This window comes from Triturus cristatus, chromosome 5_1 (assembly GCF_964204655.1).
Source record: "Triturus cristatus chromosome 5_1, aTriCri1.1, whole genome shotgun sequence".
NCBI classification, from domain to species: Eukaryota; Metazoa; Chordata; class Amphibia; order Caudata; family Salamandridae; genus Triturus; species Triturus cristatus.
Window position 1 is genome coordinate 300,181,015 of NC_140587.1, and position 144,179 is coordinate 300,325,193.

The 144,179-nt window shown below is 45.4% G+C and overlaps 1 protein-coding gene and 1 long non-coding RNA gene across 4 annotated transcripts; one reads left to right on the forward strand and one right to left on the reverse strand.

The window, feature by feature from the left end:
* Positions 1 to 10,434: 10,434 nt before the first annotated feature.
* Positions 10,435 to 45,836, reverse strand: LOC146830822 (uncharacterized). Of its 2 annotated transcripts, none has more exons than XR_014961485.1 (3): positions 45,779 to 45,836; positions 18,751 to 19,130; positions 10,435 to 13,075 (listed from the first exon to the last, which is right to left on the reverse strand). It is a non-coding gene; the product is annotated as an uncharacterized LOC146830822 (long non-coding RNA). The 2 variants fall into 2 exon arrangements; XR_014961486.1 differs by lacking the exon at positions 45,779 to 45,836 and adding an exon at positions 21,261 to 21,334.
* Positions 21,430 to 97,023, forward strand: KLHL38 (kelch like family member 38). 2 transcript variants are annotated; one of them, XM_085604992.1, is made up of 4 exons: positions 21,430 to 21,738; positions 25,285 to 26,851; positions 59,186 to 59,291; positions 93,936 to 97,023. In XM_085604992.1, the coding sequence occupies exons 2-4, from the start codon at positions 25,502 to 25,504 to the stop codon at positions 94,223 to 94,225; spliced, it is 1,746 nt and encodes a 581-aa protein (XP_085461118.1). In that variant the 5' UTR covers positions 21,430 to 21,738; positions 25,285 to 25,501; the 3' UTR covers positions 94,226 to 97,023. The 2 variants fall into 2 exon arrangements, with proteins under 2 accessions (XP_085461118.1, XP_085461119.1); XM_085604993.1 differs by lacking the exons at positions 59,186 to 59,291; positions 93,936 to 97,023 and adding an exon at positions 49,743 to 50,015 and having other exon boundaries at positions 21,460 to 21,738.
* Positions 97,024 to 144,179: the final 47,156 nt, after the last annotated feature.

Genomic DNA, 144,179 nt, shown 5'->3' on the forward strand with positions numbered 1-144,179 from the left:
CAATTGTATATTTTTGAAGCGGTAGTTGCGGGATACCTGCTTGGTATATTCAAGTGCCCTGGTCCATTCTCTATCATGCAGTGGCCTGCGAAAGTCGGTTTCCCATTTTTCCCTGAGGGGTGCAAGAGTGGGCTGTTTAAGGGTCCGTATGGCTCTGTATATCCAGGTGACTAGGTGTCGCCCTGGGCCCATCTGTAGGATCGCGTGGATTACCGGGTGTGTGGGGGCTTCTGTATCAATTGTGTGCCACTATTTGCGGCAGTCTTCAAGGAGTTGCCTGTGCAACAGGAACTGTCCCCTGGGGAGGTCGAAGTCATTCATGAGTGTCTCAAATGTCTGCAGTTGTTCATTAAGATATAGTGCCCCTGTGTTCATCAAGACGTGTTCGGTCCATATGTGTAACATTCTCTTCGTGTAGTGTGTGCGGCCTTTGGGGAGTCCTACCAGCGGCAGAAGAGGGGAGTATGGAGGTGTCGCAAGGTGCATTCTGTGGATGCGTGTTAGACAGGCGCGCACTGTCATCATTTGGAGCGACTTGGTCTGAGGTGGCGCAGCCCCTGGCAGCAGCATTCGGTGGATGGTGGGGGCTTGAAGTTGCCCGGCCGTTGTGATCAGTTCCCTTTGCGCCCGGCCTGCTGTCCAATGGGACACCCATTGTAACTGGGCAACCAGGAAGTAAGCCTCGAAGGATGGGGCAGCTACTCCTCCTTCGTCGAGGGGCAGCTGCAATTTTGCAAGGGCAATACACCTGCGGCCGGAGCCCCAGATGAGAGTCCCCAGCAGGGTGTAGAGTTCGCTGAAAAATGAGAGCGGAGGAACCACTGGGAGGTTGGAAAAGAAGTATAGTAGTCGTGGGACGAGGATCATTTTTGCGACCGCTATCTTCCCCGTGACTGCCAGTGAGAGATCTTTCCAAAAGTGTATGGAGGATCTAATGCCAGCCATCAGTTTGCGGTAGTTGCCCTCGTATACGTCCTGCGGTGTATGATATAGTCGAACTCCTAGGTATGGTACCGCCTGGGGGCTCCATGAGATGTCAACGTTGCCCAGTCTCAGACGGCACTGGGGCATGGCCTGTATCAAGGGATATATGGTGGATTTGGACCAATTGACTCTGAGTCCCACCCCTTCTTCAAAATATTGTAGAATGTGTAGTATAGGGGAGAGGTCTGCTGCAATCTCTCAGACATAAATGAGTACGTCATCGGCGTACAGTGACACAGCATGGGTGGAGCTGGCGATAGGGATTCCCCACTCCTCGCCCGCGGCACGGAGGTGGATTGCCAGAGGCTCCATTGCCATGGCGAAAAGTGGGGGGGAGAGTGGGCAGCCCTGCCGGGTGCTCCGGCAGACCAGAAAAGGGGCGGAGATGAGGGGGCCTAGTCAAACTCTGGAGGTGGGCGTGGAGTAGATGAGCTTAGTGTGAGCTCGGAGGCGGGGTCCTATTCCCATGTGTCGCGGGACCTGAAATAAGTATGCCCATGAGAGGGTATCGAAGGCTTTTTCTAGGTCCAAGACCAGACATGCTGCTCGGGGGAAGTGGTCTCGTATCTGGTCCTGTACGTGGAACAGCCGCCGGATGTTGTAAGAGGTATTTCTACCTTGCACAAATCCATTTTGATCCGGGTGGATCAGTTGTGGAAGGACAGTGGCGTATCTATCCGCTAGGATTTTTCCGTAGATTTTATAGTCCGTAGGTAGTGGGGCTATGGGCTGATAAGAGCCCAGTTGGTGGGGATCCCTATCCGGTTTGAGAAGGGACACTATAACTGATTCGCACATAGATTGGGGTAAGGCGCCCTCATCAAGGGCCGCTTGGAATTGAATCTCCAGTTGGCGGACCAATTGGGATGCGAATGTGTGGTATAATTCTAGTGGAAGGCCGTCCAAACCGAGGGCCTTGCGGGTAGCTAACGCCTTCATTGCTTGTCTGATTTCCGTCGCACTGATGGGTTCGTCGAGGTCTTTGCGGGTGTCGCGGTCTATCTGGGGTAGTTGGTGTCTATCCAGGAAATGGCAAAGGGTTTCCACAGGTATCTGGGTGGGGCTAGCATATAGTAATGTGTAGTGTTCTTGAAAGGCCTTCAGGCTTGAGTCATGTGAGTATAAGAGTCTTGATCACTGCAGATGGCCGTGATTGGCGGGAGGGTCGAATCTTGTTTGACGAGCCACGCCAATAGCGTGCCCGCCCTGTCACCTTCTTTGTAAGCAAGAATTACTATCTTGAGCTGTCTGTTTTTAGGGGTTCGAAACAATCATTGTTATTTTTTTGTTTAAAAAAAATAGAGAAAATACAAAAGGGAAAATTGTATCTGTTATTGTAGAAAAATAAGGTATTATTTTTGCAGGCTTTGGTTTGAACAGCTTGGGTCCTTAACGGACACTTTAAAGCTCTCTTCCACTGGAGGATAGTTGTTACTTACCATGAAACACAAAAAACATTCCTCCAAGGGACATAATTGACCTGACGATGAAGATGATGACAGAAAAAGGCACAGTGAGGAAACTGCTGCTCATTCAGCTGCTTATGAGTTATCTGGGGAACAGTTACAATTTTTGTTATCTGCTTCACAAGACTCTCTTAAGCAATCTGGGGATACTGCAAGCAGTCCCTTTCTATGCAAAGTCCTCTGGGACTTCCATGGATATTGCATTTCCATCATGTGGTCATCCTGGCCCTCACCCCAGATTCCTGAATCCACTCCAAGATTCTTGCAAAACTCAGAGCTTTCTTTCGTTTTTAGGGTTTGGTGGGAAATTTGCAGTTGCCAATGAAGGATGAATGTCTGAATACTACTAGGGGAATATTTCACCTATTGCAGCTTTATCCCCCTCCTTGTCTTTCAATGAATAAATTAATGTTTCACATGGAATGGAAGAACCCAGAAAAGGCTCATCTTCCTAGGTTCTTATGCCATTTATATCCACTGCGTAAAAGTGACTTGGAATTACCATCAGCAGTCAAGACTGATCTTATGTTAGCTAATTTGGCTGGGTGCTCTGTGGTTATTCCGGAAGATGCATATGTGGCAGATTTAGTGGACTGTAAGGCGGAGTCCTCGCTAAAAAAAGGGGGTCTGCAGGATTCAATCTTACTTTGAGGGCTGCCATTTATGTGGTGTATGCATTGCAGTCACTTATGAAAAGTTTCAGACCAGTACAGCAGCCATTCAGAAAGGTGTGGACCCCTCAATTGTTTTTTGCTTTTCAGTTATGGAGATGCAGGCAAGATGACTCTCAGATATAACCTGTGACATTTTGAAAGCCTCAGCCATTTCCACAGTTTTCAAAATTGTGGCTTGACATCAAATTTACCTCACAGCTTGGAAGCCGGAGGGATCTCAGAAGTCAGAACTACTCTATATGCCTTTTGCTGGGGGTAGATTATTTAGAAAATACATTAAATAGTTATTTTGCAGAACTTTTAAAAATCAGAAGTATGCTCAATTATTCGAATCGCAAACTAAAACAGACTCTCTGCACATGGCTTCTAAGAAGAAGCGTCAAAGAGAGTTTCGCTCTCAAATGGGAAGAAGCGAGTTCAATCAATCCTTTAGGCTCCAAGGTCAAGATTCCAGATCCCTTCCTCACCATCAAAGTAAAAAAAAGTGGTCTGGACTGTGCCAGAAATTCGGTAAGGGGTTGTCTTTCACATTTCCTTCAGGCATGGAAAGAAAATGTATCAGATGCCTGGGTCCTACCGATCATAGATCTGTAGGAGGCTACTCCTTGGAATTCAAAGACACTCCTCTGAATTCGGTCCAGACCACCTGGCTCACACACAACATTTGGCAAAACCTTTCACCTTAGCTCAACAGATTTTAGAACCTTCGACAAAAAATGTGATTTGTCCTGTTGCAAAACTAAAAGCTGGGCAGAGGTTTTATGCCCTTGTATTCCTAGTACTAAAATCGTCAGGGTGTTTCAGGCTGATAATCAGGTAATTTCAAGATAGCAGTCAATTTATTCAAGTAGCTAAACAGATAATCGCAGGGAAACAACTAGATCATTCAGTTAAATGAAGCAGTGCATTTCAGGGCAACAATGAATTCATTCAGTTAAATGAAGCAGTGCATTTCAGGGCAACAATTAATTCATTCACATCAATGGGTCAGCGAATCTCCAAATGGCAGGTAATTAATTTCTACGCAAAACAGTCGTAACCTCCTCTCTAAAACTTCAGGCCCCTAACAACAAGGCTCTCGGTAACTAGGGCATCCTAGGCACAACATTTCAATGTTCACAGTAATCAGGGTAGCACTGGGTTGGTAGGGATATCCCAGGCAACACTTCCTGTTTAGGAGCACTCTGCAAAGGATATAGGACAAGGGCTAATCCCGGTGATCAGTCAGCTACCTTTGGCTCAGTCTCAGGCACGGCCCAACCGCTCCACTAGGAAGACCCAAACAGGCCTACAGGGCCCAGTTGCAGCTCCCTGAGGTGAGGGGCGGTCACGGGGCTGCCCCGCTGATCGCGCGATGCTCCTCGGCAGCCCCGCCGTCCCCTCTGATTTCGGCCCTCCACTGGGGGGTTACCTGTGGGTCCGGGCCTCCAATAAGACGACGCGGCTCTGTCCCGGCCTGGGGGCAGGTCGGGGGCTCCCGCTGTCCTTGGAGCCTCCGCGTCGATGTTCTTGGTGGGCTTCGGGCCTTCCCTCGACCCGGGAGCCAATGAGGTTGCCTGGTTCTGGGGGCAGGGCGTGGAACCCAATGAGCGGGCAGCTTCCGGAGGGGTCGCGGCCGTAGGAACCAATGGAGGGCCACGCCCACTACCAAACGCGGCTGGTGACGTGAGTCGCTGAGGAATGCCCCGGGGCCTAGCGCGGCCTCCCTCACTGCCGTGGTGGCCCTCCCAGGCTTCGGGGGCCGCATCGGCGAACTTGGATGACAGAGGGGCCTCAGAGTAGCAGGCGCCGGGCCGCGGCGGTGACACTCCAGCCGTGACGGCGCTTCCGGGCACAGCGCTAGTTGGGTGGAACCGGGCTACGGCGATGACTGGCTTGCGGCGCTTGAAGGGCACAGCGCTGGAGTGTCGTAACAGGTAGGGGGCATCACAGCAGTTCAGCTACGGCCTGGGCTGAGGCGGTGATGGGCTGGCAGCGCTTTGAAGTCTCAGCGCCTGAGAGTCGGAACATGTAGGGGGCACAGCTGTTCCAGCCAGATGGTGCTAGGGGGCACAGTTCTGGCGGTTAGCGCTAGGCGGGCACAATGCTTACTGGCAGTTCCTGGTCAGCAGCGCCCCCAGTAGGCAGTCCCCCTCTTCTTCACAGTGCCTGGGTGGCCCAGCGCTTGTCTCGGGGGGTGGGGGGGGAGGTTCACAGCAGGTCTCAGTGCAGGTTCTTGGTGGGAAGAGTAGGGGATTAGTTGGCAGGCTTTGGAGGCAGGGTGGGTCCCTGCGGCACACTGGGGGTGGTCCCCTGGGTTTCCCCCTCACTGGGCAATATCAGGAGGCAGGCAGAGTCCCTCATCTAACTTGGGTACAGCAGGGCCTAGGCTCAGTCAGTCCCAGTAGTGTAGGTTCCTCCCCTAGGCCCAACCGCCTACGCTCCGTCAGAGGTTCCCCCAGGTCCAGTGGTGCCCCAACTGACTAGTTCAGTTGCCCTCCTTTCCTCTTATACCCCTAGGTCAGGTGACCCTCCTGTAAAGGCGGCAAACCATAACCCCTCCCAGGGCTGGAAGGTTCCAGGAGCTTCCACATAACTGTCTATGGGACAAAAAAGCGGGATGGTAAAGATACTGTATCAAGATGTCCCAGCATGCTCCTAACCACTAGTGTGTGTATGCAATGGCCACTCCGCAGTAGCAGGGGCCTGTGGCAGCCATGTTATTAGGAGAGAGCACCTGCACCTCAGCACTGTTTGGCAGTAGTAAGGCGCCCAGAGACCTAGGGCCAACAAAAAGATGGCAGCAAAAATGAGGCGACAAGGGCAAAAAAAAAAACGGGGTAAGACCACCCTAGGGCTGACAGGTCTAACACAGCTTAAGAAAATTGAACAAATTATTGAAACAAAGTCACTTCAACATGGAGACGCTACATTAGATACTTCCGCTTGTAACACTGGAAGAGTGGATGACAGCATTGCACCTCAAGGATGTCAGCCTTCATGTTCACATCACATCAGAAATTCCTTAGGTTCTGTTTGGCGGGTCACTATTGACAGTTTTGAGTACTTCCTTTTGAGCTGACGTTCTATCCAAGGGTGATCACAACATTTTTGGCACTGATTGTGGCTCTTCTGCACAACAGAGGATTTATGGTTCATCCATATGACTTTTGATCAATCACACAAAATGCCATCTTGTCCTGACCAAACTTGGTGACTCTTGTGATTTTGAGAGTTACCACGCTTCAAGATCTTCTGTACAACTTGGGGAAACAGAAGGAGGCCTCTGCAAGAGAAGGGCTCCATATTTAAGTCCACATGGTAAGTTATGTGTAAGAGGGGTTTTGGAGTTCAGAAGTATTTTTTTCTGAAATTCTATGGAATCCTTGTGCTTTTTGTTCTTTCCTTAATAGGCAACCTGTGTTTTTGTGGTACCTTGGGCTAGGCTCTGTCTTGGGCCAGTAGTACGTCATCTCTTGAGTCAAAGGGATCTGGTTTTACAAGAGCTGTAGGATCTGGTACTAGTAACAAACAGGATATGAGGATAATTAAAGATGTGGATGTCCTTCACAAACTTAAGCAAAGGGATTACCTTAATCATGCCCCCTCTGATGATTCTGACCATGGATGCAGCAAGATTGGGTGAGGTGCCACTCTGGGTCAATGGACAGTAAAGAGCGAATGGATTCAGGAGGAGAGAACCCACTCATTTAATTGGAGGGAAATGAAAGCAGTATTCTATGCTCTTCTCCACTTTTTCCATCTTCTTCAGAAACAGGGAGTGGTGGTGAGAACATACAACACAAAGTCACAAAGCTGTCAGGAAAAGATTTCCAGTTCCTAGCAATTCTAGTCTAGCAGATAATCAGCTGGGCAGAGACTCGCCTAATCTCTATTTCAGCAACTCATGTGTGATGCAAGGGCAGTGTCTTAGCAGATAGGATAATCATGTGAAAGGAAGATCCAACTCTGGATAGGCAGGTAAAATCGTAGATTATTCAGCAGTCTTCTACACATTTACGATCATCAGTACATCACGCTAGCTGCCCTTCCTCGACTCCCCACTGCCAACATTCCCCTTAAACATTCTCTGTTCCAGCTCCTTCACTGTTCCATGTCCCAGCACATGCTAGAATCCCAATAGCATGGTGTTTCCTCCTTCCCGTGATTATTGTCCAGCTCCTCAAATTCAAAGCTATATGCCAAAGGTTTGTAATCCCACAACTGGACCTTTTCACCAGTGCAGACAATGCTGCTACCCTATTTTCTTTCCTGGTTTCAAGAGAAGGGATGCTGGTGACAGATGCGTTAACATGTCTGTGGCCGCCTCTTCTTCTATACTTCTTCCCTGTTGATTGCCAGACTGGTAGCTCGCCTTTGGCGGTAGGAATAAGATCAGATATTAGTAATTTAATTTGGGTCAATAGACTACTGAAGAGCTTCATATCATTGAGACCCCTCATAAGACCAGCTACTCCTTCGTGTGATCCACTCTCGGACCTCAAAGCATTATAATCTGTTTGGACCACTGGCTGATGTGGATCTGAAGCATTTGTTCCAAAAAGTCTTCTTTATAGTAGCTATAATGTCAGCCTGGATATTGGGTGAACTGGGTTCATTATTTATTAAGGCCCTCGATTTGTGAATTTTTTTCAGAAAGGTTGGTTCAGAAGTTAGGTCCTGAGTATTGTTCTTAGGTGATGTGATCCTTCCCTTTATTTACCCAGTACCTTTTACACCTTAAGAAGAAACATAACATATGTTGGATGGTTTGAGGGCAGTGAGAATATACCTGACAATGACTCAAGATTATAGACAGCGTGATAATCTGTTTGATAATGTTGCAATTTTACGATTTGATCAATCAGCTTCTTTTCTACACTGGGTAGATAGATTAAAACTTTGATTTCTATAGCTTATTGTTAAGGCAATGCAGTCTTGCAAGTTGCAATATAAGATAGCTCAAAACATGGCCCACCTGCACCTTGAGCAGAAGCTTGTGGAACTTTAGTGGTGGATATTTGTAAGGCAGTCACATGGGCTACTTCCTCGACTTCTGTATCACAATACAGCTTGAATGTGGGTAATGAATGTTACTTACTTCTAATCTATATCACTGCAAATGCCCTTTTCTCATACCAATACATACAACCTACCCTCCCTATCCCATGCAAAACCTAGATTGCTTTTTAAGTGTCGGGATAACAGGAATTGTAGTGGGTCCCTTCCATAATTATTGCCCGAGTAAGTGAAGGGCCCCTAAGGAGGATGGAGGGTAGATTTCAAATTTTAATTGGTAAAGCTGTGTCAGCTGGTGCCGGTATGGTAGGTGGGATACTTCAAATAAGAAGTATAGGTTTAAGAAAAGCGTGTTCACAGCAATGAGAATAATCATTAAGTAAATGATTAATTACATCAACCTTACATGGATAAAAGTTTTGTGTTAGTCTGGCAAAGATTCACCCTCATAAATCTAATGATACTCACAGAGCTCTTTTTATCAGGATGGGGACATGTAACCTGCATGCTACAAGTGGCTCTCTAAAACCCATCCACAATCCCACTGAGTTAACTTACTGGTATATGAACCTGTGGCCTGTAAGTGTATTGCTGTACAGCAAGCACATTAACCCTCCGAGTAGTTTAATGAATCATTAAACTTCCCCAGCACATTATCGACAAATCTCTGCACCAAAAGCACTAACTTTCTGAGAAATTTTATCAGCTGTATGAGCTGGTGCTTGCTGGTCGTACACAGGTTTTGCTGCTGGTATCATAAACCCCTTCACTGTTGTAACAGTGAATACACTTTGGCAGCAGATGTAACTGGTAAAAAGCCTACGTTTTAATGGCCTCGCTGTCAGGTTGCCACCTTTCCCACAGAAAATCACTAGCCATCTGTTCATGTTTTAAGATTCTGAAAAGGACGAGACATGATACCTAAATAGTACTTTATATAAAATTTCCTGAATTCGTGTTTAATGTGGCCTTTCTGTCTTTATTTACTTTCTGTCAGGGATCCTTAATGCAGACTAGAACACAACATGCTTTCTTCTTGTATTACTATTTGAAGTTGAAGAAGTGCAATCTTGATCCCATCTGAGATAATGTAGGAGTGCATCATATTCAAGCACAGCCAGCACTCAAATAGATTCTGTTGTAATTAATGTACTAAAAGAAGTGGAGTAATGCATACTGAAAGTACCTCATTCGCAACATATATGTTTAGAATGTGATTAATAAAGTTATGTGACAATTTACATATGAACGTGACAGGAGAATTTAATATGAAATGTCTTACTGTGAGATGTTTAACTAAGGTGTATGCAACTAGTAATAAACAGGTTCATACGTATAACCCGAATTAATCATGTTAAGGTATAATTATATTGACATTTTCATAGTTATTGCATTATATTCATTGTTATGAGAGGCTGCATATGTTTCGTGGGCACATATTTGTAACTTCGCGCAATAGATGAAGTTGACAGTTAAAGTGCAGCCTAATGTGTATGTCAGCTTAACTTTATGTGTTATTTTATCTTACCCTAACGGTCTCTGTTTCAGTGTAAGCTCACGTTGTAATCTCATGTTTCGTCTATGTTCAGCCTTTGCTGTGAAATTTTTTTTCTCATTTTGTTTCCACTGCAGGTGTTGAGAATCCTCATTAGTTAGAATAAAGGAGTTTTGTTTTAGTAGACAGTAAAGCATGGAAAGGAGGAGTCAGCCAAGAAAATCGTGGTAATGAGCGAGGAGTGGAATTCTCATTGGAGAGGAATGACCAAGGGCTAGAAGAGATTTTGTGCAAAATTATAAGATTTTGGTGGAGTGGTGGTGGTGCGGCGCAAACCGCCGCCCCACCGCTTTGCCAAAGCTTGCGCTGCCCGCCCACCAGATTACGACTTATGCGTAGTCTGATGTGCGGGTGGCATGGCGGTTCCCTCCACGTTGCCCTTTAAAAGGCAGCGGTGCCTTTTAAAAAGTCACCGCAAAGGGAACGCCTTTACAAGGGTCCTACACAGTATGGACTCGTAAGTCCATGTTGTGCAGGAACTTATGTGCATGAACACATTGGGGCACATGTTATGCCCCCCTTTGTGCATCTGTGAAAGGCAGCGAGTCTTCTAAAACCCTCAATGCTGCCTGGTGCAGGGTTCCACCTCTAATTCACTTTGGGTTCGCTATCAAAATAATGGGGCAAGCGCTGGAAACTGGAAGACAAGAAAAAGGTTTATTTCTCATGAGGAGATCACGTCAACTGCAGACACCGGGATGTCTGAGGGAGGTGTTCTGCAATAACTCCTTTGGTTCTTCCTTTTATACAGGTTTGACACAATGCATTTGTTTCATCAACATGGTTACACCAGCTTGGAGTCCCCGCCCCGGGCAGGTTGTCACACAAGCCCAACAGTAATTCTCTTCCCACCCAGGTAAAACAGACAATCTTATCTTGCAGCTGGACCTTGCTTCAGGGTCTAAAACATGTGAGACTAGTCAGATCTAAGAGTCCGTTCTGTTGATAAAAACAGGGCCCATTGTTGGTAAAAACAAGTCTTGCTGTTTGCAGTGCAATAAATCATGTTGCAAGAGTCCTTTTGGTGTTTGGAACCGGTTTGTGTAACTGGGTGCAGTGAGGGGTAGAGCGTCCAAAGGTTTGCCTGTAAACGGAGATGAGAGGAAAAACAAGTTTGCGGCAGCAAGTCGCGCTGAGGTTTGTTGTGGCAATAGAGTTTATAGCCCCCAGCACACATACCAGGTCGGTCAGAGGGTCAGAGGGATGCTAGTAAGGGCAGGGTGAAACAAAGGTGGCCAACAGAGTACAAAATGGCTGTGATAGATTAAAATCACTGTAGCTTATGTGCACATAGAAATTTCCACCAGACAAGATGACGCAGGCAATGTTCACGATTGTCGTTTTGCTTTTAACAGTGGCCCCTTTGAACATAACTAGCCAGCTTGTCAGTGTATTTCGATCTCCATAATGTCCTGTATCTCTTGATCATACATTACTCTCATTTTTGTTAGCTGAGTGTCCATAGTCTTAGGGTGCAAGGTAGTTATACAAAGAGAACACAAAGGTGGTATACAGTGTATACCCAAACAACAACCACATATTGTCAATACTGGGACCAAGAGAATCATTGGTATTTTCCAACCCCACTCCTTCAAGATGCCCCAAAGCCAACTTCCAGTTGTCCAGGTTTCTGATCCCTGATGAATTTCTGAAGACAGGCTATGGAGATGTTCGATTGCTTCATAGACAGAAGGTTAATTATCAGGAATGTATATACAGCAGCTGGCACCGATGATGCAGCATGCTCCTCCACGGTCCGCTTGTACCACGTCCAGGACCATGCGATTTTGCAGGGTAACCAGACGGACCGCTTGGAGCTCAGCAGTGTTGTTGGTGAGGGTGCCAGCAGTGACGTTCAGGGCGGTCTCTACCAGTTGGGATAGATGTCTGATGGCTCGGCTGTTTGCCATCGGACCACATAGCGGGATGAGCCCTTTTGCTGCATCGAGGAACTGTGATGAGGCAGTGTCTGCTTGATCAGTGTCTTTAGATTGTTTTTCTCGATGATGCTCTGCATGGGCTGTGTAGGTTGGTGGCAAAACAAAGGCGATGTAGCACGTGCCCCTCCAGTTTCTTGGGAGCCAGGTGTAGGGTTGGTTCCACAAACAAAGAACATATTGAGTGATGCGACAAGCGCAGGAGGGTTGGTAGTGTTCAAAGCCCTTAAAATGCTACAGGTGCTGTGACCCACATTCTTAGTCCCATGGCCTTCAATGCATACAAGGCCAGAGACGTTCACCACAGATAGGGCCACAGTCAGTGTTGCAGCAGTTCTTTTGTTCAGGTAGGTAAATGTGGCTCGGTTAGGATTATTGAACACTTGCATTTCCACTCGTTCTTTGGAGGGGACATTCATTGGGAATGTCGCATTGAAGGTGTGAGGGCAGAAGGGGGCGGCTGGTCTTCCTGTTTTGTTTCGCCAGAACTCGTTGTAGAACTGGGCGATTGTTCCGTCGGAAGTGGCATTGTCTTTGTAACTTTCTTGTAGGAGTATCATCCAGGCAAGGCAAGATCCGTGAATAGAAAAGGGCGAAGGGATGAAAGGGATAGAATGTTCAGTGGCATGTGGTAACAGCCCACATACCCAACAGTTGGTAGTATTGGTGGCAAGATTGTGCTGGTGCAACATCTGCACGAAAGAATTATTCCAGAATTATTTGCGTCGTTCTCGGAGATGTGGCGGTAGTGATATCCGGTAGTGTTCTTTCTTGGTGATTGGTTACATGGTGGGTGACAATATTCTGTATGCAGGTGCATTCTCTTCTATGATCCAGAGTGCGACCGTTAGCCGGAGACAGGTGAGAAATGCGGCTGCAAGAGCAATTGTCTTTGTGCTGTGCAGGTTAGTAGTCTTGGTGTCTTTGCAGTCGCTTTGCAGGTGTTCAGTTTCTTCCATCATCTTCGTTGAGCTCAACAACTGGTAGCATCACAGACTTTTGTCTGGCGCTTTCTTGGTAGCGTTGTTTGACTATGCTACCGATCTGAGACCTTGACTTAGTTAATGGCCTGGTCGTTGGAGCTCCCTCCTTTTCGTCGATCTTAGGTTGTACCCTTTCTTGGATGGCACCGTGGGGTCGGGAAATTCTGATAGTTCGAGGGTATCTTCTTGTGGGTAGCAACTCAGAGCTGGTCGGTTCTTCGCGAGTACTTCCTCTTGCACCTCCACCCCTTCACAGGTTGCCAGGGTTGGAGGGACTCGCTTGCAATGATGAGCGTGTAGCCAGTTTCATTTTCCTTCCACTCGGAGGGCAGTTCGGGTGGTGATCAGGACTTGCCAGGGGCCCGTCCACCTAGCCTCCAGATTCTTCGTTTCTTTGGAAGTTGCGAATCAATACCTGGTCGCCTGGCATTATTTCATGTCCCGGGCTCCTGGATACGTCAGGCAAGGCTTGCTGCACCTGTTGGTGGATAATTGTAAGCTCGTTTGCCAATTTATGCAAATAATTAGACATCAATATGTTCGGGACATCGTTAATGGAGGTGGGTCGTGGTGCTGCCCAAATGTTCATAGGCCTGCCGAAGACCACCTCATACGGGGTCAGTCTGTGTTTGGTTGGGGTGGCGCGCATTGATAGCAATGCCAATGGAAGGGCGTCGGGCCATTTCAACCTGGTCGTGGCAACTATTTTGGCTAGTTTTAGTTTCAATGTTGCATTGTGACTCTCTACCAGGCCCGCTGATTGGGGGTGGAAGATGGCATGGAACTTTTGTTTTACCCCCAACCCCCTCAGTATGTTCTGTATCACCTCGGCTACGAAGTGGGGGCCGTTGTCGCTCCATAAAATTCTGCAAATGCCGTATCGGGGGAAGAATTCTTTCAGCAATATTTTTGCAGTGGCTAAGGCGGTATTGTCGCGGGTGGGATATGCCTCCACCCACTTGCTAAAAGCGCACACAACCACCAGGACATATTTTAGATCATGGCTTCTCTCTAGTTGAATGTAATCCATTTGAAGGATTTCAAAGGGGTGGTCAGGGACTCCAAACCCTCCCCGTGTTACTACTGTCCCCTTCCCTGGGTTGTGCTGTAGGCAGACTATACATTGTTGTACTAGGCGTTTTGCAGATTCTGCTATCTTGACATTATGCTATACTCTGGTGATTAGTTCAATCATGGGGTTGGAGCCTATGTGTGCTGGTAAATGTGCCATGGTCAATATGGGGATGAGGTAGGCATTTGGTAACAGCCATTTATTTCCGTCTTTAGTTCTCCAGCAATCTTCCTCGTCTTTTAGTCCCACCCTTTCCCATTCGGTCAATTCGTCTTGTGTGCCTGTAGTCTGTATGTCCCTTACAGTGGTCCTAGCGTCAGTCCATTGTTCAGCTTGTGACCTGGTCACATACATTCGTGTCATAGTTCTGTCTCCTGCCGTGGCTCGGGCAGTAACGTCTGCTAGTGCATTTCCCTGTCCAATGAGATCAGTCACTTTCCTATGTGCTCGGCATTTTATCACTGCTAACTTCTTGGGGAGGAGGACTGCTTGCGTCAAGGCGGAGACTAAATTTCCATGCAGGATGGGTGTACCGTGTAAAGTCAGGAACCCTCTTTCTTTCCATAAGATCCCAAAGTTGTGAACCACCCCGAAGGCATATTGGCTGTCGGTGTATTCTGTCGTGTCAGTCGCTAGGATACATGCTCGTGTGAGGGCAATGAGTTCTGCAGCCTGGGCTGATCGTTGGGGAATACGGGCGGTTTCCAGAATGGTTCGGTATATGGTGACAGCGTATGCAGCTGAGGTGGTGCCGTCGGAGAGTTTGATGCATGAACCATCCACCCATAGTTCTCCCTCTGGTTCTAGAAAGGCGGTGTCCCTGAGATCTATTCTACTCTTTGTTTGTTCATCGGTTAGTGTCACACAGACGTGTAGTGGAGTCACGCTAGGATCATTTTCGGGTAGGGGTAACAGTGTGGCTGGATTGAGGGTGGTGCATCGCTTTAGAGTAATGTGCTGTGCTAGCAGGGTCAACTCATATCCTGTTAGTCGGGCACTAGTCAAGTGTTGGGTTTTGGTCTGGTTTAGTAGTGTGTCGACTGCATGTGGTACTAAAACAGTGACTAGATTGGAGAGCACTATCCCTTCGCTCTGGCGTATTGATACTGCTGCAGCTGCCAAAGCGCGCAGGCACGCTGGCAGCGCTCTGGCTACTGGATCGAGGGTGGCAGAGAAATATGCACAAGGGCGTTGTTTGCGACCAATTGATTGTGTTAGGACAGACAATGCACATCCCTCCCTCTCATGCGTGTAGAAGAAGAATGGTTTGGAGTAATCTGGAGTTCCTAGGACAGGCGCTGAACAAAGGGCATTGCGTAGTTCTTTAAAGGCTGACTGGCATTCAGGGGTCTAGGGGTCTAGGGGAGAGGGGAGGGGATGTCTTTAGCTAGGAGGGAGAGAAGGGGTTTGACAATGAGGCTAAAGTTCGGTAACCACTGTCGGCAAAATGAGGTGAGACCTATCAAAGAGCGGACTTGCTTCTGATCTTTAGGGACAAGGGTGTCTAGAATTGTCTGGAACCTGTCAGGCGTGAGTTTCCTCCCTTCTTTTGATAAAAGGTGACCCAAATAGGTCACTTGCGATTTACAGAACTGCAATTCCTTTCGGGAGACCTTGTGACCATTCTCAGCAAGAAAATGGAGTAGTTTGATGGTGACTGTGATGGCTATTGGTATGGTGACTGCTGCTAGAAGGATGTTGTCTACATATTGTATTAGTGCCACTCCATCTGGCAATTGTATGGCGTCCAACTGTCTTTTAAGCGCCTGGCTATAGATGCTTGGGCTCTCAGTGTACCCCTGAGGTGCTCTGCAAAATCTGTACGAACGGGAGTTTAGAGTGAATCCAAATAGATAGCGGCTGTCCTCGTGTATAGGTATGGAAAAGAATGCGTTTTTTAGGTCAATTACAGTGAAGGTGGTGGCAGCGGAGGGGATTAAAGTCAAAATTGTCGTGATGTCGGAAACTACTAGGTATTGTGACACTACGATTTTGTTTATCTCCCGCAGGTCAATGATAAAGCGGTAGGCTTTTCTGTCTCCCTCTCCCTGTCTCTTTACAATCGGTAGTATGGGACTGTTACAAACGTTGCTCACTACTTCCTCTACCACCACTGCCTCTACCAAAGAGTGTACGATCTCTATCAGTGCCTTCTCACCCTCTGGCGATATTTTGTACTGCGGTGCCTTCGGTAGGGTTGCGTCCTGTCGTATCGTTACGTGTACTGGGTCAATCATCATTCGTCCTACGTCTGAATCAGCCCTATCCCATAAATGTGATGGCAAAGTGTCCAGTAGGGATGCGTCAGTCTCGGAGATGGGAAACATGTGCTGAGAAGGGTTCTCTATGGCGCTGGGGGTTGTCATACAGGATGACATGCACTACGTCTGGTGAGCATCTGATAGTCGCATGGAAGTGTTTCAAAAGGTCGAGACCCATAATGGAGTCTGGGGTGTTAGAAGAGAGGAGGAATGTCGTTTCGACGCTATTGTTGTCAAGGTTAAAAGGGATCGGTCGGGACAAAGGATTGGTGGAGGGCGTACCATCAAATCCTATTGAGGTCACATGTGAGCCTGACAAGGGTGCCCTTGGAATCAGTCGTTTGGATAGTGCACTACGTGTTGCTCCCGTGTATACCAAAAATGGCGATTTTGTGCCTAGGACCTTAGCGGTAAGATAAGGGCCTTGCTGGTCAACATGGAGCTCGACTGAATCCCTCCCTTGCCCCTGGCTGTCCTATGCAAAATCATACGTATTGTCATAATCTGTCTGTTGGTACTGATTCTGTTTGGGATGGTCAAATGCGTTCACTCTTCCTGTCCTTTCTTCGTTTGCTTCACTCGCGTACCCTCTCCCACGTCCTCTTCCTCTCTGTCCACTTGCTATTTCCCTCGCCCCCTTGCCCCTACCAGCTCCTAACAAAGCTGGGCATTGGGTTTTCCAGTGTCCATATTCTTTGCAAAATGCACAGTGATCCTGGCCTAGGTCTTGGCGTCCTACATATGAAGTCAATGAATTGTTTCGAGGTGGCTGTACTCTACGGGTATTCTGCTGGTATCCTCCCCTATATTGCTCCCTTCCTGTATTCGCCCCCTGGAGTTGTGCTATCATCACCCTTTCTTTTTCCTTTCTGTAGCCCTGTCATTTTCGTTTCTCTGATGCTCATAGTACTGGGCCATTTGGAGAATGGCCGCCGGCTTAGATGCTGCCCAACTGCTTTCGCTGGCTTGTAATTTCTGGGATACATCTGGCAGTAATCCTTTAACGTAGTTCTGCACAAATAAGTGGTGTCCAGTTGCGGTGGACATGTCTTGTCCACTGTAATCGGAGAACACCGTTTCAAATCTTGAGAAATACTCTGAGACATCCTCTTGCGGTGTCTGGCGGCACGCGGTTACTATGGACCAGTCTATCTTTTTCTCTGTTTTTGACCAGGGTTCCACTGTTTATCTTGTCTGTTGAGTTGTTCCCAGGTATGACCAAGCAGTTCGGTATGATCTATTTTCCTAATCTGTTTCCACACATCTGCTGGCAAACATAACCCGAAGAACAAGTCTATCTCGGCAAGTGTCATTATTGTTGATCCCAGAGCGGTACCTAGCTCGGTGTAAAAGGCGTTTTTTTTTTCCGTAAATCCGTAAAGATTTACGGAACGTCAAAATGTCCTGTCTGTCCCATGACTGATACACCCAATTGTAGACCACCCTTCCTCTAGCGTCTTGATGGTTTATATCGTCATGAGTCCCTTGTACTCTAGGAGGTACCCAATAAGGGGCAGCTTCTTTTATCGGCATTGTGCTATCTGGTTTTTCCACCGGGGGTCCTGCTATCTTAGATGCCCTGTCCTTATCTATCCGTCCTTGTTCCACAAGGTAACGGAATACTTCCAGTGTGGATGAAAAGAGTTCTGTAACATCGTTGTCGCCTTCATCTCCGGTGGCTACTAGTCGCTCAGGCCCTACATCTTGGTATTTCTCTTCATATGCAGTAAGAGTGTGGTAACAGAGACGTACAATAAAGTATTGTTTGTGATTTTGAACATAGGAGTTGCATATGCTAGTTACATACTCTTCTGTCTCCTTCCTATCCATGAGGGATTTAACTATTTTATCAATGCCTGCTCGCTCATTTGTACTTAATCGTGGGACCCTGGGCGCTTCTTTTACTTTTGATCCTACCTCTACTACTGTATCCTTTGATGAGGCATTTGGTGTGGGTGACTCGGTGGGAGCAGAGGCGGTGGAGACTGAGGCGATCGTGCCACCTCCGGCTATACTTTGGGGGTCCTGGCGTTGTACTACGTGATGAGTAGGGGCATAAGGGGGTGGCATGTATATGATTGGGTGACCTAACAATAAATCATCATCTACACTTTGTTTTGCCGATAACTCGGGGTAAAGAGTCGAGGGCGTTCTAACAGGGCATTGACCTGATATTTTAGATTCCTGTTCCTTTTTATCGATTTCTTTTTCTTTTAGTTTTTCTTCTAACCCTTTACGGGCTTGGTAAGCTGATTTTCGCGTTTCTTTATCTTGTCAAGCTTCGTCTCTTTTCTTTCTTTGGGCTGCCTCTTTTCGCCATAAACCAAAGCTGTCAAACATGGCTGGTCTAGTTTTCTTTTTGTGGAGAGCTAATTCTAACGTTTCTATTTTAGCGGGATCGAAAGATCCCGTCAGTAGCCACTGATTTACCCGGTCCTTCCTAGTGTATTTATGCCATAGTTTGCTATAAGCTACGGTGGCTAATCCATACTTTACGTACATGTCCTTGTTAGGGGTGCCTTCCGGCGCCGTCGGCTGACTGACCTCTAACAAACGGTCCGGTCCAAAACAATTACAATCAAACAATCTAGAGAAAACAGGAATGACGTATTTATCGGTCAAAATGAATAGCTCAATTAATTTAGACAAAAAGTCTGCACTACCTGTCCTTCGCTTTCTGCAAAGAGAGAGAATATTCCTATTCTTCGTTGTTTGCAAGCAGGGAATGTCTCAAATAACTCAATATCAAAAAGGAATACTAGTATTTCAATCAAACTATTCAATCAATCATCAATTTAAGTCATTTTTACACGACCTTACCCGGACCGTATGGACAGTTCTTCGTCTTCCCCTTCCAGTGCCTGGTTGTCTTCTCACTCCAACAATCAATGCAGCGTTCCTCTAAGGTCCCAGTCAAGATCGCAGGTCACTCGAGAGAGGTCCGTTCGGAACCGGTGACGTTCAGTCGATCGGCAGCCAGACGAGGGTCTTCTCAGGCAGGTATACCCCAATCGTTTAGTCGTTCACTCCATCGTTAGGACCTCTCTACCGGACCCACGCGTCGCTGATGGGCCCTCACGTTGGGTGCCAATTTGTGAAAAGCAGTGAGTCTTCTAAGACCCTCAATGATGCCTGGTGCAGGGTTCCACCTCTAATTCACTTTGGGTTTGCTATCAAAATAATGAGGCAAGCGCTGGAAACTGGAAGACAAGAAAAAGGTTTATTTCTCATGAGGAGATCACGTCAACTGCAGACACCGGGATGTCTGAGGGAGGTGTTGTGCAATAACTCATTTGGTTCTTCCTTTTATACAGGTTTGACACAATGCATTGGTTTCATCAACATGGTTACACAAGCTTGGAGTCCCCACCCCGGTAATTCTCTTCCCACCCAGGTAAAACAGACAATCTTATCTTGCAGCTGGACCTTGCTTCAGGGTCTAAAAGATGTGAGACTGGTCAGATCTAAGAGTCCGTTCTGTTGATAAATACAGGTCCCATTGTTGGTAAAAACAAGTCTTGCTGTTTGCAGTGCAATAAATCATGTTGCAAGAGTCTTTTTGGTGTTTGGAACCTGTTTGTGTAACTAGGTGCAGTGAGGGGAAGAGCGTGCAAAGGTTTGCCTGTAAACAGAGATGAGAGGAAAAACGAGTTTGTGGCAGCAAGTGGCGCTGAGGTTTGTTGTGGCAATAGAGTTTATAGCCCCCAGCACACATACCAGGTCGGTTAGAGGGTCAGAGGGATGCTAGTAAGGGCAGGGTGAAACAAAGGTGGCCAACAGTGTACAAAATGGCTGTGATAGATTAAAATGACTGTAGTTTATGTGCACATAGAAATTTCCTCCAGACAAGATGGCGCAGGCAATGTTCACAATTGTCGTTTTGCTTTTGCTTTTAACACATCCACATATGTCTGAGGCACAGGGGGGTGCTGTAGGGCCCCCTTTGTTTCCTCTCCGCCAGGCTTTTCATGTTGGTTGAACTGCCATGAAAAGCCTGGCAGAGAGGAAACTCGTAATATGCTTGGCAGGACTGTGGCGGTCCGGCCAAGCATATTGCGGCCTCTGACCAACGCTCATACGCCAGAGAACAGCGGTTCCCTGGCAGAGCCGGTGGTTCTAGTGCGGTCCGACTGCCCGAGTCATAATCGGTTGGTCGGACCGCGGATGAGTCAGTGGCTGGATCCGCCACAGCCGCGCCACCACGAGTCTGGCGGTGCTAAGACCCCCAGACTCGTAATCTGTCCCTAAGTGTTAAGTGTGGGAAAGGTGCTGAAAGTATCCCGTTGTGCCAGAGCTATGGAAATTTCCTAAGAAGAAATCACATGGGAGTGTTAATTCAACTGCAGTTGATATTATGTGCTATGTTTAGTGAGGGAGAGAGTTCATCTTAGGTTTCCTTGGAGAGCAGACGTATATTTCTGCTTGAGTGGCTTCACGCTACTTGACCCATTTGTCAGTGTTTTCTACTGAAGACTCTGATGGCTGACACCTTTCATTCCCTTTCTTCCTAAATATATCTTGACCCAAATGATTTAGTTAGGTTTCTTTTTTAAAGGTAGTGTAGGGAAAATTAGTTAGCTCATTCTCGTTAAAGAGAATCATCAATAATTTAACCTTCATTTCTTTTTCCTGATTGTTTGTGTCATCATCTTAGAGTAAGTAATTTGTTTGTACTATATAGGGTACATCTTTTAAGGAGACTTGGATTTATTCTGATCTTTTTGTACTTTTATACGATTATGCAAAGATTGATCTATATCGATTTGTTTTTAAATTTGTAATTAAAATCTACTAAACTCAGATCAAGAGTCGAGTGGATTCATGTGTAGCCCCATTGGTTACACTGCATTGGGGTGATAACCAGTGATTTTTCCTTTCACCCCTCACTCTACTAGAAAGAACTGTCCCCGGCAGAATAATGGTGTGAATGGGCATAGACTTTAAAAAAGTATGTACTGATGAGGGGAACTTGTGTACCGCCCGGAACACTAAAATACTGGTCAAACGATCACGTGGCAAATATTTCAGCATGATCATCAAAAGGTCATAAATTGAATCCTGTTTTTGCAGTCAGCATTTTATCGCGACTCGATTAAATGAGTACCACTGAGTCAATAATACTCTCTGTCTTAGTGACCCAGATGCTGCCGCTCCCTGCCTTTATTGTGCTCCTCGAAAAAGCAGGTATTTGAGTGTGACCTTCATCAGCAAACTTCCTAGAAATACACGACTCTCCATCCTTGTTCCACGAGGTCTGTGCTCCGAAAGTTCCCTCATGCACTGGATACATCTTCTTCCCAGGAATACGTGTTCCTTTCTAAATTACTTACCACTCTTTGTCCGGCTCGCAGTAAAATGAAAATCGAAACTCTTCACGGGTAAATGGGATTATGACAGTCTGTCTTTAGCTATTTTCCAAATGAGCAGCCAGGAGCTCCAGGCTTCTATTTCTAAAATGTAAACAGTTCTCGCGCGTGCGCAGAAAGTGCCGGCTGCATTGCTTAGGCCAAGTCACATGCAACCGCGGAGCCAAGTACATCTGCCGCTATTATTAGGCCCGGAATTCAGTTTGCTGTATGTACCTCGCTGCCCCATCGTTGTTTTTACAGAGCCTCAAAAAGCAGGAGAAGTGTCTTTAGAATTGAACAAAAGCAGACGCCTGTGTGGACGAATTAATCTGCCGCCGTAAGAAACACTGGGTCTTGTCTGTCGGCAGGCGCGGGTTACTTTAGGGGCTTCTCGCGAGGCCGGCAAAATACAGTAAGGTGGGCAGCTGTGACGTCCCAGGTCGAAAGTGAAAGTTCTCGGGTAAGTCTGTTTTGTGTGCTGTGTAATTGTATTGTTCAAATTATATGGATATTTATCCTTATTATGCCCAGGCTTTAGTCGACCTCATGCAACTAGCTAAAACTAATACTGAATTTTGATTGTTTTCCCCCCAACACACCGCACTGTCTTTTTAAATAAAAGCTGTCTGTGGTTAAGCTTTAAAAATTTGAAAATGTGCAATTTGAAAAACAGTTTGCATTCCATGTTCAAATTGGTCAACTATTTTGTGTCCTTAAGGGTAGAATTATTGTTTTGTAACTGTATTGAGACCCCATGTTTTCTTTACCATCTGTAGCTAAATCCTGATTTTTGAGGTAAACAACGCTCTCTGGGACGTTTTGTTTTGAATTCCTTCTTATGAGTGTGGGCCAGCATGCAAAGTGGGAATGAGTCACACCTGGCATGGGACCACCTGGAAGCTTTATAGGTCTGGCATTAGCCAAGACCTTTTGATTTTACTAAAATATGTATTATATATTTACATAGAGGTCCTTTCAACCACAGTTCTTCATCCATTGGCCTGCTCTTGTGTCATTCATATTTTACTCCTGCCCACTACAGCATACTGCATGGGGCAGTGGGACACCCTACCTAAGGCAATGGTTAAGTTCACTTTCAGTGACTACATTTTGCTCTTTCACAAGGAGCACATACACACACAAGTTAGTTCCCTTCAGTGCCAGGGTTTTTGTTTGTACTTTACAAATACTTTAAAGTGGTAATTGTGTTTAGAGCCTGATGTGATAGCAGGAAGCTTCTGATGCACATTCCATCTTAATCAGATCCCATCTCCTGCCAATGCTGATGTAAATTACTTCTGGAGTGTTTTGCTTTTCTGGCTGCTGCAATTTCAAAGCATACCAGATCAGATAGTGTCCATTTGCAACTGTTATGTATTAGGTGATCCTCTTTCTACTTTTCTTTCTTTCTTTCCTTCTTCCTTTCTTTCTTCTTTCTTTCTTTCGTTCTTTTCATTCTTTTCTTTCTTTCTCTCTTTCCTTCTCTTTCTTTCTTTTACTTTTATTTCTTTGTTCTATTCTTTAATTCTTGCCTTTGATGTGTTTTCTTTTTTATTTCCTGCTTTCTATTTTCTTTCCCCTTTTCCTTCTCTTGTTCTTTCTTTCCCTTTCATTATTTATTTCTCTTACCTTCATTCATTCCTTCTATTTTCTTTCTTTCTACCCTTTTTCCTTCTCTTGTTCTTTCATTCTCTTTCCATCACTTTCTTGCCTTCCTTTTCTCTTTCCTTCTCCCGTCCCCCTCTGTCTTTCTTTTTCTCCTTTCCGTCTCTCTTTTCTTCTGTCTTTCTTTCCTTCTTTCTTTCTCAAAGGCAAGAGGCTTGCAGCCATTGCCAGACTGATTGACTTTTTTAGGTCTGTGTTAGCCAAAACCTTTTGAACTGACTAAAATTAAGTCTGTATCATAGTTATTTATAGGGGTTTCAGCCAGACTTCATTCATTACTCTGTGGTTGGTTTCATTCACATTTTCCTTCCACACACATCAACATGCAATAATGGAGAAATGTTTCAGTCCACTGCAGCCATTGGCTCACTTCACTATAAGTTACGGCATGCCGCCCTTTCACAAGGAGCACATCCACCTACAAAGTAGTTACCTTAAGTGCCAGGGAGTGCTATGGTAAGGCAGAACTGGACGGATCAGGGATAAAATTGCAAGACATCTGCACTCCAAAAGGAGCAAAGTCCTCATAAAAGTTTGCAGATTAACAAAGCTCCCTGGGCCAGATGCAAAAAAAGAACAATTTGCTCCTTGATCGCCTGTCTGACCAGGATGTATTCTGCAATAAGCTTTTGTGTCATAAACTAGAATAGTCCCAAAAAGTGAAAACATATGGGTTAAACTGATTTGTAACAAACTAATATGGCACTTACTCTGCCTCTGCATCCTGGTAGATGACAGAAGATGGTACACAGATTGTTATGAAATGGTCGGTTATGAGATTTTCTGACCAGCACGTTTTGCCTTAGGGTGCATTCCATCACAGGAATTGTTGGCCAGCAAAGTATCAGCGACTCCAGGACATCGGCATCGGGGGTGCAGTCCTTGCCTGGTTGAAGTCATTCCTCAACAATCGCACACAGAAGGTTGCTCTGAACCCAAACATTTATGGTGTGGCGTACGTCAGGAGTCGGTGCTGAGTCCGTATCTTTTTAATATATATCTGGCTCCGCTGTTCTCACTTATAGCCAACTGGGGCGTGAAGGCGATATCATATGCCGAAGATACACAGTTGGTGTTCTCCTTTAAAGTTAATTTGGTGGACTCCTTCAAGAGTTTTGAGGGTTGTCTGAAAGCTTTGAATGAATAACAACAAACTCAAACTCAATGCTGAGAAAACAGAAGTGTTATTCTTCGGCAAGAACCTGCCACTAGCATCAGATCTGGGGTGGCCGGTGGAAATGGGTTCACCGCCCGTGCCAGCAGGCACAGCAAAAAACCTGGGAGTGAAGTGTGAGGCAGATCTTTCTTTCTCTGCCCAAATTCAGCAAGTGACAGCCTCCTGTTTCAGCAAATTGCGGACATTTTTACATCTACTGCTGGAGGAATGCCACAGAGTCATAGTCCATGCCACTGTGACATCTAGGCTGGACTATGCTAACGGCCTTTACCTGGGCCTGTCAGTGTGCCTAGTCAAAAGACTGCAGATGGTACAGAATGCGGCTGCAAGACTGATTAGACGTGTACCATTTTGTTATCATATCTCTCCGCCTATCAAAGAGCTCCACTGGCTGCCGGTGGCAAGAAGAATTGAATTTAAGGCCTTGACTTTGGCCTTTCGGTCAATCCATAGCAATTGCCCTAGCTACCTGAAACAATGGTTATGTAAGCCAAATCGCTCATTAAGGTCCAACTATCATAAACTGCTTTGTACTCCACGAGTTAGGAAAGCCCGGCTAGGCGGCAGATCTTTCACGGTCGGGGTGACTAAGTTATGGAACTCTCTGCCGAACGACATTTGCCATATTGAATCAGAGTCACTATTTAGGGCAGCTGTGAAAACGTGGCTCTTCAGCCTAGGCTAATATTCTCAGGTTTTTTTTGCTGTTGTTTGTCATTCTGCATGCTGCCTATTGCTATAGCACCGGTACACCTCTGTTTAAGGTAGGTGTTCACGCTTTAAAAATGTCAGTATTATTATTATTAATGCTGCAGAACAATCCTGGGATGCTGTGTAGGTTTAAGATGGCGTAGTAATCTTCTGAGGGCATCTGGAACATCTCAGATGTTAATAAATTAGTTGTAAACATCATGATCCTTGAAGAAAATGTTTTCTTGAGCAATAATATCAAAGTTATTTGACCCATCCTGATTGACATTGTCTGATATTTCATTGTATGTGATTCATGCTTGTGCTAGTATTGTGATTCATTGTATGCACACTTTAGTTTTGTTAACAAAGTAAACTTGCTTGATCTAATCAACAGTATGCTTGAAAAACTCAAGCTTTAACTGAAAGGGTTCAGTAAACAGCACTCTTTACAACTTTTCTGCTTTCTGTTAGGATTACAGAAGAAGTGATTCCAATTCCTCTTGCGTGGCAAAAACATATGGAAAAGTCATTCATTGAGCTCACTAGCAGTAAGCCTTGTTTCCAGCTTTCCATAAAGAATTTCATTCGAGCTCAGCTTTTCAGTGTTGCAAAAACAGAGATGGCAGATATGATACAAGTTCTGTAAGGTGTGCCGTAACAATTACAGGATTCTCCCACCTAGTCCGTAATGGAAGAGCAATCACTAGAGGGGTTCTTTTTCCAAGATCAAAACTTTGCCTCGGAACTGTTAAGGCAATTTAACATTTTCAGACAGAACAAGATATTGACTGATGTTCGTATCTGCGTTGGTGGCTGTGAATTTGCCTGCCACAGAAATGTGCTTGCCTCCAGCAGCCCTTACTTCAAGGCTATGTTCTGCAACAACTTTAAGGAAAGTCATCAAGAAAAAGTGGAAATCCAGTGTATTGACCAGGAGACCCTGTCTCAAATCATCCTATATGTTTACACTGGAGAAATTCTCATCACAGGGGAGAATGTGTTGTTGCTTATAGAGGCGGCATCAATGTTCCAGTATCCAAAGCTATTTGAGGCCTGTTCCAAGTACCTCCAGAACCAGCTGACACCAAAGAACTGTTTGAGCATTAAAAGGTTGTCAGAAATTTTATGCTGTGAGAATCTCAAGAGTAAAGCGCTGGATATGGCCTTGAAATGTTTTCCTGAAGTAGCGAACTCTGAAGACCTAAAAGAGCTCTGTGCTTGGGAACTGATGAATTATCTTGGAGATGATGATCTATGCGGAGAAGAAGAGCAGGTGTTTGAGACAATAATGGTCTGGATACAACACGACCCACAGGCAAGGAAAAGCTACATGCAGGATTTGTTTGAGAAGGTCAGGATACAGTACGTCCACCCAACATTCCTCTTCCAGTTTATTGCCAATGATCCACTTATTCAGTCCTCCCAGGTTTGCAAAAGCTACTTGGAGACGGCCCGCAAGCTAATGTTTTGTCTTTACAGCACAAATGCTCCAGATATCAAACCAATGTGGCATGCTCCACGGAGGTACTCTCAGCAAGAGTTCATGATCAATGTGGGAGGCAGAAAGAACAGCCAGCAGACAACCAGAGACGTTCTGTTGTATGATGAAAAGACTCACCAATGGATAAGTCTTGCCAAGCTACCACTGCGACTTTACAAGGCCACTGCAGTAGGTTTGCACAGTAACATCTATGTTTTAGGAGGGATGCCTGTCAGTAATGAGAAGCGCCAAGTTAGTTGTAATGTGTACATTCTGTCTCTTAAATTGAACCAGTGGAGGATGGGGGAACCCATGCTTGTCCCCCGCTATTCCCACAGGAGTCTCACTTACAAGAACTACATCTTCTCAATTGGAGGTATTGGCAACAACCACGGGATCTTGAGTTCTGTAGAGAGATATGACACTATTTACAATACCTGGGAGGCTATGTCAAATATGCCACTTGCTGTCCTTCATCCTGCTGTTGCTGCAAAAGACCAAAGAATCTATCTTTTCGGAGGCGAAGATTGCATGCAAAATCCTGTCCGGCTAATACAGGTAAAGTAATTGTCAACCTTCCATATGTTTTAATAGTTATATTAATTGCACCAAGCAATGATATTTCCAATTGGAGCTAATGAAAAATGATTTGCTACTGTACTTGCCATTAAATGAGTACACGTGTTTTTTTACATTAGGGAAAAATTGTATGTTGCTAAATCTTTGCATCAGTAGCTCAGATGATCCAAACCACTTGTTGACCTATGCAGATGTTGGTTATATGCTTAAGCCAAAATATATATTCAGTTGACACTAATCAAGCAGGCTGAAAAACACAGCAATGGAGAAGGGAAAGGGTTTAACATTTTTAAAAATCCATCTTAAAATATAGAATTTAATAAGGAGCATGGTATAGGGTTTAATTTGCTTTATCTGAACCGTGTCAGACTGGAGCAGAATTTCAAAGCTCAGAAAAAACATGACAGAACCAGACAGACCGAAGGGAGCAGGTTGAACATAAGAACAATCCATACAAGACAGTAGATAGCCCCATGACAGGATAAGGCACATAACCACAAGCCCTGTAATACACCATCCACAGCCGGTAGTGTTATCTGGCAAAGGTCTGACTCTAGAAAAGCTGTAGAGGAAATTACAACTAGAAAAAATTGAGTGTAGCATTTGAAGAGTAATGTCGGACTAACCTCTGTGCTCATTGATACCTAGAGTGCCAAAGCTGGATAGGTAAGATAGACTGGCCTTGCATTGAGGAGCCTGTTTCACAGTGAATGAATGAATGAATACACATTTATATAGTGCATGGCTACCAAAGGCATCCCAGCGCTTACTCGTGGCACCTCATTCATCAGACACAACTCATCGGAAAAGGAAGGTCTTCAGCTGTTTCCAAAAACTAAAGTAATTGGAATCCGAGCGAATATGCTCAGGCAGGCGATTCCATGGCATAGCAACATTGTACGAGAATAGACGACCTCCGGAGCGAGCTCGCTTGATCATAGTTACTCTGAGCAAACATTTATGCTTAGATCGCAACATCCTATTGGGAACATAGAGTTGAACCAGCGACTGAATCATAGATGATCCCTTCCCGACGATGGCCTTGTGGGCAATGCAAAGGGCCTTAAAGCCTATCCTGGCCTGAACAGGGAGCCAGTGCAGGAAAGCCAATGCTGGTTTAGCTGAACTATATTTAGGAATGTTCATAAGTAAGCGGGCTGCACAGTTCTGAACAATTTGTAACCTGTTAAAAGTGCCCAAAGGGGCACCAAGATACACTGCATTTGCATAGTCCAGTCGCGAAAGTATAAGCGCCTGAACTAACGCCCGTCTAGCATCAAAAGGAAGAAGAGGAATAATCTTCCTTATCATCCTGATCTGTCCATAGCAGCTAGCTGCCACCTTACATGCCTGTTCTTTTAAATCAAGCTTGCAGTCCAGCCAAACTCCTAAGCTCTTAATCTTAGTCTTTGGTACAGGTGGCATACCTAGACAGCTAGGCCAAGAAGCTTCAATGCTAGTGGGAACATTATGCCCAAGCAGCATAAGTTCCGTTTTTGCACCATTAAGTTTCAAGAAAGACTTATCCATCCAGTCCGAAATCTTTCCCAGACAAGATACCAGACCTGATTCTCGTTTTCCTTTCTGGCTTAGAGACACCACAAGCTGTGTGTCATCTGCATAGATGACAATTTGGATGCCCCAAGGATACACCAATTCAGCTAAGGAACTCATTTAGATATTGAACATGGTAGGGCTAAGAGATGATCCCTGGGGGACTCCACACTGCAAAGGAATGTACTCTGATGCAGCTTCACCCTCAAAGACACAGAAAGAGTAACTCTCCATAAAGGACTGAAGCCAGCGAAGCGCCACTCCCTCTACGCCCATCTCCTTGAGTCTCTGAATCATAAGTTGATGATTGACGGTGTCGAAGGCTGCGCTAAGATCCAACAATATTAGAGCTGCGCAGCCTCCGACATCCAGGATCTTCCTAGTCTCCTCAATCACAACAAGGAGTGTGGTCTCAGTACCCTGATGGCATCTAAAACCTGTCTGGTAGGGATGCAGGCACTTATTGTTTTCAAGAAATGAGTACAGGGCAGAGTTGACATGTTTTTCAGCCAATTTGCTAATACCTGGCAACAAGGAAATAGGCCGATAGTTCGCCCAGTCCTCTGGGTCAAGATTAGTCTTTTTTAGTAATACAGTGACCCTGGCCTGTTTCTAGAGAGGAGGCACCACTCCACTACCCAGGGAGGAATTTATCACATCCCGTATGACTGGAGAGACAAAGGGGCATATTATCAAGGGCCATTTCGCCGCTTTTTTGGCTTTAAAAGCCAAAAAAGCGGCGAAAATTACATTGCCTTATTTACTAGGCGGCGCTAACATGCATTAGAGCATGTTAGCAGCCGGATTCCTAACGCCTCGCCTCGCATCTCCAATGAGATGCAAAGTAGGCGTTCTCAGAGGCAAAGTAGGCGTTTCCATGCAAATACAACATGGAAGAGGGGCCACCACAAAAGCGCCGTATTTACAAGGCGCCCCTGGACTTGAGGAGCGATATAAAAACTCCCGCTAACCGCGGATATCGCCGATAATGTACGTCTAAAAAATTCCCGACTTAGCCATGTGCATAAAGGGAGGTGGATTATAAGGTTGCATCCACTTCTCCCTATTTACAACATTCCCTTCAGCGCAGGTCTCACATCGCTGGTTTTCATGCGATATTAATGGAAATTGCTGTAAATCGCCGGATTTCACATCGCCTGTTGGCAAATCGTTGCAAATACGCTGCTAACATGGCGATGTGATCCGGCGATATACGGCGATAATGAGAAACGTGCTAAACGCGTTGAGTGATATTTATCGCTCGTTGTTGATAATATGCCCCTATGTCAGGTATTAGATTCAGAATAGACGGAGGGGCCGGATCAGAAGGGGAGCCTGATTTCAACTGTTTGAGAAGTTCCTACGTGGAGGATAAGGAGTGAAGAGGAAACTCTTTCAGCAGAGTTTGCTTATCCACAATAACACTGTCCCCCAAAAAACTAACATTTGAGAATGTGTTATAAATCCTTTGGACTTTAGAGGAAAAGTATTCTGCAATATCGTCACACCTCTGCTGGGCATTATCAGGAGCCGGGAGAGGACTGGGGGGAGTGAGAAGGGGCTTTGTAATTTTAAAAATTTCACGAGGAGAATTAGCAGCCAAGATGATCTTGTCACAATAAAAGCTCGATTGAGCTTCCTTTATTTCATTTTCATACAATTTAATTGCTTCTCTGTATTTAACTTTTTTACTCACAGAGTAATCTCTTCTCCAAATTCTTTCCAATTTTTTACATGATTGTTTCAGTTGCCTCAAAGTCTGGGAATACCAGGGCTTTTTGTTGATTCCCATACGATGATAGAATACTTTCCTAGGAAGCACTGAATCAAGGGTAGATTCAATCCAGCTATTATAAGCAATAATAGCAATGGCCTGAGGTAGGGGGACTGCTTTATTTAGCTTAGTGATGAACTTTCCTAAGGGTAGTTGAGACCAAACGCGACTACATTTCTTAATATTTATACGTGCCAACAGTCTGTTGTTTTCTCTGATAAAATGTGTAATGATCCCAATTGAAAATTGAATTCTAAATATTCATAGATTAGGTGAATATTTCAGGAACACCATTAATTAAATAATGAGTAAGGGAGGCATTACAAGACGTAAGAAAAGACTCAGATTACAAACAAGGTCATTGATATTCTTTAATTGAAATATCACAATAAAGGCAGTGTGAACCAGGTCAAAGGGTGTAAGGATGTAAATGGATTAAGGAATTTCTAGTAAGAGTTTAACCTTGAGCTCCTCTTGGCGTATGTTGAGAAAATGTCCCATGCAGAAAGAATCAAGGGTCTCCAGTTGGTCTTACATGCACAGCTCAGCAGCTTTCCATCACCATAGATGACAGTGGCAGGGATTCAGGTTGAGTGCCTGGGTGCTATCTCCCAGACTCCAGCTTGGAAGAGGTATGTTATATCTAACCCTGAGAAATGGAATATCTAGTCCACAGAAAAACCAAGTTGCCCATTGCTACTGAATAGGAACCTGAACATTAGCATGAGGCTCTTGCTTACCTTGAAAGATCTTTCGACTGTGTCTGAGGTGCATTCTGCGTGGTCTTCACCCAGGCTAACATCTGTAAGGCTAAAGCAAATTATGTAAACTTTGAATGCTTTTATTGGGGAAGGGTGTGGTCCTTGGCTATTTAAACTATACTGTAAGAATGGTTGTCTGTAGGAGCATGCAGCCAAGTGATACCTCAGTGGTACGAGAAGATCTTCTTGGATTTATCCCTGATATACCTGTACCATTATACAGTCACACAGCCCATGACAAGCTGGGCAGCTACGATTATTGTTTTTAATAGGTATTAAGATAAAGAAAGTCATTATCGTGCCTGACTTCTTATTCTAGCGTGGAGTCTTGGTAGTCACTACAGCTTGCATGATACTACTGCTGGTTAAAGAGAGGTGATGGGAATTGGAAATGTTTTGTAATCTCGACCCGAGGGGTTTATTTTAGCCTTGTTAACAAACCACAGTGTAGTCCCATGGGAGGGGAGTGGGGGGGTCGACTACTGGTTGGCGTGACAGTATCAGATCACTTGTAGGCCTTAGTCGTGAGGAAATTCTGCATCCTGTACAAAACTTGGCGATTGCATAGTAATCACTGTGAATAACAAACTTAACAATAACAAAAAGTAGTGTCTGAAAAAATTGCTATATATTTATATAACGCTTGCAACCACTTTTTGTGCCACTTTATAGTGCTGCTTTTGACAGGTATAATATATGTACATATTAGAAATAGCTGTGTGCATGTGTGTGCCCTGTTTGCTTAATTATATTCATTCATCACACGGCTACCATTGTTTGGATGGGGGCCAGTGCGATTTGTATTCCAGGCTAGTAGCTCACATTGTGACATTTTTCATCCTGACATAATTACAATTCTAATGACCCTGAACTCTCCTGAACGCCCTCTATTTAGTTATGATATACCTAACTAAATTATGCCTTTATGGAAAAGAAGGCCCCCATTTATCTTTCCTTTCTCAAGCCGCAGATGCTTTTTAGGTGAGTGAGTGATTTACAGCTTGTAAATTGAATAATCTATTGGTACCTTTTTATTCTGAGAACAGATATCCAGGGCTGCATTAACCATTAAGCAAAATAAGCATGATCTTAGGGCATCAAGGGAAGGGGGCATCATAGAAATTTCCCATGGCCGGATTTACCATGGACTATATGATGCAAAACTGCAAATGTTGCAATTAGAAAAATTAGGAGAAAACTTTTCAAATATGAATAAAGTGGAAGTACAACAAAACTAAACATTATTTTCCATTGTACTGTAAGTTTTGTTTAATTTTGAAAAATAAAATGTTATTTTACGGTTTATTATTGTTTACATTTTGAATTAGATATAAATGGGGGCACCAATATCTTTTAAGTGCTGAGGGCCTCTAAAGATCTTAATACCGCCCTGCAGATGTCTATTGTGACTGTCCAGTGACATCTGTTTTTGGCTTCTTAATAGCTTCCTATGGATGCTAGTTAGTGTAATTCAGGGTTGGGAATAGATGGAAGAGCATTCAACAGTCACAGGCCCTTCACCATGAAGAGTTAGCATGCTTAAGTGGTTAATTACATTGTAGCTTATTGGTAAGGCTTCACAGAAACTCAAATCAGGATACCAATCCACCTGTGTCCAATAAATACAATTAGGATGTGGGCCTTCTATTGCGACCCATGAGCAAAATTGTTAATCACTCCTAATGGTTAGGCCATGGACAAAATGCATTCAAAGAGGCGGAATTAATTGCCCTGTTAAAACTAGTAATCTTGAGTTTCCAGTTCCTGCCCATTGATGCACATTTTTACCACTCCCACACGTTGCTAATATCTAGCAAAGTCACATTGTGGACCAGTGATGTGAACCACATCGTGGGATAGTCTTATTACTGGTTGGATGATGCACAAAATATATTTTGCCCCAATAAGATCTTGGAGTTGGTGCTTTGTTAAGGATATGAGCAGATTGCAACTGTGTTGTTGCCTTGATGCTTTTAGATCTATTGGATGTCTTTACATCATCAACCAATGAGATCTTGTTAGTTTCAGGAAAACCGCATCAGATGAGTATTGGGGTGTGGCCTTCCACTGATTTCACCCCTTCCTCACTGAAATACGTTGGAGAGAGCCCCAGCATTCACCTTTTTGATTTATACAGTTAGGTGTTAGGTCCCCCAAGGATTAGCCGTCTCACCATATCTTTTCAATGTTACTATTGGTCCATGCTCCTGCGCTCTCATAACTTCCTCTTTTTTACGTTTGCAAATGACATCCAGATACTGCTTTGACTGGAGAGGGGTTGATTTCACATATATGGCATTTAACCAATGCTTACAGGCAGTGAGGAAATGGATGGGAGTCAAATGTTTAACATTGAACTGAGGTTATGGTTGCAGGTGACGGACTAGAACTATTGAATGAGAATTTCTGGATGGAATAATGGAGGACTAACCCTTTTCCTGTGATGCCGTTCAACAATCTTAGTATCAATTTTGATGCTGTCTTTCATCTCAGGATTCGAGGGACCACCTTTCTTTCTTATGCTTTTTCAGTTAAAATAGCTGCATAGAGTGAAGCTCACTTTACATTTGATGGTAAGAAAACTGCTGCTGTCTCTACTGATGGGGCTATTCTCTTGAAGTTTCACTGGCTTTGGGGTGTCCTTGCCTCGTCTCTTTCAAAACTATGTATAATATACATGGCGCAATATATGCAAGGTCCTTCTGAAAAAAGTCTTGTGGTCTTATAATCGATGCCTGATAAAAGCTGCTTGCTTCAAAAATAAGAACTTTGGCATGCAGACTCTTCCTGTCCTAGGCCTTGATTTCTGGAATTCACTTTTGCTTCATCTTTGTAAAAGATGAGTCTCTAAGTTGTTTTCTGAAATGCAATAAATCAGTTTATTGCAGTTCAGAAAACAATTTAGAGACTGACTGTTTGCAAACCACTCCATTTGATGTCTTGCCATCCACATCGAGTGCCAGGAAACCCATATTTGTGTTTACTTAGGAAAATATTCAAATAAATAAATATGTGTATAGCACTGGTCAGCTAAAGCTACCTCGTGGGTCTATGTCATTGTGGACACCATATTCCACATCAGCTTTTCGAGTTAGACATCATTGTAATGTTTCTTTCTAAAAAGTCAATCCAAATAGTTCAATTTAGGGGCATTCCCTCAGGATGCATCATAGTGGCAATGAATGCCCATGACTAGAACATTGTGTCCCTGATGACTTGGATTAATATGGTACCCTTACAAATAGAGTTTCAAGGAATTAAGGTATTTAACAGCATGGGCTTGGCCATAAATCTAGCATAAACCCTTAAATGTTGAAGCTATTTTTACCACAGTGTTGTGGCCTTTTTTTTGTTATTTTGTTTGGCTTCACTGGACGGGACCAAGAATATCTTCAAAATATAGCTAGAAATATAAAGTATAGCTAAATAGTGTTTCTTTAAAAAAAAAAAGGAAATGAGAAAAAAAGTGCTCTGTATTTGTTTATTTTTTCCGTAAAATCAACATTAATGAAAGGTTTGCTGTGCTAAAGTCAACATCTTCACAGATTTCAGGAAGATGGAGAGCGGAGTGCAAAAAACAATTTTTTAACTACATTTTTCAAAAAATTTGCCTATTTTTCCAATTTTTTGTGCTTTCAAACTACTTCCAATTTGTGATAGAAACCAGTGTGAAACCCTTGAGTGATCCCAAAAAGCTGTAAATACCTGAAAAGTAGACAACATACTGAACTCATCAGACATTCATTTGTGTAAATCCCTAAAGGTTTTCTACAAAAACTAAATGTTGAAATTAAAAAGTATTGAAAATGAGTAAGGAAAAACAGCCATTTGTAACAATGTTTTCATCTGTAACTTCTTGTCCCGATTGCCGACTTACAAAAGCAATATACCATTATGTCCACTAGAACTGTCTGGTTGCAGGGGTATATAGGATTGGTAGGTTGTCCAAGAACTTTATTTTTTCAGAAAGAACAACTTGACTGCCCCTTCCTATGGTTAATCATAATCATATTAACTTTATTTCGGTTCCATGAACCATAAAAGTGCACAATGCAAAGGACGTGCCACATACATAAAAGGATCATAAAAACAGATCGTATCCAGATATCAATAAGAATGTAAAAAGAGAAGAAAAAAAATCCAGTCATAAAACAAAAATTGGCACATACTGATAACTGAAATCCCCCAACAACAGAAAATTATCTGCTGCTAAAATGTGAGGTGTTAACTGTTCCATGAGCTTCGCGCTAAAATCTTTCTTTTCACCTTTTCATTTTGCTAATCAAGCTGACCCGATACCATCCGTCCCCTGGCAGACATGACATCACTGGGGCTCCACCAAATGGTATCAGGTCCTACACATCATACTTCAGACGTCAGATAAATTCTTGAATGTTTTATTGAGGCATGAGTATACCAGCTTCCTGACACTGCAAGTCTGTAAACATAACTGAACTTGTATCTCTTGAAAGACCCCATAGCTTCCATCTTAGAACACCTCCCCCGTACCATTCCTACCCTACATCATATGCATCCATATCACATCATTACACATATGTAGGTGGGCACGCTCTAGATTTAATATTCACATATGCCACAAACCTAGTAGTGGATCCACCAGTCGCACAGGTGTGGATCGACCACTTCTACTTAAAGTTCCTTCTGGATGTTCAGAAAGCCAAGGGTGCCCCCCATGATGCCAGGGAACTTTCGAGACCCTGGAGAAAGGTGGTTCCCTCCAACCTTCTCATTTATACAGACCTTAGACACCATTGCTATGCTAAAAGTATCTAAAATGAAAAGGGAAAACCCCCCTGCACCCTGGTATTCCGAATCCTTAAAAAGGGAGAAATCCGCCTGTAGGAAATTGTAACGTAAATGGAGGGAATCCAAATGAGAAGAGGGGAAACTTGCTTACAAAACAGCCCTAAGGAAATATTTAAAATACTGTAACATCGCTAGAAGGACTCACATAGCTGAGAGAATCAATTCTGCGAAAAACTCCTCCAAAGAGCTCTTTAAAATCCTTAAGGAACTTACGAACCCGAGCAGTTGTAATCCCATAATACCTACATCCCAATTGCTCTGCTCCCGTACAGACGTTGTCAACATAAAGGTAATAATTTTTGGAAAGGAGTGGTTGGACAAGCTTCCATACAATCTTTGCAGTGACTCCCAGCATTGAAGGGCAACCTACAGGATTTAGAGCAGAGTCCTTCCCTATATACAGTCTTGCCCTTTGTAAGGGATCAAGGACTCGTCAGTGGCTATTTTCTTTCCAGGAGTATAAACCTTTGGAAACCTGGCAGACAAATATGCCAAGACAGGCCGAATTTTTAACTACCTTTCATAGTCTGGATGGTCCTGGGGTAATGTAGCAGAATTATCAGAAATCGATCTCTGCTAATGACCAGTTACCCCCAATTTGAATGTGAGGCCCAGAAATTTCTACAACTCCTCAAGTGAAGTGGAAATCCACTGGTGTGCCCTTGAGTAAGACATAAGAATGCCTCCATGATCCCTCAAAAACTACTGGGCACGCAGATTTGTTTGGAGCACAGTTTCCTCAATTAGTCAACACACAAAAAGAGTTGGACTTATTTGATGGGCAAAACAATTGCTGTATCAACTTTATATCCAGCGTCTGCAGTGAACTGGGCACTGCAGAGAGGCTGCACTAAATTGGAGAGCTGCGCAGAGAGCACTCGTTCTGTGCTTGCTGCCACATGTGTCCGCTCTCTGGGCTGGTCTACCGTGCTACTCTCTCTCCGCTGCACAGATTGTGATTGTGGAGGGACATCACAACTTCCGTAACCATGTTCCTCAGCATCACTGGATGACGAGTCATTGGATGAAATTCCGCTGACTAAAAATCGCTTCCAGAGTCTGCCCCATTTTCTTCTCCAACAGTACACAAGAAGAGGTACTAGAAGCACATATAGGTCCAGGATACATGCTCCCAACAAGATGGAAGTTACAAGGAAGAAGTATGCAGTTCCTTAAGAAGAGAGTAGGTAGGGTCATTGCGGAACTGAGGAATCAGATTGGGGGATCTGATTGCTCAGGATTAAGAGCCCTCACACACCCAGGTGGGTGTCATGCTTCATCATAGTGCGTGCTCCTCGATGGGCCGGCGCTGCAATGCCCAACAGCCTCTCGAGGGGGGCTGTTTGCTGGAGATCTTTTGTTTTTTGCCATAGATGCTATAGGTGTAGAGGGGTGTAGGTATGTGTGGGTTAAAGTAGACTAAGTTGTACCCTAGCAATGTAAAAATATGGGTCCTCTTGTCTAGGTTAAAAACACAGTGGTGGCTGAAAACAGAAATAATGGTCTGTTCCAGGTCAAGAGATTGTGCATAGGTGGGTCAACATGTTTCTTGCCGTGTGAAGTCGCTGTTGATCAAAGGCAATTCTTCAGGACTGGGAGACCTAATCTGCACAGTGGTTGGGTTAGTTATCAAGTGTTGGTAAAAAAGTACCCAACCACAGCAGTATGTAAAAAACATAATCCAAAGTTTATATTATACTTTAATATAGCTATAGTAAAAGTCAACCTGAAATGATAAATAGAAAAAGTAAAACACTAGGTATAAGTCATACCTGTATACATTTTACCCAATCAGTGACGCACATAAATAATCAATGCATGCAACGGTGGATCAGCCCTTAAGTGATTAAGGTTCATAAATCGCAAGGCATATGGAAAACATATCAAAACAAATAGGTGACACATTCATGGACACTCCACATCAGATCAGAGACACTGCATGTCCAGTTCAACTCACCCAATTCGGATTGGTAGTATGGCCCCCTCAGGTGAAAGCAAAGGACGTGCTAATTTAGTGGGATAAAACTAAGGAAGTAGAAACAATTCAGTGGTCAGGCATCTCTCATGGTCCTGAAAAGTACCTTTAAGAATCCAAATTGTGTACAATCAGGTCAATACTCATGGTTTAATAGTGCGCTTGGTAACCTACCCTGTCTCTGCCACCGCGGAGGCAGAGAAACCGTGAAGTAAGCGTAGTTAAATACTCGCACGTAGCTGAAAACAATCCGCCCGTCAGTGAGGTTAACAAGTAGCGTAGACTAGACTGCCCGGTGTTCTGCAGAGCGTCTCGCAGCCAGTTTCATGTTGGAATAGCTGTGTAAACCGAATGAATACATGTGCAGGGCTGTACCGTACATAACTGGAGACCACAGAGGCTCGGAGTGGTCCCCTGGTTGGCACCATATTGGAGGAGGCGTGCCGGCCCAGGTAAATGTGCTTCCATGACTACACAGCTCACCGTAGGGGAATATAAGGCCTGCGAATGAGCCGCATCCATAATGAAGTCCTATGTGCATTTTCTTCTCCCTTAGATGCTATCTTAGTATATGATCCAGCCTAAGAGGTGTCCTTCACACCTCGAGTTAGGGCATAGATAACAGTCATCCACCTAGGTGCCATCTCTGCTGACTGTCTAAAACCTTCCTTCTAAAGCACTATCGTACGTAGAAGGCTGAAAAATGACTCTAAATCAGTTGGTGTGTGTGTGCAACTGTGAGATTTGTGTGGCAAAGTGTAAAGGCACTTATTGATGGGTGGGTGTATGCGTCTGAGATGTGTGCAACAGTAGAAAAGCATGTATCGATAGCAGCTTTTCCAAAGATGCTAAAAAAAAAACTATAAAAAAAAGTATTACTTCAACTTGCTATATACCCAATACCATAGCATGCTTCAAAGTACAAGGGGTGAGACCACTCCAGCCGCTGTTCATTTATTATGGCACTGGCATGCAGCAGAAATTATTTTAGGTGGAAGTCAACAAACAAAAAAATATATGAGTCAGACAGGGCCAAAAACTAGATTTGGGCACAGCAATAAGTGCCCCCCACTAGCAAATGAGAGAGCTAAACAACCATTTGTAAAGTCAAAAGGTTGATAGTGATCACCAGACCTATTTGTCAACGCTTGTTTTGTCATCGCTTATGCAACCCTTTATTGTTGAGGGAGCTGCTTAAAAATTGATTGTATAAAACTAATTCCCTAAATGTAAAAATTTGACATTTAATCTCTAGAAGCACACATTCACATAGTAGCCCCTGCAACTTTGTGCACAGACATGCTGCTGCTTGTAAACATTTAGAGTGATATCTCTCACCGTAAAGTTAGCCAGTGGCATGAGTAGCCAGACCCATTGCCTCATGCTGCACTGGGTGGAAGAATAATGTGAATGACACAACAGACCCCCTACTAATATTTTTTTGAAATGTGTGTTCGCGCCTAGAGGCGCAGGAAAGCATTACAGGGAGCTTTACTGAAAAGGGGAGACCCCTCTTCTTTCCAACAATGCCTCCCTGAAATGTGGTGAGGCATTGGGGAAAGAAAAAACCCAATTGAAGCACATAAAAACCTCACTAACTGGTTTCCCCGCATCCGGTGGAGAATGTGACATGACCATGCCAACGTCACAGATAGGTGAGGGGGCCTGGGATTCTGCTTCAGACGCACCCATCCTTTTTATATCTTCTTTGAAAAGAGGAATCCTTCAGTGCAATGCCTTTTAATACCTCCACAGTGTCCGGCGGTGGCCGGCGGACATACAGGGGAGTTAGTGCAGACGTTGGCAACCAAATAGAGAAGGCAACTGCTTTCACCACCAAGGACAGAATGATATCACATACATCTAGGGTTTAGAAATAGAGTGATGTGAAAAATAAAGTACTCTGATTCAGTGGTTTTACATCAGGCCTTGAAAAATCATAAAAATGTTACTAGACCTACTGGTCTAGTGACTTAAGTAATCTGCTCGACCTATTTGTAAATCTCTTGACCCATAAACTGGTTTCAAATGATGTAACTGTGGCCAAATATTTGAATTCAAGGAGTCGCCATTTTCTTCATTATCACATATGAAAGCACCTCCAAATGTGCGAGTTCAGCATGTCTGCTGTACAAAAAATCTTGTTTGATTTAAAAGACTAAACTTTTTTTCCATATATAAAACAAATCTAGCCACATATAGGATACACGTGACCCCTGACTTGCCTCTTAGTTCATTAAGACTATAACTTTTAATAAATACACAACTGAAGCATGAAATGGTAGCACACTGTCATTTGCAATCAGCAGATTTTACATTGAAATGGCCACAAGCTTTCCCACAGACATGTGGCTTTACTGATAAAACTATATAGTGTACAAGCAGTAATGTTTGGAAATAGAGTTTCTGCAAATGTGTGTCATTTGCACATCACCAAGTAAAGTTTTCTGGGTTTTTTTGATCCTATTTAACCCTTTGTGTGCTAAAACCTCTTAATTACAAAATAAGTGCTTTTGTAATTCCTGAAATATTTTGAAATATTTGTAATATTACTTTACATGCTATTTATTTAAATGTTATGTGTTAGAGAAAAATATCTGCCTTCTTCTTACAGCTCCCTTGACAAAAACCTCTAACTCTAGTAAGAAAGAGAAAAACTTAATTTTCCATTGCAATTAGTTAAAAGACAAACTGGCCTTTGACCTCTTTCCCTGAACAGACAGCAAATGTGTCAAAATAAAAGCAAGATTTAATGGCATAATTATTGCTCATTCACTTTCTGAATGAAAGTAACACCTGTTCCTGTCCAGCCAAAGTTGACTCCCCATGTAGGACTAATAGGTGCTAAAAATAGCTTGTTTACTCACAATTTTGAGTAGGTGAGTAGATTTTTCGAGGCCTAAGACATACCTGGCATTCATTTAGTCCTCACAAAAGTCTAACAGTAGAATAGATAAATCTTAGTAACCTCTTGTGACAAATAACATACACCAAATTCACTTTGACATCTTTTATTAAACAAAACATTCAGTGACTTCCAGTATTGTTGTGTAAAAAAGTGCACCTGGTGATAAGTAACAAGTGGAATTCTCTTTAGTAGTGTTAATTTGAAGCAGGTGTTTTCTTTAGGTGTTCATCATTTTCTCACATCACATAGAAATAATTCTGCCCCTCCTCTCCTTACTAAACTGCTTATGCTTGGTGATGTTTGAGGGCATTTGGGTATGCAAAGCTCTCTGCCACACCATCTCAATGGGGTTGAGTTGTCCATTCAAAAATCCTGATTCTTGTATTTTTCAGCTGTTCACTTGTAAACTTACTTGTGTGTTTTAGATCGTTGTCCTATTACATAATCTAGTTTTGGCTAAGCATTAGCTGTTGGGTAGGCTGTCTCACATTTTCTTCTAGGCTTATGGAACAGATCTATAAATAATTAAATGAAATTTTCAATAAATGTATCGTGTCAGTCATTGATATGATTCAGCAAACCTACTTCAAGCAAAAGAATAAGTGCCTATGGTCATAGAGCAAACTTAAGTGTATGACATTTACTTCTTCATGACAATGCTCAGTGCTCAATTGAACATACAGTGCAGAAGAACTTGAAAAAATATGAAAGTGTGTATAAAAGAAAAAAGAGACATTTGCAGAGACGCTTCCATCATCTTCACCTGTAATCTTATTCTTGACCCAACGATGGTAAACCTCTTTTTTAATGTCATCCACTTAAGGTTGCTCTTTGGCTATAGTCATATATTCTTTTGCTTAAATTAAGGTTGTTAATTCATATTAATGATTGACCTGGTAAATCTATTGACTGTTTAATTTCTATAGATTGTTTGATCTAATTATTGTGCTTGATTGCCCCTGGTTCCAGGTTAAACGGGAAGCTCTTTTCCTTATTTACTGTTTTGCATACTTAAGCAATGCAGCAATATTCTTCTTGGAGACACAGTGTTGTCTCTCTCTAGACTTCGATGTAGGCTGTATTTGTTCACGTGCTACTAATGGTACAATCACAGACGCCTGCATATTCCTGTATGTGGCTCTGAAGTTCTTTGCAAATTCTAAGAGCATCGTATGACCTGAAATTAGGTTAATTTGCTGGGATGCCATCCCAGATAGATTGGGAACTGTGTCGAACTTTCTCTAGTTGTAAATGATCTAATTGTGGGATGATGGACTGAATGCTCCAGACTAAAACTTTGTCTCTGATTTTATATCTATGTTGTAGCACCTCCTGATAATCAAGCTATTATTTGCACTTGTTTGTCAGTGATACTGAATAGTATGGATGCACATACCTTTTCACAAAAGGCTCCTGAATTCTATGGCAGGCCCAGAGGTGAGGATTGTGCTTTAAACTCTCTTTGCTTTTTATTATAGCAGCCATTTAAAAAAACACTTTTTTAAAACTTGGAAATGCAGAAAAAAACTACCAGTCTCATGAGTCACTGGAAGTGGTATAAACCAACAACCAATCACATAACAATGGTAGTCCATGTCAACATCCAATCAGGCCCCTCCCGCGTCTGTAATAGTCCTTCCTTCCTTCCTGTTGATCCTACTCTTTCTTAACTGCTCGCAGCCACAAGCTGTCATTTTCCTCTTCTCCTGTGCATGTGTGTCAGTGAGCGTTGTTATTCCTATTCACAACGGCTGTGGGAACGCTTCACACTCTTCTGTGGCTGATAATTAGGTGTGGCTCCTCGCTGCAGTCCTCCGCCCGCTAGGTGGCATTGTAATCTGCAACCACGGTGCTCGATTCCTATTAGTTTCAACTCTGACAGGATTGAAATTGCCCGCCCTGTAGCAGCCTCATTCCTGGAGCTTTGGGGTCTGGAGGGTGACGTCCCATGAAATGGGTCTGCACTAAAAAAGTAATTACTTGCCTGACATTGCAGGGTCGGTATTGAGTGCTCATAATGCCCCTCTGGGATCTGTAATCAGTTTTGGACGCACAAGGGTCATTACGAGGGAACACGCTCATGGACCATTACCCCATCACTAAAGCACCAGGGCTGAGTGTTTCCCGGGCATAGACCCTTATTGTGCTGCTCTGCCCACACCAAATCCTTCACTGTACTCTCAGTCCTTAATTAGCAGCCCTCAGACTTCCTATATTGACTGATGAGGGCCGTGTCAAATTAGTGGCACTTGTCCAAGACATAGTTTTCCCCCAATTCAAATGGTGCAGTAACATTCCCCATGGAGGCCTCTGGGGATGTCTATGAGGATCCCTTGGCATACCTGCCTTGGAATGATGATCTTTATAATGCCGTTGAGGCCTCCATTTATCGGGCAGTGGTAGAGGCATCGGGAAGTGGACGAGGCCATGGTCCCCATGGAGGAGCGCCTTGTGCAGCTGATCGCGCTTGAATGCGCCAAAAAGCCACAAGCTGCGCTAGATGTGCCAGGACCTTCCTCTGTGCCAGAGCACCACTGGATGCAGACTCCCTGCCGGCGAAATGTCCCTGAGAGGAAGGTGTTTACCTAGGTGCCTTTGCCTGGCTAAAGCAAGATGATGAGTCACCCTCTGATAAGGAAGCAGGGGCCTCCAGACCATGGCACCCATCCCAGCGAAGCACCCTCTGCTGCGGCAGGGTCAGATATGCTGGATCCTGATCAGATCCTCCACCCACAGTCAGCCGAGTGGGTCCGCTTTGATAACGTGGTGCAGTATGTGGCCATCCGCCTCGGTAGACCACTGGAGAAGGAGGCTCATAGCTGTCTGAGAGCAGAGTGTCCACGGCCCAGTTTGGAAGGGAAGGTTGCCCTAACCCCCAACATATCCATCCATCCATCTGGTATTTGCAAAGCGGGAACTAATCACCCCTAAGGGTCTCAAGGTGATGGGGATGGCCACCTACCTAGCCAAATTCATAAAAGACCCAATGAAGGGCATGGACCGGGCCTGGAGAGCTTGCCAGGACAAGCTATTAGACACCATCGGCCCATTGTCCAAGATCCTGGACACGGCAGAGGATGCCAAGGCTTCGGGTTCCACGATCTCACAGAAGGCTCTTTCTGGATGGGGTCAGAGGGTGGTTATCTTTCTAGGTAACACCATCTGTGCACTGTCTACAGAATGCTGACATTCACTGTTGTCAAGGTGGACCTGAAACCTGTGTACCTCGCCACTTCCAAGGCAGATGTGGTGGCCCAAGGGGGACTCTTTGGCGAACCCTTTAAAAAGAAGCTGGGAGAGTTTGTGAATACATTCACTTCCTTGGACATCTATAAAGCAGGTGTTTCCATCCTGGGTTTTCCAAGGGGCCGTCTGTGGTATGGGCCACTCATCCAGCCAGATTACATTCCAAACCTCCAGATGGCAAGGCTCCAGGCGAGGCTATCACCAAGATTAATCCGGCTTGACAACCCTTTACCCCACCAGAGGCTAGCCCTTCAGAAGCAGAGGCTTCAAAGGACAACCCAACCGGAACAATTCCGGTGAGTGTTCACCTGTCTTCTATGGTAAAAGTGGGGGACAGACTAGCGTCTTTCATCCACGCCTGGGGGAGATCACGACGGATACTTGGGTCCTACAAACAGTTCAAGGGTTCCAGATAGAGTTTTATGGGAATTCCCTTTCAGGTGAATGGACCTCGTCCAATTCAATTCTCTTCATGCGAAGCCGCACTGACAGAGGCGGAGGTCCACTCTTTTCGGACCAAACGGGCGTTTCAACCAATGACCAATCAACCCCACAGCTTTGTCAGCAACCTTTTTCTGGTGGAAAAGTCCAATGGGGATCAACAGCCAGTGATAAACCTATGAGAGTTCAACAAATGGCTAGTGTACCGGCATTCCAAAATGGAGGACATCCACCTCCTGCAAGATGTTCTTCGAACCATCCGATTGGATGGCTCGTCTAGATCTCAATGACTCCTGCCTGGCAATCCCCATCTTTCCACCTCACAGGTGGTTCCTTCAGTTTATTCTTTCAAGTGGGTTATATTGAGAGAAAATGGTATGTTACCAACCCATTGCTACGGGTGGGAAGGGAGAAAGATCCTTTTCTTTATATAGCCCTCACTCACTCTAATAGTGACATGCTTAATCATCAGGCTCACCCCAACTCCTAAAGGTCGGGGTGGGCTCAACCATTTTTTAGGGAACACTCATGATAAGGTGTATCGGGCGTACCGTCAAAGATAAAATTCCTCACCCACTCCTAATGTATCCTTTATTGATGGAGTGGGAGGGATGGTTAAAACCACTATAATTGGGTAGCAGGATGTAATGGTCCTATGACCCTAGAATAGACACAAACATGTTTCAGTCCTCCTTAATGGCCTAAATAAGTCCTGGGCTTTCGTCAGGGTGGGATGTAAAGAGGTTACTTCCCCCAAAGGCGTGAGTACATCAATGTTACGCAATTTGCCTAGGGCACTTCTAGGTGAAAAATAGGAACAAGTCTAATACTTGCCGCTGGATTCAGATGAGGAATTACCTATATAAAAACCGAAACAAGAAAACATAATCCAATTTTGTCATTATGTGTAGTTAGACAGGTGCTATTGTTGCCTGTAGACCATCAGCATATAGTCCCCACAGGAGTCATTGCTGTGACGTTGTGAGGGATTGTGTTTGATTCCCCCGTAAAACCTTACAGCATGCTATGGTGGCGTAATCACTCGTGGGTCATGCTTTCCATATTCTATCACAAGCACTTCTGTGTCTTTCACAGGTGCTATGGATTGTGCAAACATGCATTACTTCTTTCACAATAACCATATGTACTGTGTTTCATTTCACCACATCATACTAATTTTCAGACATGATTTATAGAATCAATGGCACTCACCCCAAGTAATCAGGGCTTCAATTCCCCAGGGATCACAGGAGGGAGGCCTTAAAGTCACATACTATGGGTAAATAAATAGTGGCCATAGCGTATTTAGAATTAAGTAAAAAATGCTGAGAAATTCAACGAAGAATCAATGAAAGAGTGGCATGGCCTATCGCAGATCCCTCCAGTGGCGCCTTGGTTAAGTAAAACAGACATCACTTACTTTGTCAAACGTCCTGCCCTGCCGTAACCTACTAGCTGCTCTACTCCCCGGCTTGTCCTAAGACTGTGTGAAGTTGGCGCTGTTGAATACCAATGTTTACATGCTCTGCGGGGTGGTCCCGGAGAGTAGTTGGTCACGCCCTTTTGCTAAAGCTCACCCTTCGATTGGGTTGTGGCGGGTGCTCGGCTCACGTAATTGTGATTGCGAGATGACAGGTACGCTGTCAGCTGGAATGCATCTCTCTCGCTTTTTGACAGGATGTGGGTGGCTGCACGTAAGCATAATATTACGTGTGCCGCGTCAGCAGGCGGGGCATGTGTAATCTGACTTCGTTTTTTCCAGGTCTCATGCGGATCTATTTTGAACTGAATGTTGTTGTATCCATAACTAGTCCCTTTTTCATATTTCTCTTTTGAAAACACATGCTGTTGGATTTCTCTCTCATAGTATGTTTAAAGACCCGGAGGCAGATTTACAAGCTCCTTGCAACATTTTTACGACACTGTTGCGTCACTTCTGAGATGCAGCGGCATCGTAAACAATGTGCCACTATGCGACATATTTACAACGTGGCGCATCTAGGGAGATGCGTCACGTTGTAAAGCCCTGCGCTACATTATACCTGCATCAGCTATAATGTAAGCAGGGTGGGCGTTCCGTCGCAAGGAAACCTTGTAAAAGTGACGCAGTGCATTCAACAAGATTTCACTGAGCCACTTTTACAACACCACTGCGTCAAAACCTTGCATCTGCTTGAAACAGGTGTAAGGAGTGACGCAGCATGTTAGAAATAGGCATTCCTAACCATTGCTGGAGTTGCGTTGTGCTTTTGACACGACTCCAGCAATGCTCTGCCCTTACGCCGACAAGATGCGCCATGCATCTGTCTATCCTTGCGCCACGGTGCACTGCATTGTAAATGTGGCGCATCCATGGTGATGCAAGGCTATATTTCCGTCACGCAAAATAACTGGCGCATCTCTGCTACTATGCAGAGATGTGCCAGTTATTGTAAATATGCCCCCCGCTCTTCATTGATTTCAACAGATTAAAAGGGGACGTACTAAGAAAAGTCAGGCACACTCCACCCGACTGTTTTGCCTATATTGTATTGTCTACCCAGATCGTTAGTTCATATACATCACCTCAAGACTGCTTGGTGGTTATTTCTCGTAGTACTCTCATGGACCAGGTCAGTATAGACAAATATTACATTTCGACGTGCCCATAGTCCTCAAACTTGTGGTGGAATACCTTCGGACGCAGGGAATACGTCTCATTATCTATTTGGACATCATGCTCCTCATGGACCAGTGTACCCATCAGCTGCCAGTTCAGTTGCAGACCACAGTAGATTTCATGAAAAGCCTGGGATTCATGATCAATGAATCAAAGTCCCTTCTGGTTCCCTCCCATAGAGCAACTTTATTGGGATTCACAGTAGACTCCATCATCCTCTACCCTCAAAATCAGGCACAAACTGCAGTGAACCCTGGTGAAACCGCAGACCTCGTTGTGACAGATTGCCCGTCAAGTAGGGCTCCTGCCCTCTTCAATTGAGGCCATTTATCCGGGCCCTTCGCATTATCGGGCCTTTCAGCGACTCAAGGCATCACACCTTTGCAGGGGCCTTACCTACTCTCAGACAGTCTCCATTACAGAAGAAGTTCGGGAGGAAATTTCCTGGTGGCTCTCACACATGGAAACATGGAATGGCAGAGCGATCTTTGGCTCATTGCTTACCTCATCATAGAGTGAGACACCAGCAGGTCCGGATGGGGCACACGATGTGTTTAGTTCACTTCGGTGGGTTTGTGCTCCCCTCAGGAGCGGTCCTTGCACATTAACTGTTTGGAGCTCCTGATCGGCTCGTTCGCGATCCGATGTTGGACGAAAGACAGGGCCCGATCGTGCGTTCTGCTCAAGATGGACAAAGTCTCAGCCGTCAGCTACATCAACCATCTGAGGCGCACGCATTCCACAATCCTCTCGGACCTCGTGACCAGCTTTTGACAATATTGCCTGCACCATCCGGTCTCTGTGATAGCAGAGTACCTTCTGAGTCAGGCAAATACCGCGGGGTACTCGGGGGGGGGGGGGTGGGGGGGTGGGAATATCCAGCGAATCTGAGGGTATTTGTGGAGTTGTAGAACAGGTGGGGTCCATTTTAAGTGGACCAGTTCGCATCCCGGCTGGACCAGGCCAGACACATAAGCAGTGGCAATGGATGCCTTTCTACAAGAGTGGTTTGGAGAAAACAAATGCCTTGGGGAGGCCAATAGGGTCCTCGTGTAGCCTAGGCTACTCAAATTTCTTCTGAACAGTGTTAATCAAGTAGAACAAATTGTCCAGATGGGACAGGTTACGCAATGTATGCTGGGACACAAGGTGTTGTATGACATCACATTTATTTACAGCATAAATGGAGTGTCAAATTATATTTTTTAGTAAAAGTTCCGGTGCTCACTTAAAAAGTGCAAGTGCATGAAGTGAGGGTTGATCATGACATTAAAATTTACATGGCATTGACAACAACAATAAACAAAACTCCACAATAATCAATTTCACTAGAGGAGTTTTGGTTGTAAAGGTTGACGGTGTTTCGATATCATAGAAGTGAGATCATCATCAGGAAAAAACAATTGTGAGCAGATGGAATCCTGAAAGCATTGGGAGCCGGGTGGAGGGAGGAATTAATCGACAGTGGGAGTAAAATTGCCTGCCGGAAAGCAGCGAATGTTAAGTAGCGGATCAGATCCGGATTGCCCAAGTTAATGAGGAAGTAGCGGTGCAACAGGCTGAGGTACTCTATCCAAGGCGTGGGCGGATAGTTCCCTCAAGAGGTACAAGTCAGCTTGGACTCGATGGACGCATTGGTGTCTACAAAGGGGTATGGATCCCGTGGTCGCTGACATCTTTCAGGTGTTAAATTTCCTAGCGAGTCTGGCGACCGAAGGATTGGCTTACCGGTCCATTAGCACCTTCCGCTCTGCCATCTCAGCAGGTCACATTCCGGTGGAGGGCACACTGATAGGGGAGCATCCTTTTGTGTGCAGGCTCCTGAGATGAATCCAGTTATACCTTCCTCCTGCTCCGCGGTACTCAGTACCGAGGGACGTCAACCACGTGCTAAATATATATTTGTCCTGGCAACCAAACAGGTACCTGTACCATAAAGAGCTTTCCACCAAACTGGCAATGCTACTATGCCTCGTTTCCTGTAGAAGAGTTTCAGATGTTCAAGCTCTTGATATTACAGGCAGGATATTTTCCCCCCTCGGGGTATCATTCGCCATTTGCAAACGGATGAAGTCCAATATCATCCTGTACCCAGCCTTCCCAGACTCCCCAAAGTTGTGCATTGTGCAGTGCCTCTAGGTTTACGAGGAAATGTCTGAAGATTTCAGATTTCCAGGAGAGATAAAACTCCTTATTTCTCTCAAGAAACTGTATAAGTCATTGTCTTCTCCTGCCATTGCATGGTGGGTGCATTGAGTGATGCAAGAAGCAGGGATCGATATGACCGCCTTTGGGGAGCATTCTGCCAGAGGAGCCATGGCTTCCAAGGCTTTTTGGCTTGGATCGAGATTGGCGGACATTATGTAGGCGGCGGATTGGTCCTCAGACTCTACATTCAAAAGCTTTTACTTTAAGCCAGTGCTGGATATGGTTTAGTTGGTGGTGAGCAAGGCCTGCGGTCCTGACATAGAATGAAAATTGTTCCAAACGATCATCTAGGAAAGTTTCAGTTCTATTAAGGATGCAGAGGCGAAGATTATCACACCCGGCAAGACGTTTCTCTTCAGGGATCTCACCCTATGGAGTAAGTAAGCAGTATTTTAAGACAAGTATACTTTAATAATATTATGGTCATTAATTATCCCTCGTACCATTGTTCTTTCGAGAGGGTATGCACTGTGTCTTTAAGGAAAAGACCCATACTTATTCCTTTCTTTGATCATAGGATCAAATGGGAACAAACAAGACCAGTGAAGAGGTTGCTGAGGCTTGACTCGTGCGATGAAAGAGGACGCTCAACAGGAAGGAGGATTATTACGGATGCGGAGGAGCCTGATTGGATGTTAAAATGGACTACTATTGTTATGTGATTGGTTGTTGTATTATACCGCTCCCACAGACTCATGGGACTGGTAGGGTTTTTTTTGTTCTCGCTTTTCCAAGTTAAAAAAATGTGTTTAAAAAAAATGGCTGCAATAATAAAAAGCGAAGTGAGTTTAAAGCATAATCCTCGCCCTTGTGTCCTTAATACAAATGAAACTTTCCTACATGGTAGTTAGGAGCAATTTTCATTCTGGCTGATTTTTCGTTAATAAATTACGACGCAGTGAAATGTGTGTGTTGTCACATAATGTTAGATTTATTTACTTTTAGGATTTTGGTGCATTAGATAAACATAGGATACACATTAAAATGTAAAATTGTGAAATCGGAAGGAGGCATACTTTATTTTTTGCATCACTATCTAATACTGTCTTTTTATAGTACTAAAATGTTCCGTACAACATTTTATTAAGAGTATACTCTCAAACCCTGAGAATTTGCTAGGCTTCTGCAAACGGTAAAATCTGTACTTTACAGATCAGTGCACTATCAGCTATTAGCAACGTGTAACTTTCCCTGGTTGGAAATGGTGATGCTTGAACCTATTTTTTATAAGTGAAATCTAATTTTCAGCTGACACATGTCTCCCTATTGCTGACACCCACCTCCCAGTCTATCTGTGATAAAAATGAAGTACTGCTGTAAAATACTGTAAGACTCAACCTCTATAGACAAAATACAACGGCCTCTTATAATAATGACTTGGCAGAGGGATTACAAAATAATTCCTTTCTGCCTTTATGGTATTTTTCACATGTGCCTGGCCATTTCCACTTGGGTTTGGTGGTATTCCCCTTCAAGATGTGGGCTTTGGTGCCTCCTTCTTGGAGGTGGCAGAATATCCTGACATTTCTCCAACCCCTCTTCATACCAATGTGGTCATTTGAAGCCAGTGGAGGAAGAGAAAAACCCTTATTAGAATGATTCATGTTTCCATGTAAATGCCACCACAGCTGATCAACAGTGACCAGCGCAGCAGACTCATGGTTGTGGGACCTTCACATGTCAGCAGTTGCATATTTAACTGCAGGCCTTTGCTTAAGGGCACAGTAGCCCTAACCAGGCAATAGGCCTGCCTTTCAGAGAAACTATCGCCTTTCAGTAATAATTGTTTCTGTCTTTTGTAAGATCAGAATTCTGCCTTTGTTACCATTTTGTGTAAGTCTCTCAGTGAACTGTACATTTACTAACTCACATCCCTGCGTCCCTATTGTACCAAAATTCCACATAGACTCAAAGAAGTTACTCTGCTAGACACTATACAACATCCGCCACTTTTTCTGGCAACTCTTTGGTCATCACCTTCTCTATTAACTTCTGAACCCAAGCTTCTCTTATTTAACCTTCTTCTTTCTGTTCAACATTATTATAGATGGATCCCCTACCTATATTGGAAAGTCAAAATAGGTTTAGCTTTTACATGCAAGCAGAGATACACCACATCCATTCACACATTTACATGGATTATGTACATATGTAAACACACCAAAGGCAGATGTGCCCTCAAGCTTTTCTGTGGCTCTCCGTGCCCTGTGTGGAAAAGTCCATGCATACTAGCATGCACAAAAATACACACACAAACACAAATACAGACACATAAACACTCACACACTCTCCAAAATACCTACAGATACCCACAGAAGCTCACCAGCAGACCTACAGCCACAAGACATGCACTTACCAGTGCACACAGACCAGTAGTTCTACAAATACCCATTCACACAAACCTACTGTGACCTATGAAAAATATCACTGGACCTACAGATACTCCTGAATGTGGACCACCAGACATTCAGTCATCCATGCACATAGACCAACACACATACAGACATACCCACTGTCCTTCAGAAACACTTACATTCAAACAGCACAGAAAAACAAGACCTATGACCTCCTGGTCAGGGACTCTGCTCTCTGCCCCAGCAGCTCCACTGCTGTGCCGCTGCCGCTGCCCCCTACACCTCTCTGTGAAGGTAGGTGTTCGAGGCCCACCTCCACCCGCAGGCTCCTGCCTGCGCCTCATCCCTGGTAGTCCAGTGGGATAGCCTTGCTCTTCTGCTGGTCCGCTGTTGTCTGTCTCCGTGTTGGTGCCCGTTTTTCTGTCTTCCATCTGTCTTTTTTATTATCTTGTTATTGTGCCTGTGTATTTGTTGTTTCTGTCTTTCTATTGTTTTTGGCCTGTTTGTGTCCTCCATACCCGTTTCCTTCCCGCCGCTGCTGCCCCTGCGTCCACCCCCCCAACCCCCCCCGCTGGTTCCCGCTCCCGCCTCCCAGCTGCGCTTCCCTTCCCTATTTAATGGCGGCCGCTGCTCGTGCGTGAAATCAAGACCTCTGACCTCCTGGTCAGGGACTTTGCTCTCCGCCCCAGCAGCTCCGCTGTTGTGCCACTGCCGCTGCCCCCTACACCTCTTTCTGAAGGTAGGTGTTCGAGGCCCTCCTCCACCCACAGGCTCCTGCCTGCGCCTCATCCCTGGTGGTCCAGTGTTTTCCACTGTAGGCGGCTGAAATGCCAGAAACCGGTCCTAGGAAGCTTGTTTCCGGTCCAGGGAAGGCATGGCTTGGCAGTTCGGGCTGGACTGTTCCCATGAGGCACAGGGTCAGACTGATTTGCATATGGCCATGTCTGAACTGGGGTGGCAGAGTGGGCTAAAGAACGGTGATGGATTAAACCCAGATCTGTTGACTGGGTGTGAGTGTTTGATTGGTTCTGATGCTCCGTCCATCACCACCCCCTTTTGTACCGCTTTGTTCGCCATAAGTTGGCAGGGTATGCTCAGACGTGAGTCCCTTGCTCACTTTGCCACTGGATTCAAGCAAGCCTGGCTGAAGACGGCTGAAATGCCAGAAACCGGTCCTAGGAAGCTTGTTTCCGGTCCAGGGAAGGCATGGCTTGGCAGTTCGGGCTGGACTGTTCCCATGAGGCACATGGTCAGACTGATTTGCATATTGCCATGTGTGAACTGGGGTGGCAGAGTGGGCTAAAGAACGGTGATGGATTAAACCCAGATCTGTTGACTGGGTGTGAGTGTTTGATTGGTTCTGATGCTCCTTCCATCAGCACCCCCTTTTGTACCGCTTTGGTCCAGTGTTTTTTGCCTGTTTGTGTCCTCTGCTGCCCCTGCGGCCCTTCCCCCTGCCTGTTCCTGCTCCTGCCTCCCAGCTGCACTTCCCTCCCCTCTTCCCTATTTAATGGTGGCCGCTGGCGCACAGAGGGGGCGCGCCAAAGGCAAGCCCGTATGTGCCCGTCCGCGCCCCGACCGCACCCCGACCAGCGCCAGGGACCCTGGTTCTCCCACCACCCACTGCTACGACTCAGCTGCCCTCCTCGCACTCAACCCCGGAAGGAACAAACAACTGCCAACTGGCTACCCAAATCCCACCCACGGCCAGTTATCCTGCCGACAATACTTCACCATCCTCTGCACACCCACGCCGGACGCCAGCACCACCGAAGTCCTGAGGTGCATCCTCCTCAACGTGCGCCTTCTTCACGGAAACCTGGACCATCGCCTCCTCCGCCTCCGATATCGCCACCACCATTCCCTGACGGATACAATATCCAGAGGAAGGACCGCCCCAACCACCCAGGAGGAGGATTCGCCATTGCATACAAGAGCTTCCTCCGACTCTCCACCTCCAGCACGAGCGACTCCCCTTCCACCACCGAACACCTCCAAATCCAGACCAGCCCCAGAACTACGCTAAGTGGTACCCTCGCCTACAGACCCCCTGGACCTCGAACTTCGTTCACCACTACCATCACTGACCTCATTGTGCCCCAGGCCATCGCCTCCATGGACTACATACTCATCAGAGATCTGAACTTCCACCTCGACAACCTCAGTGACCCCCAAGTCCCCTGCCGTCCTAGACAACCTCGCCAACATCGGACTGAAACAGCTTGTCACCTACCCTACCCACCAGGCAGGACACACCCTCGACCCCATCTTCACAGAAGGGAACAACATCCGCTTCATCCACACCAAGAAGCCCCTCTGGACGGACCACCACTGCGTACACTTCTCTTTCAACAATGCCACCGCTCCTGACCCCACCCCACGCCCACCGCAAAGGAACTGGAGCAAGGTCACAGAGGAGCACCTCGACTTCACCCTCAACCACGATCCCCCTCCCGTCTCGACCGACTCATACTCTGCAGCCAATGAACTACACCGGTGGATCACCAACTGCACAGACAAGCTCGCCCCCCTCCGCAACCCCGACAGACAGCACATCATGACTGCCACCTGGTTCACCACCGACCTCCAAGAATCAATGGAGGAACATCAAGACCACTGAAGACAAGACCACCTACAAGAATGCCATAACAGAATACCACCAACTTATCAGATCCACCAAAAGGACCTTCATCCGGAACAAAATCCTGGCTAACTCCAACAACTCGAAGAAACTCTTCAGCATCATCCAGCAATTCACCAAACCCTCCAGCGAAGCCATGGACGTCACACCCTCCCATGACCTCTGCAACAAGCTCAGCACCTACTTCCACCTGAAACTCAAGGCCCTCTACGAGAGCCAGCCCTTCATCGCCGCCAGGACCCCGGTCAACACTGAAGATACCGCTACGACCATGAAGAGCACTCACTCAGGAGCCCCCACGGGCCTCTGCCCGCCCCACATCTTCCACAGAGCCGCTGTTGCCATAGCACCCGAGCTGCGAAGCACCATCAATGCCAGCTTAGAATCCGGCACATTCCCCGACGGCAGGAAACGTGCAGAAGTCAAGCCCCTCCTCAAGAAACCTTCTGCAGACCTGACGGTCCTGAAAAACTACGACCCATCTTTCTCCTTCCCTTCGCAGCAAAAGTCGCAGAGAAGACCGTCAACGCCCAGCTGACAAACTTCATCGAAGAGAACGGCATCCTCGACCTTTCCCAATCGCCATCCTCGACCAAGGCCACACTGAGGCCCGCATCCTACTAGACCTCTCCGCAGCCTTCAACACCGTCTCCCACCCCACTCTCCCAGCCTGACTCAACGACGCTGGCATACAGGGAACCGCCCTCGACTGGCTCCACTCCTTCCTCACCGGCAGAACTGGAAGGATCAGACTCCCGCCCTTCCTCTTCGCACCCACAGAGATCAACTGCGGAGTACCCCAAGCATCATCGCTCTGTCCCTCGCTCTTCAACATCTACATGGCCCCCTCGCCACCATAGTCAGACAGCATGTACTGAGCATAATATCTTACGCCAATGACACCCAGCTCATCCTCTCCCTCACGAAGGAACCGGAACCCACCAGACTCAGCTTCCAGGAAGGAATGAAAGATGTTGCATCCTGGATGAGTAGCAGCTGTCTGAAGCTCAACTCGGAGAATACAGAAGTACTCGTCCTCAGACCCACTCCCACTCCCTCAGCTTGGGACAGCACCTGGTGGACCACCGCCCTCGGCAACCCAGCCACCCCCAGAGACCAAGCCCCGAACCTCGGCATCATACTCGACTCCTCCTTCACTATGACCCGCCAGATCAACGCCGTCGCCTCCACCTGTTCAACACCCTCTGCATCCTTCGCGAGACCTTCAAATGGATCCCCCCCCCCCGAATCCAGAAAGACCGTCACCCACACATTCATAACAAGCAGACTGGTCTACTGAAACGCCCTCTACGCTTGAATCAACAAATCCCTGCTACGCAAACTCCAGACCACCCAGAACACCACTGCCAGACTTGTCCTTGGCATCCCTTGACATAATCACATCACCCAACACCTGCGAGACCTCCACTGGCTCCCCGTCGAGAAGAGAGTAACGTTCAAGCTGCTCACCCACGCCTACAAATCCTTCCACAACACCGGAAGCAAATACCTCAACGAAAGAGTCTCCTTCCACGTACCGAAGAGAAACCTCCGCTCCACCGACCTTGCTCTAGCAGAAACCCCGCTCATCCACAGAGCCAGAGCGGGTGGAAGACCCTTCTCCTACGTCACGGCAAAGGCCTGGAACGAGATCCCAGTCAACATCAGACGCTCCCTGCACACCTTCAGGAAGAGCCTCAATACCTGGCTATTCGGCTGACTCAGAGCTGCAACCTCCCCCTCTCCCCCAGCGCCTTGAGACCCTCACGGGTGAGTAGCGCACTTCACAATTCCCTGATTGATTGATTGATTGATTGACTGTAGCAGGCACAGAGATCGTTTGAACAAGCAGACAGATGAATGGACCGATTGATTAGTAGAATATTGGTAACTACTCTGTGTAGATTTAGGCTCCCTGTCCTACTTAATATTTTGCTCCTCTGCAGAGGTACTCACATTTGAGGTGGAGAAAGTAGTGGAGTGTTAACGATTATTCAATGCTTGGCCTTTTCTCTGAGAAATCACTTCTACTGAGTAATGGGTAACCGTCAGTTTCTACATCCAGCAAGTCATCATCTTCTTGAGAATGTTCAAGTCAGGGTAACACTTCATGCAACTCTCCATACCCATTTCTTGTCTAGTTTATTTGATATAATCATACAGAAATAGCATTGTAATTCTGCCACTGCATCTCTCTAGGTCCTAGAGTTTAGGACTAACATATATCACAGTTATGGTTTTCATTTTACTCCAAATTAAATGAAAAAAACCTAGTCGTTATTTTTCATTTTACAGATCATTCCATATAACAAGCACATTTATGGTCAATGAAAGCAAAGGCTACAATTCCCACAGTATACTAATATGTTGGGTGGACACCCAAGACTACAAACAGCATTTAGTGTGTTCACAGAGATCTGGCAGCAGCAATTTGCGTACATGAGCTTTACCAAGTTAAATTCTATACACTAAGCATACATTTTTGTTCTTTGAAAAGTGTTTTTCCCAAAAACTTTCTTAATTTAATATGAGTTTATTTCAGGGTTCATGCCCGTAAACTACTGTACTGTGATGTTTTTCAGTTCTGTGAAAGCTTGACGGGTCCACTTTTCATTAGAACAGAATTTCTGTCTACCAGGGCCGACAATATGAAAATAAGAGATGAAACTTTGCAAGGGGATCAGGCTAAACTCAATTCCTGGTGGCAAACAATTGCACAACATAAGCACAAAACCATAGACTCAATTTTAATTATTTAGTCACAATAAACCATCACCATATAGGTTTTCAAAAATGAATGTGATTTTATTTCATCACAAAAGGCATAAATGAATTAAGATAGGAGACACAATACGTGTCACATTTAAACATTAAAAAATGGTCCACAAAGGTAAGGTGACAAGTGTATGGGAAGGGCTTTTGATAGTGATGTGGGAAGGAAAGGTAGTGCAGGTTGTACACATCAGCATTGAATTATTTCAACCTATCTGGCCAGATGTCTGGCAGAAGTACATATGGAAAATCATAACATACAAAAATTGATGCAGATATACATTCTCTGTCATCTATGCTTGACACGCTAAAAGAGCTGTCGACGTTTCGGCCCCAATGGACAACAGGGAGCTTGCACCTTAACGTGGGGTCTTCATCAGGACCAACGTGATGGACGGGGAAGGGGTGAGTGATGGCACCTAAGAACAACAATAGGGATTAATCTGGTTATGCGAAAACTGGGAATAAATCAAATGGAAGTCAAACCGAAGTCATATTTACCAATATGCTACAGCGAGAAACTTCAGGCTGTAATTGAGGGAGAAGGGCCCACTGAGCTCCTAAGGAGACAGAAGCAGAGACGACACCGCTAGAGAAAATGCGCAAACTAGCAGGTGAAAGGAACCAATGAAAACATCGTAAACATATAGGGTTTTACTCACAACGATTTCCAAGTTGCTACTGCATGGATTCATTTTCAAAGCCAAGGTTGCTCAGTAACCTAGGGCTAAAAAAGGAAAAGACCTAAGGTCAAGGGACTGCATACTGGCACATACCGGTGAGAAAAAAACGTCAATCTCTGACAGACAGCGCAGTTATACATAAGTTAAACATGACGCAACTATAATAATCAGATAATGCTTAGGCAATGTGTAAATCTGATTATTATAGTTGCGTCATGTTTAACTTATGTATAACTGCAATGACTGTCAGAGACAGACGTTTTTTCTCACCGGTATGTGCCAGTATGCAGTCCCTTGACCTTAGGTCTTTTCCTTTTTTAGCCCTAGGTTACTGAGCAACCTTTGCTTTGAAATCGAATCCATGCAGTAGCAACTTGGAAATCGTTGAGTAAGTCCCCAAATGCTTACAATGTTTGCATTGGTTCCTTTCACCTGCTAGTTTGCGCATTTTCTCTAGCGGTGTCGTCTCTGCTTCTGTCTCCTTAGGAGCCCAGTGGACCCTTACCTCAATTACAGCCTGAAGTTTCTCGCTGTAGCATATTGGTAAATATGACTTCGGTTTGACTTCCATTTGATTTGTTCCCATTTTTCGCATCACCAGATTAATCTCTATTATTGTTCTTAGGTGCCCTCACTCACCCCTTCCCTCTCCATCACGTTGGTCCTGATGAAGACCCCACGTTAAGGCGCAAACTCCCTGTTGTCTATAGGGGTCGAATCTTCGACAGCTCTTTTAGCGTGTCAAGCATAGATGACAGAGAATGTATATCTGCATCAATTTTTGTATGTTATGATTTTCCATATGTACTTCTGCCAGACATCTGGCCGGAAAGGTTTAAATAATTCAATGCTGATGTGCACAACCTGCACTACCTTTCCTTCCCACATCACAATCACAAGCCCTTATCATGCACTTGTCACCTTACCTTTGTGCACCATTTTTTAATGCTTCAATTTAACGTGTTATGTCTCCTCACTTAATTAATTTATGAACTTTGTGATTAAATAAAATCACATTCATTTTTGAAAACCTATATGGTGATGCTTTATTGTGACTAAATAATTAATATTGAGTCTATGGTTTTGTGCTTATGTTGTGCAATTGTTTGCCACTGTGACACATATTTTCTGTACCAGATTGAACCCAGGTCCAGTGACCTTTCGGGTTTACCCCATTGTTATACAACTCTAAACCGAATTCCTGACACATGATACTTGCAAAGCTCTCTCTCTAAACCATCATCCCAACTCGCCTTAGCACAGACCATCATTCTGCAAATGATTTAAGCATGCATTAGTGCGGTATGTGAAGTTAACAAAGCCAGACCTAGAAAAGAAAGCATTCATGAATGCTTATATATTTATTATAGGATTATTAGTGTTAACACATAAATAATAGGGGAATTGTACCTTTTGATGTGTTCAGAACTGTCACCTTTTCTCATTTTTAAAATGTGGCCAATCAAACCTCATGATAAGTCAACACTCCTAATTTTATGTTTTACACTAGGTTTACCATGTATCCAGAAACATGTGGTTCAGAATGGAGACCAGAATGGTGAAAAATGTTTGTGCTCCAGCAGTAGTAATTGGAGATCGGATCATCATCGTTGGAGGTAACTGATTTTTAAAGGCCTTAATCGCTCCCTGCTATTCACCGTAACCTAATCTGGAAAAGGGGGAACACTGAGTCCTTTTTTTTACATATACGAATAGAACTAACAAATATCATTCCAGGTCTTCTAAATGAACAAGACATATTTGTTAATATTTAAAAAAAAACTATCTAATGTGCTTTGAGCACAGGTAACCACCACAAGTATACTGGTATCCTAGAAATATTTGAAATTTTTTGGTGTCCTTAATATTGTCCCTTTGAACATAGATTTGTAGATTAACTCCAGAGGTCAATAATTTTTTTAACTATATTTAGGGCACAGTCTTTTTGTTAGACTGTAATATACTGGTACTGTACCATTTGTGCCTAAATGTACTCTAATTGTAGTGTTAACATATTTATTGGATTGCATCCTGGACTCATTAGGGAAGTTCTGGCTTCATATATAGTGTGATTAATATTTTGATGGTATTGAAAATGCTCAATAATACATAGGGAATACTTTCTTTCTGGTTTTGCACATATAACATTTTTTGTTCGAGGAAGGTATACTGGCCTGTGTCCATTTTATCAAGATCTTTACTCACCTTCTGGCTACAGTCAAGAAATAGTTAATTAAGTGTTAACCTTTTTAGTATCATGTATTTCTTTTTTGATAATCAATTTCATTGTTTTTACAAAGAACCAGCAACACGACATTGGATAGCACCAACAGTGACATGAGACACTTAACAAAGACATTGCTTTCAAACCCCACCTTGCAGCATTGAGTACAAGCAGTGTATATAGAGTACGAGCTACACCACGGCACCCAGCCATTTGCCCCACACCCTCCGGTATCTCTTAGGACACCCCCGCGCCTCATACATAGGTTTTTCTTGTGCCGTGCACCAATCCAGTATCATGTATTTCTTAAACTCATTTCTAATATTTCTGCTTATGCATAAAGGCAACAGAGATCATCAAATTGTTTGTTCACATTTCAGTGCCTATAAATGACCCAATTACTTAATGGTACCCGTCAACTAACACACTTTCTCTAGTAAACCAGCATGAGAAGGAAACGAGGAAGGGAAGGACAGGGAGAAAGAAGTCTGGAATTGGAAAAATGAAGATTAGCTGTAAATACTCTGGTTGCCATCTCGAAGTCTATCTTTCTTGTCCCAGTTCTTTGATTATGAGGATGCAGAAAGCCCCATTTGCTATGTCATGGGCCAAGACACGTACCAGAAACAAATAAGTCACCTGTGCCAAATAAATGTTGCACCTTTATGTTTTACATCACAACAAGAAATAGAGATTTAATAGCATTCAAAACAGCTTTGTGACAAGACCATTCGTGATCTGTCTAAATGAAAGTCTATAATGACATGTAAGCATATCGTATGAAGGCCACGAAGCCACTCGACAGACTTCCCCTAATGAAACACTTTGCCACTCATTCCATGAAGCCACCATGCCCCAGTAAGAATGCCCTTGTATTACCATAATGTTATAATCAAAAAGAGAGAGGAGAACTAGAGAGGCTAGTCCGTTTCCCCAGTTTATGTGTTAGTAATCAATGAGAACTAGCTCTGGTTTAAATTGTTTGTATGTCTGCAGGTGGAAAAAAAAACATTAGGTTTTTTATGAAGGCCCTTACCCACCAACCTAGTTGGTGGCATGCTTCATCATTGAGCCCCACCCGAGGTTCCGAGGGCACCTCAGGTGTGCTACGACGCCAGATTACTGCGGAGCGGGTTTTTTTGGTTCATGAGGGTGATGTGAGTGTGCTCTGAGTGAGGTTTAAAATACTGTCCTGGGTGTCCCAAAGACTGTTTTAATGGTGGGCCCCTGGCAGTCGATAAAAACAAAGGCTGTGGGACGTGCACAGTAGGCTTATGGCCTCCAACGTCCTGTGCGGTCAACTAGTTTCAGCCAGGCCTTTTCTTCTACTGGCTTTCGTCAGGACCTTATATGTGTGGGGTGTTGCAGGGGTAGTTATGAGTTTGTCAGTGCCCCGTGACAACAGGTTCATTGAGGGTCCAGCGACATCGCGCAAGTGCACATGGTCCTGGCCCCCGGCTGAGCTCCATGCTGAGTTGTTCGCTACAATCGGGTGTACAACCCGAGAGGAAACACCTCTTGCACATATAAGCACCTTAGCATGTGCTTTACACACAGGGCACTGACAAACTCATAACTACCCCTGCAACACCCGACACATATAAGGTCCTGACGAAAGCCAGTAGAAGAAAAGGCCTGGCTGAAACTAGTTGACCGCACAGGACGTCGGAGGCCATAAGCCTACCGTGCACGTCCCACAGCCTTTGTTTTTATCGACTGCCTGGGGCCCACCATTAAAACAGTCTTTGGGACACCCAGGACAGTATTTTAAACCTCACTCAGAGCACACTCACAGCACCCTCACAAACCAAAAAATCCCGCTCCGCAGTAATCTGGCGTCGAAGCACACCTGAGGTACACTCGGTACCTCGGGTGGGGCCCAATGATGAAGCATGCCACCAACTAGATTGATGGGTGATGGCCTTCATAAAAAACGTAATGGTTTTTTTTCCACCCGCAGACATACAAACAATTTAAACCAGAGCTACTTCTCATTGATTACTAACACTTGTATTACCATAGGCAGCCGAATTCCTGAAGTTTCTTAAGCTGCGACAATGCAGACTTAACCCATGGACTGATAGATGAGGCAGAAGCGTTGTTACTTTCCATCTGTACTAGATGTCACAAAGACTATTTACGACATGCAAAAGGACTTAATACACTAAAGTTGGACGGTAACAGCCCTATGAACATCAGGGGTGTTTGTGCCCAGCTCTCTGTCAACTTAAGAATTGCTATAAATAGGTAAATAATTGCGAGAAAGGGGGTTATTAGTTGAGATGGATGATAATAAAGTCACTATCCTCGTTAGGTTGAGGTCAGATATTTAAGCCTAAGCTCAACCCTTGGTGGCTGTGGCTAAGGCTTAACTTAAGAAAACGTTTAAAGCATTTAGAAGTACCAAAAAGTTAAAATGTTGATGTAGGAGAGTAGGATCTGCCTCTTATGGTTACCCCCACTTTTTGCTGGTGTTTCACTGTTTTTCTACTTTAGTCCGGCTGGGGCCTTGCTATTCAGGACCCCAGCCTAGCTGCTTCCTCTCTAAATTGATTCTATGTACACTAAGTACATCACAGGTTGTATTCCGAGGTGCCCTTACAAGTCCCTAGTATATGGTATACTATATACCTAGGGCAGAGGTACCCCAGAGGTCTACCATGGGCTGAAGCATGTATTATACCACCCCTGGAAAGCCCTCCAAAATGACACCACAGGTCTGCTACTGCAGCCTGGGTAAGGTGGTGCATGCACCCCTGACTGAGATATAGGTTCACTATATCTCACCTATCACTTCACATAGAAACCTATCAGTCACTCCTATGGCAGGCCTTATCAATCCTGAAGGCAGGGTGCTTGGTCAATCAATCAATCAAGGAATTTGTAGAGCGCGCTACTCACCCGTAAGGGTCTCAAGGCACTGGGGGAGGGGGGGTCGCTACTGCTCGAACAGCCAGGTCTTGAGTTGTTTCTGAAGGCGAAATGGTCCTGGGTCAGCCGGAGGTGGGTGGGGAGGGAGTTCCATGTCTTGGCTGCCAGATAGGAGAAGGATCTTCCTCCGGCGGTGGCTTTGCGAATTCCTGGGATGGTGGCGAGGGCGAGGCTGGCAGAGCGGAGCTGGCGGGTTGGTGTGTAGAATGCGAGTCGGTTGTTGAGGTACCTGGGGCCCGCGTTGTGGAGAGCCTTGTGTGCATGGGTGAGGAGTCGGAATGTGATTCTTTTGCTGACGGGGAGCCAGTGCAGATCCTTCAGATGGGCAGAGATGTGGCTGTGGCGGGGGATGTCCAGGATGAGTCTTGCCGAGGCGTTCTGTATGCGCTGTAGTCTTTTCTGGAGCTTGGCTGTGGTTCCGGCGTAGAGGGTGTTTCCGTAGTCCAGGCGGCTGGTGACAAGGGCCTGGGTGACGGTCTTCCTGGTTGCGGTGGGAAACCATCGAAAGATTTTTCGGAGCATGCGCAGGGTGTTGAAGCAGGATGCTGAGACGGCGTTGATTTGCTTGGTCATCGTGAGGGAGGAGTCCAGGATGAAGCCCAGGTTGTGTGCGTGGTCTGTGGGTTTGGGGGCGGTGCCCAGGGCGGGTGGCCACCAGGAGTCGTCCCAGGCAGAGGGGGATGGTCCCAGGATGAGGACTTCCGTTTTGTCTGAGTTGAGTGCTTGGTTATATGTGAGAGGATGCCCAGGCATGAGCTGAGCCCCTCTGCAGCCTTCAGAATCTCTTCCCCGGGGTTGTCAGTAGTGCAGCCTGACCATATACTCTTAAGTGCATTATATCTAAAACGGTTAATGCTAACTTTGGACTGTCTGCACGGAAACATGTCGTGTTTGGTGTCAAACACCTTGGAATCATGCCCCACATCAAATCCTGATGTGAGCATATGATCCCACTCTTCTAGAGGGACAGACATGACAGCACCGGTATACCTGGTACCAGCTTAACAGAGCCTGGCATCACAAAATGGATGCTGCAGCCACAGACACGGGTCTGGCCTCCTACTGCTGACTGAAACTCCGGCAGGGGAGACCTGGACAATAGGTTTCCTGTCACAGGAAGGTGTAACCATCTCCCAGACAGGCTGATGTGTATTGGGGCTGGGTGGGAGCACTCTCAGAGTGCTTTGAAGTCCTGCACTGGGGGCACATTTGGTGTCCCTGTGCATAGTCCAGCTCAAACCGGCTCTGGCGCGAAACTGGACAAAGGAAATGGGTGTAGCCACCCCTCTTTCCAAACCATCCCACAGGTGGGTCCCCAGAGCTAGTCCAACCCCTTCCTTAGGTATAAGTAAGGAACCCATGGCAACAGGACTTTAGATATCCCTGGACGAAACTCTGAAGCTGAATCTTGGAACTTTGACGCTCTACTAAAGACTAGAGGACTGAAGAAATCTCTCTTGGGGTCAAGGAGTGACTCCCCTGCTTGGCACAAATGAAGCAATTACAGGTCTGCATCTCCGAAGCTTCCGCCAGATGCCAAAGACTTTGCAACACAGGAAGAGGATTTCCAGACTTCTCAGAGGCCGACCCGAGTCCCCAGCAAAGCTGAGACCCGCAGCCCTCGTGAGTAACGTGGAACCGGAACTCCTGATCACCGTGCACTTTTGCAAGTGCATTGACTTCTCAACGTCTCTTGAAGTCGTGCTTGGGGTTACTTGTAGCCCCCACCTTGAGCAGAGAATCCACCGAAGATTGTCAGCCTAGTCACCCCGAGTGACCCGTGGGCCGCCATTTTGTGATTCCTCTCGAGGTCCCTTTGCGATCCCTGGTCCGTTGACTGTTGGGTCCCTGTGAAGGTAACTTTGATTTTCCTTGGGCTTTCCTGGTTGCTCCAGACGTGCCCCGACTCCCTACCAATTGGTGAGTCCCTCAGACCTTGCTGGTCTGCACCGAAGCATCTTTCTCCTTTCTGCGTGGGTTGCTGTTGCCAAGTCTTGTTGTGTCCAATCCGGGCACCGACGCTGCAGCACTCGACATCCTTCGTGGGACAGCTCGAATCCAGCTCCTCGAAGCCTCATGGTCCTCGTGACTGAAGAATCAAGCTTCACCTCTTTCACCTGAAATCACCCGACATCAGTGGGCATTCGTCTATCGTGCCCCTGGTCACTGGCAAGTGACCCAGACTCTGTCCCCTCTGCTTTCAGGTTCTTCTCGACTTTGATCCAGGCTTGGATCTCTTCGGATACTTCGCATCTTCCCGGCAGCAGCACTTCTTCACCAGCTCCCATTGAAAACGACAACGCGACCCCACACCATTTGACACCTAAGCACCCGGCTTCCCTGGGTGAGGTAACACGAGTACTCTGGTGCTCCCGTGGGTGTTGACCCTAGAACTTCCTAAGTCCAAAAATCCTGCTCCAATTTATAATAAAAACGAATATTTTAATTAACAAAATCACACCAAAACAGCAAACTCCAAAAAGGGGAATTGGAGATATGAATCTTCAAAATGTAAATTACGTTTAAGCACACACCACCATCCGCAGGCAGATGGTTGCAGTACACCGGGACAAGGGTCAGGTTTGAAGCTGACTGCGATGGAGCACGGGGCAGATTCAAGGCCCAGGTAGGTCCCAGTCAAACAATTACTTTCGGACATAGAAACTTTTCTGGATAAAAGTTGGTTGTCGACGAGTCATCAGTGTGCCAATCTGGATCCAAATCGAGATTTGATGGTGGCGGATTTCTGAAGCGTTAGGTCCTAGTGCAGTCGGTAACAAAGGTTGGAAAGCACTGAGTGGGCGAAGTCCGGTGTCCATGCTCAGGATAGTTTTCACATTGTTTGGCTTTGGCTCAGCGTCGTTCACAGTTAAGCCTTTTATTTTTGGACTTCAGCAGATCATACTAGCTAGTTGAATCTGACCAGCAATTCAACGTTGACTGCGTTGGCTCGACGGCAGTCCTGGTCTATCACCGGTTCTTCAGAGAAAGGTTGACAAAAAGTTTCTAAGTCTCAGCTTTTGCAGATTGGACATGAGTAGAGTACTCTGACACTTATCTAAGGGCCCCAACACCTTAGGGACACCAGTTCTAGGTCATGACTCACTCTAGTAGAAGCCACCAGGGCAGGCCCAGTTGGAACCTTTGTCAGCTGGGCTTCTTCAGGTAAGTGGGATTCTTGCGACTTTTGTGACTGTACAGGGCTCGAAAAATCCACTCCCTGCTCACATTTGCAAGCCAGATTCAATTAGGGCGAGCTATTTTTAGGTCCTACTCGCCAATAGAAAGACAGACTGACTTTTGACCTCTGTCTCTGAAAGCAGAGGAAATGTGACCAGATAGCAAGATTTAAAGGCATCTTTATTGCTCACAAAGTGAAAAAGCAATAAAATGTCTTTAAATCTTGTTAACTTGTCACATTTGCTCTGCTTCCAGAAACTGAGGTCAAGAGCATTTTAGTTAGGTCAAGTACATTTTTTAGGTTACTAGACCTGCAGGTCTAGTAAAAATTAAATGATTTTTCGAGCCCTGCTGTACCTTAACAGGATATCAGCTAACCGACCCTTGAAGTCTACTTCTTGGTCGTGGGTAGAAGACCAAGGCATGAGCATGTCCAGCCCTTAGAGTTCTCCTCACAGGTCACAACAGCAAGTGCAATCCTTCCTCTGTCTTCCACATGTCCAGCAGTGTTTTGATGAGGGTACTGGGGTACAACATGTATGCCTGTGCCAGCTTGTGGGTGGGAGAAACTCCTGACCACTCCCTAGCCATTGGGGTAAAAGTTCCCAGGGGTGAAATTACCCACTTTACTATAAACTATTCGACAGTGCCACTATGTACCTAAACCTAACATGGCAGAACCTTTCTTCCCCCATAGCTGCCAAGGTGTCAGATTGCTATGTGTGACATTTTCATAATTTCAGAGTAATTATGAGTGACATTTCAACAACTATGAATGACCCTTTCTCCCAAGCAAAATCAAGCAATGAAGATGAGGGAAACATATAATTATCAGAAATTACACCCATTTGAGCAACAGGAGCGTGCCAGCAAAAGCAAATGTTCATACTATAGAAGTCAGTGCTATATTAGGAGCTCACGACTTACACTTCTACGAGGTGGGGCAGCGGCAACAGGCGAGCCCTGTGGCCGACCCGCTACAACTGGAGACGGAGTCCCGCGACAAACGAAGCCACCGCTGCATATTGTGGCACACAACTGACTCTGGTCACACTGGTGCTCTGAGCTGCTGCCCCACTCTGGCGGCCCAGGCCGCCATGGTTCACACTCTCAGCAGCAGCCTGGCCGGTGGGGTCGGGTCACGTCAGAGGCGGTCCGGTCCAAAGGATCACAATACCACCTCGGTGAAAGCAGCAAGCTCCCGATTGGTTGCCAGCTGAGCAGGCTCAGGACAGCGACTCATCCACTGCTGGTGGGGGTCGGGCCCGGCCTGGCCACGGGATCCATACTGCGATGATGCAAGCAGTCCTTTTCAGCTGCGCTGCCTTGATTACCCACATACACACTGCAGCAAGCTGCCAGTTAGTACTTGAAATTGGCGCCGCGACAGAATGAACCCAACAACTGCCTATTAAAGTGAATCTGACACACTTACTGAGTCTCACACACTATCTCTGTATTAGACATTGGTCACTGACAGTGAGCGGCTCCCAGTGACGTCAGAGTTATGCTGCGTGGTGTTGTGTACCATTGTAGCACAGTACAGTATCAGCTAGGGAGCAGATGACCAGTCCCCAAGCCTGCCGGAGCACTGCAGCTTTCAGTATTTGGTGCATATTAGCAGTGCTCCGGCTTGACAGCTGATAGGTGCTATAATGCGTGATTCTGCATTTCAGTTTGGTGATACGGAACACCACACTGAAATGCGTTTGTCTAACGCCTGATGCGTGGTACTTGACAGGGCTGTTCCCCTGTGCAGAGCTCCCTGTGCCCACCGAGAGGTGTGCCTATAATAAAGGACAAAACCTTCCTTGTTGTCACTCTGTTCTGGGGCAGCTACCCCTCCCACTGGGTTTGGAGACAAGTTGGCTATGAAGACAAAAGGGAGGCAGACACAGGTGTGAGCTACATCTGCCAGTGATGGGGTAGGCAACCTTTGAAGCTAATTCGGTTCCTGGTTGCAGCTTAGATGGCCATCACATCAGTGGAAGGTCAGACCCTCTGTCCCTCCCTTTGTTTCAGCTCTGGGTGCCACTTCACACCTAATCAAGGAGCCATTCAACTCCTGGGTGGCAATGAACACTGTCAGAAAGGACCATTTAACTAAGGAAGAAAAATTACAACTTTCTAAACGTGGCTTTTTCAAAACAGTGATATAAAATCTAACTTAAGCGTTAAGTTGGATTTCAAATTACTATTAAAATGAGTCCTTGAATAATTTTTCTATGTTCTCCCAAAGTGAACTCAAGCATTGTAAAATGTTATAATGTATCCCAGTACTTTCCTTGGAGGGAGTCAGCCTTACCACACTGAAAAACGGCTTTGGAGGTTTTTCACTGCCAGAACACATTAAACATAAAATATGCATGTTTTACTTTATTAACAGCATGCGCCCTGTTCTATGGGCATTTACGACCTACCTTAGAGGTGACTCATAAGTATCAAGAAGTGAGGTTTAGCATGGCAGAAGGTTTACTTTGCCAGGTTGAATTGGCAGTTTTAAAACTGCCAACTCAGGCTGCAGGGGCAGGCTTTGAGACATGCTTTGTATTATCTTTTTTGTGGTGGCGCAAAATGTGCTGAAATCCACTATTGACATTTCACTTACAGGCTTTGGGTACACTTTTGTACCATATACTAGGAACTTATAGGGAAGTTAAATATACCATTCAGGAGTGTAACCAATTTGACATGTTTTAGAGGTCAGAGCACAAGCACTCGGGCCTGGTTAGCAGTGTCCCAGGGCACGATTCACAGAATACCAAAAGTAGTAAGTTTAGGATTTTGTCTTAAGTTAATTCTGTGAATCGGGCCCCCAGTGCGCAGATCTAAAAAACAGTGATATCAATCCAGATATAATGGAGGTGACCACACAAAAAGAGGCATTTTCTTACAGTAACACAATATCTTTTTCTCCATAGCACCTAGAAACCATTTTGGGACCAGAAGTAGTACCAGGCTGTAACATTGCACAATCTGGCGCGATCTTCATATAAGATGAAGATATAACCCAAGTATTGAATTTGCCAAACTCCCTAGCAAAGGTGGCGGCCACCAGAAATGAGACTTTGGAGGCCAACAAGGATTGTAAAACTTCATTTGTAGGTTCTAATAGAGTGTTCTGACATACCTGTAAGGTCATGGGGCAGATCTCAAAAAGGCAACTTGAGTACAGCCACAAACGAACAACCAGAGGTCTCAAAGAGTCAAGAGCCCTGCCATGGAGCTGTACAGTACCTAATTGTCACCAGTTAACAGTTCGAAGTGGATGGAGTGGGATTTTTAGGGAACCCATCCCTTAAAAAAAATCGAGACTTATGAAAGGAGTTTTTTTTTTTTTTTAAATTAGAAAATTGGCATATTTGCCCTTTGGCCACTCTAGCATTTATTATGTAGGCTGCTATGCCCCCACAGTCCCTTCCTAGTCATGACCTCCTGCATTGCGGGCTAGTTTGGATAGTGTTTTTCCCCAGAGTTGATGTTGGTGTTCTGTCTGGCTCTGGCCAGCTACCAAAAAGTGTCCAATGACTAGAATAATTGGCCAGAGTAGAAGGGCTCCTTAGAAGACTGGAGTTCTACAATGATGAATAGGAGAATGTTGGAGCTCAGGCCATTCGGTGTCCAGGACCTCAGTCATAATCATGCCAGGCATGAGTGTGGAAGCACCGGATTCACCAATGGAGGCGGATAGGGCTGAAAACCACACACACCCCTCTTCTGACGTCCCGGCAAGAAGGAGAAACTGTACAAAGACCACAGAACCCCCCGCCCCCTTTTTGGAGAAGAAGGAAATACAGCTTCCCCTCGGTGACAATGTGGCTGGACGGACCCAGAAAGAACTCTTGTTGTTTCTGTATTGACTTTATGTCCCCATCTTGAGTCCCACACACCCTATACACTGCCCCTATCAAGAGGTCAATAAAATATTCACCAATCCTCACTCCTGACTCAGTGCTCTGTGTAGCTGGGAGATCACAAGGGCATGGGCAGTTTTTTTTTTAACATGTTTTTTGTTTTTGTTGCTGTTTAAACAAGGCAAAATAAGACAGTAAGATAAAAGCATGACAGTACAAAAGTACAATGGTGGTGGTCACAGAGAGTCCAATCAGGAGACGGATAGGTACACGAAGGAGCAAAAATGGGAAAATATCCCTAATCCCAAACCAGGGCCAGTTGGCGCTGACGAACGCCCTGTGCATCCTCTCTATGCAGCGCCATAACCTCAGCTATCACCCACCTGGTGAATAGCACCAGCCACTGAATCGAGGTGTGAGGGGCGGGAGACTTCCAGTGGGTTATGATGGCCTTCTTCAGATCAGCCACCAGGCACCGCATAGAGGACAAAGTTTGGAAGCACCAGGAAATATCCTTGCAATCCGCTGCAGGGAACGATATGCGCAAAGAAGAATATAGAATTGGATGAGTTTAAAGGCAAGCATTACGGGACACCCACCTTGGATACGCCAGTGCCCTCTCCCATTTCCTGCTCAAAGTGGTCTGTCAAACTCCCTCTTCCACGTCTCCCTCAAGGACTGAAGTGAAGCTGGTGTGTGTGTAAGAAGACCCCTAATACGCCAGGTAACCAATCTACGGCCCCCACCCACAGTATGCAGGGTTTGCATGAGCCTTGGTCCCCTCAGGCATCCTCCAACGCCCCCTGGAGGGAAGCATGAAGAAAAAACTGTCCCTGAGGTAGGGCAAACCACTCCGCCTCGAATGGCAGTAATTGTCTGTTGATGTGAAGGTCCGATTAGCACATAATACCTGGCTCATCCCAACTCCGGCGACAGCCCCTAGTAAGGCAGCCCTCTGGCAGGAGGACCCCAAGCAACGGTACCACCAGGGCATACAGAACGACATGTTTTGTGAGAGGGAGAGCAGGTCTAAAGCACCCCAAAGCAACCTTCGGGAGAACAGGCAAGTCCGGGGGAACACAAGTCTAGGCATTAAGAAGATGAAGGAGAAAGACCCTCAGAAGAGGGAGGCCATATGTCCCTGTGTCTGCCAAATAGCGACCAACCAACCAACAGGACAGCCACTGCAGCTGGACCACCAAATAATAGTATTCCAAGTTAGGTGCCACAAGGGCCCCCTGCTCCAGAGGGAGCTGGAGCTTTGCGATAGCCACCCGCCTGCATGATCGATGCCAGAAGAGATCCCTCAGCAGGGCATTTATGTCCTGAACAAGGAAGCGTGAGGTCCACAAAATAGTGAAGGAGGCAGGGATGGATGATCATTTTCAGAATTGCTACCGGGCCTGAGACAGACAAGAGGAGCGATGTTCGGAAGGGCATGGATGAGTGAATCAAGGCCACTGCTGCAGTCACATACCTTGGTCCCCAAATATCGGACAGTAGCATGTTCCCAGTGAACTGCCCCCCCCCCCCCCCCCCAATCCACATCCCTTGGCTCCAATTCTTGCTCCAAATGGAAGAGGCAGGATTTATCCCAACTGACCATAAGTCCAGAACATGTCCAAAGTTGGCAGGAGGGAAGCACCTGTCAAAAAGGTCAAAGTCTACGTCCTGCAGATGCAAAGGGCTACCCTAACCTAGCCCCTCCACCCTCGCTCAGGAAACCAGAGGCTCCATAGCAATGGCAAAGAGCAAGGGTGAAAGGGGAGAACCTTGACAGCTTCTGCGCCGACCGCAACGGATCCTGATATTAACCCCCTTAAGTGGGTCCAAGCTGTAGGGAGGTATAGGGGAGTTGGATACGCTTATTAATGTGGGGGCCAATGTCGAAACTCCACAAGACCATAAAAAGGCAATCCCAGCTGAGGAAGTCAAAGGCCTTACAGATATCCAACATCAGTGCTTCTGCCCTGGGCCAGCAGGTCTGTACTGCCTTCCTAACCCGGAACAACTGGCAGACACAAAGAGAGGTACTCCTGCCCTGAATAAATCCATCCTGGTCAACAAAATCAACTGGACCCTCCTAGCCAGGAACAAGCTCAAGATCTTGTAGTCAACCTTCAGGATGGCAATAGGACGCCAGGATCCAAGGGGTCCTTGCCTAGCTTAAGTAACAAAGCATTGGAGGCATCATGCATTGTGGCTGGCAGGGAACTGGCAGCCAATGTCCCCTCATAGAGACTGAGAAGTCATGGAGCCAGGTCACCCTGAAAAGACTTATAAAACTCTTACCAGGGGCCAGTGCTGTGATGGTAGCATGAATTTCCTGCACTGTAAGGGGGGAGGGGGGGGCGTCAAGGTCTGCCACTCAAGTGGTGTTAATCTGGGAAGCTGTGCAGAGGCCGCCAAGAATGCCCTGAAGTCAGCAGAGGGGGATCTGGGGAGGGGCAGTAGAGATCTGTATAGTAGGCCATAAAGGCCGCATGGATCTCCTGCAGAGAACGAAGGATACCTTTGTCAGCGGTCGTGCCTGCAGAAACGTCTTAGCTGGTTTCGTACACCCCATGCCAGCAGTTCCAGGACCCTAAACGTTGCATACTGAACCCCCAGCTCTTTGATAATCTGTAGAGGTCCAAGGACATAGGGCCTGCTTACCCTGCAAAATGATCCCTCCAGGGAGGACGGGGCAACACGATCAGCCCCAGAAAGCAATAGAGGGCGCAAACCAAAATCAGATATGAGGAGCCCCTGAATAATGTTCCGGCAGGCCTTCTCCTGTCGCTTGGCCCCCCTACCCAGGCAGGAGGGCAGGGGGGCCAAGCGACAGGAGAAGGCCCCAGGGTCAACGGGCCACTGCAACACTGCGTCACCGGAGGAGCCCAAAGGTGAGGCTCCCAAAAACCAGTAATGTGAGGGTCGCCCAACCAGTCTCAATAAGCCCTATCAAGGCCCCAACCCTTGTCTAATATGGAGGGCCGATTCAAGGGCCCAGAAATCCCCCTTCTGGAGCAGCAACCTCCTCAACTGGGCTTCAGGCCCCATCTGTTATTCAGCGCCAAGATGTCCCTCTGTTTGAACGTGCACTTTATCAATACACGTTATCAATCAGCATTTGTATAGCTCAGCACTGTCACCCTTAGGGGTATCTGGGCACTGAGGGTGCAGTGTTTCCATCGAAAATCCAGGTCTTGTGTTTCTTTCTGAAGTCTGCCAGGCAGGGTGCTGTTCAGAGTTTGAGGGTCAAGTCATTCCAGGTCTTGGTGGTGATGTAGGAGAAGGAGCAGCCCCTGCTGCAGCTACGATGGATGCGGTGGGTGTGTGCACCGCGAGTAATTAGGAGCGCAGGTGTCTTGCGGGCTGAATGAAGTTTAGTTGATGGTTGATGTAGAACGGTCCTTGATGGTGTAGGGTTTTGTAGGTGTGTGTGAGGATCTTAAACTGGTATCTCTTCTGGATGAGGAGCCAGTGAAGGTTTCTGAGGTGGGGGCTGATGTTGGTCCGTTTGAGAGAATCCAGGATGAGTCTGGCTGCAGCGTTCTGTATGGTCTGGAGTCTTTTGAGGAGTTGGGTGGAGATGCCCGTTAGAGTGCTTTGCCATAGTCGAGGCAGCTGGTGATGAGGGCCTTGGTGACGGTTTTTCTGGTGTTAACTAGGATCCATTTGAAGACTCTGCGAAGCATGCAAAGTGTGTGGAAGCAGGAGGCGGCGATTGTGTTGACTTGTCGATTCATGGTCAGTTGGCTGTCAAGGATGATGCTGAGGTTGCGTGCATGGTCTGTTGTTGTTGGTCTGAGTTCTGCTGGCCACCAGCTGTAGTCCCAGACGTAAGTGTTCTTCCCGAAGATCAGTTCGTCCGTCTTGTCGGATTTGAGTTTGAGGTAGTTGTCTCTCATCCTGATTGCAAGGTGTCAAGTAGGTGGTTTCATTTCAGGTATTCAGTGACCTCTTGGTTGATGGCCTTCTTGGGTACTTTAGCCAGAAAGGGAGCAGGGAGATTGGTTGGTAATCTTTTAGATCCCTGGAGTCGGCGGAGGGTTTCTTTAGGAGGGTTCTGACCTCTGCGTGTTTTCATCTGTCCTGTAAGGTTGCTGTGGAGATGGAGGCGTTGAGGATGCTGGTGAGTTTTGTGCTGATTGGGTTGGTTCTGAGGTTAAAGAGATGTTAGGAGCAGGGCTGGGTAGGTGCCCCAGAGTGGATAGATGACATGATGGTTGTGGTGATCTGCATGGAGAGTGGAGACCAGGTGGCGATTGTTCCCCTGGTTTGCCCTGGTTGGTTGAGATTATTGAGGTTGAGAGTGGTGTGTTGGGGGTCTACGTTGTTGTAGATGGTGGCAATCTTGCTGTGGAATTAGTCGAAGAGGGTGTTGCAAAGTTCCTGGGAGGGGTGGATAGTGTTCTCTGTGACTGTTGGGTTGGAGAATTCCTTGACTATTTTGAAGAGTTCCTTCGTATGATTGGCTGCGGAATCGATGCGTGCAGTGATGGCTGCTTTCTTGATGTGCAGGTGGTAGTAGCTAAGGGCTGCTTTTTGAGCAGCTTTGTCGGAGGGGTTCTTAATAACGCACCATTGCTTCTCGAATCAGTAGCAGTTGCGTTCAGTGGTTCTGAGCTCTATGGTGTACAAGCTGGCTTGTTTTGAGGTTTTGTTTGCTTTTGCTGGTTTCATAGGGGCAACTCTGTTATGTTATGTTCCCTGGCTCCAGGCCCTTCCCAGGTGATGTGGCCTGAAAAGGTCAAGTCCTAGGCCAGGGGCCAGAAAGAAGTGTGCACTATCCGGGGGTCCAACAATTCACTGTGGCCCCCCCTCCCGCTTCCGCCTACCTCTGGCTGGCCCTGGATCCCCCGAGGGGCCTGCCGGCGAAAGCCTGTGTTGGTGCGAGGCCTACAGCCTATGCGCGCTGGCTGCTCCCTCCAATGTCCAGGAAGGAGCGCAAAGTGGATACAGGGTCAGGAGGGGAAAATTGCTGACAGCGCTCGTGTCCCAAAAAGTCCCAAAGGTCACCCCTTTCATTGCCGCTCACCTCTGGAGGGTCCTGGACCTCCTTGGAGGCTCTGCCGCCAAAATGTGGTGTTGGCTCGAGGCCCACAGCCGATGCACACTGGCCACTCCCTCCAAGGTCTTGCGGGAACACTATTGAAGTCTGTGGTTGAGGCCACCCAGGGATCAGTCCCTCTAGTCGAATGTCTTCACCCCCCCCCCCCCCGCCCCCACCTCCTGGGAGCTCCTGGATGGAGTAACGAGGGGTCCAGTCTGCCGTTTCGGCCTAATGGGATTGTTGTATAAACATTTTTATGCCAAAAGAAATGTTAGGATGGGCATTCCAGAAAATAATTTTGTAACTGTATACCCTTCACCTGATGTTTTATGGACCCTCGTATAAATCTTAGATCATCACCTAATGGTTCTCTCAGTATGTTTTTTCCTGGACGAACTAAGTTATTTTATCAAAAGTACTCATTCAAAAAGTTAGTTTTAAAGACTGTTTTGGAGAAGGGGGTGACATATCAAATTTTTCTAATTTTCTAATTTCTAGGTTTGGTGAAGCGCAACAGCTACCCCAGCAATGGGGCGTCCCGGCGCTGAGAGACATGCTCACACCTACTAGACGGGGGAGTAGATAAGGGCCCTAGAGAGCAGGAAAGAGGAGGGTCTTGATTGCATTGCGAAAGACTGGGAGACAGTCTATGGAACGTATGCTGAGCGGGAGATCGTTCCATAGTTTGGGACCGAGAACGCTAAAGGAACGACCTCCAGTGCGACAGAGCTTAGTTCTGGGTACTTCCAGAAGAAGTTGGTTAGAGGAGCGTAGTTCACGGCCAGGAACATAGGGTCGGGCCAGGTTTCGCAGCAGAGGGGGATTTCCCTGTTTGACAATTTTAAAGGTCGTGATGAGAGCTTTAAATTTAACTCTGTGTTCCACGGGCAGCCAGTGGAGTTTGCGGATGGTGGCTCTGGCTGAGCATCTGCGTGGGAGACCGACCAGCGTTCTAGCCGCCGCGTTCTGGATTCGTTGGAACCTAGCCGTTTCTGCTTTGTTTGCTCCCAGGAGGAGGACGTTCGCATAGTCCAGGCGTGACAAGATGGTTGCCTGGACAATTAGCTGGCGAGCCTTTGAGTCAAAGAGTCCGAGTATAGGCCTGAGGTTCCTTAGGAGACCTATGCAGGTGGCTGCCATCTTTTTAGTGTGTGACTGGAAGCTAAGGTTAGCATCCATCCAGACTCCCAAATTTTTTACACAGTTTTTAGGGAGTGGAGTGGTGCCAAGGGATGACGGCCACCAGTGCTCGTTCCATAGGCTGGTGTTTCGGCCAAGGAGGAGCACCTCGGTTTTCCCAGCATTAAGTTGGAGGTAATTATCCGTCATCCATTGTGCCACCGCTGCCAAGCCCTCTCTGAACTTGGATGCCGCGATGGACGGGCTTTCCGAGAGGGTGACGACCAGCTGGGTGTCGTCGGCGTACGAAACCAGCGTGAGCCCCCACTCTTTGGCCACATCCGCAAGCGGCTGGACATATATATATATATATTTTTTTTCTCCTGTTAACCATGTAAAGCGCTCTGATACCCTCATGGGTCATGTTCGCGCTCTATAAAACACTAAAATAAATAAATAAATAAATTTAGAGAGAAATGGGGGGGCTGACACCTTGAAGGATCTGTCCTTAAGAAAGGATTGGAACCATGCGAGAGCGAGGCCAGTCACACCGGCTATCTCCAGACGTTTCAGAAGAATGTCGTGGGATACCGTGTCAAAGGCTGCGCTGAGATCTAGAAGGATCAGCGCAGCACTTTGACCGGAGTCTAAAATCATCCGGAGATGTTCGGTGGTGGCCAGTAGGGCAGATTCAGTACTATGGCCCGCTCGAAAGCTATTTTGGGATGGATCCAGGATTCCGTGGTGGTCCACATGTTTCGAGAGGATGCCATTGACATGGGCTTCTGCTATTTTAGATATCCAGGGGAGGAGGGATATTGGCCGGAAGTTTTCCGGCTTGGAAGGGTCCAGGGTGGGTTTTTTGATTATCGGTGATACCCACTCTTGCTTCCAAGCTATGGGTACAGAAGCAGAGGTGAAGGAAAGATTGAGGATATCCAGCATGGGGGGTAGGAAAAAGTCAATCGAGTCCAGGAAGTGAGAGGGGCTCATAGGGTCAGCTGGGGAGCCAGACTTCACTTTCTTGCAGAGTTTGGTCAGGTCAGCAGCCGTGATGGCAGGGATTTGGGTAAGAGGGGTGATGGTGGAAGCTGGTGTCTTAAGTTCTCCAGAGTGAGGAGGGTTCTGCAGAAAGGTCTCATAGATTTTTTGGACCTTTTCAACGAAGTATGTGGCCAGCTGCTCGCATTGTTCGTTGGATGAAATTTTGGGAGAGGGCGACCTAGGGTTTTGGAGTTCTTTGACTAGTTTAAAGATCACTTTAGATGGGTTCGGGTTGGAGCTAATTTTGTCAGCATAGAAAGTAGCGCGGATAGTGCTGATGGCTTTGTGATAGATTTTAAGCTTGGATAAATAGTTAGCCTTATCCTGATTGTCAACTTTTTCCTCCATTGACGCTCGGCTTTTTTACAGTCCTTACGCATCGCTTTAAGGGTATCATCGTACCACGGATTAGAGGGTGTGTTACGTCCTTTAGTCAGCTTGGCTGGGATGAGAGTGTCAAGCCCATTAGTAATCCAGGTAGTGAACGAGGTATAGGTCGCATCTATCTCCTGATTGGCTTCGCAGTGGAAATCTCCTAGGGTTTCATGAAGAGCGGGGGTGGAGAGTTTGTGCCAAGGTCTTTTTAAGCGACGGTTGGATTCAGTTTTATACTGACGTTTTGGTGCTGGGACCATTAGTTTGATGAGGTAGTGGTCCGTCCATCCCATGGGGGTGGGAATCTCTGTAACTGCCTCTTGGATGTTGGTGAAAATCGGGTCTAGGGTATGGCCGGCTGTATGGGTAGGAGCATGGATAAGAGAGTTAAGTTGCAGTGCCGAGAGATCTGCAAGAAGATTAGCGATTGTATGGTCATTAGTTAAATCAAAATGCAGGTTAAGGTCACCTAGAATCGTGAAATTGGCGGATTTGGTGATGAGCTCCGTGGACGTTTCGAGGAGGGCGTCAATGAACCTCGGGGACGGGCCTGGTGGGCGGTATATGTATAGACCAGATATCGTAGACTGAGGGCTAATGCTGATTTTAAATTGGGCGCATTCACAGTCTGGGAGAGATTCTTTGGTAAAAGAGCAGGTGAGGTGCTTTTTATAGATGACTGCGATGCCGCCGCCTCGAGTTTCACGGTTTATGGTGGCCAGGTGAAACTCATCTGGGAGCGTCAGGTTAGGGATGGTAGTTACGCCGTCTCGTAGCCATGTTTCGCAGAGAAAGAGGATGTCAGGATTTTCATCCAGTAAGAGTGAATTTACCTCTAGATGGTGTTTAGAGAGGGATCTGACATTGAGCTGTAGTATCGTCAGAGGCGGGGTTGTGGTTCTGGCACGGCCTCCCCACACGCGAGTAGGCATGCTGGTGGAAAAATGGCATCTATTGCAGTAGAGTTGCGAGTGGCCCAGGATGCCAGTAGCATCAGAGCATCTTTGGCTAGGGTTCATGCCAAGGAGTTCCTCACGGTCATATCGTATGAGCAAGTGGGGCCTGGTTAGACCAGGGGGACTGGCGACTGGCGATGTCGTGGCGATGACGGGCGCAGACGGGCTTGCCTTAGGCGCACCTTCGGCACGCAAACGGCGCTCCCGCTGCGCTCGTCCGCTGCGCTTCCGGTGACAGCACATGATGTAGGGGGGTAGGGGGCGTGGCCTTCAGGGGGCGTGGCCTCAGTCCTCGCCAAGATTGGCGTTTTGTCCGAGATTGGTTCGGTTACGAGTCAGCGCTAGTTCCGCTGCTCGCTGTGCTTTAGAAAAGGTGAGTGCCCTGGCGCTTTACTAGCGTGTGGTGAGTTTTAAAATCAACAAGTTATTTCCGTGACACAAAAAGAAGTTTTAACAGTTCTAAAAGCTCCCGGCTTCCGCCTCAGGAGTGCGCGATAGTCTGACTTAGGCGCTAGTGGTCAGCGCTTTAAGTACTGCGACAGGGGGGCGTGGCCTTCAGGGGGCGTGGCCTCAGTCCTCGCCGAGATTGGCATTTTGTCCGAGATTGGTTCGGTTACGAGTCAGCGCTAGTTCCGCTGCTCGCTGTGCTTTAGAAAAGGTGAGTGCCCTGGCGCTTTACTAGCGTGTGGTGAGTTTTAAAATCAACAAGTTATTTCCGTGACACAAAAAGAAGTTTTAACAGTTCTAAAAGCTCCCGGCTTCCGCCTCAGGAGTGCGCGATAGTCTGACTTAGGCGCTAGTGGTCAGCGCTTTAAGTACTGCGACAGGGGGGCGTGGCCTTCGGGGGCGTGGCCTCAGTCCTCGCCGAGATTGGCGTTTTGTCCGAGATTGGTTCGGTTACGAGTCAGCGCTAGTTCCGCTGCTCGCTGTGCTTTAGAAAAGGTGAGTGGCCTGGCGCTTTACTAGCGTGTGGTGAGTTTTAAAATCAACAAGTTATTTCCGTGACACAAAAAGAAGTTTTAACAGTTCTAAAAGCTCCCGGCTTCCGCCTCAGGAGTGCGCGATAGTCTGACTTAGGCGCTAGTGGTCAGCGCTTTAAGTACTGCGACAGGGGGGCGTGGCCTTCAGGGGGCGTGGCCTCAGTCCTCGCCGAGATTGGCGTTTTGTCCGAGATTGGTTCGGTTACGAGTCAGCGCAGCACAAATCTTTTAAGTATCTAAGGATTTCACACCGTATTATCAAAACATTTCTGTGCTCTAGCACGCATTTGTGGGTTAGGATATTTTTCCTATTTCTGAAAAGATAAACTTCGATAAGCTAATCTGAAAGTGTTACTCTTTAAAGAAGCTGCATGTACACAGTAGAAAGGTCTTTTCATTACAAGGGGGTTACAAGAGGATTAGGATAGCACTGAGAAGAAATAGTGACTAAATAACGCCAATAAACTCTGTACCTAGAAGTAAATATTCCCCTTTCAGAAGACCTGCCCTTGTGGATACTGATGTTCAGGGGGATGAATGGCATCAACAGTTTATGACAACGAGGTAGTAAGGAGAAGCTCATCACTTTGAACCATACCTCTAGTGGATCTTTTATAGAAGAGGCCCCTTCACATTTCCAGCTCTCCTTCCATCACTGTATCCAGCCATCCTTTCACTACTGGTACAAAAGGGGGTGGTGATGGACGGAGCGTCAGAACCAATCAAACACTCACACCCAGTCAACAGATCTGGGTTTGATCCATCACCGTTCTTTAGCCCACTCTGCCACCCCAGTTCAGACATGGCCATATGCAAATCAGTCTGACCCTGTGCCTCATGGGAACAGTCCAGCCCGAACTGCCAAGCCATGCCTTCCCTGGACCGGAAACAAGCTTCCTAGGACCGGTTTCTGGCATTTCAGCCGTCTTCAGCCAGGCTTGCTTGAATCCAGTGGCAAAGTGAGCAAGGGACTCACGTCTGAGCATACCCTGCCAACTTATGGCGAACAAAGCGGTACAAAAGGGGGTGGTGATGGACGGAGCGTCAGAACCAATCAAACACTCACACCCAGTCAACAGATCTGGGTTTGATCCATCACCGTTCTTTAGCCCACTCTGCCACCCCAGTTCAGACATGGCCATATGCAAATCAGTCTGACCCTGTGCCTCATGGGAACAGTCCAGCCCGAACTGCCAAGCCATGCCTTCCCTGGACCGGAAACAAGCTTCCTAGGACCGGTTTCTGGCATTTCAGCCGTCTTCAGCCAGGCTTGCTTGAATCCAGTGGTAAAGTGAGCAAGGGACTCACGTCTGAGCATACCCTGCCAACTTATGGCGAACAAAGCGGTACAAAAGGGGGTGGTGATGGACGGAGCGTCAGAACCAATCAAACACTCACACCCAGTCAACAGATCTGGGTTTGATCCATCACCGTTCTTTAGCCCACTCTGCCACCCCAGTTCAGACATGGCCATATGCAAATCAGTCTGACCCTGTGCCTCATGGGAACAGTCCAGCCCGAACTGCCAAGCCATGCCTTCCCTGGACCGGAAACAAGCTTCCTAGGACCGGTTTCTGGCATTTCAGCCGTCTTCAGCCAGGCTTGCTTGAATCCAGTGGCAAAGTGAGCAAGGGACTCACGTCTGAGCATACCCTGCCAACTTATGGCGAACAAAGCGGTACAAAAGGGGGTGGTGATGGACGGAGCGTCAGAACCAATCAAACACTCACACCCAGTCAACAGATCTGGGTTTGATCCATCACCGTTCTTTAGCCCACTCTGCCACCCCAGTTCAGACATGGCCATATGCAAATCAGTCTGACCCTGTGCCTCATGGGAACAGTCCAGCCCGAACTGCCAAGCCATGCCTTCCCTGGACCGGAAACAAGCTTCCTAGGACCGGTTTCTGGCATTTCAGTTCGGGCTGGACTGTTCCCATGAGGCACAGGGTCAGACTGATTTGCATATGGCCAAGTCTGAACTGGGGTGGCAGAGTGGGCTAAAGAACGGTGATGGATCAAACCCAGATCTGTTGACTGGGTGTGAGTGTTTGATTGGTTCTGATGCTCCGTCCATCACCACCCCCTTTTGTACCGCTTTGTTCGCCATAAGTTGGCAGGGTATGCTCAGACGTGAGTCCCTTGCTCACTTTGCCACTGGATTCAAGCAAGCCTGGCTGAAGACGGCTGAAATGCCAGAAACCGGTCCTAGGAAGCTTGTTTCCGGTCCAGGGAAGGCGTGGCTTGGCAGTTCGGGCTGGACTGTTCCCATGAGGCACAGGGTCAGACTGATTTGCATATGGCCAAGTCTGAACTGGGGTGGCAGAGTGGGCTAAAGAACGGTGATGGATCAAACCCAGATCTGTTGACTGGGTGTGAGTGTTTGATTGGTTCTGATGCTCCGTCCATCACCACCCCCTTTTGTATCCTTTCACTACTGATTCATCCATTTTTTCATCCTTGCACCCATTATCCAGCCGCGGTCCGTGCAGGTAACAGCAGTGGGGCTGCGTGGGGGGGAGGGATTTCGAGGGACGATGCAGAGGGAAAATTGATTATTTATTTTCCCTCTGCATCGTCCATCGAAATCCCCCCACACACGGCCCCACCGCTGTTACCTGCACGGACCGCAGCTGCCATCATCCACCCACTAATCTATTGTTTTACCCATAATCCATCCATCCTTCATTTGCCCCATCTGTTCTTTCCCATGCCATCCATCCACCCATAATTCCACCCTTCTATTCAAACTTTCACTCTTTCAACTGTCATTCACTCTCCCAGCTATCAGCCATCCATTCTTTCACTCTCTTTTTTTCCTCTTCGCGCTTATTTATTTTCACCCTTTGTTCTTTTCCTGTGTCTCACTTTTCTTACTTTCACCCCTCATTCCTTTAATGTTTTTTCTCCATTTTTTCCTTCCTTTCTTCCTTTTTTTACTTACTTTGAGAGGCTGGCTTGGTATATGAGGCACCCTGCACCAATCCAGACAACACTTTTGGTGATTTTAGTGGTCTTAGACAACCTTAGAAAACTCTCTAAGTGATAACTGTGAAGAGCAGCCATCAGGCTTAGTCGAGCAGGAGTGTAAAGCAGCTTGTTTTACCAGAACCTAATCTTATAGGTACAGATTAGGTGAAAAAGAACCACACAGTGTATTTATGAAAATATGTATTTATTAAAAGACACTCACTAACACATACAGATATCTCCTAACCGGAGATATACACAATGCACACAATACTTTTCAATAGAAACAGGTAAGTAGCACAGGATATACAGTGGTCACCAGGGGGAGACCAAACCATATACTAAAATAGTGGTATGCGAACCACGACTCGAGTCAAGACTATACCCAGAAGACGTAGAAGTGCCGAGCACCCAAGGAACCACCCGAGGTAAGTAACAAGGAGCCCCACGGAGGCCGTGTGCAGAGTGGGAACATGACCACGGGCTCAGTACGAGTCAATGGGTAAGTCGCAATTGCAATTTTAAAGAAGGGCCCTTCCCAGTGAAAACCCCATGAGAGACAGAAGGTTGGAGAGCCACCGCACCCGTGGATACCTTAGGAACCAGGTTAGCTATCCCAGGGAAGCCGGGTGCATAGGTGTGAATTAGTGTTGGAAACCGCCATCGAAATCAATGGAGGACTTCAGGAAGATGCCGCTGCTGGAGAAGGTGAAAGTGTCCGATAGAACCCAAAGGTGGATTCAAGTTGAGAAGTACCTGCAATCAGAGGGAACAGAGTCTATGCCAACCAGGAGTGACGAGGAGGCACGGAAGACTAATGCCCACCGATGTCGAGTGTTGCAGGATAGATGACGGTGACCTTGGAGCTGCAGCTGTGAGGACCAGGCGACGCTGCGGAGGACAAGGAGCCGTTCACAAGCTTTCCCACGACGGATGTTGAGAGTTGAGGGGTCAGTGTCCGTCGAGAGCACCAACAAACCTTGGCAACTGCAAACAAAATGGAAAGCGAAGAAGGTCACCACAAGCAGGGCCGTCAGGGCAGGCCTGAGCAATCAGGGGAGCCCACAGAATTCAAAGGTGACTCTCAAAAGGAGTCGCAAGAGGACCTCGAGCAGCCCACCAAAGAAGCAAGCCCACAATGTAAGTGATGCGGTGAGGACAAAGATCTTGGTCACTGGACGTGCTTGAGGTGAGGGCTACTTGGAGCCCGAAGATCTTGATGGAAGGAAGCCAACAACCTTTGGCAACGGCAAGTCGACGTGGTGCACAGGGGTTTGGTTCCTGCAGCTCCAACAAGGGATACTGGCCTTAAACTTGGTGAGAGTATAGGGCAGGCCTCGAGGGGTGTGAAGAACCACCACCTGTGTTGCTGAGCCTTTCATAGTCATTTGGAGCCCAGGATCAGCAGACCGGTCAGCTTAGTTGCAGTGCCTGCAGGTGCAGGGAAGTGACTCCTTTACTTCAAGGGAGTTTCCTTCAGGTGTCTTGGATGCCCACAGGCCTTTGGAAGGTTCATCTATGGAGCACAGGCACGGACGTTGCAGCAGATAAGCAGGACGATGAGATCAGGAGCAGCCGGAGTCTTCCCAGTTGCAGCCTTGATGCACAGAATGAAGTCCAGCAAAGAGTCCAGAGTGCCCAGACGGTGTTATCTCGAAATGAATCTTGTCCCACGACAAATCTAGGGACCCACTCGAGGTAAGCCCTTAAGTACCCTAAGGAAAGAACTGGTACACCAGGTTTGTTAGTTGTTGTATAAAATGTATATTGCATTTCTCTTGAAATACCAATAAACACATTTTCAAAACAAAAGTACCCTAAGGAAAGGGTTGGGACGATTCAGGGTTCTCTGGGGAGGGGTTGGACAGTGGGGAGGATACTCCCATGTCCTTTGTCCAGTTTTGCCCCAGAGCAGGAGCCAACGGATCCCTGGACTGGTTTGAAATGGACTATGCAAGGGGGGCACCAAATGTGCCCCTCAAGCAGACTGAGTGGCGCTAACAAGCGCTCCCACCCGGACCCTATATACTAAACCCTGTCTGGGAGGTGGTCACAACTCCCTGTGACAGAATGCCTATTGTTCTGCCTTTCCCTGCGCGAGCCTGGCTCAGCAGCAGGAAGGCAGAATCGTGTCTCTGGTCCGCAGCAACCATTTTGTGCTGTCCGGGTCAAGGAGGCTGGCACCGGGAGCACTGAGAGCCTAACAGGGCTCTTCCAGTGCTTGGAATTATACCTCCCACACCGTTTACAGTGTGGGAAGTATAATTCCAACATGTTTGATACCAAACATGATAGGGTTCGTTCCAGCAAGTTTCGAGATGGTCATCGTGTAATGACGCGATGCCCCTCTATATGTTATATAGCTGTCGCACTTACAGCCTGGGAGAATGGACTCCGTAGTCTGTAAAGGTGTCCTGCTCATGAAGGGTTCCCTCACACTTAGAACCGAGCACCCTGCCTTCAGGATTGGAAGGCCTGCTGTATGGGTGACTTATAGGTTTTAAGTGCAGTCATCTTAGATATAGGACAACTATATCTTTCGTAAGTGGAGCTACCACCAGCTTACACAGGCTGCAATGGCAGGCCTGTAGTTACAGATTGAGTGGTCTTCCATGGGTGGCATAATACATGCTTCAGCCCATTGGGAACCCCTGCTGTACCTATGCCCTTGGTACCACAGTACCATATACTAGGGTCTTACAAGGGTACACCAGTGTCCAATCTGGGAGGTACCTAAGTACTTACCATAACCAATTTACGGGAGAAAGCACAGAGATTGGGCTCTTGATTAGCAGGATCCCAGTCAGACTCGTCAGAAACAGCTTAGCACCAGGCAAAAAGTGGGGATAACCATAAAATCAGATCCTACTTTCCTACACTTACTAACTCCCTCTCCTTTATCGTTCTTTTCTCTGTCATAAACAGCCTTTCTTCTTACCTTCTTTACGCTCCTTTATTCTCCATGTTTTTTTCTTTTTATGTTTCCATCACTGTACTTTGCTCAGTTGGCAGTCCTTTCCCCACCACACCTCTTATATTACCTTACACTGCCTGACTCATCCCAAACCTCTCATTCTACTTTGGCCTCCCACACACCCTTTCCAAACTCTTTCCTCGTTTATCCAATTCATCCAGTTAACAGGCGCACTTATTCACCACTCCCATCTTCCCTTTACTAGTCCACTTCGATCAATCCATCCCTTTCAAAACAATGCCCCAAATACATGAGGGATCCACAGGGAAACAAACAAATATCACTTTTTACTAATCTGCTCGCTTCTTACCTCTAACTTTGGGTTCTGGAGAAGCATGCTACTCACCGCAAAGCTTTTCAATGCCTCATCAGGGGTAGTAAGTGCTATCTAAATACAATTTAGAATTACAATTTATGAGCTATTGTCTGCAGACACAAGATTGCTCTGAAGAATAATTACGTTTTAGTTCTCCTGTGCTACCTCCTTTATTGCTGCTGAAGTGAGCGATTCATAACATCACTGTGTAACGACCACAAAATGCCCCTGGTCATTGCCCCAATGAATATAATGCAAATACTATTTCAGTGTAATGTACTACCAGGCAGAGTGAAGCATTGCAATATACCATGGGTCCCTTTATATCAAAGCGACTTCCTGATTGTGTCATATATACCAGTGGGATGAGTCCAGTGGAGGTGTGTGATCATGCACTTTGAAGATGTCATCTTTTTCCGGCTTACTTTTCCCTCGGACTTTGCCTCACAAAACATTAAGGCTTGCACTGAAGTGTGTTTCCGTTGAAGTGCTTCAATATACCCTCTCAGGAGTTCTGCATTAAGTGCTCTTTTCAGGGCTCCTCCACCATTGGGTAGAGCAGGCAGATTCTTGCTTTTTCTCAGCTAAAGGGGTTTGTGTGTAAGAGCTTCAAATCACTGTACATCAGAGGACAAGACAGAAGTATTTCACTGTTCCCTGGAATGGCCAGGGCACAGACTCTCATATCCTGGAAGAAACCATCACCCATGCCAGGTGAATTGCCAGATTTTATGCAGAGCTGACCCAGGAAAGGGTCTGTGAAGTGGCCCAAGGTGTGGCATTCAGTGATAAAGTCCCCATCCTTACATGGTGGAATTTAAGGCCCCTGGAATAAACATTGAATTATCTTTTAAACTAGGTCACCCACCGGAAATATGCCTTCCTACTTCCACAAATCTCCCACTTATCTGCCTGTCTCCAAAATTGGCATATGCATTTGTAAAGTACACATTCATCTGGGTGCTGAATCACAGATGTCTCTTGTTACACAAACACATTTTTCTCTATTTATCAACCTCTAAAGGATGAAAGGCTGAGTGGGTCCACTAGGACTTGAACCTATGGTGTACCTATGCCCTTGGTCACACACAGTTGCCTCCTGTGGATGGATCAGTCCACAGGGTCTCTAGACCAGCTTAGTCGACTAAGCTGATGTCCTCCTTTCATAAACCTTTCACCCTCTACCTTTCTCTGGGACTCCCTTTGCCTTGTCCTTGGATAAAAGATTGTAGGCTTCTTTTTGGTGCTTTCATTCCAGAACAAGAATGCCCTCAGCAGTGCCCACAACACAAACGTTATTGTTCAGCTAGAAAAAGGCTACATATTTCAAAACAATAGTCTTTTTTAATTGTGTTTAAAACTACCGTAAAAACAACTACATGTGGTATTATTATGAGTTCTGGCAGTGTTCCAGATTTAGCACTCCTTCCATGCTGCCACAGCTTATATAAATATGTGGTTTTATTGTGGTGTGTGGTCGCTGAACATTGCCTGTTGGCACACGTTTAGTTCTCTGCTATTGTAAAGCAAGAAGGGACGGGTCGGTAACATTCTCGACATTGTGTAAGGATATACTGGTACTGGCATGAGCGTGCTTCCTGTCCTCTCACGTCCCAGCTAGAAAACCAGGCTAAAATGTATCGAGCCCTAGGGGAGTGGAGAAGCAATTTGCATGAAACCATAGGGATCCACTTGAGGTTAGTAAAGCAAACAAAGAAAAAGCTTTAAGGAAAGTTAACGAGAGTTCCAGAGCGAGGCAGTTTGAACATTCAAGTCTCTTTGTACTAAGCCAGCTGTAGCAGTTACCATGAGATGAAATGACGTCATGATAAGTGCCAGAATGAATGGGTGGTGGGGAGTCCTCACAACCATGAGACACACTCAGAACCTGATGATAGAGTAAATTTGGAATCCTTCCTGAAGAGCGTTCACGAATTAGACACTTGAAGAAGAATGTCAGGCAACCTCTCATTTTAGTTGAGGTTTGTGAGTTTCCTTTATTGTGGGATCTCAGAAGGAGACTTCTTTTGGGGGTATGAATACTAAACAGCAGTTGGCATCCAGGAATGGTGCCTAGTTAAAGTCAATCCGATTTTTATTGTGAACCTTTCAAATGATGTACAAGAATAAAAAGGAATACTACCACAATAGCTGATGCTCTAATTTAGAGGCGCATGTTCAGATCTAGGTTTTGTTTACTCTGCATCACACATTTACTCATGAGATGCGTGTGGACAAGTCAAAAATTCTTGGTGAAATCTAGGAGGCTGATTTAATGAATTTAAATGTTTAGGCATAGCTGCTTTAGTTCTTAAAATGAAGTACCTGACTCACAAATTTAGAAGTGCTGTTTTGAAGTAAAAAACTCAAGTCTTAGTACCAAAATCATGACTGGCTGAATTTTAATCTTGCAAATGGGAGTTGTTAATCTACTACATTCAGAACTTAAGGGTTATGGGCGGGTTTGCTGCATTTCAGGTGTGCCAATGTGTAAAAGTAGTTGAACACTTACTAACTTGTATCTTTGAGGGTGTCCCCATTGCCTTTGGAGGCAGTTCTCCAACCTACAAGGGCTCATAAATGTATTTGTCTGTAAAGGTAGTAGTAAGTGCTTTTCAGAGAAGCAAAGGGGAGTGAACACCTCTAAATTTGGGAGTGATGGTTCCAGTAGCGGTCCGTGGAGGGAGTTCGGTGGGGCAGTGAGGCGGGGCGGGGAAATGTAAACACCGGAATATGGATGAACGGAGGTAAGTACACATTTAAATAAATAAAACTAATTTAGTTGCGCGGGCTGCATCGCATTTCGCACCAGAAAAAGAAAGTTTAGCCCTGGTATGGGCTTGTGAACATTTCCATGTATTACTATACGGAAAACCTTTTGCGCTGGTAACTGGTCATCAAGCTTTATTCACTATATTTGGCAATCCAAATGCCAAAAAACCTCCTCATATGAACGATCGGAACTACGGTTACAAAAGTATAATTATACCCTTGTGCATCATCCAGGGAAGGATCAGAACCCTGCTGACTACTTTTCCAGAGTGCCTATACAAGATCACAGGTACTCCATCTAAGACAGCTGAGGCCTATATTAACTTAACTGTAAAATCAAACACACCAGCTGCCATTTCCTTAGCCCAGATTAATACTGCCATGATAGTGACATGTTAAAGATGAAGGATCTTATTATGCATCAGTCATGGAACCAACACACTCGACCGCTCACCAGTGATGGTGAATATAAAAAATTCCAAAATATCAAGGATGAACTGTCCATAACTCAGGAAGGAGTTCTAGTACTAAGGTCTGCTACAAAATAATTGAAGTGGCACATTAAGGACATTGTGGAATCGTTGCCACAAAACTAGCTCTCTGAGACCAAGTCTGGTTTTCTTATTTTGATATATATCACACTAAGGGGTACGAATGGTGGAGAAAGATAAAGCATCAGACATCACTGACTCCAAATGAATGTATCTCACAAAAAGTGATGAAATGCTGATGTCCTAAGAAGGAGACATGTGTGTATGAGGAAGGGAGGCCAAGAAAATAATACTTTTAAAGACGAGAACCCTCACTCACCCGAGGGTGACATGCTTCATCATTGGGTCCCCTCTTGCACACTGTAACCGCAAGGTATACAGTGTGGGCTACAACTCTCAAAAAAGGGGACAAGAGAGGAGCGTGAGGTGTTTTGATGGGGGTATCCAAAGTGACAGGGGGAGTAAGGGGCAGAGTGTGAAATGAAACAGTGTGTAGGTAAGTAAAACTAGCTACAGGGTAACAAAATCAATTTTAATAGTAGTTCCCATCAGCTAGGATTAAAATGAAGTGATCTAGGATTTACAAAATATCCTAGTAATTGGTGGTCGACATGTTTCTGCCAGATGACTTAATTGTTCGCGGCATTCATCAGGACCTCTCAATATATCACTCTGCTCGTGTAATCAAAATAAATGAGTTACAGACCATACTCGTTGGTAGGTTATAAATGACAAAAGGACCAGCAGCAGTCCGGTACAGTGTCTCTGAAAAAAATTCACAGTTCATTGTCATTTATACCAACTTAAAAGGTCAACCTCCACATACCAAAAGACACACCACACACGTGAAATGTGTTGCACACGTGATAAAACCACAAATCATTCTGGTGAGTGAGTATATTCTAGGAACTCACCTAGGGGTAATATTAATTTACCTCTACCTTGCGACGAATGGTGCTAAAGAGCACAGATTGCTAGAAAGATAAAAGACTGGTTCAAAATGGTTTTCATATGTTGCACGAAAAAACATATAGACTAATAGATAAGTATTGCTCTCAATCGGTATAGTGTGGCAAGCACTATGTAAAATTCACCCAAACAGCAGTATTTCAAATAAAAATTAGATTGTTCTCATGTCCCAAAAGAAAGGAAAGGGGAGGGTGGAGGGGTGTGACACGCATTCACTTCACGCCACGTGTCACATGTAGATGTATGGGACGGACTGTATGTCAAATTACAATCGTCTGTATGTAGAAAGACACACATAAAGATCAATATTCACAAAGAGTGGGTCCAGAGTGTCACTCGCCCGCTCCCAGCTCTTAGAATCATAGAGTTTGACAATACAGGTTAAGGTAGTGAAAACTGCACTGACCCGATTTGAAAATGCACTCGATATCTCAGACACCCATAACCTTGCCGGTTTCCCCCGCTCACTCCAGGGCGTCACTCGCCCGATCCCAGCTCTCAGAATTATCGGTTTTGACAATACAGGTTAAGTTAGTGAAAAGGCACTCGATAACTCCAACACCCATAACAATACCGGTTTACCACACTCACTCCCTTAATTACCTTCCGTTAGTCTGTCTCAGCCTAATTAGAGCACCAACCCGCTGGGGAGAGGCTGCGCGTCTCGCAGTGGTTATGACAGCTCCCGTGTATCTTCGTGAGTGCGTAAACCCGGAAGTGCAGCAAATAACTTCCGGGCAGCGCAGAATCATGGGAAATGTAGTTTGCTGTAAAGCGGAGGCGCCAGACACGATTGGAATACAGCACAATACGCCGTATTGAGGCTATAGTAATTGTTACCACCAATTTAACATTGAAAAATGTTATGTGTCCAAGTACAACAGAATGACAAACCCAGGACGTCTAGTGTTGCCTCCGTGTGATATGTCGTAAAGTCAGCAAAAACGGGAGCTCTATACAAAAAGGGGGGGGCTATATGACCACAGTCATACACATGCAGATATGGTGGCTAAATAAATGGAAGCACTCCATAAAATCGTTCCAAAACGTGGAGCCAGATGCCAAATCCAAAACACATAGTATTGGTAATTGCATATGTAATGCATGTATTAGGCTGTCTATCCCATAGGAAATCAGACCAGTAACGCAACATAAATGTGTGGTGTTGTGCGGCAACTACAAATGGGAGAAGATGATACAGGAGACCCGGAAGAGGTTACACAGAGCACCAGGGAATATCTTCATTCAGACCCCTCAAGTGGCTTTTGAGACGGAACACCCACCGTTGTTCACGGCGGAATAGAACTTGTTCCAATGGTCCCATATTAACATCATAATGAGGTTTGTCAATAATGACCCATTGAAGGTCGTTTTCTGTGTGGCCCTGCTCAAGGTAATGCCTAGTCATGCGTGTATTCGATTTTTTGCATCGGATGGTACTACGATGCTCAGTAATTCTTTGTCGTACTTTGCGACATGTCATTCCAATGTAAATCAAATTACAAGGGCACTTAATCATATATATAACCCCACTGGTGTTGCAGTTGGTGTGGTTATTCAATTTCCATGGTCTCCCCGGTAGAATGTCCAGCTCTGTAGTGTGACTGGTGAAGGGACAGCACGAACAGGATCCGCATGGAAAATGACCAACCACAGGATTAGTGTTCCATAGTGTTGACTGGCTGTTGTGATGTACAACAGTTCTTGGTCGTGTATGTACCATGAGGTCCTGCAAGTTACTGCTCCGTTTCAATGCAAACAGAGGTGAGTCCAATGTCAGCTTGCCTGTATTGAGTATGTGCCAATTCTTGTTGATGGCCCTTTTTACATTTGTAGTTAAGTTACTGAAAGTAGTCACACATACCAATCTATCTGATTTGGGTTTGGTGTATGTTTCCAGGAGTGCCCCCCTGTCATTGTTGCGTGCTCTTTTTGCCGCTCTTTTTACCAATTGTACTGGATAATGTCGTGCAGCTAGTTCATCAGTTAGCTTTTTGGCATGTTTATAATACTGCACCAATTCTGAACAATTTCTCCTCAGTCTAAGAAATTGACCGACTGGAAGGTTGGTAAGTAATGCCCTTGGGTGGAAGCTATGAAAGCTCAGTAGGGAGTTACGGGCCATCGGTTTCTGATATAGCTCAGTATGGATCCTCCCATCTTTGGGGTATAGTCGGAGGTCCAAGAAGGGAATGGAGAAGTTATTATTCTCACCAGTAAACCTCAAGTTAGTATCCCGTGTATTGAGCCATATAGAGAAGTCTTCTAGAGACTCCTGGTCACCTTCCCAGATGACCAGGATGTCATCTATATAGCGTTTCCACAGTTTCAGTTGGCCATGGTAAGGATTGTGTAGAGGATAGATGTGTTGAGTCTCAAAATTATGCATGTACAGGTTGGCCATACTAGGTGCACAGGTACTCCCCATGGAAGTACCAGTTGTTTGCCAATACAGTTGGCCTTCAAAACTAAAAAAGTTTTCTTTTAGTGCCAGTGAATATAAAAAATTCCAAAATATCAAGGATGAACTGTCCATAACTCAGGAAGGAGTTCTAGTACTAAGGTCTGCTACAAAATAATTGAAGTGGCACATTAAGGACATTGTGGAATCGTTGCCACAAAACTAGCTCTCTGAGACCAAGTCTGGTTTTCTTATTTTGATGGCAGGGTTGATAGGGAATTAAATGCTTACCATCCATGCAACAGCTTTTCTACAAAAATGATTCACCACACCTTGAAGATTTCAGAACTCCCAAAGCATGCATGGGAGAGATTAGCTATTGACTGTTTCGGTCCACTCGACAATGGACAACACCTGCTAGTGATTATGGATAAATACTCATGATTTTGATTAATTGAAGATATTTCATCTACTACTCAAAAGCGAGTCATTGAAAGACTAGATGGCATCTTTGCGACATGGGGTGTTCCAGCCATAGTGAAGTCTGACAATGGCCTGCCTTTCAACAGTCGAGAGTTTAAAGATGTCTTGGAACATTTGAATATAAAGCATCTGAAGAGCACACCTTTGCAGCCACAGGCCAACAAACTTGTTGAGCGTTTTAGGAATGTGCTAAAGAAAGCAGGGTAACATGCTATTCTTGAGAATCTCGATTTGAACACTGTGTTGAATTCTACTGTGAGAGCTTATCGTTTACCAACCCACTCGACCACAGGTGAAAGTCCTGCAACATTGATGTTCAGGAGAGCAATGAACACCAAGTTACCTCAATGGACCAACCAGAGAAAGAAAGATTAGACAGCGGCCAACAAGAAGGACTTGGTTAACAAACAAAAGATGAAAGTGTTTGCTGACAAAAGACAACATGCGAAAAACATTGTCTTTAAGAAAGTAGATCTTTGCCCGTACGACAAATGCGGAGAAGAAATGTGATGCTCCATTTGATGTAGAACCTTTTCAAGCGCTTTCTATTAGGAGGCACATGGTGACTACACACTGCCCTGGCAAGTCTATTACCAGATACTCTTCTCATTTCAGATACTTAACTGATAGTTCTTCAGATCTAACTGTTGAAGAAGATACTTAGTCGGAAACACCAGTGACTGCTGTTGCCTCTACACCGTTGAAGCAGATCCTGGATAGTAATGGTGACAGTTCCCAGTTTCCAAGAACAAGATCAAGTCGAACAATTATAGTACCGAAAAGATTGATCGAAGATATTTAATTGTTCATGTTTATATATGTCTATTTTGTAAAATTATATTTTTTTTTATTCAACAGAGGTGGAGATGTAGTGTCTTGTAGTTAGAAATAATGTAACCCTTATGGCACCTGATAGACTCCGTAGAACTGTGACGTGTTTGAACGGAATGCAATGAAGACTGGTTTAGAATGTTGAGTTCACAGTTACACGTAAACAAATGAAGATGTGTAATACTAAGCTCAGTGTGTGGCGTAGTCATTGGCGGGTACCCAGACTGGGGAGGACACTACACTTTGCTTGTAACAAGGTTTGTGATTTGACGCTATGATCCTTTTTGTAATCTGATTGTCATAATTGTGAGTAGGCCTGTATTTCCTTAACCAGCTCTTTTGTATTTACATAGGCTATACAAGGAGAATAATTTCCTACGACAGCAAAACGAACAAGTTTATAAAATGTGCAGACATGAAAGACAGAAGGATGCACCATGGCGCTACGGTAATCAGAAACAAGCTATACGTCACTGGCGGGCGATGCCTTACCACGGACAACACCATCGAAGATTCCAGCTCTTTTGACTGCTATGATCCTGAGACAGATACGTGGACATCCAAGGGGAAACTGCCACACAAACTTTTTGACCATGGATGTCTCACTCTCCAGTTTGTGCCTCAGGCTATAACTCAGTCCTGAGGTACCACAGTGCTGGCTGGTATTGCCTGAAGAGGTCTAGGTAGCATTCTAGGGCTGGGTGGAACCAATTGCAAAATACTGTATGCTGCAGGTCCGCAAATACACTGTGTTGCTATGAATACGTATTCAAAAAATGCACTTACATGCAATGTGTAGGTAGTTAGTTTTGGCAAATATTTACAGTTGTTAACTTGCCGTCTTCTTAGGTTAATTTGTAATTACTGAGGTAAGGTACAGAATCAAAAAAATGGTTCAAATAGAAAGTTGGTAAAACAAGAGAGGGTTACCCCCTGCTTAGTCTTGTTTAGAAGTGTATATAACTACAGTGAGTGATAAAGCGGAACAGGTGGCACATTGTACATCCACCAACAGTTAACACATCCAAACACAAAGGTACGGGGTACAGTGACAATACAGAACAATAATTATTGTTCCTTGAAGGCCACCCTAGGCTTTAAAACTAGATCCAAGCTATGATAAAGAAACCTCACCCATTTAATATGGCATGCTTCTTCATAAGCTTCCTATCAGGGTGGAATGACCTCCTCTTTGTGAGGAAGTTCTTAAAGTATGACAGCTGGATAGAGTGGGGATCCAGATATTAAAAATACCTTTGGATAAACCTGTGGAAATTACCTTTGTTGGTGGGTACCCTGGGTATACATAAAATCTTAAAAACAAAAAGGGGATGTTTTATGAGTACAGTGGCAAATACATCCAATTTATTGCCGACATGTTTCAATTCCTAACTGACGGCCTGTGAAAGGTCCAGGGCATTCATCAGGGCGATTAAGAGATAGGATCCCTATACAATTGGTGAGCACATCTGCATGCAGGTGAAAGAAGGATTGCCTACCTTCACCATGCAAAGGTGGTAACTCAACTGTGGGCTGGTGTTTACAGTATGGTCAGGACCAGGACGAGCACTTCCTCTAGTCATATATTCATCAAGGAATGTGGCCGGTTGGAAACCTAGTTCAGGGGGCACTTTCCTTGACTAATGTGTGACTACAAGAAGTGCTCGCCCTGTACCCGTTTCACTGTGCCCCTACTTTTGTGTTTGGACCTCACTACAAGTGCCCTGGTATATTGCGATCCCTATGTAAACAAATGTTTGCGTAGGCAACGTAAATATAAGTGTTACAATGTTTATCGCACCAGGGTGAAAAATGGCCTGTAAATACCGGGATATGTGGATTGTGGTGTAATGATCCCCAAAATCCATTTTGCTATGCCCCATTTAGAGGGCTAACCTCAAAATATGTGATAAGTATTGCACCTGTTAAATTCAGAACACCTCAAATTGTATTCTTCTGGCATCCAACACTAATGATCCCATAATTAGGCCCTAAGAGAAGTTTCAGTAACATAAATGATGACACCCTGAAACAATTGATGAGTCCCCCTAGAATTTCACTTAGGCTGCATGCCTTACTGATATACATAGGTTTTAGAATGAGATCATGCCCTTTCTGGGGTTTCATGTGTCTGCATTGCCCTCCTAGCTTAGTGACGCAGTGCTGTATTTGGAGTTAAAAGTAAAGGGTTGAATCTCGTTTCGCAGCATGCTTTAATTTGAGAATTAGGCTTGTCTTCTCGCAACTCTTTTGAGAACACGGGCGTCTCTAGAAAGGATGAGATGGGGCATGTGCCCCAACTCCATTTGTCCCGGCCCCTCATTGCGCCCCACCTCTACCGCTGTTGACTGTTGCTCTGTGCCAGGAGCAACACCGGGAGAAAGTCAAACACCACACCGTGCAGCACTACCTTTCAGTACAAAGCAGCGGTTCTTTGAGACGCTACATGTTTCACTGTATGAACATATATATAAATCTGGGTATGTGTGTGTGTCTGTCGTTGTGTGCATCGATAGCTGCATAAGCTGCATATATATAGATGCATACTATTATATACAAAGTCACATTAAACATTTTAAGCAAGGAAATATATACATTTTTATACATGTACACATATAAATGTGCATGAACGCATATGCACACACAAACTTTCCACATCGCCCTCTGTCCGTGGCCACACCCGCTCATCTGTGGCCCAGCGTGCCCACCTCCTCTCTCACAAATCCCTTCTTGATACGCCACTAATAGAGAAACACTTGAAATTTGACTTTGGAGGTCGATTGGTTCCTAATAAATATGGCCAGTTTATCAAGCACCAATAAAAATGTAGCCTAACTTGCACTTTATTAATTCCTTTCGAAAATACAGGTAAATGTAGAAGTGTGCATTGTTGTGAAATAAGAATGAAGTGAAATATCTCATAGCTGCAACTTCTACTGCAGAACTTTGGAACTAAGGTGACGCCATGCTTTGGAACTAAGGCGATGTAGCAGTAGTTAAATTACAGTTTTCATTAATATTAATCTCATATCTAATATATGGTAATTGAAGAGAGTCAGATGTTTGCAGTTTGTGGGTTAAATGTCAGGGACCAGCTTTAGTTTTATTTATGTTTCTACTTTCCTTTCTAGAAATCTCAGTCCTGTCTTGTTTTTATGAATGATAATATCGGCATGTATAACAGTTTAGGAATATTGTGGGAAGATAGGAGAGAGTGCGTAAGGTGAGCTCACATTTTCTCCTTAATGCAGTTTCCATACAGATGGGCCTTTTACTATCGTTACATGAAAAAGGCTCTTATAATCTGCTATTTCATTGCCACTTATCATATTCGTGTTTAACAAAAGTGTTTTCTAGTTTTCAACTCTGTAAAGTGGTTACCATATAATGTAAGCTCTGTTGTTGAATGAATTGCAATAAAGAATTTGAACCAAAAATAAATTGCACATTATCTGTAAAATAATATTTTAATGCCAGAATAAACAACTACCTCAGAACAAGCTGCAAGGGGTAAGTAAAAAGAAGGATTTTGGGGTGACCTTGGGGAAATGATCTGTGAAAGAAAGTCCTAATCTAAATAAACAAGAGTTTCAAATGAATATACCTCAAATACTCTCTGAGACAGCGTACGTAAATCTGAAATGTTGCAGCAGACAAGTTTACTCACAGTGTAGATGTTCTCTGCTGGAAAAGAGTCAATATGCACTGCTTCTGCTTTACCATTATTACATTGGCAAAGCCAATAGGTCTCAACTTTGTGAGAGGTTCTATTTTTGTTTACTCTTTCCTACAGTAGTTGTGTGGATAGTAAGTGTAGATTGTTTGTGTTAATAAAATAGGTTTTAATATCACAGATCTGAAAGGGACCATGAGCGCTACGCACCTACCAAATTACACCGTCAAAAAGAACAAGTTACATTTTACGGGCCCGATTCACAGAACTAACTTAAGACAACATCCTAAACTTACTACTTTTGGTAGTCACAGAAGTTAGGATTTTGTCTTAAGTTTGTCTTAAGACAGACTTAAGACAGAATTAAGACAAACTTAAGACAGACTTAAGTTACGATTTTGTCTTAAGTCTGTCTTAAGTCTGTGTTAAGTTTGTCTTAAGTCTGTCTTAAGTCTGTCTTAAGTCTGTCTTAAGTTTGTCTTAAGACAAACTTAAGACAAAATCCTAACTTCTGTGAATACCAAAAGTAGTAAGTTTAGGATTTTGTCTTAAGTTAGTTCTGTGAATCGGCCCCTAAGTAACTGACTAACTTGGCTACCCAAACCTGATGCTAAAATACCATGAAAGGAAAATGTAGCTATGCATAACTCTACATCCAGACAGTTACGCTTTATTAAATGTTTCACCAAGTTATACACTCTATTCACAAAACACACCGAACTTGGAGAGACGGACAGGCAGCTGCAAGGCATATTGGGGCCAGTTGTTAAGAGATTTGTGTGACCAGCACACGGACAATTAATAAAGGTCATCGGAGATAGCATATTGATTGCATGAGGGGTCAAAGCAATGCCATATTGTTGTGGCCCCACTGAATAAGGTGAGTGTTTTCAAGAGGTGTGGTGAGTGAAAACAAAAATTATATGGAACTTTTCTGCCATTAATAAACATTAAATTTTATTGGATTTTAGCAGAGCGGTGTTAGCTAACACTAGTAAACACACTCTGTAGCGATATTTAAGAAAGCGTTCAAGGCTGGCCAGTTAACGGTGTGATGCTAGTGGATGCAGCAAAACAAGTAAATGATGGGAGATACACTTCAGTTGCAAAGTGTTGTTGTTTTACTGGTTACTATGGTTACGGCAGCATGCATATAATCAGGATCCGTGAGAGACTAGTGCAACAGTCAGGGCACAGCGCAGCTTGTGGCACAGGCAGTCTCCAGTTCTAGGCTCTGGTTGAACTTTAGCCCATAACTAGACTCATTAATCTACTTGCATAGCTTTAAAATGCTTGTCATGTAGAAAGATCCACCATAATCTAAGTAATCTCTGGTCCGTAAAGACCATTGTTTAATTTCAATTGCATGTGACAATTCATTACTAGGGTGTGGAGCTTGTTGGATGCCTGGGTTGTCTCGTTTAGAAATAAGAATTAAAATATTTTTGTGATTGCTACTGTTTCTTTTCTTTACCTATCCCATTGCAAGTTTTTCCCCTTTGGAGTACCTAGGTTTCTGCCCAGAGCAAACACACATACACATACTATTGAACTTGGCTGCAGCAGTAGAAACCCAGATGGCTGGTGCTGCTTTGGAACACATAATGGGAATGCATTAAAGATGTTGGTTCCAAAGGAGCGGCAGCCATCTTATATGATGATCTTGAGAGGAGAGGATGTGGCATAAGGGGTTATGGCGCCTGTCCTTGCCGCTAGGGCTAGAGCAGTTCGAGTCTCGGCGGGAGGCCCAACATCCTGTGTTTGTGGGCACATCTTTTAATCTCTCCATGCCTGTTAATTTTCCGTGCTTGTGAATGTGTCCCTGTGTCTAATGCAACTGGTGCAGTTGTATGATAGAGGTATGCAAGGCTCAAATTGGGGTTCCTTAACCACGCAGCCCGAACCACGAATGCGACTTAACCACGCATTCCTTTACCAAGCTTGCCTTTGGTGGTAAAGGCATGAATGGCTAGGTGTATGTGTGGCTAAGTTCGCCACTACTCCAACCCCCTCCCTAAGCCCTAATTTACAAACTTACCCAGCCCTTAAAACTACCCCAACCCCCGCCTCCTCCCCTGAGCCGTACAAACTTGCCCCCTCCGTAAAAGTACCTTGACCCCCCTCCCTGAGCACTAAAAACTTGCCCCCACCTCCCCGCCGAATGGGACCCCCAGACTGAGCCCTAAAATCTTGCCACTGATCCCCCCAAGCCCTAAATGACAAACACCCTACTTGCCCCCCCACCCGAGCTCTAAAACTTGGCCCATTCCTCAACTTCTCTCCCAAACCCAATCCTTAAAGCTACCCCACCCCCCTCCTCTACCGACAGCGACCTCCAGGCCTGGCCCCAGCCCCGCTTACCTGTCCGTGTCCGCTTCCAGTTCGGACGCTCCTGTTTGTTTCAAGTCCACACCCATCCCGAACACTGGAGCGCATTTTCCTTAACCACGCATGTTGGACTTGGCCCTTTTTGGCTAAAGTTCCTTAAACTTTTTGCTTTCCCCTCCAGACCTTTTTTCTGACCTGGTGTTGCCAACTTAGATGCTTTAGGCACTTTGCTTTGCTGATCAGTGTCAACTGCAAGTGCTCCCTTTGTAAAGTGTAATGGTAATTAGTTGTCCATGATTGGTATGTTTGCCTTACTAATAAAGTCCCTAGTAAAGTGCACTATGTGTGCCAGGGCTGGTAATGCAAATGCTACTAGTGGGCCTGCAGCACTAATTGTGCCACCCACACAAGTAGCCTTAAAGAGAGAACTCAGGCCTGCCACTGCAGTGCCTGCGCGCAGTTTGTTACACTGCCATATTGTTCTGACAAGTGCACCCACTTGCCAGACTTTACCCTTCCCTTTTTATGCACATCATCTATGGTAGGCCCAAAGTACCCCCTGGGCAGGGTGCAGTGTATGTGAAAGGTAGAACATGTACTGAGGTGTGTACCATGTCCTGACAGTGAAATACTCTCCATTTCGTTTTTCACTGTTGAAAGGCCATCTTGCCCATAGGACAGAATAGGGCAGACTGGGTAATATGTTTCCAGCCTATCTCCCCAAAGGCTTAAGATGGAGAGGTGAAGTTTAGTATGCCTGAACTCACAATTCAATAACACATCTGTTTGTGAAGGTGGTTTTTGCATTGTGTGTTTAGAAATCACTCTTTTAGAAGTGGCTGGGTTTTTGTGCTCTAACACTTCTTTGTGTCTCTGTCTGGTTGTGGATTGACTGTCTGGATCTTAAAGTGATAGGATCTGGGTAATGTCTTGACCCAGGGGAGGAAGTGACACATCAACAGGCTGACCTGTGTCTGGAGTGTAGGGGGGAGGAGTAGCCCCTGGAGGTGAAGAGGCCTGGGCTGCAGCCATAAACAATGGCTCCATCCCCTGATGAGTGATTAAGGATCCAGACCTCCACTATCAAAGGAAGAAGGTGTCACTGGCAGGGAGACACCCAGAGCTGGTTTGGACAGGGGTTAGTGCCCCTCTGAACACAAAGACTTTGAGGGGTATAACTATGAGAGCTGAAACCCCTAAACGTTGGATTGATCAAGACTGAAAATGATTGAAACTACTTTGTGGTCAAGAGAAACCTCTGCCAAGGAAGAAACAGCTGAATAGACTGAAGGAAAGGACTGACCCTTGCTGTGTGTTCTGGGGTTGGCCTGCAGTTTGTTGCTTTAACCAAGGAGAGGCTAAAGGGACTTTGCTGTGTGCTCTGTCCCCCTGCTTGAAAGGACTTTGCTGTGCTGTGTCCTGAAGTAACTTAACCCGAAGTGACCTGGCTCCCTGTTGTGGAAACTCAGGAACACAAAAGTTTCCAGAAGTGTCTCAGCGACGCTGTGTGCGTGTGCTTTCTGCAGCCTGAGACCTTTGTAAGCCATGCCCTGTGATCGTGGGCACCTGGAGTCCAAGCGAGTCTCAGCGACGCTGTGTGCGTGTGCTTTTTGCAGCCTGAGCCCTTTGTGAGGATTGTCCTGTGATCGTGTGCACCTGGAGTCCAAGTGAGTCTCAGCGACACTGTGTGCGTGTGCTTCATGCAGCCTGAGACCTTCGTGAGGATTGCCCTGTGATGGTGCACACCAGAAGTTCAAGAGTGTCTCAGCAACGCTATGTGCGTGTGCTTTTTGCAGCCTGACAACCTCGGAAGAATTGCCCTGTGATCGAGGGTGCCAGGAGTCCAAGTGAGTCTCAGCGACACTGTGTAAGTGTGCTCTGTGCAGCCTGAGACCTTCGTGAGGTTGGTCCTGTGATCGCGTGCACCCGAAGTCCAAGTGAGTCTCAGCGATGCTGTGTGCGTGTGCTTTGTGCAGCCTGAGACCTTCGTGAGGATTGCCCTGTGATAGTGTGCACCCGGAACTCAAGAGAGTCTAAGCGACGCTGTGTGCGTGTGCTTCATGCAGCCTGAGACCTTCCTGAGGATTGCCCTCTGACTGTGCACACCCGAGGCTCAAGGGAGTCTCAGCGAAGCTGTGTGCGTGTGCGCTGTTGCAGCCTGAAACCTTTGTTATCGTCATCGGCTCGGAATCAACCAAGTCGCATCGGAGGCCCAAGTCGCGAGAGGCGGAGAGGAGAGCGAGGTCATACCCCCCAGCTAACATGTGTTGGCGCCGGGATGCGGGCTCGGAGAGAGATGCTCTCGGCCTCTCCCCTAGTGCGAGCCTCTGTTCCAGCTCGTATCGCGCCCGTACTTGCCAAGGAGTGGCAGTACCGGGGCCAGAGTGTGGAGCTGCACTGTGGTTTACACCAGATCCGTGTTGGGGGCATATGTTGACGGAAACTGAGCGCGAGCCAGTACGAGGGGCGGAGAGACCGTCTGAAGCACCGTGATTGGTGCTGGAGTGTATTAGGCATTGCATTAGTTTGCAGGCTGACACTTGGGTGCTTCAAACGGTACTAGGATTCCACATGGAGTTCTACTGCTCCCCCTTCTAGGTCTCCCCTCCATTTGTCTGGCAGGGAATCTGCCCTTATCCAGTGGGAGGTGCAGGAGCCCTTTGAGAAAGGAGCGATTTATCGCTCTGCTCCTCACCCCAGCATTCTTTTTAAACAATCTGTTTTTGGTGCAAAATGGCCAGTGATAAACCCCTGAGAATTCAGCAAGTGGTTGGTCTAACACCACTTCAAGATGGAGGGTGTTCACCTGCTCCGCGACCTTTTACGCCCCCCCTAACAATGGGATGGTCGGGCTGGACCTCAAAGATCCCTATCACACGGTCCCCATCTTTCCACCACATTATTGCTTCCCGTGGCAGGGCAAACCTTCAAATTCACTTCTCTTCCTTTTGGCCTGTCGTCGGCACTGTGGTGCTTCACCAAGGTGTTGCACCCAGTAGTTGAGAGATTGGGAGCGCAAGGTGCCCAAATGATTGTGTACCTGGACGACATGTTGTTCATGAACCATTGTCCCTGGGCTATGTCCCAGCAGTTACAGTCTGCAGTACATATCCTACAGTCTCTGGGATTCGTTATCAATCAAACGAAATCCTGTCTCTTGCATATCTATTTGACCTGTTTCTAGGCTTTGTGATCAATTCGGTAAAGGCCACCCTGAGTCTCCCTTCCAGGAAGATGGTGAAAATCCATCAAAAGGTACAGCAGATCTTGGGGATGCCTCAGACCTCCCTGCTAAGCATTGCCAGAGTGGTCAGCCTACTGTTGGCTTCGATTCAGGTTATCTTCCCCGGGCCCCTTAATTTTTTAGCCCTTCAGGAACTCAAGGCGTCTCATATGCGCCGGGGCTAACGTATGCCCAACAGGTGCCTCTATCCAAGAGACAAAGGACAAACTTCATTAGTGGATCGCACACATGGAGGCGTGGAACGGACGGGCCATATTTGGTTCTAGACCGGATCTTTTGATTGACATGGTCCAAATTAGTATCTAGAACAGAATTGTTGTAGACTAGTACTGCTACTCCATTCAGTATCCCCTCCACCAGAACATAGTTTGCAGACTGGTTTTTGCTTTGTTCGCCATAAGTTGGCAGGGTATGCTCAGACGTGAGTCCCTTGCTCACTTTGCCACTGGATTCAAGCAAGCCTGGCTGAAGACGGCTGAAATGCCAGAAACCGGTCCTAGGAAGCTTGTTTCCGGTCCAGGGAAGACATGGCTTGGCAGTTCGGGCTGGACTGTTCCCATGAGGCACAGGGTCAGACTGATTTGCACATGGCCATGTCTGAACTGGGGTGGCAGAGTGGGCTACAGAACGGTGATGGATTAAACCCAGATCAGTTGACTGGGGGTGAGTGCTTGCAATGTTCAACACTCCGTCCATCATTTCCTTTGGGTTTTGCTTTGTTCGCCATAAGTTGGCAGGGTATGCTCAGACGTGAGTCCCTTGCTCACTTTGCCACTGGATTCAAGCAAGCCTGGCTGAAGACGGCTGAAATGCCAGAAACCGGTCCTAGGAAGCTTGTTTCCGGTCCAGGGAAGACATGGCTTGGCAGTTCGGGCTGGACTGTTCCCATGAGGCACAGGGTCAGACTGATTTGCACATGGCCATGTCTGAACTGGGGTGGCAGAGTGGGCTAAAGAACGGCGATGGATTAAACCCATATCAGTTGACTGGGGGTGAGTGTTTACAATGTTCAACACTCCGTCCATCATTTCCTTTGGTTTTTGCTTTGTTCGCCATAAGTTGGCAGGGTATGCTCAGACGTGAGTCCCTTGCTCACTTTGCCACTGGATTCAAGCAAGCCTGGCTGAAGACGGCTGAAATGCCAGAAACCGGTCCTAGGAAGCTTGTTTCCGGTCCAGGGAAGACATGGCTTGGCAGTTCGGGCTGGACTGTTCCCATGAGGCACAGGGTCAGACTGATTTGCACATGGCCATGTCTGAACTGGGGTGGCAGAGTGGGCTAAAGAACGGTGATGGATTAAACCCAGATCAGTTGACTGGGGGTGAGTGCTTGCAATGTTCAACACTCCGTCCATCATTTCCTTTGGTTTTTGCTTTGTTCGCCATAAGTTGGCAGGGTATGCTCAGACGTGAGTCCCTTGCTCACTTTGCCACTGGATTCAAGCAAGCCTGGCTGAAGACGGCTGAAATGCCAGAAACCGGTCCTAGGAAGCTTGTTTCCGGTCCAGGGAAGACATGGCTTGGCAGTTCGGGCTGGACTGTTCCCATGAGGCACAGGGTCAGACTGATTTGCATATGGCCATGTCTGAACTGGGGTGGCAGAGTGGGCTAAAGAACGGTGATGGATTAAACCCAGATCAGTTGACTGGGGGTGAGTGCTTGCAATGTTCAACACTCCGTCCATCATTTCCTTTGGTTTTTGCTTTGTTCGCCATAAGTTGGCAGGGTATGCTCAGACGTGAGTCCCTTGCTCACTTTGCCACTGGATTCAAGCAAGCCTGGCTGAAGACGGCTGAAATGACAGAGACCGGTCCTAGGAAGCTTGTGTCCGGTCCAGGGAAGACATGGCTTGGCAGTTCGGGCTGGACTGTTCCCATGAGGCACAGGGTCTGACTGATTTGCATATGGCCATGTCTGAACTGGGGTGGCAGAGTGGGCTAAAGAACGGTGATGGATTAAACCCAGATCAGTTGACTGGGGGTGAGTGCTTGCAATGTTCAACACTCCGTCCATCATTTCCTTTGGTTTTTGCTTTGTTCGCCATAAGTTGGCAGGGTATGCTCAGACGTGAGTCCCTTGCTCACTTTGCCACTGGATTCAAGCAAGCCTGGCTGAAGACGGCTGAAATGCCAGAAACCGGTCCTAGGAAGCTTGTTTCCGGTCCAGGGAAGACATGGCTTGGCAGTTCGGGGTGGACTGTTCCCATGAGGCACAGGGTCAGACTGATTTGCATATGGCCATGTCTGAACTGGGGTGGCAGAGTGGGCTAAAGAACGTTGATGGATTAAACCCAGATCAGTTGACTGGGGGTGAGTGCTTGCAATGTTCAACACTCCGTCCATCATTTCCTTTGGTTTTTGCTTTGTTCGCCATAAGTTGGCAGGGTATGCTCAGACGTGAGTCCCTTGCTCACTTTGCCACTGGATTCAAGCAAGCCTGGCTGAAGACGGCTGAAATGCCAGAAACCGGTCCTAGGAAGCTTGTTTTCGGTCCAGGGAAGACATGGCTTGGCAGTTCGGGCTGGACTGTTCCCATGAGGCACAGGGTCAGACTGATTTGCATATGGACATGTCTGAGCTGTGGTGGCAGAGTGGGCTAAAGAACGGTGATGGATTAAACCCAGATCAGTTGACTGGGGGTGAGTGCTTGCAATGTTCAACACTCCGTCCATCATTTCCTTTGGTTTTTGCTTTGTTCGCCATAACTTGGCAGGGTATGCTCAGACGTGAGTCCCTTGCTCACTTTGCCACTGGATTCAAGCAAGCCTGGCTGAAGACGGCTGAAATGCCAGAAACCGGTCCTAGGAAGCTTGTTTCCGGTCCAGGTAAGACATGGCTTGGCAGTTCGGGCTGGACTGTTCCCTTGAGGCACAGGGTCAGACTGATATGCATATGGCCATGTCTGAACTGGGGTGGCAGAGTGGGCTAAAGAACGGTGATGGATTAAACCCAGATCAGTTGACTGGGGGTGAGTGCTTGCAATGTTCAACACTCAGTCCATCATTTCCTTTGGTTTTTGCTTTGTTCGCCATAACTTGGCAGGGTATGCTCAGACGTGAGTCCCTTGCTCACTTTGCCACTGGATTCAAGCAAGCCTGGCTGAAGACGGCTGAAATGCCAGAAACCGGTCCTAGGAAGCTTGTTTCCGGTCCAGGTAAGACATGGCTTGGCAGTTCGGGCTGGACTGTTCCCTTGAGGTACAGGGTCAGACTGATATGCATATGGCCATGTCTGAACTGGGGTGGCAGAGTGGGCTAAAGAACGGTGATGGATTAAACCCAGATCAGTTGACTGGGGGTGAGTGCTTGCAATGTTCAACACTCCGTCCATCATTTCCTTTGGTTTTTGAGGAACCATACTCTGCATGACGCAACTTCAGACTCAGCCACACAGCATGCAGCCAGCTCCCACACCTGATCCCTCACACGCTGGATGCGGAGCCAATATGGAAACTTGATAATTACCCTATACCAGTGGCGGCTCCTCCATAGGGGCGTTTGGGCATCGCCCCACTGCTTTCTCGCAGTGCGAGAAGCAGAAACATAAAATGGTAAAAACTACGGGCCCGATTCACAGAACAAACTTAAGACAAAATCCTAAACTTAGTACTATTTTGGTATTCACAGAATGCACTTACTACTTCTGGTATTCACAGAATGAACTTACTACTTTTGCGATTCACAGAATAAACGTACTACTTTTGCTATTCACAGAATGGATTTACGACTACTAACTTTACGTCTGCACTCGGGCCGGAAATTCCGGCCCGGAGGCGGGGCTTCCGGGCCGGAGGCGGAGCTTCCGGCCCAGAGGTGGAGATTTTGGCCATGGTTAAATCTCCGCCACTGGCCGGAATCCCCACCTCCGGGCCGGAAGCTCCGCCTCCGGCCCGGAATCCCCGCCTCCGGGCCGGAATTTCCGGCCCGAGTGCGGACGTAAAGTTAGTAGTCGTAAATCCATTCTGTGAATAGCAAAAGTAGTAAGTTTATTCTGTGAATCGCAAAAGTAGTAAGTTCATTCTGTGAATACCAGTAGTAGTAAGTGTATTCTGTGAATACCAAAATGGTACTAAGTTTAGGATTTTGTCTTAAGTTAATTCTGTGAATCGGGCCCTACCATTTTATGTTTCTGCTTCTCGCACTGCGAGAAAGCAGAAGTGCCTTTTTGGGGGCGAGATCGTGGGCGGTCGTGCTCGAGGGCAGGGGGGGAGTGGCTTACCCACTGTTGTGGGTACTGACTGTCTGGTCGGCCCCTGGAGCCGACCAAACAGTCAGTACCCACAACAGTGGGTAAGCCACTCCCCCCTGCCCTCTAGCATGACCGCCTACTCTCCCCTTTTCTCTATGCAGGAGAAAATGGTGCGGCTGGGGCGCTCTCCCCTGCGCCTCACCAATCACGTTGTGATTGGCGGAGGGAGGGGAGGGAGGGAGGCTGCCTGCCTGCCTGACTTTCCTGATGACGAGGAGTTGAAGGAATTGGCGCAGGACCGAACGGCGGGAGTCGTCAGACGGTCGGACCTATCAAGAAGCTCAGTAAGTTTTATTTCATATTTGTATTTTATTAAACCCCTCCCGCCTCCCCCTATACCCCCTGCGACTACCCCATTTCCACCCCCCCACCCGCCCGTAATCATTAATGCCGGCCGCGACTGTCCTAGACTGTTCTTTTTCCTAATAATAAGGCTTCGTTTGTTTGCACGCAAAGGGTGGACACCAGGTCTCGTCGTTTCAGGTACGTTTCATCCCATCTGCATTTGCGACTGTCACTCTCTGGGCACTCTTTGTGACCCCTGGACAGCCTCTGCCCCTCCCCGTCCCCTTCATTAGTGCCCTTCCTGCACCCCTTCCAGCTGTGGAAGTTTGTCGTCTGGTAATGAGTTAAAAGCCCTCCTTTCCCTGCCCCTCCCCTGCTCTTTATTGGGGCAGTTATAGAGTTGGGGCCGCTCTCCGAGTCCATTGAAGCTCCCCGTCTTTGAAGGGGGCCGAGGTGTGACTTGGGCCCATGCTGGTCATTTGTAGGTCGCTGCAGGCGACAGGCTGCCCCCCTGTGATGATGGTGCAGTGTGACCACAGGCTACGTATGAGTGCAGGAGGCCTCCTTAAGGCCCAGGTAATCTGTCTTATTTTACTGTTGAAACTGGGTGACCCCTCCCCCACATGCTGAAGTTGAGCACGAGAAGGGAGGGCGTTTAGTACAAAATTGAATTAGGAGCCTTGAGCGCTCATGGTTACTGCTCTGCGGACACGGTGACTTCCAGTGCTTACTTTGTTAATCACTAAGTTAACGAATAAATAAGTACGCATGCATTCAAAAAAATTTTTTGGAAGAGGTTGTCATCTCTGTGGAGCAGATTTATTCAAATGTTGTGCAGTGCAGGACACGAAGTCGCAGCGTAGCGCCCGGGGGAAACAGTGCAGACACATATCTACTAAGAAATGGCGCTGCTTCCGCAAGCATAAAACTTTAGTACGTGTATGTAACCCGCCCTGACCTAAATACAGTCTGAAGCCAAAGACTAAATAATATTTATAATTATAAATGTATTCATATAGCACTTACGACCCCTGAAGAGGCATTGAAGCGCTTTTTCGGCGAGAAGCACCCTATGCCAGAACCCAAGGCTAGTAGTTAGTAGATTAGTAAAAAAAAAAAATCTTGTACATTGTGTTAGGTTTGTGCTATTGATTTAATGTGCGTTTAAAATAGTTTAGAGTACTAGTAAGTAACGCACACATATGTAGACTGCACAATTGTATGTGTCAACGGGAGACACAAGAATTGCAGCCAAAGATTGTAATTAGTGATTTCAGATGTGGATTTATATTTTCTTAAGATAATATGACATACATGTAGATAAATCTAACTCCGGAGAAACACACACTCACACACATCTCTCTCTCTCTCTCTCTCTCTCTCTCTCTCTCTCTCTCTCTCTCTCTCTCTCTCTCTCTCTCTCTCTCTCTCTCTCTCTCTCTCTCTCTCTCTCTCTTTCTCTCTCTCCCTCCCTCTCCCTCTCCCTCTCCCTCTCCCTCTCCCTCACCCTCTCCAGCATAGGGTTTGTACTTGAACGGAGTTCGCTCTGCCAGTGCATTACTATGCCAAGACATACTTTCAAACGTAACAAAAATATTACCCGTGTGCTCTATCGTGCAGCGCACATGGAAAGTTAGATTTGTATCCATGTTAACAAACACCTGCCTCAAGGAGACACTATTTGTGGTGCAAAGTCATCCCTACAAATGTTACTAGATAGAATTTTGCATCAAAAACAATCGGTAGTAGTGTGGAAATGCCCACTCCTTGGCACAAAGTAAGGCAACACAGCACAAAGCAGCGCTACTTTGCGTCACTTTTATGCAATTTACCGGCACACCAAAAATCTTTTGCGCTGTAAAGTACATAAATCCACACTTTGTTCCGGCTTGTGTAACTTTCGAAGGATTTGCACGCTGATTCTTGAGGTTGAGAAAAATGTAATACAGTATAAAGGCAGAGCGAGGTGAAGTAGAGAAAGGTGAGGCAGAAAGAGAGTGGAAAGATAGAGCGTAAGCCGTGGAAGACAGCAGGCGGTAAGAGTAAGCTGCAGCGAGGTAGAGAAGGTGTGCAATCTAAAGAAGGTGAGCAATGTAGGGAGACTAAGATGATAAAACAAGGGAAACCTGAGGTATAGGTAGGGAGTAGACAGCGTTGTTGACAGAGAAAGAGATATACAAGAGAGGAGGATAATGTTCTTGCTTTCTGAAATATCCTTGAAAATGCACCATTTGACCGCTCTCCCCCCCTCCTCCCCCCCCCTCCCCCGAAACCTCCTTGATATGTTCGGGCTCGCTCCCTCACTACAGTGTACCGCACGCAACTTTTACGCCTCACCACTTTCAAATGTCACCAGCCACCACTGCGTTCCAGTGGTCTAGAGCACGTCCCTTGCACTGCATCATTGCAGCTCAGCTGTGCGGTGTCTATCTCTGACAGGCGAGGTGAGCCTTTGCAGTAGCCTTCTCTTCTTGTGTTCGGCCTCGGCATCTCTCTGGCTCCCTTTGTGATGGCAGGTATCCCTTAAAACTTCTTTGCTTGTGTAGTTCCTCTATATATCGGATGTACCTCAAGCAGTAAATCCATGGCTGGTGCTGCTCCTAGCTCTCATGGCTGTTATGCCTCAGGTTCACCTGGTGGTGCTGGATTGATCCCAGGAAGGTGAACACAATGAGATGCTCCTGCTTCACTGAAGGGCTAATGAATTTACAACTATAACACAACACAATTCATGTGATGACTGATTCAAGGAGGGCAAGGGAGACAAGAGAGCAGTGTGAAGGACTAGCTGGAAAAATAGAGAGGAAGAGAGAGAGAGGGAGGAGAAGAGAAGAGAGGCGTAAGCAATAATCGTGGATGGTGACATACTGATGAGGTGAACCCCCATACTTTAGTACCAAACCCTTCTTTTATCAAGCACTAATCACACCGATCTCTCACACTCAAGGAGAATGGCGGAGCCCTGTAATGATGGACTACGTGGAGTTTATCAGGGAGAAGCAGTAGGTAGTGTGTTTGCAGTGCTGATTAAAGGGCCTATACCAACAGGTTAGTATTTATTTAGTATTAATATATGTATGTGTTTTTTATAAGGTGCACTTGCACTCCAAGGAGTCTTTTGCATTAACCAGCTACAATAGTGCCCTTACTTGTATTTCTTTGTTAAGTAAAAAGCCATGTTTTTAACACTTCCCTGAACGATAGAATCATAGGTAGAGCTCTGATTTCAGATGGTGTTGGATTGACTTCCTGCAGTCTGAACGCTCTACCCCACACTTCAAATAGTTGAACTTGATCCCAGAGTTCTAGTTGGAGCACAGTTTTTTATTTTGCTGGCCAAGAATAAGGAAGGAGTGCCCCAGGTTTATCTTGAACCTGATCAAAGCTGATGTGAGCCAAGCCCATTTCCGCTCCGCAAGCTAGTAAAGTTGTTTTTGAAAATCGGTGGCTGAATCAAATTTCTTTAGATTAAAAATGACTTTGACGATTGGGTTTTGGATCTTTTGGAGTCTTTAATGAGTACCGAGGCAGCCAAAGATAGGCTGGAATGCCATAATCCAAGAGCTCTTAAACAAAGGCATTGGCCACCATTATCTTTTGCGGAAAAGTAAGGCACGGCATTATTCGACACATATTGTAGATATAGAGAGAGTTAGAGCTGGATTCCGCATCGATTTGTTTGTCCAAGTTTAACTTGGAGTCGATGATAATCCCTAGATGGTCTGATAAAGCTTCCTCTGGCAAGTCACCAAGATTCGAAGGAGAGGGGGAAGGCTGCCAAACATTTTATCCAATCAAAATGAACTAGAAGCATCAAACGATATTTGGACATGATATTACAAAGTGTGCAACTGTGGGGAAGCAGCAGAGTGACAAATAACTCATGATTTCTGTTTGAGAAATGGGGTTGTTGGTTGAGGGAGGTGAACCCCCACTCAAGTAGGAGCCACAATCCTTGTCAGGGTGAATCACAAAAAAGTCACTAAATTAACCTGTGTGTAACCCTTTGGTAGCTTGGCACAAAAGCAGTTAGGCTTAACTTAAAAGCAATGTGTAAATTATTTACACAACTCACAAACAGTAAGAACGCAAAAACACAATAAAATAAAAGTCCCATACCAATTTAGAAAACTAGAGTGACATTTAATAAATTATTTGACAGCTAAACAACAAAAATCCAATCAGAATATCTGACAATATGCAATTTCAAAGTTTTAAGGTAAGTATAGTGCCGCTGATCATGCTGGACCAGGACAAAGTCACAAGTTCAGACTGACTGCAGTTGAGTACAGGCTGGATACAGGGACCAAGTTAGATCCACTAAGGATTGTACGGTATGCCCTTGATAAAGGTCTTTGCAACGTGTGGCGTAAGTTCTGATGGGGAGCTGAGAGAGCTGCAATGTGTGGTCCTGCATCAAGTTCCACCATGATGTGTCGGGTTTTGATAAGGAGCTGCAAGGGCTGAGACGAGAGGTCCTGGGTTTAGTTGCATTGTGCTGCGTCAAGTTGCATCACATTGTGTGGTATTGATGAAGCCCACAGTTAGGCCAGGAGGAGTACACCCTGATGACAGCCAAGTCCCGCCTCTTGGGGATCAGGACTCACTCCAGCATAGGCCAGCATCAGGACACAGGCGGATCCAAATGAGTCTGGACAGTTGGGCAGATGCAGTTTAGGTCTCTGAAGCTTGTTATGTCTCTGTAGCTCAGAACAGGAGGCCAGTCAGCTGGCCCTTGGAGTCACACACTGGTGGTTCTGAGATTAAGGACCAAGTCCAGTCTTCCTTCATTAGGCAGCAGGGCAGTCCTTCTTCGGTGAGGCAGTGTCTTTGAAGTGTAAGGGCCATATTACAAGTTTGGCGGTCCTCCTGTCAGCCTGCCAATGCAGCACCGGAAGGAGGACGGCCAAGCCCATCGAGCGCCCACCGGCCAAATTAAACTATAATCCATGGCGGGTGGGCTGACGGTGCTGCAGCAGTCTCACGCCGGCAGCTGTATAAGGCTCACAGGTGAGTCTAAACTGCAGATGCCGCTGTGACAGCACCTGCAGTACGTTCCTGCATGGTGTTTCAGCCACCATACCACAATGTGCAGGAAATGGAGTGCAATTCCAGGGATGCCCAACATGTGCCCCCCACATGCACACCCAGGACCAGTAGGGGGGCCCTTAAAGTTGCCTCTCTGCCACACTTTTCATGTCAGGCTCACCGCCATGAAAGGACCGGTGGACAGGCAACTCGTAATATGCACGCTGTATCATAGCGGCACCGCCAGCATATTGCTGGCTCCTTCCGCTGCGCAACCGCCGCAGGATCCTGGATCCCCAGTGGATACAGCGGTTCTGTGGCGGTCTGACCGCCACACTCTGAATACTGCAGGCGAACCCACAGTGGTGGTGGTGGTCGGAACGCCGCTGCAAGTACAGCAGTCCTGTGGACCGCCATACTCGTAATAAGGTCCTAAGTGTGACAGGTGACAGTTTCGTCCCACTCATGAAGTCTAGATGGCCTATCCTACCAACACCCAGGTCCTCCATTGTGATACAGTCTGGGAAGAATAGACAAAGGCCAACTATTAACTACACCTATCCATGTGACAAAGGAAACAGGTCACAAGCCCCAAATGGTTAGGACACAAAAATCTTAACTTTCTAAAGGTGGCATTTTCAGAATTGTGACTTAAAATCAGACTTTGCCATTTAAGGGGGTTTTCAATTACAATTCTTCAGATACCAAACACGGCATTCACATCTGCTCCCACACAAAAACGTCATCACTTATTAACTGTAATAAGGTAACCTAACGTTATCCTATGGGAGAGGTAGGCCTTGCAATAGTGAAAAATAAATGTAAGAGTTTTCATTACCAATATGTGTGAAACGTAAAAGTACATGTCCAACTTTATAATAACAATGCACCCTGCCCTATGGGTTGTTTAAATCCTACCCGAGGGGTGACTTATATGTATTGAAAAGGAAGGTTTAAGCCCGGAAAAAGGTTTATTTTGCCAAGTCGAAATGACAGGTTAAAACTGCATGCACAGGCTGCATGCCGGAGACATTTTGTTAAAGGGCTACTTAAGTGGGTGGCATAATGAGTGCTGTAGGCCCACTAGTAGCATTTAATTTACAGGCCCTGGGTACAAGTATTACCTCTTTACTAGTAACTTACAAGTAAATTAAATGTGCCATTGGGTGTAAGTCAATGTTAACCTTTTAAAGGAGAGAGCACTGGGACATTAGCACAGGTCAGCGGTGGTAAAGTATACTGAGTCATAAAACCCAACAAAAACACGTTCAAGAAGAGAGGGCCAGGTCCAACACAATTATTACTTAAAGCCTTGCGAGTTCAGCAAACAAGTCAACCAGCCTGTGGATGTTTTGCAAGCTCTCTTCAGTAAGTGCCACAGAATAGGCCCAAAAGAAGATAGCGTCTACACGGATAAGCAATGACCTTGAACTTTTTATTAAGCTTGACCATAAAGATTAAAAAAGCTTTGGAGATGCACTGGTGTTTGTGGTTCCCAATGGGCCAAGAGGGGGTGGGGGGGCGTGAAAGGCACTCTGTACTCTAGGGATCAGCACTATGGGCGACTACTTTATAAATGGGAAGATGAGATGCTGGGACAACATCCGGTAAAGGATCCAACACACAACAGGGTTGGCCAGATACCGTTACCACCACGCCAGACACACAATGCAAGAAATATTAGAGGAAGACTTGGTGGAACCACAACCCATGGATATACTTACGACCTTGATAAGGACAGACACATGCAGGCGGCACGCAGGCCAGGAATGCTTAAAGTTAGACTAGGTTGGCAGCGAGAATTGGGCAGTCCTCTCAATGACACCTAAAAGACAATACCGACACAGGCTGCGGGAGGACTGGAGGTGTCAGTGTTGTGTTGAGGACAATGCTGGGTTTATGCACACCGCCTGGCACTGCCCTGGAATATACGAGTACTGGGGCAAAATATTCCACGAACTAGGGACCATAGTGAGTGCAGACTTAGAACCGGATCCAAGAATGGCACTGTTGGAACATGATCTGAGTGTGGAGAAGTCCATCAGGCCATTGATAGCCATAGGCCTTTTATTAGCCAAGAGAAGGGTTGCTATGAGATGGGCGAGAGGACCAATACCCACATGTGAAGACTGGCACACAGATATGTTTTATTGTAACACACAAACTGATGCATACAATGAGCTGCTTCCCCCCCAAAAAAGACCTGGGGCCATATGCTGGGGGCCATATCAATCTGACTTAGTTAGTAAAGAGAAGGAAGATGATAATGGGAATGCGGATTAGGCTAAACTGAATACGTAATGTATAGTATATGAAAGTTTCCACAAACTGGAAGGCACACTCATTCAGGAGTATGGGGTACTACTAACTGCACACAGATAAGAGGGCAGCTGGGTGCCCTCAAGAGGACTGCAACAATGTTTCTTAAAAGCTGCAGATTCTGATGTTTCATATGATGCACCTAACACCAAGATACGCCTGAGTGCAATCTGCCAATCTCATATCATTGTAATGTACTGTGACGAACATGATAAACAAAGACTGTAATGTCTGGTCAAGATGTATGCTGCTGTTACTTTTCAATGAAAACAATAAATAAATAAAAAAACATTTGGAGATAGGGCAGAGCCTTGCAGGATTCCCCATTGAAGTGGGAAAGAAGATGATTTGAATGTAGCCATATAAACTTCTGGATATCTATTTGAGAGTAAAGATTCAAGCCAGGACAAGGCAAATCTTTAATTTGCAAATCTTTGTAGAGGATTTAAAATCATTAAATGGTGTCAAAAGTAGCAGACAGGTCCAGTAGGATAATCATTCCTGAACCTCTGCTGCTGACTTCCAACCATCATAAATCATCTATAGGTAATGTAATAACGTGCTCAGAACAAAAACCTGGTCTGAAAGCAGCCTGGCTGGTATCAAAGTGATTGTTCCTATCTAGGCACTCTTGTAGTTACTTAGTTACCATTTTCTCTCTAATTTTGGAGATATAAGGTATTACAGAAATCAGTCTGCAACCAGCTGTCTCAGCCGGGTTCAGGGTCACCTTATTTAACAATGATCTTATCTTTTCTTCCCTTTTCTAGGCGGAGGGGGACCCAGCTTTCCTTGAAAGAAGCTTTAAAGATATGGCGTATAGGTAAAGTGATGGACTAACATTTTTTAAATGCTGATCAGGGCAAATATCCAAGAGGAGCCCAAGTGTTTGCTAGTGCTAATAAGTGATAAAGGGCCATATGTATGAACAGATTTTTCCATAGACACAGAATGGGTAAAATCCTTTGATACATCTGGCCCAAAGACTCCTCAGCGCAAATTGCGAGAGACCTAAACTTTGCTTACAATCTGTTGAGAAAAATTATTTCTGAACCTCATTAAAAGAAGCTTTCGAGAGATGATCATAGGCATGCCTTATTTTCTCTTCAAGGAGAGTAGCCAGGGTGTCTACAAGCTTCTGTAGCAGTGACATGGCCTGACCCTGGAGATGGTAGTAATCTAGAATAAATGGAATTACACCTTTGGTGGGTCCCTAAAATCCAGTAGCTTATAAACCTCTGCTAGAGAGAATCCAACAAATCAGTTGATCTTCTGCCAAGGGAATGCAACAAGGGCGACCTAAAAAGGACAATATAACAGGTTTGCCAGAAGGATGAAATGATGAGCAGGATGGCACGCAGTCACTAGTCCAGGGATTTTCAGCTCTTATGCTGGGACCTTATCTATCTAACAAATGCAGCGACTTACACCCTTCTAAAAAACTCTTTGATGTCTTTGCCAACTACTTCCTAATTTCCAGTTTACATTTCCCAATTAAAAAGGTGACCAAACAACTGCAAGAATTCCTGGTATGCCACAACTCACGACATTTGGGGGCATACACTGACCGGCATATTGGATAGCCAATAGTTGTAGTCCTCTTGATACAATCTGCCACCAGATTTTTCTTAAACAATGTGGGCTAAGGAACATCTCCTGTGTTGAAGCCTCAAGGACATCAAAGATTTTCAACTCACCTGCTGCAGCACTGGGACACTACCATCTGTGAGTCTGCCCTGCCAGGTGGTGCCAATCTAGTCCTGGGGCCTTAGAAGTGGGTTAAAGTGCTGCTCCAGCAGAATACACGCATCGCCGTTGACGCAGCAACTCAGAACTGGTGCATCTGTATCACTTTGGATGCAACTCCGCCATTGCGAGGATCGACTCGGACACATTGCCGACTGCGTGGCACAGCAACACCATTTCCGACGCATCTCCTCCTCTGTACTGCGCATCTCGACTTCGACAATGACACAATTAAGGTACTTTGCAGCAGGCCAAAGCTGGTCCCTGTATCTGACCACGGTTCATCGCCGTTAGCCTGAACATTTTGATTTGACCTGGTCTAGCTCGACCAGATAGCCCTGGTGAGTGCTTTATTCTTTTAAGCACTACATTTTAGTTTATTCTTTAAAAATTCATAACCCCGGCTCTACATATTGGATTTTTGTCATTTTGTCTTGCTTTGTTCATTAAATCAAGCTCTATGTTTTCTAACCCGATATGGTATCTTTTATGTGTGGTGGTTTCACTGTTTTACTGTTTGAAGTGTTGCACAAATACTTTACAAATTGCCTCTTAAGTTACGTCTGACTGCTCGTGTCAAGCTACCAGGGTGTCAGCACAGGTTAATTTAGATTGTGTTTGCGACTTGTCCTCACTAGGATTGTGGTCCGTGTTTCGACAGGGTGCATACCTTTGCCAACCAGAAACCCAACATCTAACACCAGGTCAAAGTTTTCAAGGCATGATTAGCTCAGCAATGGTGGCCTGATGTGCGGAGTGCCACAAGGATCTGCACAATCTCCTCTATTGTTCAATTGCTACGTTAATATGATGTGTACAGGCAACACAGTCATCAGCCTGACAAGCCTGATGACCAGAATGACTTTAAGAAATAAACATGGAAAATGGTCAGCCAGTATTATTGTCAGAGCACACTCTGGAATATGGCCGGACTGGGGAACCAAAAGTAGCCCCGCAAAATGCTCAAACCAGCCCTGCTCTCTTCATCTCCTCATACCATCTCTCTCTTTCGATCCATCCATCCTCTCCCTCTACTTCTCTCTCACTTCTCCCTCTCAGGTGGCTTTCTCTCTGTCTCCCTCCCTATCTCTTTCTCTCTCACTTGAATTCTTCCTGCGCCTGCTGCAAGTCATCTTTGGGGAAAGTGACAGAGGCAGCTGGAGTGGTCCAGGCTTTCAAAACCATCCTTAAAGGGCTTCATCCCACCCGGGAAATGCCTGGTGGAATAAAAATCCTGTCCAGCCCTGCTCTGGAATTTGCACATGACTCCGAGATCTCAGTGGAGCCGTTAAGTGTTCAGGAAGAACATAGTTTACTTCATTGTCAGAATTTAACCTCAGTGGAGGTGACCTCAATAACCAAGCTGGAGACTGCCAGCCCTTTTCCCCCCCCCCCCCCCCAAAGACCAGGATCTGCGCCATGGATACGGACAACTACCAGATACCCAGCTACACTCTCTTTCAATCAATCAATCATATCATTTGTAAAGCGCACTACTTACCCGTGAGGGTCTCAAGGCGCTGGGGGGTGGAGACAGCTGCTACTGCTCGAAAAGCCAGGTCTTGAGGAGTCTTCTGAAGGTCAGCAGGTCTTGGGTCTGCTGTAGGTGAGTGGGGAGGGTGTTCCAGGTCTTGGCGGCGAGGTGGGAGAACGATCATCCGCCGGAGGTTGCTCTTCGGATGCGGGGGACTGTGGCAAGGCCGGCAGAGCGGAGATGGCGCGTGTGGGTGTGGAAGCTGAGTCATCTGTTGAGGTACGCTGGTCCGGTGTTGTGGAGTGCCTTGTGTGCGTGGGTGAAGAGCTTGAAGGTTATCCTCTTGTTGACGGGGAGCCAGTGCAGGTCTCTTAGGTGGGGTGTGATGTGGCTGCGGTGAGGGATGTCGAGGATTAGGCGTGCCGAGGCGTTCCGGATGCGTTGCAGTCATCTCAGGAGTTTGGCCGAGGCTCCTGCGCAGTGGGCGTTTCCGTAAGTCCAACCTGCTGCTGACGAGGGCCCGGGTGACCGTTCTTCTTGTTTCGGTGGGGATCCACTTGTAGATCCTGCAGAGCATGCGGAGGGTGTTGAAGCAGGAGGAAGAGACGGCGTTGACCTGCTTAGTCATTGAGAGGGTGGAGTCTAGGATGACCCCTAGGTTGTCTGCGTGGTCGGTGGGTGTTGGAGCTGTTCCCAGTGCGGTCGGCCACCAGGAGTCGTCCTAGGCCGAAGGGGTGGATCCAAGCATGAGGACCTCTGTTTTGTCCGAGTTCAGCTTCAGTCGGCTGTTCCTCAACCATTCCGCGACGGCCTTCATTCCTTCGTGGAGGTTGGTTTTGGCAGTGTGGGGTCTTTGGTGAGGGAGAGGATCAGCTGGGTGTCATCGGCATAGGAGATGATGTTGAGGTCGTGTAGTCGGGCGACGTGGGCGAGGTGAACAGCGTTGGGCTGAGGGATGAGCCCTGGGGTATGCCGCAGATGATCTCGGTGGCTTCGGAGCGGAAGGGGGGAAGGCGGACGCTCTGTGTTCTGCCAGAGAGGAAGGAGGTGGTCCAGTTCAGGGCCTCCTCTTGGATCCCGGCGTTGTGAAGGCGTGTTCGTAGTGTGTGGTGGCAGACCGTGTCGAAGGCGGCTGAGGGCTGCTGTTTCTCCGCTGTCTAGCAGGGTCCTCATGTCGTCTGTGGCGGCGATGAGGTCAGTTTCGGTGCAAAGATGCCACATGCACATGCTGACGCAACCATAATGCTGTAAGCCGTGCTTCAGAAAAACTCATAAATAAATGAAATGGAAAGACAGATTACCTGCGTGTTAGACCCCGGAACATAGAAGGTGGAGGTGGAAAAGGGCCAGTGTTCCATTTTCCACAATGATAATATAAGACAGAATTCACACAAAACAATTAACAATAACGTCTCTACATATGTGCTGTTTTTGGAACCGTCTGGCTGACTAGGTGGCATGCACTTGTGAGTACAGTTGTGCCAGCTGGCGCAGTGCATTGGGTTAAACCCGTTCGTCTGACGTGTGGTAACCTGGTTTCCACGTCTTATTGCCTTGGCATGACACACCTGCGCTTAGTGGTCTTTCTAAATTAGATTTACAATTTGCAGAGTGTGCCTTAGTCCGCAAAGTTGAACACGAGTAGAAAAATATTGGCACGCTTCTGACCAGAGGCAAAAAGATATGAATTCTCCATTGTTTAGCAGATACAAGGACTGTGTTGTAATTCTAAGAATGCAGGTGTGAACCACACTATTGCATCAGTTGCCTTAAGCACTCGAAAATGCTCGATAAATTCAAAACAATGATAAAAAGAACGGACATTGTGCAATCTGTTTTTTATTAGCAAAATCGAGAAATAACAGTATGTAGGAAGGATGGGAGGAAGAGTGAGAGGGAGAAGAAAGAAGCGTGAACAGAAGTATGAAAGGAAGGAAGGAACAAATAATGGATGGATAGAAGGGAGTGAGGGATTAAAGAAAAGCAAAATGAAGAAATGAAAGAAGGAAGAAAGGAAAGAGGTTGGGTGGGTGGGAAAAAAGGTGTGAAGAAAGAAATCGGGAAAATAACAAAAAGAAGAAGGATTAAAGAAAACATAGATAAGTTCAAGAGAAGGGGAAGTGTGATTGTGAAATATATCAGTAGCCATTTTGTTCTAAAATGGTAACAAATAATAGCTGCCACATTTTGTGTTTTTCTTTTATAATGCATTATCTTTTTAAAAAACCTGCGTCTCAAAACCAACATGAAAAAGTCAGCGGACTTTCTTTGTCTTAAACCAGAGTATATGTTATGGCAGCACTAGAGTGCAGCTTTACTTTGGATTAAATTTAGCAAATCAAAAGGTCTGACTAGTAAAGGATATTTCTTTATTTATATTTATATAGTTAAGGAACCTAGCAGCAAGGCCAACAGACCACTTCACCAACAAGTGTAACTGTACAAGAACAGACTGAGAGGTGAGAAGAGGACGGTGAGGGAATTAGACATTTAGGTGCCTTCTCATTTCTAGCGGCTATGACAGAGTGAGCAGGGGTACCTTGGCCACTGCATCTGAGTTATAGCAGATCTCCAAGTGTAAAGCATCAATAATACTAGTACAGACTTTAACTTTTAACAATTTTGGACTTAGAGAATCTATGACCCTACTTGGTGGGGACTTTACAGTTTCCCAGAGGACCAATGGCTTTACTACACATGGTGCCCCGGGGAGCAACAGGGCACTATTGTATTACAGAAGGGGCCGCAAACGCTTGTGTTGCCCCTTCTGTAAGACTGATAGTACTGGCGTACATGTAGCACCAGAGCTTTCCTGAAAGGAAGCTGCATGGAGGCGTGACCCCACAAAGTTTGAGGAACTATAAATTTGAGGGCATCACTTTGCCTGTGCGCTCCCTCCCTATTACCAACCCGGGCGCACAGGCAAACCTGCTCTTGGGAAGTGCACTGCAGTGCTCTACAAACAGGTGACACACTGTCAGTGAGCCCCCTTGGGGCCAGCCTCTTGAGGGGTGAATCCGAGTCCCATAGACATCCCCCTGTTCGAAGGTGCAGTCAATCACTACTCCTGCCTGCAGGGGATACCTAACCCCTCTTTAAAATGCACATGGGTTGCTGCCTGCACAGAGAAGCACGGTGCCACTTTAAAGCCATCGTTCCTTATTTCACTGAATGCCCTGCCCCCAAGGCAGCGCAAGTTCACTATTGCTATAAGGGGAGCTCATTCATAGCAATAGAGCGCACTGCCTTTGTTTGGGCCTGGCGCACCTGCATACCTTCTGGAATTAACCTAGAGCTGGAGAAAGTAACAGAGGCACCAGCAGCTGCCCTCTGACTTAAACAAGCATGTGCAATGCAATCGGTCTCGCCTTTGGGACCTTATATGTATTTAGCTATGCAGCACATTAGCCTGGGTGCTGAAACATCTACTGTTCTTTAACATGGAGGAAAGTAAGCACTAAACTGTGTGACAAGCCAGGTATGGGAACACATGGAGAGAAATATTGCCGTTCAGTGGAAAATGGTATTGTCCAAAGCTCTGTTTTTAATATAAAATCAGGGCCTTCGGTGGTCATATCACTGAAAATACAAGATTTGAAAAAAATACTACTGTCCACAAGTGCTCGTGGAAGACCATTTCTATGGACTGGAATCTAGAGAATGCTAAAGTGAATCTGGTATTTTACTGACCTCTGCTGGTCGTTTTCTATCAAAAACGTTAAATATAGGCAGCTGCCAGAAAAATTAAAAAAAGAAAGTCCCTCAGCAGAAATCAGTTTTGGTATTTTACTGACCTCTACTGGTCGTTTTTTATTAAGAAAGTTAAATAGAGGCAGTTAAACAGAAAAAAAGTCCCTAAGCGGAAGCAGACAAGTCGTAGGTCTGATCTCCAGACCCCACAAAGTACATACACATTTAAGTATATACTAACATATATTCAAGTGGTCTCGTATGCGCGACCTAAAAAACGGCCTCCAAACCTCCAGCTCACCGGGAAAATGCCTGATTGAAGAAATATGCAATTCAGCACTGGCACAGATGTTTACCTTGTACTTCCACTATTTAGTTAAATATTCAAAGAATATCATTTGCTAGTGATGTCTTTCTTTGATGACAGTTCACAGTACAGGGAACTCGTGCATGGAATCTGCTGTTGAAAACCAATGTGCATATCATTTAGAAAGCTCATCAACACAGACCTCCTTCACCGTTTAATGAGTAGTGGTTACATTCTGCCTCTATACTTCTTCACCAGGCTTGGCTTGAATGGAGTGATGGAACTCAAAACAACTAGCCATGTTATTGCATGTGCTATACTAGATTTAAAATAGAGCATCAAACTCTACTAGTACATACCATCCTATCATACATTACCATTTCGTTCATTCTTCCTTGACTCAGTCCTTACCTGTGAGATGTAATCCACCCACCTAGAGGGACAGGGCACCTAAAAGTCCTACCTTCATCTTTTATAACTACTCCCAAGTGAGTATAAGAGGGTTACATACCCATAGAACGTCCTGTTTACTTTCCTCTCATAAAAGGATAGGCGTCTGGTGCTATGGTACCTGCCATCCTTGGTAAGCATCTTGCTTACAATCTCTTCTGCTTTCTTCTTTGGGGAATTCTGCTATGCAGGATCTAAATGTTTTCCCCTTTAGTCCTTCGGGACCCTGGTGTGCAGATCTTTCCTGCATATTAAAAAGGACTTCCAAAACATAGAAGCAGCCTCTCGTAGATGACTGTCCTCATCTCTGGAGCATATAATGACTGAGACAAGGCAGGGCTAAGGAGTGATGTCATTTTGCCTGACTACCCGTAATGACGGAAGTCAGGCATTTAGGCAGATGCAGAGGAGTGCCTCATACAGTGGGGCTGGAACAATTTTCAGAGTAGCAACTCTGCTATCAGTGTTACATCACTGAAGTCATGAGGGTAGTGAAAAATCCAAGCGTTGCACAAATACTAAGCGTAATAAATGAGCCATGTTCATTCATCAGGAAAGTGGTGGGGCAGCAGTGTGTTTCCAATAGTGCATTTAGGAACACATTGTCCCAAATACATGACTGCCATTTACAAAGCATATTTTCAAATTAAATAGTTTCCTTAAATGGCCACTAAATTTGCATGTGGCCTACAGAGCTGTCAGGTGAGTTGAATATTCTCAAAGAGGGATTAGAAATAGATGCATTGCACCCTCCCTAGAGTACTGCTCTTCAGTCAGTAAAGACTACATCCAGTCCGCAAGAAAGTCCACGAGTCTAAGGGCGTGATTTAGATTTTAGCAGATGGGTTACTCTGTCACAATTGCGACGGATATCCCGTCCACCGAAATATAAATCACATAAAATCCTATGGGATTTATATTTCGGTGGACGAGATATCCGTCACTGTTGTGACAGAGTAACCCATTCGTCGAAATCTAAACCAGGCCCTATGTCTAAAAATCTTGCTTTACAAAAATAGATCAGTGGTAAGTATCACAGGATTAAGGTTATACCAAGGGGAGACATGGACTACATGTGTGTGTGTGTAAACCCTAAAAAGTGGTCATGTTATTGTAAGTGCTATACTAGATACCATCCTATCATACATCACAATTTCAGCCATTTTCCCTTGACCCAGTCCTTATCTGTGAGACCTAATCCACTCACCTAGAAGGACCGACCAGCTAAAAGCTGTAACTTCCATGTTCATGTAGTAAGCATTGGGGAATATTTGACAAGTAGAGAATGTTTCGCTTTGGGCAAATGATAATAAGAGAGATGAATTCATCCATCCTAATTGACTAATCAATATAAGATGTAATATTTTCACCTTTATCAAAATAGATGTCCAGTCCCCATTCTTAAGACAAGTCAAGTGGACATGAATAACTGCAACATTTTTATAAAATGTGTTTGTTAGATCTCCTATTGAATTGAGGAAGCTTCAAAATAATTGCATGACTGACTCTGGAATGCAAATTGCATATTCTGAGTGTTGCTTTAATATCTAGTGCTTACATTAGAATCATGTAACTGACTTGTGTTTATCTTTTGACAGTTGTCCTGAAGAAGTTCATGGTGAACATAGTGCGTTGGCTAATGGCTACAACCTATTAATCAGCTTTGTGAGAAGAAAATAAAGTTAATTTTGTGATTTGAAGACATGGACTGTTGGACTTCCTTGTGGGCTGGATGTAGTCTTTATTGACTAAAGTGTAGTTCTATTGGGAGGAAGCTGATCATCTATTTGAAATCTGTAGTAAAGGACAGTCTTGTAATATCCTTATTAAAGAGTTGTAGTGATTGACTCCTATTGATCTATGCACTTCATATAGTGACTAATCTGTGACCTCACCATTACATGATAGGTGTGGTTGTACTGGATACCCCAATCTCCTTCTGAAAATCAGTTGTGACATTCAGGTATATCAGGGTTGTGATCATTTTTACTACAGCAGTGATGCACCTAACTTCGGATTTCGATGGTAAAAGAGAAGAATTACTTGGGGATTTATTTGGTGGTCACAATGGAAGCTTAACCAGAAAGGGACTTGTCAAGGGAATGATGCAGGTCTAAAAAGTACATTAATTAGGTTGTAAAGGTTAAAAAACCAGGAGTTGGCCAAGTTGTAGGACGTTGCTGCCCTAAAAAAATATACTGAAGACATAAGGGTACGCCATGGTCTGAGGATTCTCATGTTTCAGAATTTTGGGGATTTACATCTAAAGAATGGGAGAATAATGTATATATGGTGGCTTCATACAGTATGGGAATTTCGATTAAAAATACTGAACTTAAAGTACAGAAACTCAAAGTGCAAATTGAGGACCTAGAAAAAGAGATCAGGGATATGATATTATCTGAGGTGCCAGAAATACATTATGAAGTCCTCAAAAAGGTCACTCTTGATTATCATATATATATATTTTTAAACGTTTAAAAAAATGGATGACTGTGATTACCAGGCAGGATACATTTTCACTTTTGCAAGGAAGTGTGGCAGTATCAGTATGAAGAAAGATGCTAATATCCAGAGGAAAGAAGTCAGATAACAACAGTTCGATAAGTAGTTCTTCAATTTCTTCACTCAATTCAAACATACTTGTATAGTGCATGGTAAGGGATTTGATAATATGCGTATTGTCAGCATACAAGACAATGGAGAGATGATCACTGCTAAAGCACTGACATATAAATTAAAAAGAGTGGGACTAAGTGAGGAAACCTGAGGGACTCCACACTTAAGCGGGAAGGTATCAGAATAAAATGGCTCGCACGCCTGAAAGATTCTTTCATTAAGAAATCAAAAGAGCCAGTGAAATTAATGCAGTGGCGCCACGGTCCAGATGCATTTTTAGCTCCTTAGCCACAGTTAATAGGACTGTTTCAGTAATATACCCTGATCAAAAGCCCATTTGTGTATGATGGAGCAATCCATCATGTTCCAAAAAAGTGGAGATGCTGGATTGTATGTTTTTCCAGGACCTTTCCTATTATGGGAAGCAGAGATATTGGTCTGTAATTTTTGACTTGCTGAGAGTCAAAAGCTGTTTTTTTTAAAGATGAGCTTAACTATGGTGTGGCACTAAACCCGATTGTAAGGAGAAATTCAGTCTCCTAAGCAAGGTTGGGAGGATAATGTTTTCTCCCTGCTTCATGATATGGGAAGGGGCAGGGTCAAGCGGGGATCCCATATCTTTACATTATTCATTATGTCAAGAACTTCTTTTTCCTCTGTCACTTGAATGAATGAGAGAGTGTCTATGCTCTCTTTACTTGGTATCATGCCATCTGATATTTCCCCTTTTGCTTTCGTGTCACGAAAGCATACATATAATCCATAGATTTTAATGACAAAAAAATTAGTCAGCTCAATACAGAAAGATGTCAAGACGAATCTATTTCTTTCCATTTTAGTTAACATTTTCACTACTGTATATAAATCTCTGGATGAATTTGCTACAGATTCTATTTTCTTAGCATAGAATTCTGCCCATATCCTTCTGAAGGCATGATGGTAGTTAATTGCCTTTATAAAATCTTTTTTATTATCTGGATCATATCCTTTCCTCCACTTGCTCTCCAATCTTTTACACTCTTTTTGTAGCTGTTGCAGCTGAACATTGAGTCATGGTGCTCCTGTTACCGGCCTAGAAGGTTTGAACTTTTTAAGAGGAATGTTATTGTCTAGTGCAGAAAGGATCCTCTCATCAAAGTTCCGTGCAGCGTCAAACACATTTTCTTCAGGTGTGGGTAAGGTATCTATAAGAGAATCTTCAAATTTTATAGGGTCAGGCTTAGACCAACAGTTATCAAATTTAGGAGGAGCTTCTCCTGTTTCGGCAGCCATATCAGGATCATAAAATGATGCAACCAAATCACAGGCTGAGCATGCTTGACACATAGATTGTTAATATATGTGAACACTGGGTCCAGAAGGTGGCCCTTCCCATGTGCGGTGGTTTTCACTTTTTGTTACAATTGTAAAGCTTCTAAATCTTTGTATTAGCGTTTTGGCCGAGGAGCACTTTGTGTCTTCTAAATGAATATTCAAGTCCCCCAACAAAGTGAAATTTGATTTAAATAGTGCTATGCTTGCCAAAACTTCAGGACAAGCCTTTACAAACTGCGCAGGTGGGCCAGGAAGGCGATAAATTAAGGCTCCTGATAATATTATGGTAGGAGACAGCTTTTTTTAATACTCTTTATTGAATTGCACAGGTTATAAAATACAAAGACTTTGACCCATAGAGTCACATTTCTTCAGTAAACATTAGTTATAACCAGCAGTAACAATTTTCCAACTCCCTCCCCTCTCTGCTCTTGTTCATTAACATTAGAGAACAGCAGGTCGGATAGACCCCAATCAGTGAAAAGAAAACCAATCTGATCCTCCAGGGTCCTTCTCAGGTCTTACCATTTCCCCCTCCATCTCGTGGTATATGCTGCAGTATCATGCTGCCCCTGTGTCCTTCCTTCCCAGCAACTCACACTTTGGTAATTGCACTCTTTTCGCAGAAAGAGCATGCAGTTCACACATCAGTCCTATTCACTAGTCATATCCCGTACCATTATCAGGGAGTCAGCGCAACGGTCCCAATGGCTCCCCCGCGGCCTTACTTCCAGAAGTTTCCATAGGTGAGCTAACATGGCCACCCATGCCTTCAAATCATCCTCCAGTCGTGCATCGCATCGGACATGTCTCATACGCATTTCGGTAGCTACTGCCCACTTCGACATGTCTCTGAGCCATTCCTCATATCTTGGGGGCATCGTCCCTAGCCACTTCATGGCTATGTGACGTTTTGCCAACAGCATAAATATCCTACTAAGTGTCTTCTAGTCAGGGGTAGGTATAAGGCCCAACAGACTATTGCGAATCATGGGTTGTAACTCCATACCAGTGGCTCTATTAAGGTCCTCCGGTACATCCTGCCAAAAGGGTGTCAGGGATGTACAATCCCACACCACATGCAGGAAATCTGCTGCGGGGCTCCTGCAGCAAGTTCAACAGTCTATTCAGGTATTAAACATAGTATGTAGTGTTTTGGGTGAGAGGCACATCTGATGTCCATAATTATACCGTATCAGTTTAAATCTTGCGTTGGAACTAACCATCTTCACCCCTTTATGTTTCTCTCTCCCAATCTCGAGCAGACAATGGTTCCTCTAAAGCTTCCTCCTATTTCACGTGCACCCTAGTGGTCAAGCCTGGAAGGTCTTACCGCAATGTCGGGTATATATTTGATGTTAGTCCGCGTCCTCCTGACAGCGTCAGGGGCGCAATCAGTGTATAAGAAGACGTTGGCTCCTCTGGAAAGCATGGCCACACCTCCTGCACAGTCACATCTTTAAATATTGCAAGTATTGTCATGAACCAAGTGCAAAGGATGTTGTGACATCCTCCCTTGGGATAAACTGTCCGCCGGGATATAGGTCACTAAGTGTGTCGCAGCCCCCGTCCCTCCTCTTCCTCAAAAACAATTGTAAAGACCACAAAGGCATGTCCTGTGGTGGCAGACAGCATTATTGAAAATAAAGTACCTTTGGTGTCTGGAATATCTACTGGAGCAATGGAGCAAACTAATGAAGCTTTGTACATTATAGCCACCCCCAGCCCAACGTGTTTTGCAATGATGTACCCTATTGGTAGCACCTGAATAATGTCAGGCGTAGATCCCTCATGGAGCCACGTTTCTGTTAAGAACAAGATATCTGGCTGCTTTTTATCTAAAAATGTAATGAGGTAAGATTTTTGGCCAGGCTGTGATCTGCATTTGATTACAATTATCTTCTAATTGAGTGGGCCTATATTATTTGTATTATTTATAACCGGTCCCAAATCCTTTCAAAGGGAGAAACCACAATGCACCATGCAAGCTTTATAGCACCTACATCAATAGAGTGGGTGCCAATACATTTTCCACTTCCTTCTAGCGCAAGAAATTGGTCAGGGGAATAAGGCAGTCTCTCTGGCATCAGAGAACCAGGATTCGTGGACCCTGGCCGGAAGCAGACGGGCTTGCCTTTGGTGAGTCTGACCACTGACATCTGACCACTGGCGTTCATTATTCGTGTGGTACCAAAAAACAGCTGCAGCGCCAACCAAGATGGTGACGCGCCCTGGTCCAATAATGGCTGATCCCATCAAAGCTTTTCCGGTGTCGTCCCAATGCAATGTAAAAGTGCAATGTGCCGAAATGAAAAAAATCCTCCGTCAGTTTCCCCTCCAGTTATTCTCCCATCTAGTTTTCCCAACAAAAAAAATATTCCCTTCAAATGAAAGAAAAAAACAAGGTAAAGACTATTAAAAATGGAGCAAAGACAACTAAAACCAGTAGCACTGAGTGTGAGGCAACCAAGCACAGGCATGCATTAAATAGGACGGAACCAGAAAATAGCTAGAACGTCAACCAAAATGGCGATTCACACTAGCTCAATAATGGCTGGTCCTACTAAAGGTTAACTGGTGGCAGCCCAATGCAATAGAAAAGTATAATGTGCCCAAATGAAACAAATCCTCCTTCAGTTTCCCTCCAATTATCCTCTCGTCTAGTTTCCCCAACAAATAGAGAAATCCCTTTCAAACCAAAGAAAAAACAAGGTAAAAACAATTAAAAACATAGCAAAGAGAATTAAAAACCTGTAGCATCGAATGATTAGATACGGATGCCGGGAAAGGTACCAACCTTGACTTTGTGATTACAAAAAACCCTTCAAGTTTTTTAGAAGTGAGAAGGTAAATGATGGACAACAAGTTGCAAAGCGAAGGGAAATAGGGAGAGGAACAGTGAGAGGTGGACAAAAACATGAAAGAATCTATGCAGACAAGATTACAAGCAAAAAAGGGCCAGGACAAATATATGGTAGTCAACCAATCCCCATTACTGATATCACCTTCCTGAATGACACAAATGATGGTTAAAATTGAGCAAATATCAGTGATTAATCAGTTCTCCAAAATACTTACAACGAGAGAAGAAGGTATACTAATGAGAGGACTGGGCTTTTGTGTTACAGAACCCTGTGCATTTAAAAGGGTGCACGTCGATCTGTTTAGGTTTATGAGGAAATTAAGATTTAAATGTTTCTCTTCAAACTTGCTAACTGTGTATAAACCGGCATTAGTCATTGTGTCAGAGCAGTCAATTTTGGAAATTTGTGATGTGCAGTTGCTGATGTTGCTGGATAACCTTAACGATGAATGTAAAATTCCTAACATTCTACGAGAACTGCAGCTAGGGGAAGAAACAGCCACTGATAGTATTCTTAAGCTAAAATTCAAATGTATGCTTCCAGGGCTGATTAGTACATTGCAGACCTTTGGAAATTGGAGGGTAAATGCATCACCACCCACATTACCTAGTGATATAATATCCCTGAAAAAGAACTTGAAATCTTTAAAGCACTACAGGAGGATGACAGCATTGTCATAAGGTAAGGGTGAAAATACTGTTGTCGTCAATACATGTGACTACAATAATGAAATATTGAGACAGTTGGGTGAGCCCTTATTTTATGAGAAACTGAATGTCTTCCCCATTCTATTTATTACAACTATGACCCATGCAAAACTTCTGATTGGAAGGAGAGGGGGCTGCTTTCTTGAAGGTTTTCTCATCCAGATATCCCTGTACATATGTTTCACCAAAGGTCCACAAAACACACAAATTATCCCCGGGGAGACTAATAATTTCTGGTAGGGGTTTGGCAATGGAGAACCTGGCAAAATATCCTGATAGATTTTCAGAGACATATGAACAAAATATACCATCATATGTTAAAGATAGTAAGGACATCTTGAACAAGTTAGAAAAGATATAATGGGACCAAGAGAATATGTTTGTAACATTGGGAATTCTAGTCTATATAGCTGCATTAAGATAGAAGATGGCATTTGGGCACTAAAACATAATTTGCCAACACGCAGATCCAATGTTATCAGTACATAGGAATGCTGTTTGAAATAACTAAAAACAGGGCCAGCAATGTGTTCCTGGTTTGCTCCCTCTTATGCTAACCTTTTTATGGGTTGATTTGAGAGGGAGCATACCTGGGGACCGCTGGCAAAGAATTGAAGGAAGTATGTCTTGTTATGAGGCAGGTATGTCGATTATATTATTATAATTTGGTCTGCCACTGAGGTTTGCTTGCAAGACTTTCTTCGCTTTCTTAATCCATGAATTTAATGTACAGCTCACTATGAAATTTAGCAGGTTGAGCATTGAGTACTTGGATTTACATTTATATGTTGAACAGTGGGTTGTGCAGAGTAACATGGTTCAGAACAAGATTCTTCATGCCACTAGCATGATTCCTAAATCTGCAATCAATTCCATACCATATAGGTGATTGGTAAGGGCCAGGCACAGTTGTAGCAATGATGAATTCTGTTTTGTAAAAACCTTAAACAAATTATTCAATTTCAGGACAGGAGAATAGGATTACAAATGCCTGGAAATGGCTGAGGGTTAAGCCCTGAAAATAAAGAGAATTTAGAACCTTAAGACTAGAAAGAGGAAAAATCAAGATGAGGGGAGGTCTAGGAAGAGGAGAGATCAAGATAAGAGTAGGTCACCATCAGTGATCTTCAATAAACATTGGCATCGCATCAGAATTTGAATGCTATTGAGAGATATTATGCCTACCACAGCAAAGATAGAGTTTAGACGAGGCAAAACACTAAACAAAATGCTATGCCTCAGTTATCTGGCTTCAAGTACACAAACCAGTGTCAAGGAAGGCTGGTTGGGTAAGAAATGTAGGGGTTTCTTCAAATGTGGAAACTGCAATATGTGCAAATATGCTATAAATAAGGTCGCTACTTTCAGGCACAATAGTAAAAGAATATTTTGGATTAAACAAGTCATGAATTGTGAGACCACACATAGGGGCTGATTACGATGGCGGAGGGTCTGCCACCACCAGCCGTGCAGTGGCCATCGGACAGCAATTTTCCCCACCAAATTCCAATGGGGGGGGGGACCGTTTCAGGTCCCCTGCGGTCACAAAGACCACCCGCCACGCTTCCGCCGCTGGCAATTGTACTGATTGCCTGGCGGAGCGGTCAGCATCTTGAAAATGGTGGCGGTGCCTAGCATGCACCGTCCGCCAAATTACAATGCTGACTGTAGCCAGCCTGGAAAGGCTGGTGGGGATTGGTTTTGGGGGCCTGTTGTGGGCCCCCCTTCTGTTAGGGGGAGATGGTGGTGCACTGGGGGGTACCCAAAGTGCCCCCCTACATTTTCCTGCACTATGTGGCATGCACTGCGTGGTGCCTGCCACATAGTGCAGGGAAACGCACTACATACATTTAAGAAATGGGGGTACAAGGTACCGGTTGACAGTACATTACTTGGAAAAACATCCCGGTGCTAGCCAGTTCTAGTTCCATGCTATAGAACACATCAAAAAATGTGCAACATTCTATCCATCATCTTGTGTGTTTTGCTGTTCGCCCTATGTGGGAAGGGTATGCCCAAACGTGTGCTCACTACACCACCGGTTGAAGAGGGGTGAAACCCCGAAACCGGTCCTAGGATGCTTGTTTCCAGTCCAGGGAGAACCTGGCTTGGCAGTTCAGGCTGGACTGTTCCCATGAGGCATAGGGTCAAGACTGATTTGCATATGGCTGGGTTCAATCTGGAATGGCATGGTGAGCAAAAAAACGATGGATTTAGACCCAGATCTCTGTACTGGAATGAATGTATGACATTGTTCTGCATTCTGTCCATCAACTGTTGTTTTTGTCTTTGTCACCCCGAGTGGGACGGGTATGCTCAGACGTGAGTCCCGTGCTCTCCATGCCACTGGAATCAAGCTATCCTGGTTGAACATGGGTGAAACCCCGAAACCGGTCTCAGGATGCTTGTTTCCGGTTCAGGGAGGACCTGGCTTGGCAGTTCGGGCTGGACTGTTCCCATGAGGCACAGGGTCAAGACTGATTTGCATATGGCTGGGTTCAACCTGGAATGGCATGGTGAGCAAAAAAACGATGGATTTAGGCCCAGATCTCTGTACGGGGATGAATGTATTACATTGTTCTGCATTCTGTCCATCAACTGTTGTTTTTGCCATAGAACACATCAAGGCACACTCCAGAGGGGGCAATTGGGAATTAGTTCTCAGACAAACAGAGGCACATTGGATAATGAAATGAAGATCTGTTGAGTTGGGGCGCAATACTGATACAGAACTACATTGATTCCTGTAGGCTTGTGATACTTAATAAGGTGTACTTGTTGTAAATGATAGGGAACTGTTTTTATTAGAGCTGTTCATGTGCAAGAAAGGAGTGACAAAAGGATATAAAAAGAGAATCATTAGCTAATATCTCAAAATAAAAGAATCATAGGCAGTGTCCTCAGTGTATTGAAATTTATAAATGAAATGGGCAATGAAGCCCCCATTAAATAGTCACTTTAATTCATCTATCTCTCTTAACCTTTCTCTTGCAAGTGAGAACCAACATTTCTTGCCTGAATGAACCACTAACTTTCAGTATGCCTTCTTCCTTCCCCTTTGATTTCTACACAGGGATACACAAACAATTGCCAAAACAGTTGTGTGCCACAAAAACAACTAAGACAAAAACCCAATATGCACACAGACCTCTCTAGCTGATTGAGTTAGAAAGGACCCACAGAGCATATGCTGCATAAATGGACTCAAACATGCAGCTGTTTACTGTGTACCTTTTCAAACAGTTCTCTGGAACAGTATCATAAATATTAGGAGAAGCAAGAATATGCCTATCCTGGATAGGCACATATTTTACTGCGTATGCTATTGAACAATTACTAAACTATTCAATCTAATAGTGAATAAAATTATTTTATAAATATATAACAATGAAAATAACAAATGCTGCATTTATGTGTTGCATATTTTTTTTAACTTACATAAACCTCCAAGAGAAAAACCATGACTGCTTATCTCTACTACCCCCTGAAAGTCAAAGTCTTATAAAAAGGTGTTTGTCAAATTTGTGAGCTCAAATTAGTATCAAGTTCTTGAGGTCCCACAAGCAAGAGACATAATTTGTGACAAAGATTACCTTGTTGACCAACATTCCTAAGGCAACTAGCCTGACAGCAACCCACAGTGTCATCCTTTATTAACAAATTGCTCTTTGCAAAGAAGACCACCTGATGTAGTTTATAAAGTCCAGAGAAGGTGACGGAGATAAGTTTGCAAAAGATGATTTTGATTTAATAAAAATGTGTGACTTAACCAAATGTAACATCATGAACATTCCGGCACAAAAACGAAAATATTGTACTTTATAGAAATGTGTTTTTCTGTGTTTTATAAACCAGGCTCAGAACTAGGCTCTGACCCATCTTTGCTTTGAATGCAACCATGTTTTTGTTTCTCGTGCTGCCCCTCATGCAGCAAATTGTGCACTGATGCTTTGTGATGACATGTTATTCTTGGTGAACTTCGAAGGAAGTTGACTGTAATTCACAACATTTACAAGGTCTCTTCCTGCTCAACATTGTGAATCCATTTATGCATTGAGTTTGTTATTGTTTTAACTGTAGCTAGGTTTGTACTTTCACATCTGATATTATGTGAAGTTGTATAATATTATATTATGACTAGCAAAAAATGGCGATGCATTTATTTACCCAATGCTGACTACGCAATTTCCAATAATTTCTGTAGGAAATTTCTCTATAAAAACCTTGCAGTTTGGAAGTAAGACAGTCTTGTTTGCCCCAACTCCAGAGACTGACCACTTATGGGTTTATCTCATACTTTGGACTTAAAATATTTTTGGTTTGAACCTTGACTTCATGTCATGCTTTGTACTGCGATTGATTGAGCCTTGTGCTAATTTCTTATAGGAATTCGATACACATTTGTATCGATTTGATTTGCGCTTTTCGTAATGCTCTTTGAATTATTCTTACTAAACCTTCATGATTTACATTATACTATTGACTCTAGACAGCCTATTTTTTAATGCTATTCATTTAATTTGTGTTGAGGTGTTGGTAGGGACACATTGCATCAGCTATTCTTGAGGTTTAACACCGTCTTCGATCCTGCATAGTTGCTTTATCTTAAACCATTTAAACAAATATAGCATCAACAGGGTCACTTGGCATATGTCCTTCTGTAGTTATCTCTTTCTTACTTTGATGACAACATACCTTTGTGAGTTGTGCACTCACTGTATAGTTGTAAGACGTTCATGCCCTCAACTACGAATACGGTTGGATTTCAAAGTTTCATTGATGAAAATATCGGATCAATGACATAACATCGACACTCAATTTCAATTCAATTCAATAGTTCTTTATTCGATGGTTAAAAATCATCATAAAAGAGTACACATATATACAGTTAAGACAATATTAAATCAATATACAGAACATTGAATGATTCTATGTGCATACAAATAATTCATTGTTCCCATACAGTCCTCGTGGGTTACTTCCTGGGTCTGACAATTTAACAAGTCTACAGTCTACATAATTAATACCGGCCTCTAGAAACTCTGAGTCTAAGTGCAAATTTCAAGAAGCTAATCACCGCACATAATGTTAACGGGTCGCTAGCCCTTTGTAAAAAGGTCAATGCCTCCGTGGCTCAAGTAAATCTTGCCTTTTTCAAGATATCTTTTAAAAATCTGCGTCTAGGGATGGTATAAAGGGGACATAAGAGTACAAAATGAAGGGTGTCCTGCGGAGACTTATTGTCGCAGCCGCAGGCACCCTTCTGCTCAATTGATTTACTAAAACCTGCTGGTTCAGCTAATAAATATGGTAAAAAATTGAGCCTAAAACGTGACATTAAAAACCTCTCTTGAGCATTAAAAAGAACACAAAGGTACGGTTCCATCCCAACGGTGGTTTCAAGCCTACTATATATGCTCACAGTGGGTTTACTTCCTTCTAGAGTACTCCTGGCCAATGCTCTTGATTCCAAAAAGATTCTCTTTAATTTAAACTTATCCTGGGCATTGATCAGTAAGGGATTTAAATACAACTCTTGGTGACCCAAACTTTCTAGAGTAGTCTTTACATAATGGATCCATGGGATTTTCAAATGTTTGTCTCTGCCCAAACAGTCTTGTATGATCAGCCTGCTCAATGCAGCATCAGGGTTCGACCAGATTCTGATCCAGGCTAGGATTGGTCGAAGATTGATCAAATCCTCTAGGTAGGGTCTTCCAAGTTCTTTATGGACAATGAAGGCTGATGTGCAGTTGGGGACTTTCAATATTGAACGAAATATTTTATTTTCTTCAATTTGCAAGCCGTCCAAATTTGTAAATCCCCATACTTCTGAGCCGTACATAGTTTTTGGGCAACACATTGAGCCGTACAAATTCATAATTTGTTCTGGGGCCCAACGGCCGACTTTTTTCCCGTAACCAGAAATTGCACCAAAGGATGCCACCAATTTCCCAGATCTTTCTTGTACAAGGGGTGTAAATTTTAAAGACTCATCGAAGAGCACCCCTAGATAAGAGAATGTTTGCACCCTTTCGAGAATATGGGAGCCAATTCTGTAGGTGAAACCAGTCCGTGGCTTGTTGCCTGCTGTCATTACGTATGATTTTATTAAATTGACAGACAAGTCTATTGCCTCCATAAATTTGACGAACCCATCAATGAGAATCTGCAAGCTTTTCTGGGTCCGTGTCAGAAGCACCGCATCATCTGCGTACAATAACACTGGGATGTTGCGTAAGCCTACCCTTGGGCAATCTGCATTTAAATTAATAAGGGATTGTTCCAAGCTGTTAATATACAACGAGAACAAAAAAGGAGCTAAAATACATCCCTGCCTCACCCCACTTGTGCAGCTGAAAGATTCTGTCAGTCCCCCATCTTTGTTATAACGTACCCGTGCAGAGGTTTCTCTATGCAGTTCCCTCAATATGTGGATTATCCCAGGGTCGATTCCGAGTTGGGTCATCATTACCCATAACTTATTCCTGTTAACGTGGTCAAACGCAGCGGCCAGGTCCATGAACCCCAGATACATAGTTTCATTGCTGGTTTTGGTATATTTTGCTATCAGCATGTATAGGTTCAGGCATTGGTCGCTGGTAGACCTGCCGGTCCGAAAACCATACTGGGCGTCTGAAATGATATTTTTATCCTCAGCCCACTCGGACAATCGGTTCAGAATCACTCTTCCCAGGATTTTAGCAGTAACGTCTATCAAAGAAATGGGGCGGTAACATTGGGGGTCATCTTTATTGCCCTTTTTAAAAATGGGTACTATGATGGCCGTTGACCAAGACCGTGGTAAACCGACCATTATAGTTGCATTTAATACTCGAGTAATGATAGGCGCCCAAAGATCTACCTGACTCAGAAACAGGTCTGGGGGGATCCCATCTGGGCCCGGAGCTTTATTTTTGGTGAGTCCCTCAATGCCCATTCTAATCTCTTGCAGGGAAAATACAACCTGATTGCACACTAGATGCGTCTCCCTCTCTCTTGGAGAATCCACCTCCCCGTGATTGTACAAACCCTCGAAGTGAGCAATCCACTGTTCTGGGAGAATGTTTGATGCGACCTCCGGGGCATTATTATCTTGAAAACAAGGGGAGTTTATTAATCTCCAAAATTCTGTGATGTCCCTATTTTCAGAAGCCTCCCTCAGGGCCGCCCATGCTTCCCCCTGCAGAGTAACTTTCCGTCTTTTTAACTCCTTCCTGTATATGGACCTGCATGTTTTGACTTCTGCTTGATCCCTTGGTGTGCAACTAAGGGCCATTTTTAAGTTTTTTAATGCGAGTGTACAACCCCTGTCAAACCATTTTGGTGCGTTAGAGTAAGTTTTCTTGGGGGCCTTGACCGACAATAACTCATCGACCAGACTCGTTATTTGTCCAAACACTTTTATAAGGCGAGCCTCTGTCACCAAGGGATCTAAGGACTCGTCAATAAGAGACTTGCCTCTATCCATCAGGGATTTGTAAAATCTAGCCCCATCTATTTTTGCCCACTTAAGTCTTCTGCCCTGGGCCGTTACACATTCAGTAATACCATCCACTGGCTTAGTCTTTTGCTTACCCAGATGCAGGAGCTCCATAATCAAAGGGTTATGATCGCTGAACGGGCACCACTCTATTTCTACTTTTCTGATCTGATTTTTTAGGCCTCTTGAAACTAAAATTTAGTCTATGTAAGACGAGCATCCTCTCCCTTTAAAAGTAGGGGGGAGTCTTCCATCCGGACCCAAGGGCATCATATCCACTGTATGCTCGAGGTCGTAGGAGTGAATCAACTTACCCCATTCAGTACCCCTTAAGGAGTGGCTAAGGTGGGGGCCTTTTTCTACGGGGCATTTTGACCAGTTGATACTGATCGGGAACAACCCTGGGCATAAATGACAGTTCAGGTCCCCCATAACTCGTATCCGGGGTGCCACAACCCCATGGATGGGAGCAAGTTCAAATTTCAGTCTAACATCCAGTTCCCTCATAGTGGTAAAATCATTTTCCGAAAGGGTCGCATTATACACATTGAACAAAACGAGACCCAGCCTTTTATTACTAAATCTCAGGGCCTGAATGTTCCATGCGAACCAGTCCACCTTGGACCATTTACCTTCTATATTTAAATCAATATATGTAATCAAACCACCCTTAGCCCTACCTGAGGGGGTATTTTGAACCGGCGTGAAAAAACATTTGTAACCCGCCATATGAAGATGGGTGTTATCCAGAGCCCAGGTTTCTTGTAGGCAAATGATCTGGAAATGGGCCATATACTGTCGCCATTCCTTGTTATGAAATTTCCCTGCAATCCCTGCTATGTTCCATGAAATAATTTTCAGGCCCTCTTTCTCCGCAATAACGGGCCCTACCGCTACCATTTCTTGAGTGGAATTAACCCAACCCCCTTTCTTTCTATAGAGTGGTTTATGCATATCACTGTCCTGGTATCTTAGTTCCATGGATGTGGTACATGTCCCTGAGGGTATATGTGCACAACCCCCCTCCAGAGGGTCTGGGGCTCCTACAGTGTTTGATAAAGTCCTACACCCATCTCCCCCTGGTGATGTCTGCCCAATTTGATTGATCAAGCCATGTCGGGGAGAGATTCCTTCTATCGGGTGTGCCTGATCGGATGTATTCTGTTCTATGTCAACCTGTTCTAGGCATGAGTGGGAGTTGGGTAGTCAGTCAATCTCCTCTAGTGACCTTAATGGGGCAAACCTATTTGCCCAGCGTGGGTGCCTTCCTTCCCAGGAGCCTGTCATTTGACGAGGAAAATTTGAAACTCCATTTACACCAAAATTCCATCCCGTCACACCTCTCCCTACATTATATTGTCCCTCTTTTGATACCTGCTGACTTGCATAAAAGTAACTCAAAGGTAGTGGCCTTATGGCTGTCATGCGTCCAGATGGTCCATAGCTCAAGATGTGCTCGACCACCCTCCTGTCCCTGAAGTTGGCAATAATACAGTTTCCCTCAATATTTTTGGGCCCACTCCCTATCCAATTCACTCGTCTAACCAGGAGGATTTCCCCATCCTGGTTATTGGATATTGGTCTATTTTGATTAAGCCAAAAGGTGAGTTTGTTTTTTAACTCCTGATGGGATTCTTTCTGTGCCTCTTTTAATTCTGGAACCCCGGCAAAAACAACAACCAACGGGCACGCTTCCGGGGGGAGATTTATAGTGGGGAGCCTCTTGTCTATTGGGGTGGACCTATCTTCGTGGATAGCTGCGTCACTTGAGGGACCAACAGGGGGTTGAGGCTGTATATCCGGCTTCTGGTTGCCTACTCTGTTATTGGGGCGCAATTCGCTCACACTACAAGTGTCTTTGCTAGGTGCGTGTTCATGGGGAGCAGGTGCATTATGAATTTGTGCAGATATTATTTGTGCATTCCTACTATCCCGAAAATTATTCGCCATTTGAGTTACTGGGTTAGACTCTAGGGTACTAATGGGGTTACTTAAAGGACCTATTACGCTGTCTTTTGTCACTCTATTCTTTAATTCACTTAAGATTTTGTCCAGCCTGCTTGTCACCGGCTTCAGCTGGTTAATTACCAGTATTTCTAGCTGGGCCTGTAGGTCTGACATAATCTTATTTATCCAAATTGGGGGGTCTACTTGAGAAGGCGTCTGTATGGCTCGGTCGACCCCAGTAAAGTTTCTTCTGGGTGAGTTGGTGTGCGTAGTTACACTACTTATATTCTTGCGCTTTCTTTGAACGCATTTCTTCTTTTTATTTGTAGTAACACGTTTGGTGAGGCCTCGTTCCTCCTTGTTACTAATGGGAATCAATTGGGCACATGATATGTCCTTCTCACTAATTCCTGAGGAGTTGGGGGGTGAGATTAACATGACTTCCTGCTCTTGGTCTTGTATTGTTAAGATGGGGTCAAAGTCAGGGGTTAAAGACAAGCGCCGCTCAGTGCGCTCAATTTCACTTGACACGACCCCTAACGCTCTTTTTAACATGCGATCAATGGCAGTGGGCTGCATGATAACGGGAAATACAGAGCTAGTGTCCTCTTTATGTGTCAGAGAGGCCTCAGCAATATTACGCTTCGCTCTCACCGAGCGTGTCAGTGTTTTACCTGCCATACTTCCCCCTTTTACAGATCACTGTTTATGCCACTATCTTGGTCTGTTTAGTTCACCCCCCCCGCTATCACACTATCACTATACCACACAAGCAAAAACAAGATGATGGCGTACAGGGCCTCTACACCTCTATTTACAAATTTCAGACAAATTGTCCCAGCAACAATTGCAAGTCCGCAGGTGCAGGCACAGGAGAGTGAATTAATGTCTGTCCTCTTTTACCCCAAGGTCACTCAAGGCGTTACTCACATGTAGGGCCCCAGAAGGACCTGATCAGGGGGGTGGCCCAGCCCTGCCTCTGTCTGCCCCTGACGGCCACAGACGGCCCGCCCTCTGCCCGGGCTCAGCCCGGCGCCGCCCGCACGCCGCCCGCGACGCGGAGTCAGCGACATTCTTGTAGGCGCCTCCCGGCGCGACCACAGCGTCAGCTGGCGCACAGAGTACTGGGGGATGTAGTCCTTCCCCGTCCCCGCTCTGCGACCGCCGATGTAGATAGCGGTGGCGGGGGACTGCAGCAGAGCACAGCAAAGCCCAGGGTGCGCGGTGGTAATGGCGAGTAGCGAGCGGCCTCCTTGGATGGCAGGTCAGTTGAATTTTGGGAATGACACTCATAATATCGACCTACAAAATTATCGACACACAAGTATCGATAACATAAATATTGATATTCTATACTTATTTTAAAAATACACAAATATCGACACAAAAATATCGTCAAACATTAACATCGATATCACTAATATCGATCAAAGAAATATCATCATAACTAATATCGCAAACATTAATTAAACATACAAAATGACACAAATATCGATAACAAAAATATAGACCACACAATTATTGCCAAAAACAAAATATTGACACCTTAAAAATATTTTTACTAAAACAATATATAACAAAAAAATATAAATTATATCACAAACACACAACATATTAAATAATTAAAATAAAAGTTAAATAAATTATAATTAAAAAAATACATTAAACATAATTAAATCCACCAAATGAATTACTCCTTACAAACAGAATATATAAAATAAATAAATATTGTTATATTTTCAATACAATATAAATTACAAATTATATACTATTATACTTTTAATAAAGTAAGAATAAAACGAATAAAAAAAAAGTTTAACTAAACATTAATTAGCGTTTCCCATATAAGGAAACAACTGGCAAATTAATTGAAAACATGAGTAACAATGTAAAACACCTACAACTTGAATAACCCAAAAAGATTGCAAGGACAATTAAACAAAAACTATATAAACTAAAGAAAATTTAACATTATTTCATTCTACAACAACAAAACCAAGAATAAGGGGAATCTCTGCCGGATTGCTTCTACGACATTGGACTTCCTCATTGAAAACTCTGATTTCAACTTCGCAAAGTAAGTAAAATATCAATTCAATGTTACAACTGTATAAAATAATAGTAAATGACTTTTTACAATAATTAAATAATTACTGTATTATTTATTAAAATTATATCTCCTCTACAGAAACTCCAAAAGCCACTCAACTAACTACAAAATACCTCAAAAAACCACCTTGCAAAAGTAAGTATAAATCACAATTAAACTAATATAACAACTACAAATCCCAACCCAAAGCACCCACTAACCACACAAACCTCAAAATACAGAAAATGCTGTTAAACAAATTTGTTAAAATATTTTTTTTTCTACAGGAAATAAAAAGAAACACTAAAGCCAAGCACCAACAGAAACACCTCAGCGCCAAAAAGAGGTTAACATGTTCAAGCATGTAAGTATAATTTTGTAAATGGAAATGTGTATCAAAACAAAATCCAACATATATTGTCTATACACTTTACCACTCAGAATCCTGGTTTCACTCAGCCCTCCGCACCTCTGTCATGTCATGTCCATTTCCGTGGTCAGCGAGACACATAGGCCCCCCTGTAAACATTCCACTTTCCCCATTTTCTATCCCACTTCTTGGGCCAGCCCCTAGACTTGAAAACTTCTTTTTCTGCGACCATACATTTATCTAGGTCTCTTGCCCAGTTACTGGAAGATGGAGTGTCAGCTGCTCCCCACTTTGTCACTATGTTCCGTTGTACCAATGTGTATCCCAGGGTGACCCACTGCTGCTCCACCTCAGTGAGATCTGTCGTCTCCCAAATGTTGAGCAGCCCCAACTGTGGTGTCAGTGTAATGTCTTTCTGTAGTGCACGTTGCATGTGCTGTGTGGCTGTCTCCCATAGGGCCTGTATATGTGGGCACTCCCATATGATGTGATAGAAGGTTGCCTCCCCATTGCAACGACGGAGACACAGAGAGTCTTGTCGGCTCCCGATCTTTACAAGGGTGATACCTGGGAGTTATGTACTATGTAGGACTTTTAATTGGACAAGTCGGAACCTGAGAGGGATAGCTGCTTCCATGGGGGACATCAGCACTGTTTGCCTATCGTCATCCTTGAATTGTCCAAGATCTGCTTGCAATTTATCTCTGAGGGATTGAAATGGGTCTGGCAGATTATCACAGAGCTTCCGGTATGTGAATGACACCGCTTTTTTTGGCAGTGGTTCAGAGAGGAGACGAACCTCAAGGGGAGATGACTCCAGCAGTTCCTCGGCACCCTGGAGAGCTGTTGTGAAAGCATGATGAATCTGTAGGTAGCGAAATACCTCTCCCTGAGCGAGCTGATATTCCTCTCTCAGTTCTGTAAATTGCAGTATTTTACCCTTTTTCCACAGGTGGCCTATCGTCGTGATACTGATAGTGTCCCATCTGTCGAAGCCCGGCTGGTTGCAGAGCGAGCCCAGCTTTTGGGCTGACCACAATGGGGTAGCCCTGGTCAACACATCAAGTCAGCCAAGTCTACGATTGGCTCGACGCCAGAAATCAACTGTGAGGGCCGTAGGGCCTAGATATCGGCCCTTCCCAGGCTTTGAGTAGAGGGGCCCTAGATAGCCCTCCCGACCCATTTGGTACCTATCCAGAAGAAAGGGGGGTCTGTCGGGGGGTTCACCACCACCAACTGTGACGCTCAATTGTAGAGACGCATATCTGGGAGCGCTATACCCCCGTCGTACGATCCCTTGGTCAGTTTAGTCATGGCAATACGGGACGCCCTTCCATCCCACAGCAGAGTCCGAACCTCACTCTCGATATTTTTAAAATATGAGTCTGGGATCTTGTATGGACAGTTCTGGAGTATATACAGGAAACAGGGGAGAGCCAACATCTTAAAGCGTGGCTCGGCCCAAAAGGAAGAGGGGTAATGTCCGCAAATGTTTGACATCACAACGCAATCTATCCAGAGGCGCCGCTAAGTTCTTAGTGTGGAACAGTATAGGATCAGGGGAAACATAGATCCCGAGGTACTGAAAACCCTCAGTGGCCAGTCGGGTGGAAGTGCAGAGATCGGGCCGTGAAGGGCAAAAATCACGGATTTGGACCAATTAATGGAGTAACCCGAATATTTACCAAAGTTAGTGAAGGTGTTTAAAAGTCTATGCACTGATCTTGTTGGAGATGCCAAGTATAGTAGAATATCATCAGCATAGAGGGATATTCTGTCCTCCCGTTCCTCCGCCCATTTTAGCGATCTCCCCTAACCCATGATGCCAGTGGCTCCAAGATCAATGAGAAAATCATTGGGGACAGGGGGCATCCCTGCCCCGTGCCCTTTCTAAGTGAGAACGTTCTTGAGAGGCAGTGATTGACCTGTACCTGACCCTTGAGGTCTGTGTAAAGCAGCTTAACCCATCCTATGAATTTCAAACCAAATCCGAAGCGTTGCAGCACCTCAAAGAGGTATGGCCACTCGATGGAGTCAAACGCCATCCTGGCGTCCAAAGACACCACAACAGCGTCTTCCACTATGACGTGTTTACGGCCCATTGTGGAGGCAACGGATATTTAATGCTGTGTTGCGGTTTGGCATAAAGCCAGACTGGTCAGCATGGACCAAGGACGTGAGAACTGGGGTAAGACGGGCAGCTAGGAGCTTCGCAAGAATGTTGGCCTCAGTGTGGATCAGGGAGATCGGCCTATAGGAATAGCAACTATCAGGGGGTTTCCCCGGTTTACGGGTAACCACGATAGAGACCAATCATTGATCCACTGGCAGGATCCCTTTATCGTAGCTCTCATTATACGTGGCCCGTAGGCGAGGCGGTAGATTTGAGAAATGCAATCAGGACCCCATTGGGC

What these genes read in the sequence shown, in the direction of transcription:
- KLHL38 (XM_085604992.1), top strand. Translation starts at nt 25,502, where the DNA reads ATGGAAGAGCAATCACTAGAGGGGTTCTTTTTCCAAGATCAAAACTTT. An exon ending in ATCCTGTCCGGCTAATACAG is followed by an intron (nt 26,852 to 59,185) that starts GTAAAGTAATTG and finishes GTTTTACACTAG; the next exon opens with GTTTACCATGTATCCAGAAA. An exon ending in TCGGATCATCATCGTTGGAG is followed by an intron (nt 59,292 to 93,935) that starts GTAACTGATTTT and finishes GTATTTACATAG; the next exon opens with GCTATACAAGGAGAATAATT.